The sequence below is a fragment of the Jaculus jaculus genome, chromosome 14, assembly GCF_020740685.1.
Source record: "Jaculus jaculus isolate mJacJac1 chromosome 14, mJacJac1.mat.Y.cur, whole genome shotgun sequence".
In the NCBI taxonomy this organism is placed as follows: Eukaryota; Metazoa; Chordata; class Mammalia; order Rodentia; family Dipodidae; genus Jaculus; species Jaculus jaculus.
The window spans coordinates 64,320,755-64,455,083 of NC_059115.1; the positions used below are offsets into that span (position 1 = coordinate 64,320,755).

At 44.8% G+C, this 134,329-nt stretch overlaps 2 protein-coding genes across 3 annotated transcripts; both read left to right on the forward strand.

Annotated features, from left to right (window-relative positions):
- The first annotated feature begins 22,316 nt into the window (after positions 1-22,316).
- Ccdc174 (coiled-coil domain containing 174) lies at positions 22,317-43,492 on the forward strand. Of its 2 annotated transcripts, none has more exons than XM_045134396.1 (11): positions 22,317-22,452; positions 24,930-25,034; positions 26,035-26,135; positions 27,684-27,742; positions 29,688-29,865; positions 34,478-34,573; positions 36,694-36,836; positions 37,583-37,677; positions 38,541-38,673; positions 41,325-41,480; positions 42,642-43,492. In XM_045134396.1, exons 1-11 carry the CDS (start codon positions 22,411-22,413, stop codon positions 42,938-42,940), a joined length of 1,407 nt encoding a protein of 468 aa, XP_044990331.1. In that variant the 5' UTR covers positions 22,317-22,410; the 3' UTR covers positions 42,941-43,492. The 2 variants fall into 2 exon arrangements, with proteins under 2 accessions (XP_044990331.1, XP_004651630.2); XM_004651573.2 differs by having other exon boundaries at positions 41,328-41,480.
- A 13,184-nt stretch (positions 43,493-56,676) lies between these two features.
- On the forward strand, positions 56,677-115,757 carry C14H3orf20 (chromosome 14 C3orf20 homolog). Its single transcript, XM_004651411.2, has 15 exons — positions 56,677-57,160; positions 58,522-58,662; positions 68,790-68,909; positions 69,953-70,091; positions 71,002-71,283; positions 76,106-76,258; positions 77,535-77,655; positions 82,998-83,129; positions 89,387-89,510; positions 91,264-91,516; positions 105,686-105,989; positions 108,282-108,389; positions 111,645-111,787; positions 115,046-115,183; positions 115,664-115,757. Exons 1-15 carry the CDS (start codon positions 56,677-56,679, stop codon positions 115,755-115,757), a joined length of 2,736 nt encoding a protein of 911 aa, XP_004651468.2.
- Positions 115,758-134,329: the final 18,572 nt, after the last annotated feature.

Sequence of the window (134,329 nt, forward strand, 5' to 3'; positions counted from 1 at the left end):
CATGACCGTCTTTCTTACTTCTTTCCCAGACTCCAAAATTTCTATGGAACTTCCCTCTAACATTGCCCTTGAGAAAAACATGACGAAGTAGGGCATAATGGCACACGCCTTTAATCCCAGCACTCGGGAAGCAGAGGTGGAGGATCCCTGTGAGTTCGAGGCCACCCTAGACTACAGAGTGAATTCCAGGTCAACCTGGGCTAAAGTGAGACCCTACCTCAAAAACAAAAACAAAACAAAACAAAAGAACTTGACAAAGGAGACCCATAGTGTAACACACCCCACAGGAAAACAGCCATGACACTGTCCTTTACAAATTTATTCAATGGGGAAAGTTTTTCTCTGGCCCCTTGACAAAGGCTGGGCCAAACCCATGACATTTTTTTCACTTTTAGATGACAGACAGTTTTAAGGTCACCTTAAGTCAAATACACTATCACACTTAAGAAATTAGACCACCTAAGGGCCACAGGCAGCTGTAGCCATGGCTGGGGGGAAAAAAAGAAATTAGACCATCTAGCACACCACGTAATCAATAGCCTAAATTGGACTTAATGCACCAGGTGTTCCATTTTTTTCAATACTGACTCAGCAAGCTTGAGAACTCAGCAAGCTTGTGAGGTGTAGGGGAAAAAAAATGCAAGTATGTTTAAAAATCAAAACAAATCTGACTTCTGTGACTAAGGAAGATAAATTACTTCTGATGCAAGTAATTCTGTTCACATGAATAAGAAAAAAAAATTTATCAATTTTCAGCTCATCAATAAATAAGTAAATCTTGTTATATTTAAATAAATTGGAGAAAGAAAAAAGATCCTTTGAAGTTTTAGAGACATCTAGGGACTCCAAAGAAAAGACATACAAAGTATGAACACAGCTATAATCACCAATACGACAGCCCCTGCATTTGTCCTTGTTAGAAGATCACTCTCAATAAAGAGGCTGAGTGGCTCTGAGCAGCTAAAGAGAGGCAGCTTATCTTCAATCTTGCAAGGTCTGGCACAGCCCAGAAAAGAAATGGCTATACACAGCCTACGCATAGACAATAGCTCTTAGAGCCCCTAAACACAGCAGCTCTCTTACCCCTCTTCCCCTGGATGGGTATTTGGGGAGGCACAATCTTTCTGGTGTTCTAATGTAACCCCTGCCCTGAGTTTCTTTGACTTCGTTGTTTAGCTGACCTTGGCTTTGATTCTGCTTTTTTAAGACATGAAGGTTGTTTTTTTTTTTTGTTGTTTTGTTTTGTTTTAATCTCTATCTTGAGGCTTTGACATCGACCGACCCAAGTAATCACTGAGTCACTTCAGAGCACAGTCTGTAAATTTCCATTCTGGACAAAGAAATCTGAATGGCAGGTGTGTAGTACCTCTAGTTTGTTAAGCCTGTAAACTCAAGTCTTATGTGAGAGAGATAGATAAAAGATAAATAGATGACATCACTATTATATTCTTATGTCTTACATCTCCTAGTTCACCTAAGGAATCAGATAAAAGAATTAAGTTTGAGCCGGACGTGGTGGTGTATACCTTTAATCCCAGCACTCAGGAGGCAGAGGTAGGATGATCACCATGAGTTTGAGGCCACCCTGAGACTACACAGTGAATTCCAGGTCAGCCTGAGGTACACTGAAACCCTTCTCGGAAAAAAAAAGGGACATTAAAAAAGCACAAAGACACAAGATGGCACATGCATCTGAATTTTGCAGTGGCTAGAAGCCCTGGCATACCCATTCTCTCTCCCTGTCTTTTTCTCTCTTGCTTGCTCAAATAAATAAATAATTTTTTTTAAAAAGAAAGCACGTAGAAAAGTGAAATGCCATACATTTCTCTCTTCTTAAATATGTTCCCACGACTCAAACATCAAATTCTTTTATCTGATTGCCTCACTAAAGAAATATTTTTTCCAGATCTATCCATTTTCCTACACATTTCATAGTTTTATTTTTCTTTATAGCTAAATAAAGCTCCATTGTATATATGGAGCATGTCTTCATTGACTATTCATCAGTTAATAAACATCTAGGTTGATTCCATTTTCTAGCCATTGTGAAAAAGAGATTCAACGAACATGAATTTCCAAGTGTCTCTGTGGTAGGATATAGAATCCATTGGGTATAAGCCCAGAAGTGATACGGCTGGGTCATATAGTAGTCCTATTGTTAGCTTGTTTAAAAATATTTTTTATTTATTTTTATTCATTTGTTAGAGACAGAAAGAGAGGAAGAGAGAGAGAAAATGGGCATACCAGGGCCTCTAGCCACTGCAAATGAACTCCAGATGCATGCGTCACCTTATGCATCTGGCTTACGGGGGTCCTGGGGAATTGAACCAGGGTCCTTTGGCTTTGCAGGATAATGCCTTAACTGCTCAGCCATCTCTCCAGCCCCTATTGTTAGCTTTTTAAGGAACCGCCATACTGATTTCCAAAATATTTTTGCTAGTTGTCACCCCAACCAGCGTGAACAGGGTTCCTTTTCTCTCACACTGCTGTCAGCATTGCTGTCATTTGTTTTCTCTTTTGTTTGTTTGTTTTCTTGATGAAGCCATTCAAACTAGTGTGAGATGGAATCTCAAAGTAGTTTTAACTTGCATTTCACTAATGGCTAAGGATGTTGAACACTTTAAAACATTTGTTGATAATTTGTATTTCTTCTTTTGGAAACTTTTTGTTTATTTTCATTGCCCACTTTTTGGTTGGTCTGTTCATTTTCTTGGTATTAATCCTTTGCCAGATGTATAGATTTTATTCCATGATGGAAGCTACATTTTTACTCAGTTGACAATTTCCTGTGCTATATAATAGCATTTTAGGTTCATGAGGTCCCATTTGTTGACTGTTTGCATTATTTCTTGGCCAACCAGAGTCCTCATCAAAAAGTCCTTCATATGCCTATATCTTCTTTTTTTTTTTTTTTTTTTTTTTTTTTTTTTTTTGAGGTAGGGTCTCACTAGAGCCCAGCCCACTCAAGCTGACCTGGCATTCACTATATACTCTCAGGCTGACCTTGAACTCACAGCGATCCTCCTACCTCTCCCTATGACTATATCTTGAAGTTTATTCCGTACTCTTTCCCCTAGCAGTTTCAGAGTTTTGGGTCTTAGATTGAGGTCCTAAGTCCATTTGGGGTTTATGTTTGTACAAGATGAGGGATAAAGGTCTAGTTTCATTCATCTGCATACAAATATCCAATTTTCCCTGCACCATTTGTTAAGAATATCACTTTTCTCCAGTGTAAGTCTTTGGCATCTTTGTCAAAAGTCAGATGGCTGGGGCTAGAGAGATGGCTTAGCAGTTAAGGTAGTTGCCTGTGAAGCCTAAGGACCCATATTCTACTCCTCAGGTCCCACATAAGCCAGACACACAAGGGGATGCAAGTGCAAGGTCACACTTGGGCACAAGATTGCACAAGCATCTTGAGTTCGATTGCAGTGGCTAGAAGCCCTGGTGCTCCAATTGTCTCTTTCTCTCGCTCATTTAAAAAGAAAAAAAAAAAAAGAGGGGCTGGAGAGATTGCTTAGTGGTTAAGGCACTTGCCTGGGAAACCTAAAGACCCAGGTTTGATTCTCCAGGTCCCACATAAGCCAGATATACAAGGTGGTGCGTGCATCTGGAGTTCATTTGCGGTGGCTAGAGGCCCTGGCGCACCCATTCTCACACACTCTATCTCTCTCTCCCACTTTCTCTGCTTCAAATAAATAAATAAAAAGAAATCTATAATGAAAACAAAGAAAGAAAAAATAAAATTGGGTGACTGTAGTTACATGTATTTATACCTAGATCCTCTTTTTATTGCATTGATCTATGCCGAACTGGGGCACTGCCCTAGAATCACAGAAACTTCCTCCTGGATCCATCTGCCCAAGAATATGAACCAGCTGTTTCCCAAAGCAGAGCCTGAAGGAAGGGACGCTGACCCCTGGGGTCGTTTAAAACTAGAATGAATCTGCTGCTGCTTCTCGGCCGCTGTCCTGATTGATGTTTCTATGGCTTCCCTGCGGCTGCCGGGCACTCACTGGTGTCTCCACTGGACAGCAAGAACTGCTGAACGTCGCATGGACAGAGGGCAGGTCATGCGGGAGTGAAGGGCAAGGAGCGTCTGACTTGAAATAAGTCTTTAAACATTTGTTAACAGAAGAGATTAAGAGGTACTGCCGGCTGTGGTGGCGCACGCCTGTGATCCCAGCACTCGGGAGGCAGATGGGAGTGCAGGAGGGAGGGGTTCTTCACCTCATTGCAAACAGAAGGCAGAGTAAGAACTCGTGACTGGTACCGGAAACCTAACCAAAAGTCTATGGCTGGGGAGGTCAGAAGCCCAGCAGGGGTCTGCCTAAATGGATATATTATGCCTACCAAACTGCCCTCGAAATACTTATGTTTATGCCCATTTACTAATGCTACTCTCACTTTTGGTGAGAGAAGCTTCTGTTTTCGGATGAGGGTGACCACTAGAGAGACTCAAAACTCACCAAGGTGCTCAAAAGAAATGACAGCAAAATGTTCAGCACTAAAAACTATCACACCCTGCAGGGCTCAGGAACCATTGTGGAAGAGGTGGCAGAAAGAAGGTAAGAGCCAAAGAAGGGGAGGAGTGCTTTGTAATACTGTCTCCCAGACACAAAGGGACTACAGTATTCATGACCTCACAGCAGCTGATGCTACCTACACAAAACCTGCATAATAGGAGGAAATGAGTGATGTCATCAAAATAGAATACATATTAGTTGTAAAGAAGAAGGGATTCAGGCTGGAGAGAGATGGCTTAGCGGTTAAGTGCTTGCCTGTGAAGCCTAAGGACCCCCTTTCAAGGCTCGATTCCCCAGGACCCCCTTTAGCCATATGCACAAGGGGGCACACGCATCTGGAGTTCGTTTGCAGTGACTGGAGGTTCTGGCGCACCCATTTTCTCTCTCTCCCCCCCCCATCTTTCTCTGTCAAATAAATAAATAAATAAAATATTTTTAGAAAAGAAGAAGAAGGTATTCAGTGGAGGGGAACAGAGATGGTGGTGGGAGGGGATTATGATCATGTGATTTTGTCTATATGTATGGAAGTTGCCAATATAAGAAAAAAGAAGCAAATAGAAAAAGCTACCAGGGACATGCCCCCTCAGTCACATACGTCCTCCAGTTATGCCCACCTCCTACCTTTCACCACCTCCAAAATATGCCATAACATTATGAATCTGTCAAGGGATTAATCCATTCATGACTTCAAAGCCATCACATTCTAATGGTTTCTGTATAAATCCTCACAGACACAACCACAGATGTACTTCACCTAATCTCCTTTCAAGCTCCTGTGGTCTAGTTGACAACTACAGCTGCAGAGTAATTAATACTTAGAAGATACTGAAAGTACAAAGACATCTGTGTAGATCTGTCTGAACAGATCCCAGTGCTTTGGTTGCTTCCCACACTCTCGATGTATTTAGGAGACATCTCTGAGGCATTTTCTTTTACTTTCTTTTTTTGTTCTTTGTTGTTCAAGGTAGGGTCTCACTCTAGCCAAGACTGACCTGGAATTCACTATGTAGTCACAGGTTGGCCTCAAACTCACTGTGATCTGCCTACCTCAGTCTCCTGAGTGGGGTGCTGGTATTAAAGGCATGTGCCACCACACCCATCAACATTTTCTTTTATACGTGTATATATCATGTATGTTGTGGCGTGTGGGTCGGTGTACACATGTATATGTGCTGATGTAACAGTCCATGAGTGTGCCTATGGAGCCAAAGGAGAACATTATGTGTCTCCCTCTACAGCTCATCCACCTGTTTTTCCTTGAGATGGAGTCTCTTACTGATTCTGGAGCTCATTTTCTGTGTGACCCCCCCACAGCACTGGGGTTACAGATGCGCATGGCCATGCCCAGCTGTTTGCATAGGGGCTGGGGAAATCAAATTTGGATAGTCTCAGGCTCCCCCAGGTCCCCTCACACGCTCATGCTTAGGTGGGAAGCATACTTAATTGCTGAGCCACCTGTCCAGCCCCTCCTAGGCATCTCTTAATCCAGTCAAAGTCATAATCAAGACTAACCATCACACCGGGCATGGTGGTGCGCACCTTTAAGCTCAGCACTCAGGAGGCAGAAGTACCCATAAGACTACTCAATGAATCCCAGATCAGCCTGGACGACTAGAGTGAGAAGCTACCTTGAAAACCAAAGAAGAAAAAAAGGATTAACTATCACAATTAGAAATTATTTATGCTTGTTTTAGAAATTAAAGGCCAATATAAAATTTATGCACCTACACCTACATCAAGTTATTTTCTTTTAATACAGTGAAAAAATATCTTAAGTGTCTCATCCAAACTGAAAATGTAGTAAACTTCCTAGTATTTGGGGGAGGGGGGATTTCTTTGGTTTTTTTTTTTTTTTTTTTTTAACTCTAGCTCAGGCTGACCTGGAATTCACTGTGTAGTCTCAAGCTGGCCTCAAACTCATAGTGATCCTCCTACCTCAGCCTCCCAAGTGCTGGGATTAAAGGTGTGCACCACTATGCTCGGGCCCCTGTTTTTTAATATATTATAATTATACACTATAAAACAGAATAATGGGGGCCTGGGAGATGACTTAGTGGTTAAAGGTACTTGCTTGCAAAGTCTGTCAGTGCAGATTCAATTCCCCAGCCACCCAAGCACATGTACAAATAAATAAATTTAATTAATTAATTAATTAAAATAAATAAAAATTTAAAAACAATATGAGTTTTTCAGTTAACCATGTATAGATGTCTTCAACTCCTTTCCAGTCAATCCCAACGTGCAGAAAACATATTAAATTTTATATGGTCATGAGACAGGATGGGAAGAAGTGGCAAGGGATTTACATGGATGAGGGAAGAGAGAGATGAAGTGAATTCACAAAGGAGGGGTACAGAGCTACCGAAGTGTACACAGGGAAGCCTAGAGATGACTAGGGCTAACAGCAAAGCTTCTCAGTTACACAATGGGCACAACGTGATAGATACAGCCTGGCATGTGGCCATGACGACTATGGGAACTACAAGCGGTGGCCAGCAGCATTGAGGGGGAGGGGTAGACAGGCAGGCTGTCCCTGTGATTGGACCTGAATTTGAACTGGTAAACAAAAGACACCAGAGTTCCCATTTGATACAGGAAGGTAACATGGTATTGCTATGTGGGAACACAGAGATCCCTAGGGATGAGAGTATTGATTGGGGACAAGTGAATGGACCTGCCAGTCCAGAGGTGGGCGGGGGGGGGGGGGTTGCATTCTATATCACACTCAAATAGCCAGACATGGTGTTACAGTCAGGTTCACATTGCTGGTAGAAATCACCCAACCAAGAACAGCTTGTGGGATAAAGAGGTTTATTTTGGCTTACAGGCTCGAGGGGGAAGCACCACGATGGCAGGGGGAAACGATGGCATGAGCAGAGGGTGGACATCACCTCCTGGCCACCATAAGCTGGGCAACAGGAACAGGAGAGTGTGCCAAACACTGGCAAGGGGAAACTGGCTATAACACCATAAGCCCACCCCCAACAATACACTGCCTCCAGGAGGCATTAATTCCCAAATCTCCATCAGCTGGGAACCTAGCATTCAGAACACCTAAGTCTATAGAAGACACCTGAATGAAACCACCACATTCCACCCCTGGCCCCCATAAACTGATATCCATAAATTAAATGATGTAAAATACAATACATTCAGTCCAACTTTAAAAGTCCCTATAATTTTTATCAGTCCCAATGAGATTCAAATATCCCCATAGTCCAAGATCTTTTAATTGAGCCATAACACCAAAAATCCCCCAAAACCCATAATGGCACAGAATAAACACACTGCAAAAAATGGCACTGGGCATAGCAAAGAAATATTCAACCAGTACAAGATTTAAACAGGGCAAACATCAAACTCTGTAGCTCCAAGTCCAACAACTATAGCAGTGACAAGTTTCCATGTCCAATAATTTGAACCAGCAACAAGTCTCTGGAGTTCCAAATCCGCCCCTACAGCTAGGCTACTCACAGTCCTGGAAAACATCATCTGTGACTGGCAGCTCTCCTTGGCAGCCATATTGTGGCCCCAGCATCTCCACTGGGTCTCCACTGCTGCTCACAGTTCTTCCTCATGGCCCCATGGGGTCTCCAGGCAGGCATCCAGCAAACTTGCTTCTCACTGCCCATGGCTGTTTCCAAAACATAAGACCTTGTTGCAAACTCAATGACCCTCTCTTTCCTGCATTTCTTATGCTCCACAATACCAGGTAGAGTGCCAATTTGTTAATCCAGAGGGGAATAAAGCAGACTTTGAAGAACAGGACACTCCTTGAGCACTCAGTCCCCTTTAAAAGAGTCTACATTCTTCCTGTTGCCCCAGTGCAGGTCAGCTGGCCCAATCTCAAAGGTTGTAATCTCTCAATTGGCAGCTGAACAAGCAGCAGTTCACCCAAAGATTTTTCTTTCTGTGTCACATCCCTCTGCTCACACCAGGTCATTTCTACACAAAGTAATCCTGTGCAACTTCTCAGGACACAGGCAAAACAACAAGCTTTTCATACAAACTGCCTCTAGCCCAGTCCAAGCAAAGCTCTTTCTCACCCTCCTAAGCCAACTCTCATAGTCCATAGTTCTTACTACATTCAGGTCTTTCAACTCTAACCAGAATAATCCATCAAGCTATACTTACAGCACTGCAAGGCATTTCTTAGGCCAAGGTTCAAATCCTTCCACGTTCCTCTTGAAAATCAGCTCCAAAAGCCCAAAGCCACATAGTCAGGTATCTAGCAGCAATCCCACTCCTCAGTACTGATGCAGTCAGGTTTGCAATGCAGGTAAAAATCACCTAACCAAGAGCAGCTTGTGGGGAAAAAAGAGGTTTATTTTGGCTTACAGCTTGAGGGGAAGCTCCATGATGGCAGGGGAAAATGACGGCATGAGTAGAGGGTGGACATCACCCCCTGGCCAACATCAGGTAGACAATAGCAACAGGAGAGTGGGGCAAACACTGGCAAGGGGAAACTGGCTATAACACCCATAAGCCCGCCCCCAAGAATACACTGCCTTCAGGAGGTGTTAATTCCCAACGGCCATCAGCTGGAGAGACTAGCATTCAGAATACCTAAGTTTATGGGAGACACCTGAATCAAACCACCACATATGGCTTTAGTTAGTCTAGTCACAGTGTGCAGCAAGGACCAGCAGCCAGATGTTGCTATGTTCAGCAGAGAACCCCCTCACACGCCTGCCGCTCCCACGACAGCACGGTGTGTTCCTCTTACACAGACAGTGGCCATCCTGCAGAAAGTATGAGTGTGAGGGAGTAAAATCTGAAAGACTTAAACATTTGGCAAAAAGTATCAAGTCATCCAGAGATAAAAACTAGACATGAGACCAACTTTGAATAGACTGAATATTTTAGCCTCATCACTTAAACTATTTCAAGTAGAAGAGATTAAAATATTAGTGATTGCAAATTAACTTATCCATGCTACTTAATTAGCTTGATGAGGAAGGCCAAGGGAAACTAAAACCTCTGGCCACATCCAAATGCAAAAGAGCCAATGACTATTTGCCCTATACAAGCCAAGGATTTGCATTTTCATTTCACAGGCAATTGGATGTTTTCAGAGGCTAGTTAATATCTCTGGCTCTTTCTGAATTGTAGACCTCCTTGTTCATCCGAAATGCCTGGTTTATCCAAGATGAACACATACTGCTCCTGGAACAAGGACCCTCACCTCTACTTCCCCCAACAACCCAAAATAAACCATTTATTTTTTTGTTACTTTTTATTTATTTATTTATTTTAGAGTGACAGAGAGAAAGAGGCAGATAGGGAGAGAGAGAATGGGCACACCAGCCACTGCAAAGGAACTCCAGATGCATGCGCCCCCTTGTGCACCTGGCTAAGGTGGGTCCTGGTGAATCGAGCCTCGAACCAGGGTCCTTAGGCATCACAGGCAAGTGCTTAACCACTAAGCCATATCTCCATCCCCAAAATAAACCATTTTTGGTGGAAATTACAAGGTTTTCTGTTAGAAGCCACCATCCTGAGGTTGTTGTAAACTCTAAAATAATCTGGCCTGGTGGATATATTCATTCAAAATTTTATTTTAGCCCACATGATCTTCTTTTCCTGAATCCCAAAATATATGAAAAATACTTAAGGACTGGAGATGGCTTAGCGGTTAAGGCATTTGCCTGTGAAGCCTAAGGACCCAGGTTTAATTCCCCAGTACCCATGTAAGTCAGATGAACAAGGTGGCACATGTGTCCAGAGTTCATTTGCAATGGCTAGAGCCTCTGGCATGCTCATTCTCTCTTTCTCTCTATCTGCATCTTTCTCACTCTCTAATAAATAAAATAAAATACTTCAGACAACAGAATGGTGATGAATTCTCTTATATAAGCTGATGATATCTACAGATATTGTGATTTTTTTTTTGTTTGTTTTTTAGGGTTTTTGTTGTTGTTGTTGTTGTTGTTGTTGTTGGTTTTTTGAGGTAGAGTCTCACTCTGGTCCAGGGTGGCCTGGAATTAACTATGTAGTCTCAGGGTGGCCTTGAACTCTCGTGGATCCTTCTACCTCTGCCTCCCAAGTGCTGGGATTAAAGGCATGCACCACCACACCTGGTTTGTTGTTGTTTTTTTAAGATAGCATTGTAATATCACTAAAAACATCCTAGACCTGCGGAAAGGATTGTGGAAATGATATGTAATACATTAATTCTAACATGCTGCTTCCTATATGCCATGGAATAATCTTTTTTAATTTAATGCTGAAAATATTAGATTACTTCTAATGTGAAATAGTTTTTAGTTATAGCATTGTGAAAAGCTTGCTATATGTGTCTCTTGGTAATCTCTGGGAAAAAAATATGTATGAAAGCAGAGACTGCAAAGGACCCCCTTGTCAATTGTGTTGGTACATCTTGGCTTCAGTGCTCACCATTGCCATCACATTTTGCTTAGGTACAATCTCAACTCCTCTGTTCTCTTTTTTTTTTTTTTTTCATTTTTAAAAATTTATTTGAGAGAGAGAAAGAGAGGGAGGAGGGGAGAGAGAGAGAGAATGGGCATGCTAGGGCCTCTAGCCACTGCAAACAAATTCCAGACACATGTGCCACCTTATGCATCTGGCTTACATGGGTCCTAGGGAACCAAACCTGGGTCCTTTGGCTTTGAAGGCAAGTGCCTTAAACGCTAAGCTATATCACTAGCTCCTCTGTTCTCCTTATTCCCCTATAAGATACAGTTTTTTAAAAATAATTTTTATTGGGGCTGGAGAGATGGCTTTGCGGTTAAGGCATTTGCCTGCAAAGTCAAAGAATCCTGGTTCGATTCTCCAGGACCCACATAAGCCAGATGCACAAGGGAGTACATGCATCTGGAGTTCGTTTGCAGTGGCTGGGGCCCTGGCATGCCCATTCTCTCTCTCCCTCCCTCCCTCTCTCTTTCTCTCTCTCACAAATAAATAAATTAATTAAATATATTTTTGAAATGTTTTTATTTATTTGAAAGGAGGGAAAGAGAAAGGGCACACCAGGGCCTCTTGCTACAAATTAACTCTAGACAGAGGTAGGAGGATCATTGTGAGTTCAAGGCTACCCTAAGACTACATAGTGAATTCCAGGTCAGCCAGAACCAGAGAGAGACCCTACCTTAAAAAAAAATGTTGCAGTGAAATGCTTATGAATGCTAGGTTACATATTGTGGTGGTTTGATTCAGATGTACCCCATAGATTTGGGTGTACTGAATGCTAGGTTCTCAGCTGATGGAGATTTGGGAATTAATGCCTCCTGCAGGCAGTGTATTGTTGCAGGTGGGCTTATGGGTACTATAGCCAGTTCCCCCTTGCCAGTGTTTGGCACACTCTCCTGTTGCTATTTTCCACCTCGTGTTGGCCAGGGGGTGATGTCCACCCTCTGCTCATGCCATCGTTTTCCCCTGCCTTCTTGGAACTTCCCCTCAAGTCTGTAAAGTTGGTACCAAGGAGTGGTGTCATTTGCTGCTAGACACCTGACTGTGTGGCTTTGGCCTTGTGGAGCTGATTTTCAAGAGGACTTTGGAAGGGTTTGAAATATTGGCCTAGTAGATGCCTTGTAGTACTATAAGTGCAGCTTGGTGGACTATTCTGGTCAGAGTTGAAAGACTGGAATGCAGTAAGAACTATGGACTGTGAGGTTTGGCTTATGAGGGTGAAAAAGAGCTTTTCTTGGACTGGGTTAGAAGCAGTTTGTGCAAAAGGCTTGCTGTTATGCCCTTGTCTTGAGAATTTGTGCAGGGTTGCTTTATGTAGAAATGGACTGCTATGAGCAGAGGGATATGACATAGAAATGAAACCTTTGGACTAAAATCTCTGCCCATTCAGCTGCAATTATATAAGAGATTACAACCTTTGAGATTGGACCAGCTGACCTGTTCTGGGGCAACAGGAAGAGTGTAGACTTTTGAAGGGGCCTAAGTGCTTAAAGAGTATCCTGTTCTTCAAAGTCTACTTTATTCCATCCTAGATTAATAAATTGGCATCCTGCTTGGTATTGTGGAGTGTAAGAAATGAGAAAAAGAAAGGGTCATTGAACTTGCAGTGCAGTCTCATGTTTTGGAAATGGCCATGGGCAAGTGTGAAGCAGGTTTGCTGGATTCCTCAATGGAGACCCAATGGAGCCATGATGGACCATAAGTTGTAATAGAGACCCAGAGGAGATGCCAGGGCCACAAGATCGCTGCTAAGGATTACTGCCAGGCCTAGATGAAGTTTTTCAGGGGTGTGAGCAGCCTAGCTGGAGGAGCAGAATTGGAACTCCAGAGACTTGTTGCTGGTTAGAATATCTGACTTGGAGATTTGTAACTGACTAGAGTTGTTGGACTTGGAGCTTCAGAGTTTGATGTTTACCCTGGTAGTTTTAAATCTTGTATCTGTTGAATATTTCTTTGCTATGCCCAATGCCATCTTTTGTAGTATGGATGTTTATTCTGTGCCATTATGGGTTGGGGGGGAGGGATTTTCTTGGTATTATGACTCAGGTAAAAGACCTTGGATTATGGGGATGTTTGAACATCATTAGGATTGATTGAAGAAAAAATGTGGACTTTTAAAGTTGTACTGAATGTACTGCATTTTACATCATGGATGGTTATCAGTTCATGGGGGGCAGGGGCAAAATGTGGTGGTTTGATTCAGGTGTCCCCTATAGACTTGGGTGTTCTGAATGCTAGATTCCCAGCTGATGGTGTTTTGGGAATTAAAGCCTCCTAGAGGCCGTGTATTGTTGGGGGCAGGCTTATGGGTATTATAGCCAGTTTCTCCTTGCCAGTGTTTGGCACTGTTGCTAGTGCCCACCTTATTTATGTTGGCCAGGGGGTGATGTCCACCCTCTGTTCATGCCTTCATTTTCCCTGCCATCATGGAGCTTCCCCTCGAGCCTGTAAGCCAAAATAAACCCCCAAAGCTGCTCTTGGTCGGGTGATTTCTGCCAGCAATGCAAACCTGACCGCAACACATATGATGTATGTTTCATATTTAAAAGAAATTCCCACAATATATCAGAACCCTAATACCTAAAATCCTTCTATTTTAGTGTTCCTCATTGGCCTCCTTGGCTCTTGCTACTCTGAGGACACAGCGCTACAGGGGACAGTGGCCTTGGTGGGAGAGAATAAGGGAAATCATATTGATGACATAATGCTTCCTTCCCTTTATTCAGACGTTCTTGCTAAATAACAAATGGTAATGTGTTTGCCATTCAAATTAGTTATGAACTTTTGTTTCTTTGTAAAAGGCAGAATCTTAAGGTTTCCTGTAGTAATTGTACTTTGACTCTGGACCTGAGTCTTCAGAGAGAATCTATCTGGTAAATGCAGTTCACTCATAGTGCAGAGTAATGACTACTCTGCAGGGGCATTGAGGGAGTTAGTTGGAGAGGTACTGCAAAGTGGTTTGGAGACAAAATATGCAAAATATGCAAAAATAAATGCTAAGTAGCCCTGTGTTTCTGGGAAGAGGTGCAGGAAATGTAATCAAGCAGAGCTCTCTGAGAGCTACTTCCACGTGCATAGCTAATGTTAATGAAATTATGGATCAAACTTCCACCAGAAATCCTTTCTTTCCTCCTGCAACAGTGAAGATAATTTCCACAAACAACAGAACAATTTATGCCTGTAAAAGATTTAGGCAATTCCAGAATTAAGAAAAAAAATAGGCTAATGCTGTTGATGTAGTCCACGTTCGGTAATTATCTGTTGGTGGCTTGACAGTTGCTTTTGAGCTCTATCCCTGTGCTTTCTGAATGCTCCTGAGGTGAAGTGAGCACTAGATGGCGCACAGGCGCCATGAAGACTGCAGGGTGCTACGGAGCCAGTGAGTTCTAATTTTGCAATTAGCCAACAATGTAGATAAGCAGAGGTTTAATTTAAGCAATTTCCCTCTCATGATACTTTCCAGGAAACCGTGACCTTTTAAAATAATGGAGGGACTGGAACCCGCTGCATTATTTTATTTTTGTATAAAGCAAGTTCAACTTGATTCTTACTTTGAAGGAGGCTGCTGCCACCTCCGTTTCACAATGTGTGGCATTAGTAATGGGTTATGACAGTGTTTCTTTCACCACTGTGTCACAGAAGCTGTGGGAAGATGACCTGAGATGTGAGCAAGCTCAAAAACGTACAAAGCCCAAGAAAACACCAAACCCCAACATGGCAGGGATTAAATCAAACCTCACAGTTATAACCTTAAATATTAATGGCCTTAATTCACACATTAAAAGATACACGTTGACAGGGTGGATCATAAAAATGGACCCTTCTATCTGCTGTCTTCAAGAAACCCACCTCACCACTAATGACAGACACCTCCTCAGGGTGAGAGGATAGAAAGTGATATTCCAAGCAAATAGAACTAAGAAACAAGCAGGTGTTGCTATTTTTAATATCTGATAAAATAGATTTCAAACCAAAAGTAATCAAAATGACAAAGAAGGCCATTTCTTACTCATCAAGGGAATGGTCTAACAAGAGGACATCACAGTCATAAATCTATACACACCAAACACAGGTACACCACAGTTTATAAAACAAAACCTAATTGACAACAAAACAGAAATAAATACCAACACCATCATACTTGGGGACTATAATACTTCACTATTATTAATAGACAGAGCATCCAAACAGAAAATCAACAGGGAAGTAACAGAGATCAATAACACCACAGATCAAATAGACCTAACAAATCTCTACAGAACTTTCCCCCAATTCTACAGAACACACATTCTTCTCAGCAGCCCATGGAACCTTCTCCAGATAGATAATTTATTAGGTCATAAAGCCTGCCTCCATAAATTCAAGAAAATTGATATAAGGGCCTGCATCATATCAGATCACAATGCTGTAAAGCTAGAAATTAACAAGATATGCTTCAGGAACTCCACCAGCTCCTGGAAACTGAACAGCACACTTTTAAACAATAAATGGGTTGTGAAAGAAATCAAAAAGGAAATTGTAAAATTTCTAGAATTGAATGACAAATGAGAACACAACTTACCAAAACTTATAAGACACAATGAAGACAGTCCTAAGGGGGAAATTCATAGTACTAAATGCCTTTATAACAGAGAGGTCCCAAATTAATAACCTAACCATCCACCTAAAGGCATTAGAAAAACAAAAAGAACTCAATCCTAAGAGCTCCAGATGGAAAGAAATAACCAAGATCAGAGCAGAAATTAATGAATTAGAAACTAAGAAAATTGATGAAACGAAGAACTGGTTCTTTGAAAAAATAAACAAGATTGCTAAAGTCCTGGACCATTTGCACAAGTAAAATAAGGAGATGTTTCAAACTAACAAAATTAGAAATGAAAAAGGAGAGGTTACAAACAGACATAAATAAAATTGGAAGAATCATCAGGACATACTCCACAAAATCGGATAATCAGGAAGAAATGGATGAATTCCTACACACATACCACCTACCAAAACTAAACTCAGAGCAGACTAATCTCCTAAATAAACCTATCACATTTATCAAGATTTAAAAAAATAATCAGGGCCTGGTGGCACACACCTTTAATCCCAGCACTTGGGAGGCAGAGGTAGGAGGATCGCCATGAGTTTGAGGCCACCCTGAGACTACATAGTGACTTCCAGGTTAGCCTGGGCCAGAGTGAGACTCTCCCTTGAAAAAAAAAAAAAAAGATGAAAAGATAAACCTCCCCAAAAAGAAAAGTCCAGGGCTGGAGAGATGGCTTAGCGGTTAAGCACTTGCCTGTGAAGCCTAAGGATCCCGGTTCGAGGCTCGGTTCCCCAGGTCCCACGTTAGCCAGATGCACTAGGGGGCGCATGCGTCTGGAGTTCATTTGCAGAGGCTGGAAGCCCTGGCGCGCCCATTCTCTCTCTCTTCCTCTATCTGTCTTTCTCTCTGTGTCTGTCGCTCTCAAATAAATAAATTTTAAAAAAAAAAATTTTTTTTAAAAAAAGAAAAGTCCAGGACCAGACAGCTTCTCAACTGAATTCTATCAAACCTTCATTGAAGAATTGACACCAATTCTTCTCAAACTGTTTCACATAATCAGAGTATAGGAAATGCTCCTCAACAACTTTTATGAAGTTAACATATTCCTAATACCAAAACCAGACAGAGATGCCACAAGAAAACTATAGGCCTATATCCATGATGAACTTACATGCAAGGATCCTGAAAAAAAAAATCCTTACAAACTGAATTCAACAACACAGCAAAAGCATTATCCACCTTGATTAAGTAGGCTTCATTCCAGGGATGCAGGGATAGTTCAACATATGGAAATCGGTCAACGTAATATCCACATAAATAAACTTACTCACAAGAACCACATGATCATTCCAATAGATGCAGAGAAGGCCTTTGACAAAATACAACACAGCTTCATGATCAAAACACTGGAAAGAATAGGCATGAGGGGTTTATATCTCAACACAATAAAGGCTGCATATAAAGCTCCTAAAGCCCAAATAATACTTAATGAGAAAGGACTCAAGGAGTTCCCATTAAGAGTGGGAACAAGACAGGGGTGCCTATTCTCACCATTGCTCAACATAGTACTAGAAGTCCTAGCCCAAGCAATATAACAGGAGAAATAAAAGGGATACAAATTAGAAACGAGCAAGTCAAGTTATCCCTATTTGCAGATGACATGATCCTACACATAAGTGACCTGAAAGTCTCCATCTCAAAACTTCTAAAGGTGATTAATTCCTTCAGTAAAGTGGCAGGATACAAAATTAACACACAAAAATCAGTAGCTTTGTTATATGCAAAGGACAAATATACAGAGAAAGAAATTAGTGAGTCTGTACCATTTTCAACAGCAACAAAAAAAAATTAATACCTTAGAATAACACTAACCAAGGATGTGAAAAGCCTATATAATGAAAACTTAAAAATACTCAAGAAAGAAATTGAAAAGGACTTGAGAAGATGGAGAGAATTCCTATGCTCCTGGGTAGTTAGGATTAATATTGTGAAAATGGAAATTCTACCAAAAGCAATATATAGATTTAATGCAATACCAATAAAAATTCCAGCATCAGGGATGGAAGGATGGCTTAGCAGTTAAGGCTTTTGCCTGCAAAGCCAAAGGACCGAGGTTCGATTCCCTAGGACCCATGTTAGCCAGATGCACAAGGGGGCACATGTGTCTGGAGTTCATTTGCAGTGGCTGGAGGCCCTGGTGCATCCATTCTCTCTCTTACTCTCTCTCCCTCTTTCTGTGTCCATTCTCCCTCCCCCCCCCCCCGCCTGTCCCCCAGTCTCTCAAATAAAAGTAAAAATAAAATTTTTAAAACTACAGCATCATTCTTCATAGCAATAGAAAAAATGATCTCAAAATTCATATGGAATGGCAGCAAGCCTTGGATAACCAAACATATTAGCAAAGGAAACACCTGTGCAACCCCACTGAGGAAGGCCACCAGCAAATGGGATTAAGGGCAAGGGAAAGGATGGTACCAACACATGCTGTATCCATACTAAGAATGTCCATAATGAATAAGTAAACTTTCTTTTTAAGGACTGGAAGGACAAGAAAGGCAATGGGGACCACCCGAGCAGCTTCACGGCAACTCCAGTCGGCATTGCACAACTTCGCCTCCCACATGTACCAGCACCTGGAACTCCACTAGAGACTGAACGACACCACGTGATCCCAGCCACCACTCCCCACATGGCATCCAGACCAGCTGTTCTAGAGGCTGACATAGTACACCAGAGAGGGAAGTGGCTTCAGCTTCGCAACATAGAAATTCCCACAGAGTAAAAAACTGGGCTGAGCCAGGTGTGATGGTGCACGCCTTTACTCTCAGCACTCGGGAGGCAGAGGTAGGAGGATCACCGTGAATTCAAGGCCAGCCTGAGACTACATAGTGAATTCCAGGTCAGCCTGGGCTACAGTGAGACCCTACCTCAAAAAAACAAAAAAAAAAAAGGAGTGGGGGGGAATCGCTGATTTACATGAGGCAATGCATACCCAAAATTAGGTGTAGAGTTTTGAAGTGGAAGCACTATCTGAACCTCTCATATCAGGTTGCTAATTTAAAAATAAAATAAAGGGCTGGAGAGATGGCTTAACGGTTAAGCGCTTGCCTGTGAAGCCTAAGGACCTGGGTTCGAGGCTCAGTTCCCCAGGTCCCACGTTAGCCAGATGCACAAGGGGGCGCACGCGTCTGGAGTTCATTTGCAGAGGCTGGAAGCCTTGGCGCGCCCATTCTCTCTCTCTCCCTCTATCTGTCTTTCTCTCTGTGTCTGTCGCTCTCAAATAAATAAATAAATAAATAAAATAAAATAAAATCCCAGAGTGAAAGAATTAAAAACCCAGCCCCCTGGGCAGAAATAGTGACTTGTTGGGTCTGATGTACATTTAGTATACTTTGCCTTTTTGAAATATGTGTCAGAGTTAACTTTTGACACTTTGGATTTTTTTTTTTTTTAATTTTCAAGTTTTTTCCCCCTGGAGGCAGGGTCTCACTCTAGCCCAGACGGGGCTTGAGCTTGCCACAATCTTCCTGCCTCTGCTTCTCCGTGCAGGCATCAAGGGTGTGAACCCCCATGCCCAACTTAACACCTTTGTTTGAATCTCCAGTCCTGTGTGTATTTTCTTTTAATTTTTTTTGTCTATTTTTTTAAATTTTTTATTTATTTATTTGAGATCAACAGACACAGAAAGACAGATAGAGGGAGAGAGAGAGAATGGGTGCGCCAGGGCTTCCAGCCACTGCAAACGAATTCCAGATGCTGCACGACCCCTTGTGCATCTGGCTAATGTGGGACCTGGGGAACTGAGCCTCCAACCGGGGTCCTTAAGCTTCACAGGCAAGCACTTAACCACTAAGCCATCTCTCCAGCCCATCCAGTGTGTATTTTCTATGCTGGCTTTGTTTGCTTGTATATGGCCCAGTTGGATTTTAGGGTTGTTCTGTGTTGTAGTTACCGTCTCACAGCTGGGACAAAACAGCCAATCAGAAGCAGCTGAGGAGAGGCAAGTTTTCATTTTGGCTTACAGTCTCAATGGGAAGTTTGGTGGTGGCTGAGGCATGGCATGGGCGGAGGCTGGACTTCACTTCTGTTACAGCAGGTAGAAAACAGCAGCAGAAGAGTAAGCTGTATTCTGGCAAGGGGGAACTGGCTACCACAGGCCAAAGCCTGGCCCCGGGGAACATCCCTTCTCCAGCAACTGGGGACCAAGCATTCAAAACATGAGTTTATGGAGGACATCTGCTTCAAACCACCTCATTCCATATTTTTCTACCATTGCTATCTCTCTACTACTCTTCCCAAACACAACTCATATAATTCCCCCTCTCTTTCCAATCTTGTCTCCTCCTTATGCCCTCCTCTCTATTGTCTAGAACTACAACCTTCCGTTGTATGGCAAAATTCCTCCGCACTGAAAGCTTGAAATTGAGAGAAGGCATGGGGAAGGTCATCAGACCCCCACCTGATATCTCAGGTGTACCCTGTGCCAGCATATCGAGGACAAAAGATTGAGAAATAGCGAGTCCACTGAGGTTTCGCTGTGCTCTGTAAATCAGTCCTCACCCCGAAACAAGGGAGGAGCACCTGCTGGTGTAATCCCAACATACCAAGCCCCAATGAAGTGCTGCTTTGTGGTCTCCATGCTCTGTAAGTACACTCTCACCCAGAGCCTGAGGGAGGACCATGAACTCCTCAAAGAAACTCACCTCTCTTTAAAAGACACTACTTGAGCTGGGCGTGGTGGTGCATGCCTTTTCCAGAAACACCTTGAATTCATTATGTGTTTGATATTGAATTAATTGTTTGTTGGTTGTTATACATTCAGAAAATTTTTTTTTTAATTTTTTGAGCCTAAGGCTTTAAAAAATATTTACTTGTAAACAGAGTGATGTGGCGGGGGGGGGGGCATGTGCACACCAGGGCATCTAGCCACTACAAATGAATTCCAGATGCATGTGCCACTTTGTGTACCTGGCTTTACATGGGCACTGGGGAATCAAACAATGTCATTAGGCTTTGCAGGCAAATGCCTTAACCACTGAACCATCTCTCCAGCCAAGACACCAATTTTTTTAAAGTATGCATTTGTTTATTTAAGAGAGGAGAAAGAGAATGGGCATGACAGAAGATGCTCTAAATGAACTCCAGAAACATGTGCCACTTTGTGGTCAAATCCAGGCTATCAGGCTTTGCAAGCAAGAACCTTTAATCACTGAGTCATCTCTCCAAGCCCAGAAACCAATCTTTGTGTATCATCCATATTCAGGTACATGATTCTACACAGTATTGCAATTAATATCTTAGAAGCAGAGTTCTAGAGCATTAACAAACAACTAAAATCACTTTCTTTCTTGCTGACCTGGATCAGAACACACATAGCCTCACTGCCAAAGGCCAGCTGGAGATGAACTGAGGTTCATGGCTCTTCAATCTCTTCTCTTCCCTCTTCTGTATAAATCTTCCTTTCACATTCTTGTTTTTTTTTTTTTTAAGTTTATCTACTTATATGGGGGTTTGCAAATGGAACTCCAGATACTTGTTCTACTTTTTATTTTTATTTGAGAGAGAGATAATGGGTGTACCAGGGCTTCTAACCATTACAAACGAACTCCAGACACATGCATCAACATGTGCACCTGGCTTACAAGGGTACTGGGGAATAGAACCTGGGGTTTCACAGGAAAGTGCTTTAACTGCTAAGTCATCTCTCTGGCCCTCTTGTTTCACTTTTTGAATCAGGTTTTACATGGGGGAGGGGGAGCTAAGGAATTGAACTCAGGTCTACAGGCTTTGTAGCAAGTTCTATCTTCCCAGTGCCCTTGTATTTTTTGCTGGGGGGTGGGGGGAGGAGGTGAAGTCCAGACTGAACCTGTTAACTCACTTTGTAGCCCAGGTTGGCCTCACATTCACAACGAATCCATTCCAGGAAGCTAATTTCTGAAGTTCATGTTCTTAGGAACTTTTTTTTTTCTTTTGAGGTAGTTTTGCTGTAGCCCAGGCTGACCTGGAATTCACTCTGTAGTCTTAGGGCGGTCTTAAACTCACGGCAATCCTCCTACCTTGTTCTCCCAAGTGCTGGGATTAAAGACTTGTGCCACCACACCCAGGAACATATAACACTTTTTAAACATGTGCTGTTATTTTTACTGAGGTTAACATACTCCTTTTCCTACATAGCTTTTGTGAGAATTAACCAATAAAAAGAGACAATTATCTTTTCAAATAATAATGTATTTTCAGTTCTACTAAACCACCATTTTGTTTGGTTTGGTTGGTTGGTTGGCTTCGAGGCAGGTTCTCACTCTAGCCTAGGCTGACCTGCCACTCACTCTGTAGTCTTGGCCTGGCCTTGAACTCACAGTCACCGCCCCCTACCTCTGCCTCCCCAGTGCTGGGGATTAAACGTGAGCACCACCCTGCTATGGCTTGACCTTACTCTTTGTATGGAAGAAAAACAAAAGGGGATTTACTTAAGCCCTCCACAGTTTCGCGCCACTCTTTACCACCACCCCAAACTCCCTAACTAATAAGGGATCCTTTGCAACAAAAGCTATCTTCCGCCCTTCTCAAGATGTCGCCTACACTTCCTTCTGCCCCCTTCGGGATGATCGTAGTAACCATCTTTAAAAGCGCGCACCCTCTGACCTTCTCAAAACAGTGGTGCGGCCGGGAGTGGTGGCGCCATGAGTTCGAGACCACCCTGAGACTACACAGTGAATTGCAGGTCAGCCCGGGATAGAACAAGACATGGCGGCGCACATGCGACGTGCCGCAAAGCGACGCCTTCAAAAATGACGCCGATGTCGTAAATTCACGTCGTAAACACAGCGGCGCTACCAAAGGCACTTCCGCTTGCGCTGCAAGAGGGCTTTTGAGGCCTTCCAGGATTTTGGGAGGTTCCTGCTTTGAGCCCGAACCCCGGGTGCAACCATGGACCGGAGGAAAAAGCCGCTGGACGTTACAGCCTCCTCGGTGAGTGCAGGCCAGGAGGGCGGAGTCGCAAGCTAGCTCGCTGTGTCACTCAGGTGCGGGGACCCGGCCTCTCCGCTTAGGCAAGGCCTCGCCGCGTTTTCTGTTTGCAGGGGGAGCCTCCCCAGTTTTCTTACAGGACCCCGATGGCGCTCTCTCTCTCTCTCTCTCTCTCTCTCTCTCTCTCTCTCTCTCTCTGCCCTCCATCAGGCGTCTGAACCAGGCTTCATCCCTCGCAAAGGAACCTGAACCTGCCTGTCCTCCGCCGCAGTCGGGCCAGGCCTCCCAGTCCGCAGGGATCTCCTCTTGATCTACTGACCTGTCCCCTTCCTGGCTCCATCCCCTTCAATATAGAGACCAGCAGGAGCCCCCCACCCCCCAACATTGCCGTGTGACCCACTTCACCGGACACTAAAGTGCCCTAAGATTCCCACCACCAGCAGCAACCAGTTAGTGTATTTGTTGGGTACGTTTCCTGGGAGCAGAGACTTAACTTTCAATTTACTTGAGTATTAGCATGGAAAAGGAATTACAAAAGTGAATCTCTTGTCTCCATAGTTGAATTCGTTTTCCTAATCTGATGCCGAAAATTGACAATGGTCGTTAGGTTTGCTTGAGGATTGAGAACAAGAACAAAGGCCATTAAAACGTTAAAGCCAAACTATGTAGATTGGTTAAAGCTTTCAGTAATTATAATCCAAATGCCACCTGGGGATTGATAATTTTATGAGCAGTTTTTAAATTCAGAAGTAGTTGCAGAATAGGGAAAATGTGTGACTAGAAAATTGATGCAGTTAAGAAGGTTTAGAAGAAGCAAAGAGCCCGGAGGGGGTGGCGCAAGCCAGCACTCAGAGAGCAGGGATAAGAGGATAGCTTTAAGTTGGAGGCCTTCTGAGACTACATAGTGAGTTCCAGGTCAACCTGAGCTGTAGTAAGACCCTATACCTTGAAAAACCAAAAGAGAAAAAGAAAACAAGGAAGAAGAGGTGAAGGTTTTCATTTATCTTCAAGAATGTAGAATATTGAGTACTGGAATGAAACTCAGTTGCATTACTAAAATCCCTGTTGTTAGTTGTAAGTGCGGTTCGCTCCAAATAGAAATCACTGAGCTCAGTCATTTTTACCTTATTTAAATGTGAGTAGTGATAACTGATTTAAAAATGCCTGTCCAGATAAGCATTTGTACCTGGACCTTATAAAGGAAATTGCAGGAGGGTTAAAAAACAAAAAAGGACATTGCTATTTATACAATTAATACAGCTGAAGAATAGATGCAGATATGTCCCCAGCTGGCACATTCTCTTCAACTGGGTCTCCCCCTTCCTTCCTTCTTCTTTCTTTCTTTCTTGCTTTCTTTCTTTCTTTCTTTCTTTTTTTTAGGTAGGGTCTCCCCCTAGCCCAAGCTGATCTAGAACTCACAGTGATCTTCCTACCCTGCTTCCTTGAGTGCGGGCATAAAAGGCATGCAAGCACCACATACATCTCCATTCTAGAACTCTGTGATTCAGTTAAATTTATAGTGTCTGAAACAGACTGAGTCAAACTTCCAGCAATACTTATCACTCACTCAGTCTGTTTAATTTCTTGCTTATCATTCAAGTTCTCAGCTCAAAACTCTGATCACTGTGGACCGAAGGAACTGCTCCCTAATGAGAGCTTTCTAAAATGCTACTTCTAATCTAAAGTCCATGTATTATTTTGCTGGTGTAATAAATTACCTCGCCTACTAGATAACAGGCTCTGGGAAGCATGCAGTATACCTAATTCATGTTTTGTATCCTGCTTTTAGGTGCCAAATGTCATCTGGGTGCTCTGATGCTGACTAAAAAGAAACATACCTCTGTAGAAAGAGTCCATTGTTGTGATGATTAAATGAGATTACCAGCTATTCCATTCTCCTTACCTGTGCCCTTTTCCCCATTCTTAAACCCTGTGATTAAGTTAAGCTTTCAGTTTTTGAAACAGACTAAATCAGTCATGCAGCTGTCCTTAAAGTATGTGCTCTGCAGAGAGGGTACTTCATAAGTTAGTTGAACCTAAATATAAATAATAATGCACATGTCATTTGTTTACTTGGCTGTGTCAGTTTCCACTTGGCAATGGAAGGCCTTGAGTGTTGCAAGAGTAGAAATGCATTTGCAATACAACTGAAATGATAGCTAGCTTGGTTTAATTTTGTATTGAATTCTACATGTAAACATTGTTCATGCTATTGTTGTTGTTGTTGTTGTTGTTGTTTTTGGTAGGGTCTCACTCTAGTCTAGGCTGACTGGGAATTCATTATGTAGTCTCAGGGTAGCCTCGAACTCATGGTGATCCTCCTATCTCTGCCTCCTGAGTACTGGGATTAAAGGCGTGCGCCACCACACCTGGTTGTGTTCATTTTAGAAAGCTGAAACCTTGCTTTGAGATTTACCATAACTTAGTAATCCTGCCAGAGTTGAATAAAAGATTTTTGTTTATTGGTGTTTTTATTCTAGTTGGTAGATCTGAAGGCTGAACTTTTCCGAAAACAAGAAGAATTTAAACAAGAAAAACTTCTGAAAGATTCTGGAGTTTTGGGAAAACCAAAGACAACTAATAAGGTAAAAAAAAAAAAAAAAAAACCTATCTCCACTGATTTCAAACATGGGAGAATTATACCACACTTAAGGTTTTGACAATGTCAGTGGTATTTGTAAACATAAATGTGAAAGATGCAAAGGAAAGATGGCTTAGCAGTTAAAGCACTTGCCTGCAAAGCCAAAAGACCCAGGTTTGATTCCCCAGAACCCATGTAAGCCAGATGCACAAGGTGGAGCATGCATCTGGAGTTCATTTGCAGTGACTGGAAGCCCTGGTGTGCCCATTTTCTCTATCTGCCCCTATCTATCTCCCTCCCTCCCTCCCTCCCTCCGTCCCTCCCCCCCCCCTCTCTCTCTCTCTCTCTCAAATAAATAAATAATTTTAAAGTGAAAGAAAAGAATCACTGACTTGTATCTGAACATTTACCTGAGCTGTATTAAATACTAAAATATAAAGTAGTATAAATACTTAATAACCCATTATAATTTCTACTTTTTTAGTGGGTTTTTTTATTTTAGAAAAGAGCATGCTGTTAATAAGTGGATTGTTCATATTCTTTTGGGAGGTTATCATATAGGTATTGTATATACAAATGGAGATAAATAGAACATACGGACATAGACACAAAATTTCAGGGACCTTAAGAGTTGTAAATCATTACTTTTCTAATCTTGTAGGTAATGATATCTACTGTCCGTATTACTATTTCTTTATAGTATACACATGTTCATTCAAACTTTGAATTAAGTTGTTAATGGTTAGGAGGTGAGGGTTAGAGTCAGTAGAGAACTAGTTCAGTGCAGTTCAGAAGGAAATTATTGTTATTGTACCGTTTGGGGACTTTTTAAACCTCAGCTTTGCCATGTGCAGACAGTCTATAGGGTATAGATTAGCTGCCAGAATAAGTAGTTAAGATTCATGAGTTCTGAGGTATTCCTCCTCATTTGCACAAGTTGATATTGTTTTGCTGTTTTGCAATCATGTGGTAGGTCTGTTTTGTCCCTTTGAATTATTCTCTAGAAGCCAAGTATCTGGAGCAAACAGAATGCAGGAGTTTCAAATCGAGCAGAGAAAGATGCTGAACAGAAGATCGAGGAGCAGAAGACTTTAGACAAAGCAAGGTACAGTTTAACACTGAACATGGAATTGCTGTACTCTGGAATTTGCCTAAACAAAGAAATGAATTTTCAGATTTTACTTTTTCAGACTTATTGAGTTGATATATAATAGTCATCTACCTAGTACTGTATACATATAAGTACAATATTCCTTAATATTTAAAGTGTGTTGGTTGGTTTAAAAACCCTTCCCTGGGCTAGAGAGATGACTTAACAGTTAAGACACTTGCCTGCAAAGCCTAAAGACCCATGTCCGATCTCTCTCCAGATCCCATGTAAGCCAGATGCACAGAGGTGAGGCAGGCACAAGATTGTACATGCCCACTAGGTGGTGCAAGCATCTGGAGTTTGATTTCAGTGGCTGAGGCGCTGACATGTCAGTTCTCTCTCTGCAGCTCTCTCTTTAAAAAAACAAACAACCACAAAAAAAAAAACCCCTTCCCTTCTGCAGCAAGGCATGGTGGCACACAACTCTAATCTCAGTACTCAGGAGGCAGAGGTAGGAGGATTACCATGAGTTTAAGGCCACCCTGAGACTACATAGTGAATTCCAGGTCAGCCTGTGCTAGCGAGAGACCCTACCTCGAAAAAAGAAAAACAAAGTCATCCTCCCTTTTTCCCTCTCCTGAATTCCTTTTCCACTTGATCCATTCTTTACAACTGACTTGTCCTTTTAAGCAGTTAAAGAATTGCTAGTCCTCTTACCCAAGATAAATATGAATTAATATGAGCACAGTGGCTGCTTTGTTGAGAGGCAATATGTCATTAATACATAATTCATACTTTCTTTGAAATAGACATTGTTGGGCTGGAAAGATGGCTTAGTGGTTAAGCACTTGCCTGTAAAGCCTAAGGACCCCGATTCAAAGCTGGATTCCCTAGGACCCACCTTAGCACAAGGGGCCACATGCGTCTGGAGTTCGTTTGCAGTGGCTGGAGGCCCTAGTGCGCCCATTCTCTCTCTATCTGCCTTTCTCTCTCTGTCTGCCTCTCTCAAATAAATAAATAAAAATGAACAAAAAAAAATTTTTTTTTAAGAAAAGAAATAGACATTGTCATGTTTTAAACAGACTTATCCTTGAGAGAAGAGCATTATACCTTGAATGGCCAGGATTCTGGTCTAAAAACAGTGATACAGAAAAGGCTTTGCCTTGAATTGCCAGCCCTCTTTGAAGGTTTTAAATGAAATTGTTTTTGTTTAGACACTTCTCTTTCTCGGTATGTAACTTAAGTTGTGTTTAGTAGTTAATAGGTGGAGTAAAATTGCTTTGTTCATTTGTCAGGTATTTATTGAGCAGCTACTGTGCACTAGGCAGTACTGGGCCATAGTGATATAAGAGACCATAGGCCACGAGCCCATGGACTACCATGTTTGTTGGCAAAGTAGATGGAGTAGGCCTAAGGGTCTCTTCAGGATGGGGTAGTAAGTGTGTCTCCCTTGACTTGCCAGACCTCCTGAGAGATGGCTGCTGTTGAGCTGACATGATGGTGGCCTCACTATGAAGGACAAGTTCTAAGACCATTACTAATACTTGTCTTTTTTTCACCTAGGGAAAAATTGGAAGAAAAAGCCAAGTTATATGAAAAGATGCTTAAAGGAGACTTTCCAGGTAAATATAATTTATTTGTACTTAGTTTACTGGCTGAAATGCATACAGATCTTCACTATTCCATTATCTATTTAAATAAGTATAAAAGGGAGAAATCTTAAAAAAAGAAAATCGAAGGGCTTGAGAGATGACTTAGCACTTAAGGCACTTGCCTTTGAAGCCTAAAGACCCGGATTCAGTTCCCCAGTAGCTGTGTAAGCCACATGCACAAGATAGCACATGCATCTGGAGTTTGCAGTGGCTGGCAGCCCTGGTGTTTCCATTCCCCCCCCCCCACACACACACCAATAAATAAATAAAATATTTAAAAAATAAACAGGCATGGTGGTGCACACCTTTGATCCCAGCACTCGGGAGGCAGAGGTAGGAGGATTGCTGTGAGTTCGAGGCCACCTGAGACTCCATAGTGAATTCCAGGTCAGACTGGGCTAGAGTGAGACCCTACCTCGAAAAAAGGAAAAAAGAAAAAAATAATAAATCGGGCCTGGAAGATGGCCATGGTAAAGGTGCTTGTTTGCAAAGCCTGTGTAAAGCCAGATGCACAAAGGGTATATACAACATCTGGAATTTGCTTGGATCAGCAGGAGGCCCTGGCACATCCATATTCATCCATTTTCTCTGTCTGTGCTTATAAATAAATAAGATAAAATACAGTCAAGGGCTGAGGCAGTGGCTTACTTGGTAAAGCACTTGCTATACAAGTAAGTATAAGGACCTGCTTTTCCACCTCAGCACACATGTAAATGCTAGATGGGCGTGGCAGCTTGCCTGTAATCCTAGTAACACTGTGCTGACCCAGTGGATGCCAGAAAGGTGATCAGTGCTGGAGGGGACAGGCAGATGTAGTCAGATCCCTCCGTTGCCCTTTGGGCAAACATCAGCAGGTGGAAGAAAAGGGCACAGCACCAGGCAAACTGAGGAAGAGGGTTTACACAGGCCACTGTAGCTTACAGTACACTGTGCTTACGGGAAAAATTATTGGGTGGACTTACGGCTATATTCAGGTGCTGGTTGCCCTTTTCCAAAACTACATTTTCTGTGTTTTTAATTGTGTTCTGTGTTGTGCTTATTCTTTTTTTTGTACATACTTTATTTAAATTTGTTTATGTTTTTGTTATTCCCCTTCATACAATCATCTAATTTTGTTTATGTGTTTTGAGTAATGCGTCTTTCATTTCTTTTTTTTCTTTTTGCCCGTTTCCTGCTCCCTGTTCTCCTTCACATTTAGTGCTTTGACTTTACTTTGTTGGTTTTGTTTTTGTAATATTGTTATGTTTTAATTTTTTTCTTTTCCTTTTCTTGGGGGGGGGCGTTTGAGGTAGGTTCTCACTCTAGCTCAGGCTGACCTGGAATTCACTATGGAGTCTCAGGGTGGCCTCGAACTCACAGTGATCCTCCTACCCCTGCCTCCTGAGTACTGGGATTAAAGGCGTGTGCCACCACACCCAGCTTTCTTTTCTTTTTCTTGAAGGGCAAGGTAAGCAGGATTTATTTTAGAATAGTAAAGCAGAAAGCCTCTGAGTTGGGAGGGATCCCAAACAGTAATCCCTGTTATTATTTTTCTATTCCCTTTCTTAAATTTATTTCTACTACAGTTTAACATGCCTTTCCTGTATACTGTTAGCTATGAATTTCTTAAAATCAAATAGCTGTGTTGTCTTAAAGTGGACTTCTGAGACCATTTTGCTTGCTCAGATAAGGATGCTAATAAGGCAGCAGAAAACATAAGGCTTTTTAAAAGGCTCTTGTGGTCCATGTTTCCATGGCCCATTTACTGCTTCCCGTCAGGTGCCGGGCGCTCTATGTCTTGGTAAATGTCCTGGCTGGAAGCAGACTGGTGAGCCGTTGGCTCAATGAAGCAGTGAATGTGGACCCTTCTTTTCAGTTTGAGCCGTGGGCTGCTTCTCTGATGTCAAGAAACTGTGAACTGATTTCTGTATCCTAGATGAGGAGGTGGAGGACATGTACCTCGTGGACTTCACACAGAAGATCATAGATAAACGGAAAGAAGTGGAGGCACTTGGCGCCAGTAGAGAGTCTCGAAGCACAGGAGAAAGGGATGACAGTGACGAAGAGCTTTCTGAACGAGACATACCGCCTCCCCAAGACCCCAGCGAGGAATGGTAGGTAACGCTGGGGATTAGGTCCTCAGTGTTGCACTGGCTTTTTGGGAGTGATTTTGTTTGTGTGGTTGTTGCCGCATCGCTCCCTATTCTACCCAGGTTTTCAGTCTTCCAAGGCCCCTCTGAGTTAGAGTGAATTGTTGCCGTGCTTTAGAAACAGGAGCTCCAGTGGAGAGGTCATTCCAAGTAATGGCCAGGCGTCTGCTGTATGCCAGCACTTTGCCAGGCCCCGGGGTACTCAGGGATGGGCATTGGCACCTTTGCTTGGTGGCTTAGGCAGAAGCCTGCTCCCGTGAACGGCTGGTTCACCCATGTCCTAGTCCGGCAGCCAGGGGAAGTTCTCTCCTTGGAAGCAGTGCTTTCTGATTCCAGCAAAGAGCAGCTGGCAGAGGTGGGTGAGTAAGCCACATTGTCCTCTAATAGTGAGGTGTGGGTTGCAGCCCCACCTTGTGCCTGTGTGGCCTTGATTAAGTTTCTGGCCTTTTGAGTCCTAGTTTCTTCCCTTGTAAAGGAAAGATTGCAGTGCCTCATTCACGTAACCATTTGCCCCTGAATTCCTTCCTGTAAGTAAATGTTTTCTGAACTCCCACAAGCCCACCCCGGGAAACATGAACAGGTATTTTGTAAAGCTTTGCTTTGTTTTGTTTTGTTTTGTTTTGTTCTGTTTTGTTCTGTTTTATTTTGTTTGTTTTGTTTGAGGTAGGGTCTTATTGTAGCCCAGGCTGCCCTGGAATTCATATCATCTCAGGGTGGCCTCAAATTCAAGGCAATCCTCCTACCTCTGCCTCCCTAGTGCTGGGATTAAAGGCGTGAGCCACCACATCCAGCGTGTAAAAAGTTTATTATTGAACTTTTCTTGAGTTATATATACATGAAATTTGAAGGAACTCATCCAGTCTTTTCCTTACAAAGAAAGCAGAATGAAAATTCCATTACAATGACTTTCTTCCTAGATGAAGTCAGAAATCTGGCAGGTGACTAGGCCATAGAGATGTACTAATGTCCTAGGACTGAGCCTGTCCTCCCACCCTCCCTTCAGACTCCGTCTTGATTATGGTAGTAGTTCTGAGAAACTGCACAGGACTGCTTGTGGCCTTTGTTGCCTTTTGCTAATCTCTAAGGGCAGGCATTTATGAGGGAAGAAAACAGTCCTTGCTACTTATAGGTGACAAAGAGTCTACATCTTCATACTGTTGAGATGTCCACAGTGGTCCATGTATTTCTTACCTTCTAAAATACATATCTGGGCTGGAGAGATGGCTCAGCAGTTAAGGTGCTTGCCTGCAAAGTTTAACAACCCTGTTTCGATTCTCCAGTATCATGTAGTGGTACGTGTGTCTGGAGTTTGTTTGCAGCAGCTAGAGGCCCTGGCCCGCCCATATTCATTCTCTCTCTCTCTCCTTGCAAATTAATGAATAAATTTTAAAAAAATTTAAGTACATATCTAAAGTTAGGGACTATTTTGGGTAGGTTAGGGGTGTTTGCTCTAAAGAACCAAAGACAATAGCTGAGTGTGGTGGCACATACCTTTAATCCCAGCTCTCGGGAAGCAGAGCTAGGAGGATTGCCATGAGTTCAAGGCCACCCTGAGGCTACATAGTGAATTTCAGGTCAGACTGAGCTAGACTGAGACCCCACCTTGAAAAACCAAAACAAAAAAAGAAAGAACCAAAGAGAAGAGCATACAGTCTCTTTTCTGTGCCTTTATCATTTCTAGACTAAGTATTTACTCCCTCATTTGAACTAAAGTGGTATTTAACATACTCCCTTGCTACATGGACTTGTTTGTTTGTTTGTTTTCAAAGTAAGGTCTCACTTTAGCCTAGATTGACCTGGAACTCATTCTACAGTCCAGACTGGCCTCAGACTCATAGAGATCCTCCTAAGTACTGGGATTAAAGACATGCACCACCATGCCTGGCAGTATATGCTTTTTAAAAATATCCGTTATTTATTTGTTTTTTGAAGTAGGATTTCGCTCTAGCCAAGGCTGACCTGGAATTCACTATGTAGTCTCAGGGTAGCCTCAAGCTCTCAGCCATCCTCCTACCTCTGCCTCCCAAGTGCTAGGATTAAAGGCATGCGCCACCATGCCTGGCTTAAAATACTCTTTTGGAAAGCCAGGAATGGTGGCTCACACCTTTATCCCCATCACTTGGGAGGCAGAAGGTAGGAGGATCGCCATGAGTTCAGGGCCACCCTGAGACTACATAGTGAGACCATACCTTGAAAAACAAACAGAAAAATTCATTTTGGGTCTTTTATTTATACCTGACCTGACATGTACCATGCATGATTACCAAGAAAAGATTTGAGGCACACTTGAGATTGTTTTCCTATTCTGCCTAAATTGTGTTTTGGACGCACCCCACAGGTATAACTTCCTCCTGCACCAGAGCCCTGTGAAGATGGTAGGGCTCACAGCCCTCCCTGGATTACCCAACATCTACTGGCTAGCCCAGGATGGGGGTGGGGAATTTCTGATGAGACAGCAGTTGTTGATTACTGTCTTCCCTTCTCTGTGTTGATGGGGTCTGTCTGTTTTGTAGGACTGCTGCAGCACACAATTGTCTGTGATTGCTTTTCACAGCAGAAATTTCATCTTCTTTGAAAGGCCTAATGTCTTTATTTTTTTTTTTTTTGAAAGTTACTAATGCCTGTATGATTACAAGCAATTTGTCAGCAATATGAAGTGTTTGGAGAGCAGTTGAAGGTGTCACGTACCACCATATGGTGAAGAAATTTGCTGCAAGCAATTCTGACATTTTTTTGTTTTTAAATTAAGCTCCAAACTTATAACTGCTTGTAAAGTCTTTTTGGTAGGTCCAAATGGTGGGAAGTCTTTCTGTAAAAATACTGTAAATAGTACTGGGCATGGTGGTGCACACCTTGAATCCCAGCACTCGGGAGGCAGAAGTAGGTGGATTGCCATGTGTTCGAGGCCACCCTGAGAATACAGACGGAATTCCAGGTCAGCCTGGGCTAGAGTGAGACCCTACCTCAAAAAAAAAAAAACCTGTAAATAATTACACAGGGCCTGGAGAGATGGCTTAGCAGTTAAGGTGGTTGCCTGCAAAGCCTAAAGACCTAGATTCAATTCCCCAAAATCCACATAAGCCAGATGTACAAGGTGGCACATGCTTCTGGAGTTCGTTTGCACTGGCTAGAAGCATTGGCATGCCAAGTTCTCTCTCTCTCTCATGAATAATTTTTTTAATTATAAAAATATTTTTTTAAAAAAAAGAAGAAACTGTTTTGTTCAATTAGAAGTTTTATTTCTTTTTTTCCCAAGTTTCAATCTTTTGGTTTTTCATGGTAGGGTTTCACTGTAGCTTAGGCTGACCTAGGATTCACTATGTAGTCTCAGGGTGGCCTCGAACTCACAGTGATCCTCTTACCTCTGCCTCCCAAGTACTGGGATGAAAGACGTGTGCCACTATAATCTTTTCTTTAAGCGTATTTTATTTATTTATTTGAGAGAGAGGATGGGCACACCAAGACCTCCAGCCACTGCAAAGGAACTCCAGATGCATGTGCCCCCTTGTGCATTTGGCTTAACATGGGTCCTGGAGAATTGAACTGGGATCCTTTGGCTTTGCAGGCAAACACCTTAACTGGTAAGCCATCTCTCCAGCCCTTATTTCTTTTTATAGTCACCTACAAGATTATAGTAAGGGATTCCTTTTTTGTTGTTTTTGGTTTTTCAAGGTAAGGTCTTGCTCTAACCCAAATTGACCTGGAATTCACTATGTATTCTCAGGTTGGCCTCAAACTCACGGTGATCCTCTTACCTCTGTCCCCCAACTAAATATTTACTTTTTAAACCATATACTAGCAATAGAATTCAACAAGAAAATTAAATCAAGAAAGAAATTACGAACAAAAGCCACTTACATGCCAAGTCTCACCTTGAGTTGATGTACTAACCTGCTAGCCTAGCATAACTTGGCCCCTTACTGTAGGATAGTCCCTGTCTGTAATTGCAGAAGTAAAAATGTGTTGCGTCCTAATCCAAATAAGAATGTCCATGAGAACTTGCACACATTTCCTCTTGCTGGCAGTGTCAGTGCTGCGTTTTTCTTTACTGTCTGCCTGATTGCCCCCTCCCTACCATCTACTCTGGACAGAAAGGAGGTACAGAGTGTGTGGTTGGGCTTCCTCCCAAATGTATCCACAGAATTCCATGACTTCTAGAGCGGGTGGAATTGTGTTAATTAGAGGAAATGGGGCAAGAATAGTCTGGGAGGAGGTGAGCAGTAAGAACCTGGGGTACGGAGCAAAGTGACTTAAATGCTGATAAAACACACAGTTGTCGCCACTAGGTTAAAATGAGTTTTCCATGGCATAACAGTTTTTGTATTGGGAATTTATCTTTTAAAGCTGAGATGAAAATGGTTATTTCTGTAGTTTCTGAAATACGGTTTAATAGCATGATAAGCTTACTGTGTGTCAACCTTTAACTTTCAGAAACAGTTTCTCTTTAGTAGCAGTATTCTGGCTTCAGGTTTCCTCTTGGTATCGAGGACTACGTTCCTTCTTCACTTTGCACCTGTGCCCTGACTTAGAGACCTTCACATGGGTACAGAACTTCTGCAAATCTTCTCACTTTCAGGGTGGACTATGTGGACTCTCTGGGGCGATCCCGGCGCTGCATGAGAAAGGATTTGCCCGATCTGCTAGAGATGGATAAAAACCTTCAAGGGAGACTGTAAGTATCTGATGTGTAACTTTTGCCTAGGTCTGAACTGTAGCCACAGATTGTTTTGTGGGAGAGGCTGCTTTATAATTATCTTTGTTGTAGTACGAAGATCTTTTAAAAAATATATAAGAATATTTACTAAAGTTTTTGTTTTTAGTAGTTAGCATGCCTATACACACATAATCAGTACTCAAAAAGCAACTTCAGTGTTGATTAATTAACCTTATTGTTATTATTATTCCTAAAACCATTTTTTCCCCCTTCTTTGAGAAGAAATGTCACTGTCTCACTTTGTTGGCCAGATAGCCTTGGACTCCTGGGCTCAAGCAGTCTTCCTGTTTCAGCCTTCCACGCAGGCAGGCACCCAGCCCTGATCACAGTATATAACTACGTGAAGGGATAAGTAAGCTCCCTTTATTTGGAAGGCTGTATAATTACAGAGTTACAAATACAGAATGAGTGCAAACCTAGCCAAAACACCAACTTCTGTAGACAAGACAAGTATCTACGAATGTGTATATGATTTTATCTGCTTCCTTATGTATGTTTGCATTTAGAGGTAATGGCCCTCTAACTTCATTTCCAAGGGACCTAAAAGATAACTTGATGAAACATCTTGCAAAATAAAATGCCCCATAGGCAACTTCTTTGTGAACAGTGTTAGTGTTGCAGATTTTGATAGCAACAAGATCTTTTTTGGCCCAGTTGAGTGGACTCAACTAGCTAAGATTCTCAAGTTTCATCTTGTATACCAAAGAACAATGTGGACAAAGATTTGAGGAGAGTAAAGCTAGACTTTATTAAGGAAAATATAGAAAAAGACTCCCAAAGGAGTAGGAGTGTTCCTCCCCCCCCCAAAAAAAAGAGAAAGAAAACGGGGGCTGCCAGATCAGTGGCTTAGGCCAGGAATATTAAATGAAAAAAACAAAATATCAGGGCAAGCATGCTTAAGATAGCATCCAAAGAAGAGAAAGAAAGGGAAAGGAAAAATTTGAACTCAGAAAAGGGGGCAGATTCCTCAGTGAGGGTTTGTGAGCAACTGTACCAAGAGAGGGGCTTCTTGGGGCATAGTATATTATTTTGTTAAGAGGGTAACGATTCCTCTCACCTCTTTAGCATATCTCTTGATGAGGTCAGGGGGAGTGGCTTTTATGTTGGTATCAGGGCAACAGGAGGTAGATTCTTCCTTCATTGTCTGCCTACCTACAACACCCCCTGCTCAAGAGTTGCAATCCTAAAATTGTTCAGATGGGTGGCAGCGCCAGGCTGAAACAGAGTAGAGAGAGAGGGATTTTTAGGGTCTTTACGCTTGTTGACTTTCAGGCCTTGAACAATCAAAGAGGACTTGGGTAGATAGAGTTAGATTGTTGTAGGACCATTTGAGGATGGATTGACTATAAATGAGTGGAGATAAAATTACACATGGTCTTGCTGGGCGTGGTGGCACACGCCTTTAATCCTAGCACTTAAGAGGCAGAGGTAGGAGGATCGCTGAGTTCAAAGCCACCCTGAGTGAATTCCAGGTCATCCTGAGCTAGAGTGAAACCCTACCTTGGAAAAACAAAACAAAATTGCACATGGTCTTAAGATTAATATGACAGCTGGGAGAGGCACATACAAGCCTTCTAATCTGTGTTTTCTTGGGGGCTGTGTCCCTAGGAAACAACTTTGCTACTAATCTTCACCATTAGGAGATGCTTTACCTTGTCTGAGCCTTCCAGGTTTGCCTGTGAGTCCTGTGCTTGGCACAAGGAAGAAACCACAGCAGTCTTGGCCAGGATAGGAGGTGCTACAGTGTCAGGAAACTGTGCCCCTGGGCAGAGGCAATCTGGCAAAGGCCCAGTACTCTTCCTGCCTGACCATCTCCATATGCCCAGGACCAGGGTGGGAAGGAAAGTCATTTGTCTTGAGCATCAAGGCAAGACACCATCATGCTCACATAGTAAGTCTGGCGCTAGATTTAAAAAGATGAAAGCAATTGAATGTATTTTTTTTAATATGGGTCAGAAATCTCTGTAGCAATCTGTTTATCAAATAGCACTTCTCGTGCATGGTCCAGCCTCCTGTGTGTAGGTATTGCTGTCTCACAGTGCTTATCTGAAGACAGTTTTACTCTGTTCCTCTGCTAGGTTTGTTAGTCCTGCAAATGAAAAGTCCTTATTGTCTGAAGACATGAGGAAAGAACTTCAGCGCCAGCAGTGGGAAGAAGAAGAAAGGGAGGCTCTGAAGAGGCCAATGGGGCCCATCCACTATGAAGACATTCGGGAAAACGGTATCCTTGTTTTCTTGTGGCTTTTTTTTTTTTTTTAAGATAGGATCTCACTCTAGCCCAGGGTGACCTGGAACTCACTCTATAGCCCAGGCTTGCTCCACACTCACAGCAGTCCTCCTACCTCAGCCTTCCAAGTGCTAGGATTAAAGGTGTGCACTGTCTGTGGCTTTTAAAATTCCTTTTTTCTTTTTTGTTTCTCCTCCTTCCATGTGCTAATGGCAGGTATAAAACACTGTGTTCATAAGCCAGTATTTGGAAACAGAAATAAACAAACACTCTGCTTTAGAACTTAAAAAAATACCCCCTTTTTTCACTTCGTAATCTAAGTAGTACTTATGTGAGGATATCTTTCTAACAGAGTCTACTAATCAAGAGTTTCTTCCCAAAGGGAGGTAGAGACAGCCATAGGTACAAAATGGCAGAATTCTTGTTATATTTAACACGTAGCAAACAAGTAATTTTTACTTTTTTTTTTTTTTTCTCGAGGTAGGGTCTCACTCTAGCCCAGGCTGACCTGGAATTTACTATGGAGTCTCTGTGTGGCCTCAAACTCGATCCTCCTACCTCTGCCTCCCAAGTGCTAGGATTAAAGGCATGCGCCACCACGCCCAGCTATTTTGCCTATTTTTTTTAACTAAACTTGTGCACATGTCACTGTTTCTTTTTGCTTTGCTGGGAAATTTGGTTTGAAAGTGGTTTACTGTTGAGAGAAATCTAATCTTTTAAATAATTTTTACTTATTTCAGAGGCACGACAACTTGGTGTTGGATATTTTGCCTTTGCCCGAGATAAAGAATTGAGAAACAAACAAATGAAAACTTTAGAGATGCTGCGTGAACAGGTACCAGTTAAACTTAAAATCAGTGGAAGAATTTTCACGGGTGGTTTCTTGTTGGATAATGTTGTTAAAAAAAAGTAATAAAGGAAATTAGAATTGATACTTCAGATGCTATTATAGAGGCAGGAAGATGGCTCAGCAGATAAGAATGCTTGCTGCATGAGCATAAGGTCTTAAGTTTGCTGAGTTCCCAGCACCCACATAACAAGCTTAGGAATGGCTGTAGATGCCTGTAACCCCAGTGCTGAGAACAGGCCGAGACAGCATTATTAAGGCTTATGTGTGACAGTCTAACTGAAAAATGACAAAATCTAGATTCAGAGAAAGACCCTCTCTCAGGGACACAGACAGAAGAACAGTAGAGGAGAACACGCAACATCTCTGGCCTCTACACACATGTATATGGGGCATGTGTATCTGCATACATATGTATACACTTCACATCATATAGTACACAAGTACAGATGCATAATTATAAAAATGCCACTAGTAGGTTGCATAAAGGTTATTACCATACTGTTTTGATGTTTGAAACTTTAAAAAAATTATTTGACAAGTAACCTAGATAAGAAAGTACAAAGTTACCTAAAGGACTGAGAAGTAGAGGAAGGTTTTCTTCTGCATAAAGACTTCCAAGATGATCTCTGAACTCTTATTAAACTTGGTAAAGACTAGTGAAATAGGGTTTCATTTTCAGTGCCTCAAGGAGAACTGAAGTTAGAAAGGACCATGAAAAATCAATTCATCTTTTAAAGACAGAGAAAGAAGAAATAAAGAAAATTATCCTTTTACCTTTTATAATCATTTTTGAACAGAAATATTGTAATTTGGGCTTTAAACAAATAATTTGCTAACATTCTGTTCAGACAACAGATCAGAGAATAAAACGAGAAAACATAAAGGAAAAGCGAAAGGCTATGCTAGAAGCAAGACTTAGCAAACTGAGACAAAAAAAGATGAAAAACTCAAAAGAAGATGGGACGGAAGAGAAAAATGGAGGTAGGTCATGGCTTAGATATCTGAACTTCAGAAAGCAAATCTGCAGTTCTATTGATGTCTTACTAATAGGGTTTGCAGTATAGGAATTAGCCATTTAGTTTTGTCCCTAAGGAAGCAATAAAGAGTTTTTATAACCAGTGTGGGAGAATGTGTTTTTTAAGGCAATAGACAGGATATTAACATGTAACAAATTGGGTTGCTTCACAGAATAGTAGTCTAGTTACCAGGATTTAATGAAAAGGGACTTAAGAAAAATTTAGTTGTGCACTTATATGATATAAATTTTTTTCATTCAGTTTTTTAATATTTTTTATTTATTTGTGAGAGACAGAGAGAGAATGGGCACGCTAGGGCCTCCAGCCCCTGCAAACAAACTCCAGATGCATGCGCCACCTTGTGCATCTGGCTTACATGGTTCCTGGGGAATTGAACCTGGGTCCTTAGGCTTCACAGGCAAGCACCTTAAGCACTAAGCCATCTCTACAGCCCTCATTTAATTTTTTAAATCGGAGAAACAAATTTGACATATTTTGGTGCACCATATGATATATTGATAAATGTGCATATTGTGTAATCTTTAAGGTAATCTTATCTGTCTCAAGCAGCAAATGTATTGTCTTTATGGTGAAAACATTCAAAATCCTTTTTTTAGCTGGGTGTGATGGTGCATACCTTTAATCCTAGCACTCAGAAGGCAGAGGTAGAGGTAAATTGCCATGAGTTCAAGGCTACCCTGAGACTACATAGTGAATTCCAGGTCAGCCTGGGCTAAAGTGAGACACTACCTTGAAAAAAAAAACTTTTTTTCTAGAGTTTTAGATTTCACCTTTGTTTTTGGTATGCTCTAGCCCAGGCTGGCCTGGAACTTGTGTTCCTCCTACATCTGCCTCCCAAGTGCTGGGATTGCTTAGACTTTAGCTTTTATTCCCATGGCTCTTGTTACTTGTTGTTGTTACAGTATTCTTGTTTTAAAAAAATATATTCATGCCAGGCGTGGTGGCGCACACCTTTAATCCCTAGCCTCAGGAGGCAGAGGTAGGAGGATCACCGTGAGTTCAAGGCCACCCTGAGACTACATAGTGAATTCCAGGTCAGCCTGGGCTAGAGTGAGACCCTACCTCAAAAAAACAACAACCAAAAAGAAAACAAAAAAAAAAACAAAACACATATATATATATTCCCCCCACACACAAAGTTGGGTAGTAAGATAAAAGCTAGAAATGTGAGCACAGAGCAAGGTACTGTGCTCTAGAAATGGGTGAGTTGGATCAGGGAACATATTTTCTCTGGAAATGCTTTAAATGATGTGGCCAGATAAGCTTACTGTCTGAGTTATGAAGTAGGAAGTCAACTTAGGGCTAGAGAGATGGCTTAGCAGCTAAGATGTTTTCTTCCTGTGAAGCCTAAGGACCCAGTGTTGATTTCCTAGTACTCTCGTAAGCCAGATACACAAGGAGGAGCATGCATCTGGAGTTTGTTTGCAGTGGCTAGAGGCCCTGGTGCACCCATTTTCTCCCTGTGTCTCTGTCTCTCTCTCTCTCTCTCTCTCTCTCTCTCTCTCTCTCTCTCTCTCTGCCTCCTCCTCCCTCCTACCCCCTTAAATAAAGAGAAAAAAATAGTGTAAAAAGATAAACAAACTTAAACTGTAATAGCATAGAGACCTTTCACAGGTAGGCTGCAAAACACAAGTCTTTGTCTATTTTAACAGTAGAGAAATAGTTAGATGTTTAGGGCATCCAGTCCTGGGCTTTTCTTCATCGTTTTCCTTCTGCAGTTCTCCAGATTATTGCTCTTTTTCTCTGCATGGTCAATTGTACTGTCAAGTTCAGGGCCAGCCCAGGGGAAGCAGGGAGGGGAAGGGACCTAGCTTCTTCTGGAATAAGTGCGAAGGTACAACCTATGCACTTACATCCCAGGACAAGAGTAGCAGCAGGGAAAGTCGAGAGGTGAGACTGAGACCTGGCAATATTCTATAACCAACAAGAGAAGGTAGCATGAGTGTCTAGGAACATACAGAATCCTCCTTGTCTGTCATAGAAGCCATTTTCTAAGCTATGAACAAAGCCTCATTTAAAAGCTTTGAAAAGAGACCAGAAAGTTTAGGAATTGGAAAATTGTGTTTTATTTTTATATGAATGCCATCAAGATTTTAATAATATAGCCAAAATTGAACAGTCCATAGACTGTTCCACATCCATAGATATAGTCCATAGACATCTCTGGCACCCTGGCTCTTCTTGCTACTTTAAGTTGGATAATTTGGGGATTTCTGCTCCTTTGATTGTTGTCCTTGGAAAGCTGAGACCACTGAGACAAAACCTTCCAGCCTAGGTTTGAATCCTCTTGACACCTTCTACTGGTGTAACTTTTCTGAGCTGAATTTTCCTCATTCTGAATAAATTAAATGGGAATAAAGTTATTCAGGTTATTTCAACACTTAGATGGCATATTGTATGGAAAGTAACTCACTGCCAGAAATTATAGGTACTCCCTTACTGCTTGTTACAACTTTCACTTTCAAGATTGGTATGTTAAGATTTTTAATTGTGTCAATTGTGGTGGTGCAAGCCAGTAGGAAATTGCTGAGGAGGCAGAGGTAGGAAAAAAATTATTTTAACTGTAATAATGAGGTTTCAATTCCTTCCAAAAAGTAGATGGAGATATTATTGGTCCTTTGCCACTGGAACCAAAGGCTGTACCAGCTCCACCTCCTGCTGCACAGAGCAGCAAGGTGGAAGTCATCATCCAAGAGAGAAAGGATACCAAGCCTGGAGTGCCACACGTCCGCGAGTGGGACCGAGGAAAAGGTAGGACGGCTTCTGGGTGTGAAACCTTTCTGATGAGTAGTCCTTACAAAGGGAAAGTCTTGTGTGTGTCTGATGTGTTTGGAGATGAGCATGCAAAGAATGATCTCTATATCCTTGGCCCCATGGTGATCTTAGTGGTCCTTTGAGACTTCAGGAAACCTCCACATCCTTGAACTTGTTTCTCCTCCATACCAGATACTGGTTAGTTATAAATAGAACTGGAATGTAATTACAGCCCTGTAATCTTAAGGATCTACGAAGGCATATTGTCAAAACAATTTTAAAATATTTTTTATTTACTCATTTGCAAACAGAGAGAGAGAGAGAGAATGGGTGTTCCAAGGTCTCCAGCAGCTTCAAATGAACTCCATATGCATGTACCATTTTGTGCATCTGGCTTTACATGGGTACTAGGGAATCGAACCCAGGTCACTAGGCTTTACAGACAAGGACCTTAACTGCTAAGCTATTACCCCTCTAGCCCCAAAAACATTTTTTTTAAGCACTTGGGAAAAGTTTAAATTCCTGCTGTCTTTCTTCAGATGGTTTTCAGCTTTGAAATGCCATTTTCAGGAACAGCTTTTAAAGTATGAAGAAAATTTGTTGTTCCAAGAGTCTCAGTTTTATGTTTTGGTTGTAAATTTACTACAGTGTCTAGCAGTCTTGCCTTGGCAGACTGGTTTATGCTGCACTGAAAGACATCATTCTGTGTGACATCCTGCCGTTCAAATTGATAAGATCTAAAGCTGAAGGAAGACAAATGCAAGGGCCACTGTCAGAAATAGAGGTGAAATACCAAATTATATTGGATTTGGACCAGTCCCTTCTGTGTCTCCCAAAACTTGACAAAGGACAAAATTTATGTTTGGGTATGAGTGTCTCCTACCCATGTCAAGCAAATATTTGAATGTTTTATTTCTCTCTTTCTGAAATGCAATTTTAGTTCCTTTTTAGCTGTGTCTTCAGAGCCTTGCCAGGCTCTCAAGCCTTCCCCTAATCTTAAGTCAGTCTACTTTCTTGGCCTGATTTCTTGTTGCTATCCCTATTCTTAAAGAGTTTGTGTTGGCTTTTAAGAAATGTATATAACATTTGAAATACAGTAATAATAAATTTGACAGATTCTTAATCATGTCTAATACTACTCTTTCCAACTTTTACTAGAATTTTCCTTTGGATACTGGTCAAAGAAGCAGTCAGATCTCCGAGCTGAGCGAGACCCTGAGTTTGCCCCACCATCAGATTACTTTGCAAGTCAAAAGAGGACTGGTTCTTTAAGTAGTCCAATGTGGAGCAGACCTGGATCAGTGCCAAATGTCTCAAGACAGTGTTCTGGCAAGAGCCAAGAACCCAGCTCTGCACCTCTGCCATCCACTGCTGCTGAGGAAGGCCCATCACAAGCACCCACAGTCACTTTCGAAACTCTGGATGATATGATATCTTACTATAAACAAGTGACATGACTTTGAAAAGTCTTTTAATTTGATTTGGGTTTGTGCAGTCAGTAGTGCCTTTTTCCCCCTCCCGGGGGGGCGGGGTGGAGCTGTACCTTTGTCCTGACCTTTCCCTGGAATGCACAAGTTTCTGATTCGAATTGTTAGCAAGGAAGAGAGCTGTGGGAGCTGTTGATTCCCTGGTGCTGGGTGTAGAGGGAATAGACCTGCTGTTCTTCCCACAGGCCTAACTGTTACTCATTGTCATTTGCAGTGGTGTGAGCCGTGAACTAGAGGAGTATTTATTTACTCAGTGAAATCTGATGCTTGTAGCCCTGTTCACACATTCCTGTGATGTAGCTTTAAGGTTTCCATTCTGTTTTGGAAATGCGAGCATGCACGTGTCTTTTCTCCAAGGATTCAGCTTCCAGGTCATGTGAGGGAGCAGGTTAGGAGGAGCTTCTGCCTGTGCAAGAGCAGATGAGGGCATCATATAAAAGACAAGATGATCCAGGACCCAAGAGGAAGCTGGTGAAATACTAATCTCTTGAAACAATAAAACCAGCCTTCACAATCCAGAAAGGTAGAAATTGAATTTTTTTTTATTTTCATGTTGTCCTACTATATATCCTGTGCACAGTGATCAACAGATGAGTGTGTGTGAGTGACTTGGGCATTCCTGGAGACTAATAGGCCTGGGCCGAGACCAGTGCTCTTGGACCGTACTAATGCGAGCTCAGTGAGCTTTCCAGCTGGACCCACACTTCCACCCAGTGCCTCCTGATGCTGTCCCTGCTGGAGGCTGTCTTCCTCTCTTTAGCCTGAGTGCATAAGACTTGGGCCCCCATGGAGTAGAGAAGGTAGGACCCTTATATCCTCATTCAATGGGGACTGGGACTGCCTTTCAGAGGACCCTGTGTGCCCTGTGCAGCTATAGACAGTCAGGAGCTGGCCACCAGGACAGTGGTAGCAGAGGGTCCTGCAAGAACTCAGTACAAGTCTGCAGTGCCCTGGAGGAACGGGAAAAACAAGTGAGCACGGGAGGCCCACTTCCTGTGGACTTCTTTGACCACGTTATGTCTGTCCCCATATCACTGCTCTGTGGAAGAGGGTCCAGTGGAGCATGGAGAGGTGAAGGACTGGTTCAAGGTCAGATTTGGAAACGTAAACACAATTTGTGTCTAATCTCCCAACTCCTGCTTTTCCTAGCACCCTCTGTTCCCAATTGTGTTGCCCCGTTTTCAAGCGGGTTTAGAGAGAAAAAAAAAATTTGGTTCTTAAAAGCTTAACCTGTAGCTTCATAGCAAAGGCAAGGTTGCCAGATCTAAGTGCCATTCTGGCAGCTTAATTGGGCAAGTACTTCTTTCAATACATTCATGTTGAAACTCAGTAACCCAGCTGCCTTTTTGGCAGAATTGACAAACATCCAAAAACTACATAGAAATGCAAGGGACCCAGGATAGCGAAAACAGAGTTGAAGGGCTGAAAACTTTTTAAAGACTTATTACTCAGCTACAGCAACACAAGTGGTATGGTAGTGGCATAAGGACAGACGCACAGACCAGTAGAATAGGAATAGACCCACGCTTCTATGACGAGGGTGCCAAAACCACCCAGTGGGAGAGTGAGTAATCTCTTTATCAGACAAGTGGCTCTTCCATGCCGAACAACTGGCTTTGGACTTTTTTTTAGCTCATAGATACAAAAATCAACTTGAGATAGATCAAAGACCTAAAAGTAAAGGCTAAAGCTACAAAACCAGCAAACTGTAGCAGCTTACAGGACAAAGAACACAAAAAATGGGTATACTAAAGAAACAGGATTACTAGACATGTTATAATAATCTGAAAGAAGAGGAGGAGAAAAAAGAGTAGATGATGTGAGCTGGAAAGAAAAATGTATTTGCAACGTCGAGTGCCAGGACTTGAGAAGTGGTGTAGGAAGGACAGAGAGTGGACAGAAGGACCTCTATTACTGCCTAGAGCCCCTAGGTGGACAGAAGTAGTTCAGCTCAGCCACTTGTCACTGTTGACTAATAACCAACTGTAAGTCATGTTTTCTGTGGTATCTCAAAGACTACAAGAAGCCTATTTCTTTTTATTTGTGTATTTGGAAGAGAGGACAAAGCAGAGAGAGAGAGAGGGGCAGGTAGAGAATGGTTGCACCAGGACCTCCAGCCATTGCAAACGAACTCCAGATGCATGTGCCACCTTGTGCATCTGGCTTATGTAGGTCCTGGAGAATCAAACCTTCAGTTCTTTGGCTTTGCAGGCAAGTGCCTTAACCACTAAGCGATCTTTCCAGCCACATATATGCCTATTTCTAGTTTTCTCTTTACCATGTACATTTGTTTAGGTTTTTGTTTTGTTTTGTAAGTGCAGATATATCCTCTTATTTCAGACTGTTGCAGTCAGGTTCACATTGCTGGTAGAAAACACCCATCCAAGAACAGCTTGTGGGGAAAAAAAAAAGAGGTTTATTTTGGCTTACAGCTCGAGGGGAGAGCTCCATGATGGCAGGGGAAAAGGATGGCATGAGCAGAGGGTGGACATCACCCCCTGGCCAACATAAGATGGACAACAAGAACAGGAGAGTATGCCACACACTGGCAAGGGGACACTGGCTATAACACTCAAGCCTGCCCCCAACAATACACTGTCTCCAGGAGGCTTCAATTTCCAATTGCCCTCAGCTGGGGAATGTAGAATCTACAACAGCTGAGTTTATAGGGGACACCTGAATCAAACCACCACACAGACCCAGAGGTCAAGTGTGAACACAACCTCAGAAGTCTTCCTTTCTCATGAACCAGTTTTGTACCAATGTCCAGCAGATGGCATTAGAGTTCAGATTTCAGATCCACTCTCTAAAATAGAAATACACTAAGCCACGGGTGTTATTTCCAGTTTTCTAAAATTTATTTATTTATTTATTTGAGAGAGAATGGGTGTGCCAGGACCTCTAACCACTGCAAACAAATTGCATGTGCTACCTTGTGCCTCTGGCTTACATTGGTACTGGGAAATTAAACCTAGGTCCTTAGGCTTCGCAGGCAAGTGCCTTAACCACTAAGCTGCCTCTCCAGCCCCATTTCCAGTTTCCTGAGAGCCACATTAAAGTGAAAATAGCTCTTGTATTTTATTTAACCCAGTATATCCAAATTATTTCACATAATATACAAAAATTATCAATGAGATTTCCATTGTAAGTCTTTTTGGAGAACCCACTGTGTGGACACCAGCTTTTCATCAGGAACATTTTATCTACTTAGATGCCATAAAACAATTGAACACAGTAACTTCATGTCCAAGTTGTTCAAACATAACGTGAGAGTTTTCCAATAGCTGAACAGTTTATCAAGTTTTAAATTTAAGAGTTTTTGTTTGGTTTCGCGGTGCTGGTGATAGAAACCAGAGCCATATGCATGTTTGTCAAGCACTCTGTCACTGAGCCCCACCCCAAATTGTAAACCCGAGTCTGTAAAACTGAGGTTTGGTTCCTTCATCGCTCTAGCCCCTTATCATTGCATATCAGACACACGCATTGGGGCTACTCTACTGACAGCCTTGCTTCCCCAGTGACCATTTACGGGCCTTCCGGTCCCCAGTACATCATCCTCCCATTAGGGACCAAAGGATTGGCAAGTCGCTTTCTCTTAGACATGTATTGAACATCCAAGGCATTCCACAGCTGTGTCTAACTTGGGGAGCAAGAAGTGGCAAAAGCCAGAGGAGGCTGTGACAACACCTTCTTTGTGCTCTGGAGAGGCAGGTGAACCGACCTGTGTCCTAAAATGTAAAAGAAATTGCTTTGAGCCCCTCGTCCTCATTGTAATCTCTCCTCTAGGCCTTTGTGAGTGCTGGTACGTTCATCTGAATTGGCTGAATAAATCATTTTGTTTGCTTGCAGCATTCCCAAAGGACAACTCTCAAATCCATATACATGAGATTGCTGCTGTTTGGCCATACATTTGCCAAAGGCTTGGGGGCCTCATTTATCCCCCTGGGCTGGTGTTCAGCTGACCTGGTTGTGACATACAGATGAGGCAGTGGAATTTAGAATCTGAAACGGGGGATGGGTACTGGTCTTTACAGTTAACACAACAGAGTAGCCACACCATATGGTAGCTCACTTCCTTTTAAGCCAGTAAACCAAGCTAAGTCAGTTTCATGTCAAACTGGTCCTGCGAAATAATACATGGCTAAGGTGAGTAATGATAACTGAAAATAATTTGCTAGCCTGAAAACAGTAAGAGATGAAACCTCCCCACCGGCTGGGTATGGGGAGGTGTGTTGCTAGTGAGGCTGTGATCTTCACCTCTGTGCTTATAGACAAAGAGTTTGGGGGGGAGGGCCATGATGGAGCAGTTGATGTTATTATCTAGAAAAACTGGAAAGTCAAAATGTTCACTTAAAGCAAAGTGTCTTCATTTAAAAAAAAAAAAAAAAAAACTAACCCAAGGTGGGAGGGATGGCTTAGCGGTTAAGGCGTTTGCCTGCAAAGCCAAAGGACCATTCCCCAGTACCCACGTTAGCCAATTCCCCAGTACCCACATTAGCCAGATGCACAAGCAGAGGCAAGGGGTGGGACATGTGTCTCGATTTCATTTGTAGTGGCTGGAGGCCCTGGCACACCCATTCTCTCCGTGTGTGTTTTTCTCCCTCTTTCTCTGTCAAATAAATAAAAAAAAATTTTAAAAATTTATCCCCCTGGCCTGGCAGTGGTGTGTGATGTTCTAAGCTGTGGTCGTTCTTAAATTTAGAGCTACTCGTGTGTGTGTGTGCTCACGTGCTGTTGCTTGGTCCTGGTCAGTGGGTATTAAGCTTGAACATGGGTGTCCTTCTCCCTCCTCACCCACTCCATCTTCTGCACACACACTCTGTGACTCAGACTTGTTAAAGAAAAAAAAAAATGGTTCTGTTCCCATCTGCTCTCCCAGGTCACAGGGGCTTCTGAGAGCTATGTTGCTGTCTGCAGGGACCCTAATTCTTACCTTTTTGCCAAAAATAACCATCTTTCCTTGAAAGTCTCTATATGTCTATAACTGTGCTAATTTTGTTTTCAAAATATTTATTACTAGAGAATGGATGCACCAGATGCATGTGCTGCCTTGTGCATCTGGCTTAGGTGGGTACTGGGGTATCGAACTTAGGTCCTTAGGCTTCATAGGCAAGCACCTTAACTGCTAAACCATCTCTCCAGAATCTCCCCCCCCCCTTTTTTGAGGTAGGGTTTTGCTCTAGTCCAAACTGACCTTGAATTCACTATGTAATCTCAGGGTGACCTTGAGCTCATAACAATCCTCCTACCTCTGCCTCCCCAGTGCTGGGATTAAAGACGTGCGCCACCACTTCCAGCTACCTAATTTTTGATCTATAGCATTTCAGAGAATGTGTAACAATGCACAAGTACCATTTAGTTTTGTTCTCTTTAACATTTCTAAAACTAAGCTGCTGGGTTATCTGGATTGCTGCCTAAGAGTCCATCAAAGTAGCTCAAAGACAGCCTGTCAACGCCAGGTGGTGGCTGTTTGCGCCACTTCACTATTAGGAAGGAAGCGGCTAGTGCATCTGAGATTGATTTAATAGACCCTCTGCCTTTGAAGCCATCCCCTTGGGCATCACTTTCAGAGAGAGAGAGATCACTGGGTCAAAAGGACAGCGGTTTTCATCTCTTGATTGGTCTTGTCAAGAAACCCATCTCAGTGAGGGCCCTTCGACAGACGCCACAGTAAATCTCCCTGACGGGAGAGGCTGGAGGCTCAGAAGGGAATCTAATGCACGATGGAAGTCACTGTGAGTCGGTTAGGCCTTGGCATGTCCGCTGTGCTCTGGCTCTGCACATGCGTGCTAACACTTCTCCATAGGGCCCTTCTGGTTCCCTCGGTTTGGAGCTCTCACTACCTCCAGGTGCTGCTGCTTATATACTGAGCAGCCACAGGACAGCGGGGGGGGGGGGTGGAGGTGGGCTCCACTCCATCAGTTTCTTTCCCACGCTGAGTCGCCCAAACAAGCCTGAAGCTATGCTTATTCACAGTGCAACCTCACTCCTCCAAGCCCTGGCTGAGAGCTATTGTGACTAAAATCAGAGGAAGTCAGAAACTAGAGACAATAACCAAGAAAGCCAGGCCAGTAGACCAAAGAAGCTCACTTTCACTTTTTTTTTAACTTAAATTTTTTTTATTTCTATTTTTCTCTATTCTTTTTTTTTTAAATTAGGAATATATTTTGTACAGACACATCATGTGTTGGTACCATCATTTCCCTCCTCCCTGTCCCCAGTCTGCTGAGGGCCCATCTCAGTGGGGTTGCTGGTATTCCCCATGGGGTTGTGGGTCACTGGGGGGAGGAGAATACCTCTGGGTATGCTGTCACAACCTGTAGCTCTTAGAATCTTTCACCCCCTCTTCCACAAAATTCCGAGCTGGGGTGGATGTGTTTTACTTTTTTTTTTTATTTTAGAGGGAACAGGAGAGAGAATTGGCGCTCCAGGGCCTCAGCCACTGAAACTGAACGCCAGACGCTTGTGCCACCTAGTAGGCATGTGCGACCTTGTGCTTGCCTCACCTTTGTGTGTCTGGTTTATGTGAGATCTGGAGGGTAGAACATGGGTCCTTGGGCTTCACAGGCAAGCATCTTATCCGCTAAGCCGTCTCTCCAGCCCCATGGGTGTGTTTTAAGTCTACTTCAGTATTAAACTCTCAGGAACTTCTGCTTGGGTGTGTGTTGAGTTTCCTCAGTGTCTCCATCACCCTGGTGCAGATTGGCAGGCTTGCTATTGACTTTTTGTTTAAATTTATGTATTTGCACATGTGTATAGGTGTGTGGTGGCGGGGAGGATGGGAATAGGGCCCCTTGCCACTACAGACATTAGCTACACCACGTTTTGCTCCAGCTTGCATGGGTGGCTTGGAAGCTAAACCTGGACCTGCAGGCTTTGCAATCAAGTGCCCTAACTGCTCAGCCATCTTTCCAGCCCAGTGTTAACACTGTTCTTAAGCATTCAGCTATGTACACTTTTACCTCAAAATGTGTTCTTGGATCAGGGCTAGTTTAAAGGGAGGGCATCTGCCTCTGCTGTTAAATCTCCACCCACATGTTCCATGACCACTGCCATACATGCGACCTGTCAGCATGTGGCCTGTGACTGACACGTGGAGTGGGTGGAAATGTTTCAATTCCTTGGTCTCACTAGACCACTGTTAGTCATGCAATCTGTTGTCCCATGCCTTGTGACAATGTCTCGGGAAGTGTTTTGATTTTGCAGCCACTGTAAGGTCTTTGGCACGATTGGCAAAAAGCCTCCTGCCCATCCTGTCTTGGCCATATTCACAACTTCACCTGCCGCCTTCTCACAGGCCCCAGTGCCCACCGTGCTTCAGATGGCCATGTTACATTGTCCTGTTCTTTTTGCCCAGGGTGCCCTCTCTCCTCCTATCTGCTTGGTGCTTTCTTAGTATCTTCAAGGACACCCTCCAGTGCTGCCTCCTTTTGACTTACTTCTTTGGGTTTTGTGGCCTTTACACTTCCTTTCTGTAGTGTGCCCCCTATTGTCTAATGTAAGGCACTTTTATTTTCCTGTTAAATGTTGAGCTGCTCAAGGGCAAGAGCCATATCTCAGTGCTGGAAAAGGGGCAGAGTAAAAATGGGATAGACGGGAAGGAGGGCAGGATGATACAACATGGTTGCATGTCAGAAATCATGTTTCAGGCTGGAGAGGTGGCTTGGTGGTCAAGACACTTGCTAGCAAAGCCAAAGGACCCAAGTTTGATTCCTCAGGACCCACATAAGCCAGGTGCACAGGGGGGCACATGCATCTGGAGGTTGTTTGCAGTGGCTAGAGGCCCTAGCACACCCATTCACTCTATCTTCCTCTCTCTCCCCGCCCTCTCAAATAAATAAAATATTTAAAGCTAGGCATGGTGGTGCACGCCTTTAATCCCAGCACTCAGGAGGCAGAGGTAGGAGGGAGGATCGCTATGAGTTCGAGGCAACCCTGAGACTCCATAGTGAATTCCAGGTCAGCCTGAGCTAGAGTGTGACCCTACCTCAAAAAACCAAAAATGTGTGTGTGTGTGTGTGTGTGTGTGTGTATGCATATATATATATGCATATATTAAATAACATTTCATAGCAAGAATAGAGATGAATAAAGTGGCTTAAATTTAGTCAGGGTTCATTTTCTTACATGAAAGAAGTTTGGAAATAGGCAAAGGATGACATGGGGGTGCCACAGTGTTGTCAGGAGGCCAAGTTCTCTCTGGTGCATGGCTCCTTCTTCAAGGTCACCTGATGGCCCATTGGCTGCTGAGTCTACAGCCATCTCATCTATCCCAGACTAGAAGGATAAGAAGGGCAGCAAGTAGATAGTGTTCTTGCCATGCAGGCAGCCTTTAAAAAGATGTTTTGGATCCTCTGCAGAACAGCTCTTCTTCCTGTGTTGGGTCGATTACAGCCATGTGGTCACTTCTAGCTAAGTTTGGAGTGTGTGTGTGTGTGTGTGTGTGTGTGTGTGTGTGTGTGTGTGTTGAGGTAGGGTCTCACTCTAGCCCAGGCTGACCTGAAATTCACTATGTTGTCTCAGGCTGACCTCAAACTCCCAGTGATCCTCCTACCTCCTGAATGCTGGAATTAAAGGTGTGTGTCATCAGGCCTGTCCAATTTGGTTTTTTGTTGTTGTTTTGTTTTGTTCTAGCTGAGTTTTTTTGTTTTTGTTGTTTTTTGTTTGTTTGTTTGGTTGTTTTTTTTTTTTTTTTTTTTTTTTTTGGTTGGTTGGTTTTGGCTTTTCCCAGGTAGGGTCTCCCTCTAGCCCAGGCTGACCTGGAATTCACTATGTATTCTTAGGGTGGCCTCGAACTCACAGCAATTCTCCTACCTCTGCCTTCCGAGTGCTGGGGTTAAAGGCATGCACCACCACACCTGGCTTTTAGCTGAGTTTTAAAGACGTGTGGTAATAAGTTATCTGTGTATTTGATTAAAAACAGCATTGCTTCTTTAGAAATTTATTTGAGAGAGAGAATGGGCACACCTGGGCATCCAGCCACTGCAAACAAACTCCACACACGTGTACCCCCTTGTGCACATGTACAACATTGCACGCTTGCATCATTGCATCTGGCTTATGTGGGACCTGGAGATTCGAACATAAGTTCTTAGGCTTTGCAGGCAAGTACTGCTAAGCCATTTCCCCAGCCCATTAACGTTATTATGTATAGTCTTTATTACCTTATGCTACATTTGAGGTACTTGTGCAGTTTTTTTTTTCTTCTTGTTGTTTTGGAGTTTGTTTTGTTTTGTTTTTTGAGGTAAGGTCTTGCCCTAGCCCAGGCTGACCTGGAATTCACTCAGGGTGGCATTGAACTCACTGCAATCCTCTTACCTCTGCCTCCCAATGCTGAGATTAAAGACGTTCACCACTGTGCCCAGATATCATTGCTTTTCAAAGTGGCTTTTAGGTCTGAATCAACACTTCTCCAAGGAAGATATGAGCAGCCAACAAGCTCATGAAAGATACTGGGCATCAATACATACTCAGGACTTGCAAACCAAACCCATAACTTCACACCCACAGGATGACACCAGAACCGAGAGACAACAGTAACAAAGTTTGTAGACAAAAACATGTAGGAATGAGAACTCTGGTGGCTTTTCAGCTGGGTCTGCGAAGCAGTGCCAGCACTTTAGGAAAGAGCCCAGGGTTTTGTTTTCATAAAGACACACATGGAGCAATCACACAACCGTGCACATCTATTGCCAGACGCATGCACACATCTGAGGAAAGAGTAGCCATTCCTCAGGTGGGGAGATGACTCAGCCGGTAGAAGTGCTTGCTGCACAAACATGACCACCATGAGTTCAGATCCTCAGAACCTGGGCACAGCTGGATGTGGCAGCATGTAAAACATCTGTAATCCCAGCATGCATATGGTGAGAGGGAGCATGGAGAAAGGAGAATCCATGGATGCTCATGGGCCAGCCTGTGTGGGGTACACACAGCAGCAAAAAATAGACTGCTTCAAACAAGGTGGAACATGAGGACCCAAGCTTGTCCTCTGACCTCCACACACCTGCCATGGCACACGTGCACCCACACTCACACACATGCAGGGTTTTTTATTTATTTTTTTCAAGGTAGGGTCTCACTAGTTCACGCTAACCTGGGACTATATAGTCCCAAGCTGGCCTCAAACTCACAGCAATCCTCCTAATTTTGCCTCTCCAGTGCTGGGATTAAGGTGTGTGCCACCACACCCAACCACAAAGGTTTTTTGCTGTTGTTTGTTTGTTTTTTTAAAAAGCCTTCCTCTAAAACGGGCATGGTGGTGCAAGCCTTTAATCCCAGTATTCGGGAGGCAGAGGTGGGAAGATCACTGTGAGTTTGAGGCCACTCTGAGACTACCTAGTGAATTCCAGGTCAGCCTGAGCTACAGCGAGCCCCTACCTCAAAAAAAAAAAAAAAAAAAAGCCTTCCTCTGCCACTCAAGTTTGACATAGGAAAGCTTGCTGACACTGTGTGCAAAAATGTGTGTGGATGTTTCTGGCAGCATTATTTATGATTATCAAAAAATCAGAAATGTGCATCAGTTTGTGAGTGAGTATATCAGCTGATTGTGGCATATCCATAGAAGGGAATATTACTCAGTCATAAAAAAGAATGGAGTACTTATACATGCTACAACATAGATGGCTTAATAAAAACACACATGGCAACCAAAGAAAAGCCCATCACAAAAGGCCACATACTTATTATTCCATTGATACGAAATGTCCAGTACAGACAAATCTAAGTAGAAAAAAAGCTAGATACGTTGTCTGGGGTGGTGAGGAAATGGAGAATGAATAATTGCCAATGGGTTTGTTTTGGAGATGATGAAATATACTAAAATTAGAGATGTTTGTTGGTTGCATATCTCTGAATATTCTAAGTAGTGTTATACATGTTAAAGGTATGGATTGTCTGATATAGGAACTATATCTTGGCAAGCCTGCTTTAAGAATCAGCTTTAATCTATAAGTCATATATTCAAAATTAACCTCAAAAGAAAGGAACTACTTAGGAAGGTTGGAGAGAGGACAGTTAACCTTAATAAGGATTTTCCCAAGGATTATTTTAATAATCTTCTCTGTTTGAGTCCTGTCAATTTTTGTTTGTTTGTTTGTTTTGGTTTTGCGAGGTAGGGTCTCACTCTAGCTCAGGCTGACCTGGAATTCACTATGTAGTCTCAGGGTGGCCTCAAACTCACTGCGGTCCTCCTACCTCTGCCTCCCCAGTGCTGGGATTAATGGTGTGTGCCACCATGCCCGGTCTGTCTGTTAAAGTTTTTTTTGAAAGAGGAGAAGGGGAGAAGAGAGGAGAAGGGAGGGTGTGGAGGAGACAGCAGGAAAACCTGCCCTGCACAGTCAGGTTCAAGACCCCTCTGGCCCACTGCCAGAAGACTGGGGTTCTGAGTGCTTTCTTTGTTCTGTATACTCATTTCCAAAATGAATCATTTTCCTGAGTGCACAAAGCTGAGGAACGGAGATGCCTAGGGGCGCAGCAAATAGGTATAAGAAGCCACTTTGTCTACGAGCCAGCAGAATGTTAGAAAGCTTTGCCTGGTGGAGCTGTTGTTCTATGGAGATTTTGTTTCTGATAGGGCCACGGAGACAGCTTAAAGGCCATGAAGAAGTAGTGTGGTATGTGGAAAGGCCTCCATGCTTTGAGTCTGGGGACAGGCAACTCCTAAGCCAGAGCTCCCGTTCCTCATCAGCCAGACAGGACAGATGACAGCATCCTTACCACAGGCTGGACACACAGCCGTGAACATGTGTGCACCCAGGGAGCTGCCCTGGCGCGGCCCTTGAGGGCAGGGTTTGAAAAGGGAAAGGATTGCCTGAGTGAAAGAGAGAGCTGTGGACACAGTGGAGAAGCGGCTGTCAGGCTGGACATGGCTGGGTGTCAAGGATGGTCAGAAAGTGCAGCCAGCAGTCTGACCTTGGCCATCAGGGCCAACATTAGGGCTAGTGCACCAGTTGGGCTGCTTGGAGTTAGATAAGACATGAGCTGACACCATATAGACATGCTGGAAAGGCCATCAGAGGATAATCCCTTGCCCTGGGTTTATGCCCTTCCTGCCGAGGCTCCCCTCCAGGAAGCACCCCAGGAATCAGTAGAAATCAGTTGTTCTTGTATAGGATAAGGTCAAGAGTCAGCTGATGTTGGAGACCGCTGTCATATCTCAGTGTTGTTTGACGGCATAATTGTACAAACGTAAACAGATATGCCACAAGTTGAGGAATGCAGCTGCTTCTACCTCAAATCCTAACCACTGGCCCCCATTCTGTTTCCCATAGCCAGGTGCTTTTCCTAGCAAACAAACCTGTTATCTTAAAACCACAGGCCGTAAAAGCAAGGAGCTTCTCTCAAGACAGTCTATATTATGTCAAAGTAATTATTTGTGATGGTTGCATAAACCTAAAAATAAAAACACCGTGGGCCAAGATTCAGTGCCTCTGATCCCAGTTGGGACAGAGAGCTCCCTGGCTCCCCCACTTCTCGATGTCTAATTAATTGAGTGTCGTGAGTTTCTTTCTCTATGCATTGCCGTCCTCCTTCTAGGACCTGAACCCTCCAACACTGGCCGCAGCAGGTTTATGTTGTTATAAATGAGTTTGATGAATGCCATCCCCACTGAGTTCAAGGCCCCAAATGCCACTTGCACTCTATTAAAGAGGGAAATATTGGGCTGGAGAGATGGCTTAGCGGTTAAGCGCTTGCCTGTGAAGCCTAAGGACCCCGGTTCGAGGCTCGGTTCCCCAGGTCCCACGTTAGCCAGATGCACAAGGGGGCGCACGAACCTGGAGTTCATTTGCAGAGGCTGGAAGCCCTGGCGCGCCCATTCTCTCACTCCCTCTGTCTTTCTCTCTGTGTCTGTCGCTCTCAAATAAATAAATAAAAAATTTTAAAAAAGAGGGAAATATTTAGCCACGCTCCATTGATTGTAAGGTATTCCTTTCCATACCACATCTCTGAAATTGTGGTATATCTTTTAGTCAGTGCCATCTTTCATACTTTTTTTTTCTACTAACATGGTGTGTCTTCCTGTCCCTGAGGTCTGAAGCCTGATTAAACACGGCCAGTGACATTTGTCATTTCGCTGTGGTAGTGCTCCTCTTCATTCTTCGCTGTCGGGTTTGGGATGTGCAGTTTGGAGTTGGGACCAGGAGTTCCTGTGTTATTTGCCTCTGGAGAGAAAGAGACACACCGTGGAGCAGCCGCTAACGGAATGCCATATTTTTTTTTTTTGGTTTTGGTTTTGCAGGCTTTTATCACCAGACCACCAGCAGGTCATCCACGCTCAGATTACTAAGTACTACAAGAGATGAGGTGAGGTGAGACCCTTCTCCATTCTGTGGCTCTTTTGTCCCTCCAGCCCCCAAGTTTCTGCCTTTGACTCTCAGTCTGTAGCTTTTCTGGGCCCATCCTCAACCAGGAGGCTCTTCCCAGCACGACTCAGCAGTGTTGGAATCCCAAGGAAGATGGGGGGGGGCACACTTTGCTCTGGTGTGGGTGAGTGACCAGTGACTTCCTCACCCTTCTGGGATAGGAGCCACCGGTGCAGTGACCTATGAGCGCCACTTGTGCACATCTACCACACCAGTCTTCAAGGCTTCTCTGTAGGTGAGGGGTGCTGACCCAGTTACCTCTCAAAGAGTGCTGAGTCTCAACAGCTGAAGATGTCCTCTGAGATGGACAGTGTCACCTAGCAGAATGTGCGCCCGGGCGATATGAGCATGGTCAAGACCAACAGAGAGCTGTACCTACAGAACTTGGCCACGGCCCCCAAGCTGCTGGCCCGCATCTCTAAACTCCTCATCACCTGCCGCAACGCGGGCATTGCCATCCCCAAGGGCATCCGGAACATCTTTGAGTTCACCTGGGAGGAGCTCATCAGTGACCCCGCAGTGCCCACCCCATCTGACATCCAGGACCTGGTGGTCAGCTTTGGAGCCCCCTCAGTGGTGCTTGCAGAGGTGGTCCCGGTGCAGACCCCTGTCCAGAAGAAGCCGCCGCCGCCGCCCCCGCTGCCCACCGTGAGGACAGGGCCGCCCACAGCCACCAGGGCGGGCAAGCACTCTGCCCTCTTCCCCATCCCTTCCCGCCAAGTGTCCCCTGGCCAGGAGACCCTGCGTAAGTTCCAGCGGCAGTCGATCCACCTGCTCACGGAGCTGCTCTCCCTGAAGATGAAGGCTATGGTAGAGTCGGCCTCGGGTAAGGCTGCTCACAAACAACCCCCACCTCTTCTGCCCGCCAGGGTGACAGGTCCACCGCATCTACCCTCACATACAAGCTGAGCGTCCTTAATCCAAAAGCCTAAACGGTTTTGAGTGCTATCATGATGCCACAGTGGACAAATCCCACACAACCGATGTCCTACGATGAGCTGCAGGCACACTAAAAAGTCTTATATAAAAGGGCCTCCAGCCTGTGGAGCGTACATGACGCATCAGGGGGCTTCATGTTTACATTGGGGTTCCATCCTCAGACAGCTCATCATGCAGATGAAAATATTCCTAAAATCCAAAATCACCTACAACTCTTTTGGTCCCAAGGGCTTTGGATAAGGGATACTCAACCTGTATATAGATGCTGTCTAAGAGTCTGCTATAGGAATTGAGCTTTTTTTTCCCCCCCCCCTTTCCTTGACCATATCTTCTTATCCTCCCTTCCCCCCATTTTCTCAGCTTTTTGGAGACAGTTTGGAAGGTTAGCAGTAGGAGCAATGAGAAGTCAGAGATCGACGGTAGAGGTTGGGGTAATGGTGCAGAGGTGGGCAGAGCTGAACCCAGGAGTGGTGACATGTAGCATTTATGGATCAAGAGGATCAGTTGGTGCTAAGGAGATGGCTCAGATGGAAAAGCACTTTCCACACAGGCATGACGACCCAACTTCAACACCCACATAAAAGCTGAGCATGTCAGTACATGCTTGTAATTGCAGTCCTGGGGAGGTGGAGATAGGAGACTCCCTTGGGCTTTGGTAGTTAGTCTAGCTGAATCAGTGAGCTCCAAGTTCAGTGAGAGATCCTGCCTCAAAAAAAAAAAAAAAAAAGAGGTGGGCCGGGTGTGGTGGCGCACACCTTTAATCCAGCATTCCGAAGGCAGAGGTAGGAGGATCACCAGGAGTTTGAGGCCACCCTGAGACTACATAGTGAATCCCAGGTCAGCCTGAGCTAGAGTGAGACCCTACCTCAAAAAAAAAAAAAAAAAAAATGAAGTGGAGAGCAATTGAGGAAGATACTCAATGTTGAGCTCTGGCCTCTATACATGCAGACATGTACATGCATACACATGAACATGTATAGACATACAAAAGAGAAAGAAGAGCATTAGTTGGTAGGTAGTCAGTCATGCCCAGCCAGTACCAGGGGGAAGTTGTAAGAGCCTGGGTTCCTCCAAGTTGAAGGGCAAGGCAAGAGCCTAGGACTGTATTGTCAATAGAGCCTTCTTGAGGCTCCCTTACTTCAGACCTCTCACCCTTATGCTGGGAGTAGGTCTTATTTACAAAGGTCTTTTTCTGGAAGTGTCATTCATGCCAAGAGGAAAACATATTGCCTTTGGTCGTTCCCTTAGTAGGTGCCAATCCCTTGGACATCACCAGGCGCTTTGTGGAAGCCAGTCATCTCCTCTATCTCAATGCCAAGGAGATGGCCTTCAACTGTCTGATCGGCACCTTCGAAAGAAACTGCTTTAGTGCGGGATATCTGGAGAAAGGTGGGTGCCAACAAGAAGGCGCTGGAAAGGTAAAGGTCACAGTCTGAATGGTTTATCCCAAGGTCCGAGGTAGATGTGAGATACTGCCATGATGCCAATGAGCAGATAATCAGTGCACTTCCTGTGGAGGGCAGTCTGGGTGTCTGATGGATGATTTCTGCACCTCACAGTCCCGCAGCTCCTCTCATAGGTCATTTCCTAGAGCGTGCTTCTCAAGCAATCTGTGGTAAAGGGCCAGTTTTTTAAACGTCCCACTTGTTGTGAACCAGCCCTTTGTAAACTTGGTAAAAATGTCACCGCAACAACATCCAACCCCCACATTCACACCCCCAAAAATATATCTCATAACCATTCTCTATTACCTACAAAGTCACCTATTTCCATCTCTAGTGTTCACAGAGGCAGTGTCATTGTCAAGCTCCCCTGATGGTTGGAGCGCTTAAATATCTTAAATAAATAAATATCTTTTACACATCTAGATAGTAAAATTGAGATCTTGTGGGAGAAGTAGAGGGTTTCATGGAAGTGATGCTGGGGAACTTCCCAATTCATAGAGAAAGTGCAGGTGCTTGCTGCGGGGAAATGAAAGTAGTCAGCCACTGAAGAGGGAAAATTCCCTCAGACAATGCAAAATAGAAAGGATGTCTGAGTTATCAAAGAACTTAAAATAAAATGATAAAGCCCTGGAATATTTTTTCAAAGGGTATATATGAAGGGACTCATTTTATTACAATGTTTAGATATCCATGCAAAAAAAGAAAAAACACCAACCCAAAACTGGCATAAATAAGTTTTCTTTTGTAAATTTCCTGGAGAGGGAGGAGGGAGTCTCAGGTCTGTTGTATGAGTGTGGGAGTCTATCAGACAGGAAACACCAGGAAAGTCCCAGCCCAGTCCTTAGCACTCTCCTCTGTGACTATGAGTTCCGCATGTGCAGAATCAGTTGGCCAGTTGGCATGGGTTGAAAATATTCATAAAAGGTTGCTTATATACTGAACATATGTAGACATTTTTCCTTATCATTCCCCATACCACACAGAATAGCAACTACAGTGTAAAGTTTATATTGTATTAAGTATTATAAATCACATAGACATGATTCAAGTATGTAGACGAGGGGCTGGCGTGATGGCTCAGTCAGTAAAGTGCTTGCCTCGTAGGTACAGGATCTGAGTTTGATTCCCAGTGCCTGTATAAATACCAAGCAAGGTAACACACAATTGTAATTCTAGTGCTAGGGAGGTAGAGACAATAGGATGCCTGAGACTCACTGGTCAGCCAGTCTAGTCTTTGGTGAGCTCCAGGCCAATGAGAGACCCTGTCTTGAAGGAGGTAGAGATGGTACTTCTAAGGATGACACCCAGCATTGTCATGTGGCCTGCACACATTTACATTGTGGTTTGATTCAGATGTCCACCATAAACAGGTGTTCTGAATGCTAGGTACCCAGCTGATGGAGATTCAGGAATTAATGCCTCCTGGAGGCAGTGCATTGTTGGGGCCGGGCTTATGGGTATTATAGCCAGTTTCCCCTTGCCAGTGCCTGTCACACACTCCTGTTGCTATTGTCGACTTTATGTTGGCCAGGGGTGATGTCCACCCCCTGCTCATACCATCATTTTCCCCTGCCATCATGGAGCTTCCCCTTGAGCCTGTAAGCCAAAATAAACCTCTTTTTTCCCACAAGCTGCTCTTGATTGGGTGATTTCTACCAGCCATGTGAACCTGACTGCAACAGTAAAGTTGGTACCAGGAGTGGGGTCATTTGCTGCTAGACACCTGACTGTGTGGCTTTGGCCTTTTGGAGCTGATTTTCGAGAGGAATGTGGAAGGATTTGAAACCTTGGCCTAAGAGATAACTTGCAGTGCTGTAAGTACAGCTTGATGGACTATTCTGGTCAAACTCAGACCTGAATGCAATAAGAACTATGGACTGTGAGATTTGGCTTATAAGGGTGAGAAAGAGTTGTTTTTTTTTTTTTCTTAAGATTTATTTTTCTTTATTTATTTATTAGAGACAGAGAGAGAGAGAGAGAGAGAGAGAGAGAATGGGCATGCCAGGGCCTGCAGCCACTGCAAACAAACTCCAGACATGTGCATCTGACTTATGTGTGACCTGGAGAATTTAACCTGGGTCCTTAGGCTTTGCAAGCATGTGCCTTAACCACTAAGCAATCTCTCCAGCCTGAGAGAGAACTTTGCTTGGACTGGGCTAAAAGCAGTTTGTGTGAGAGGCTTACTGTTATGCCTGTGTCCTGAGAACTTATGCAGGGTTGCTTTGCATAGAAATGGACTGGTATGAGCACAGGGATATGACAAAGAAATAAAATCTTTGGGCTGAAACTTCTACCTGTTCAGCTGCAATTATATGAGAGATTACAACTTTTGAAATTGGGCCAACTGACGTGCACTGAGGCAACAGGAAGAATGTAGACTCTTCTGAAGGAGCCTGAATGCTCAGGTTATCTCCTGTTCTTCAAAGTCTGCTTTATTCCCCCCTAGATTAACAAATTGGCACTTACCTGGTATTATGGAGTATAAGAAATGCAAGAAAGAGAGGGTCATTGAATTTACAACACAGTCTTGTGTTTTGGAAATGGCCATGGCCAATGTGAAACAGATTTGCTAGATGCCTACATGGAGACCTGATGGAGCCATGAGGATGGGCTGTGGCTTTCATTGGAGACCCCGTGGAGATGCCAGCTCTATGATATGGCTGCTGAGGAGAGTTACCAGCACCAAATGAAGTTTTCCAGGACTGTGAATAGCCTACCTCGAGGGGCAGAATTGGAACTCCAGAGAGTTGTTAAAATTATCAGACTTAGAGATTTGACATTGACTAGAGTTGTTGAACTTGAAGCTAGAGACTTTGACATTTGCCCTGTTTAAATCTTGTATTGGTCGAATATTTCTTTGCTATGCCCAATGCCATCTTTTGCAGTGTGAGTGTTTATTTTGTGTCATAATGGATTTGGGGGGGGGGATTTTTGATATTATGGCTCAGTAAAAGACCGTAGACTATGGGGATATTTGGACATAATTAGGATTGATAAAAATTATGAGGACTTTTAAAATTAGATTAATGCATTGTATTTTATATCATGTATGGTTATCAGTTTATGGGGGCAAAGGGGTGGAATGTGGTGGTTTGATTTAGGTGTCCTTTATAAACTTATGTGTTTGAATGCTAGGTTCCCAGCTGATGGATATTTGGGAATTAAAGCCTCCTGGAGGCAGTGTATTGTTGGAGACGGGCTTTATAGGTATTATAGCCAGTTTCCCCTTGCCAGTGTTTGGCATACTCTCCTGTTGCTATTGTTCACCTTATGTTGACCAGGGGGTAATATCCATCCTCTGCTCATGTCATCAATTCCCCCTGCCATTTTGGAGCTTCCCCTCAAGTCCATAAGCCAAAATGAACCCTTTCTTCCCCCAAAGCTGCTGTTGGTTAGGTGATTTCTGCCAGCAATACAAACCTGACTGCAAAAGGTCCCAAGTATAGAATCATATCAGCCAATATAAAAACACGCTCACAGGACTGGAGAGATGGCTTAGTGGTTAAGGCACTTGACTGTCAAGCCTAATGAGCCAGGTTCAATTCCCCAGTACTCACATAAGGCAGATGCACAAGGTGGTGTATGCTTCCGGAGTTTGCTTGCAGTGGCTAGAGGCCCTGGTGTGCCCCTTCTATCTGCTTCTCTCTCTTACTCTTAAATAAATAAATAAAATATTTTAAAACACACACACACATATAACAAAAAACCCTAGTATATAGGAGAATGTCTGTAGGTTCTACACAAATACGGTGTATTTTATATGAGGAACTTGAATATCCAAGGGAACTGATGCCTAGTGGATATGACTGTATTATGCCTCATCATTAAAGATGATAATAAAGATAAAGGAGAATGGCTCTCACTATTAGTGTTCCATCTTACATAATGTGTTTTAAGCATTTTCTTCAGGATGACAGGCTTTTGCCTCCAGGCACCATCCCCCTGCATCCCTCATAGTTTATAATTCATGGGGTGAAGAAGAGTGAGAATGGAATTTGGCTGAGTTCTGGGAGCCTTTGAGGGGATTTCTATGAGCTGGTGAACCCATGAAGGCTGAGACAGCCCCTTATCATGGAGCTTACCCAGGCACTGCTGGGACAGATGCCCCTTTCTTTAAAAAAGCTTTGAGTTTAGCCATAGGAGGGTAGTGGGCAAAATACAAATGAATGAGTAATCTATTCACTTTTGGGTAAAAAAGCATTCAGTTGTCCCAGTACTTTTAATGAGACAGCTCTCCCAGGATTTATAAAATAAGTTTTCAATAGCACGATGTATTTGAGTATTTTATGTTTTTCTGGACTGTCTTCCAGTGTGCAGTAGGCCCGAGTTGTAGCTGGGCCTGGTGAGTCTTGTTAACATCAGCTCTGCTAAGGGTGCCATCTACATGGTAATACGACTGCTTCCTACCCTTCCACTTGCCCTCGCACCTACACATCCTGGCTTAACGAGGCTCCTTTATTTTTAGCTGATAGCAATATTACTGAGCAAAACATCTTGCTATCTAACAGAAGGAGGTATTTGATGTGTGTGTGTGTGTGTGTGTGTGTGTGTGTGTGTGTATTATAGTTCCCCTGTAATGCAGAGTCCATTCCCTTCAACAAGTTCCAAAGTTAACCTCCCGACGCCCAGGTGATGCCAGCAGCAGGCCCCATTATCCTCAGAGGTGGCGTAATTCCCAAGGATGGCTATTCCCTTATAATAGGGAGGCCTTGCATCTAAGCAGAACCAGCAGTCATCAGTGAGTTCAGGCCTAGAGTTATTTATCACTTGATAGGTGGCCCAGAGTAAGTCCCAAGGTCCAGATTGGTGTTGGGGCTCCTGACTTGGGGCAGGGCTCCTGGATGGGATATAAGTCACACTAGGCTTATTTGTTAGGTTGGGCTTTTCAGTAGGCATGGCCTACTGCTCCTGTGGTGACATTTTAACGGGTGGCAGGACCGGGTTGGGACGTAGTGGTACTTCAGACCCAAATTTTATCTTTTGAGTTAGGAGCTGGATAGTGAATTATATCCCAAAATCACTATTTGGTTGATAAAACCGTAGTCCCCATGTGTTTCCTGCTCTCCAGTTGGTGGCTTTTTTACCTTTTGGGGTAAACTTAATAGTGATTAGATTACAGGTACTAAAAGTACATGGTCCACCTAGACCATTTGAGTAGAGTTTGGGCTGCAATCCATATCCCCATCCTGATGAGTCTGACCCTGGGCTCCCTTTAACTATAATGAGGTCAGCCTTAACTGTGGGGCGGGTGTCCCAAGAGATTGTTCCTGTTGACTCGCAGTCCCAACTTGCACAAAAGAACGATTCCACCCCCCCACACCTTTGGTTTTCTGAGACTTGGCTCTCCTGCCCCCTGGGCAGACATAGAAAGGGGTGTGTCGCACCATGTTGCACCCACTTGGGTAGTAGCAATTTTGGAGTTCAGCATAGGTAACCCAATCCCCTTCAGTCAACGTGCACAAGTCAAATGTATTGTCAGGGAACCAACTTCCAAGAGGGGCTGAGTGGGACGTGAAATTAACATTCGCCCCTGTAGCCGTGTTAGTAACCACCCATGTGAGGCTACATGGTTCATGATGGTTAGGTCCAGTAAGGGCCAAACCCATAGCAGAGATCAAGATCAGGATTTGTAAAGTCTTAGCTTTACTGGATCCAGTGGGTGGGGCTGAGTCTTCCATCCTTCTGGAGTCGAGTCGTCAGGAGGCCTCTCCCATCGGTGTTGAAACTGTTGAGTGGTCTCTGGTCCCTCAGGCTTGACGTAGGAGTGATGTATTCAGGTCCTGACTCCGTCAAACTTCACGGCTATGGGTGTGGTCAAGATTACCGTGCGAGGGCCTTTCCATCATGGCTCGAGAGTCTTGTGATTGTGCCTCTTAATCCAGACTTCCTCGCCTGGTTCAAATGGGGGTTAGGAAGGGGAGCTGACTCATAGATCTGGCGTATATCTGGCCAAATCTGTTTTTGGACCTTGTGGAGAGCTTGTAGGGATTCCGGGAACTTCTGATGGTCAAATTCTGCAAGGATCTCAGGTTGAAGGTTAGGCAGAAGCAGTGGGGGCGGGCTCCCATATAGTTTTTCAAAGGGAGTTAGGCCTAGGGTATAGGGGGTGTTTCTAGCTTTATACAGGACATAAGGAAGAAGAGCTACCCAGTCACCGCCAGTTTCTAGGGTTAATTTAGTTAAGGTCACCTTTAAGGTCTGATTCATTCTCTCTACCTGGCCTGAACTCTGGGGATGGTAAGCACAATGAAGTTTCCAATGTGTCCCCACAATCCTAACAAGCAACTGTGTTACCTGAGATATGAAGGCAGGTTTATAACCAGATCCCAACAATGAAGGCAGTCCACACCTGGGGATAATCTCTTCTAGCAGCTTCTTAGCCACTATGGTGGCAGTCTCTTTCTTGGTGGGGAATACCTCCACCCAGCCTCAAAAGGTGTCCACGAGAACTAAAAGGTACTTGTATCCATATAAACCCAGGTTGACTTTGGTGTAATCTATTTCCCAGTTTGCACCTGTCTCTGTCCCTGTAGCCGGTTTTCCCGGGGCCTTTTGTCCTACAGTCAAGGGATTTGCTGCCTTACAGGTAGGACAGTGGGAAATAAGCTCATTCATGAAGGGCCCTAGGTGAAAAATTTTGTAGTTAGCATTTCTCAGCAGCTCCTTAAGTTTCCTAAGACCCAGATGGATATTTTGATGAATCTGATGAAGGAGCTGTTTAGCAAATTCTGAAGAGAGAATTATTCGGCCCTCAGCTGTATAGAGCCATCCTTCTTTTTGAAAGAGTCCTTGGCATTTCGTTAGGTTCCCCCTTAACTTTTGAGCTGTAATGGGGTGGGGGAGGGTCAGAGGGAGCCCTGGTGGAAGCATTGCCACCAAGGCCATGGCTGTGGAGTCTAGTGCAGCCCCTTTTGCGACCTTATAGGCCAATCTGTTCCCTTTTTTCCCTTTTTAGTTCTGTTCTCTTCCCCATTTTGATGGCCCGGGCAATGGACGATGGCTATCTTGAGGGGCAGCCATATCGCCTCTAATAGGGCTACGATCTCATCTTGTGTTTTGATGGTTTTTCCTTCCACCGTGAGCAGCCCCCTTTCCTTGTAGATGAACCCATGGACATAAGCCGTGGCAAAGGCATATCGGCTGTCCATGAAGATGTTTGCAATTTTGCCTTTGGCCATTTTAAGGGCCTGGGTCAGGGTAATTAGTTTGGCCCTCTGGGCTGAAGTCCCCGGTGGTAGGGCAGAGGCCCATACTGCAGAGCCAAGAGTTGCTGACATAGGGCTGGAGAGATGGCTTAGCGGTTAAGCGCTTGCCTGTGAAGCCTAAGGACCCCGGTTCGAGGCTCGGTTCCCCAGGTCCCACGTTAGCCAGATGCACAAGGGGGCACACGCGTCTGGAGTTCGTTTGCAGTGGCTGGAAACCCTGGCGCGCCCATTCTATCTCTCTCCCTCTATCTGTCTTTCTCCCTGTGTCTGTCGCTCTCAAATAAATAAATAAATAATGAACAAAAAAAAATATTAAAAAAAAAGAGTTGCTGACATATACCTGACTCCATCTTGCTGCTCAACAATGATGATGAATTCTCTCTTCTAAAAGGCCACATGCAACACAGCCCCTTCCAGCCTTCTGACAGCTAATCAACAGGGAGGAGGTTTACAGCTCAGCTCTAGCTTGATTTCTCAATGTCCTGAAGCCCAGTACTTGGTTTTAATTATTTATTTATTTAGTTAGTTAGTTAGTTAAGGTGGGGGGGAGAGAGAGAGAGAGAATGGGCGTGCCAAGGCATTCAGCCTCTGCAAATGAACTTTAGACACACATACCACCTGTGCATCTGGCTTAAGTGGGTACTGGGGAATTGAACCTGGATCCTTAGGTTGTCAGGCAAGTACCTTACCCACTAAGCCATCTCTCCAGCCCCAAAATCATTTTAATTTCAATACTTGGATCATTAACAAAGGTGTTTGTTTTTGTGTTTTATCACCTAGGGTGGAATCTATCCGTATAGTCTCTGTCAAGTTATGAGATCTAGTTTGCCATTTTCTTTATAAATTTGAGTATATTGTGATACGTGAATTGCTTAATGTTTCCTAGCAGCAGTTTCATGACTGACCAGTGACATGGCCATGTCTGGGGAAGGAATGAATAAATGATGTGGTGAAGGTCATGTCATAACCCAGAAGCAAAGATACCCTAAAGAGGCTCGTGTACTTTTGGTTATCATATATTGAGACAATAACTCCCAAAGAATTGGAACTTTCCTTTATGCTAGGTGTGGTGGTTTGAGTCCAACTGTCCCCCAAAAATTAGGTGTTCTGAATGCTAGGTTCCCAGCTGATGGAGATTTGGGAGTTAACAGCTCCTGGAGGCAGTGTATTGTTGGAGGAGGGCTTATGGGTATTACAGCCAGCCCCCACCCCCGCCCTTGCTAGTGTTTGGCATACTCTCCTGCTGCTTTTGTCCACTTTATGTGGGCCAGGGGGTGATGTCCACCCTGTGCTCAAGCCATCATTTTCCCCAGCTATCGTGGAGCTTCCCCTTGAGCCTGTAAGCCAAAATAAACCTCTTTTTCCCACAAGCTGCTCTTGGTTGGGTGATTTATATCAGCAATGCAAACCTGACTGCAACACTAGGGAAGGAAAAGATTGGGCCCCAGTAACCAGCTTGTCTCTCCAAAGAGATTTTGCACACTCTTGACACAATAGGGATGGAAGGACCACCCCAGGCAGGACTGCTTCCTTATGTGTAGCTCTTGCCCTCTATTTGAACTTAACCCTCATGTCAGAATCCTGAAGACTTGCAGGCCACAGGGACTCTTTATTGGTTCCACTTCCCAACATGGCCACATTGAATAAATATCCTTTTTCTGCTTTCCGCTATTATCTATTTAATTGGCCTATTGAGGACAGGTGGCTGTGCCTAGCTTGTTAGGGCTGGAGGGCCCAGGATTTGACCCTATCAACTCTAGTTACAAAAATGATCAAGGGCTGGAGAGATTACTCAGTGGTTAAAGCATTTGCCTGCATAGCCTAATAACCTGGGTTTGATTCCCCAGAGCCCATGTAAAACCAGATGCACAGTGGAACATGCATCTGGAGTTTGTTTGCCATGGCTAGAGGCTCTGGTACACTTATTTTCTCCCTCTCTCTCTCTCTCCCTCTCTCTCTCTCTCTCTCCTATCTCTCTGTTCTCAAATATATATTTTTTGGTTTTCCAAGGCAGGTTCTTGCTCTAGCTCAGGTTGATCTGGAATCACTATGTAGTCTCATGGAGGCCTCGAACTCATGGCAATCCTGCCTCTGCCTCCTGAGGCCTGGGATTAAAGGTGTGCACCACCATGCCTGGCTAATTTTTTTTTTTAATGATCAAGATGGGCTGAAGAGATGGGTTAGTGGTTAAGGCGCTTGCCTGCGAAGTCTAAGAACCCATGTTCAATTCTCCAGATCCCATATAAGCCAGATGCACAAAGATGAGACAAGTGCAAGGTCACACATGGCCACTAGGTGGCACAAACATCTGGTGTTCAGTTGCAGTGGCTAAGGCCCTAGCACACCAATTCTCTCTCTCTCTCTAAATTTTTTTTAAAAAATTAATTATGAAGACTTTCCACTGGTGGAAATAGTAGTACATGGATGTGTTAAGTGGTCACATATCAGATGATTGCACACAAGATGGTGTGATTCAGCAAGAGACTGATAATGCTGTTGGATACAGCTGGTTCTTGGTTCCTTGGTCCTTGATGACCCAGGTTTATTTGCCCTATCTAGAGCACCCTGAAATTTACAGTTGCCCTTACAGAGATGTCATCTTGAGCTTGAATGCTGCTCCTTGTTTCTGGGTCCCTTTGCTCTTGGGAGATTTAGAGGGAGATGGGGAGCACCGTAAAGATATCCCTGAATTCCAAGCTTGCCTACAGCTTTTCCAGGAGACGTCTTGATTAGTTTGTGACAAGAGGACACTTGGCATATCTGGCCCACCATCTCGTTAAACTAGGAAATCTATGTGATAGTTTTGATTTTAAAATAATTAAAAGATCTTAAATGGCAAGAAGATTCACTCCCTCTTCCTTTCCAGAGTCCCCCATGAACATCTCTGCCATGGGAGTGAACTCACCATATCAGCTGGTCTACCAGTCTTCCACAGCCTGTCTGAGCTTTTCCCTCTCAATGGGAAAGGAAACCAAGAAGAAAATAGGTAGGGTTCCAAGCCAGATTCCTTCCCCTTGTCTTACCCCTCCTCCCCATGTGGTGCTGCCTGGAGGGGAGAGAGAGTCATACAGCCTAAGATGGTTAGTGGCATGGCTAGATCTGGTTTCTGATAGGAAAAGTGCTCGGCTGCCCCACCTGGAGAACTAGCAGCTGGTAACGCAGATTCTCACAGACACAACAGAGCATTACCACTAGCCACTGCACTTGAAGGGTCACACTCCACTCCCTGTGTGGTCCCCATCACATCCTCCACCACTGTTACATCCCAGACTCACTTCTGTGCCAAGAAACTTCTTCCTCTGTCCAGCCACATTGCAAATGGGGAAGCAAAAAGGGAATGCTTATGCTCTCAAATCTCAAATCTAGTAGACCCCTGTCTGGTGTCCCAGAAGGGGCTACTATGTGTGGGCAGGAAGCAAAGGCAAAGAAGACACCCGTGTTCTGTTGAGGAAGGCCCACAAAGAAGGGTGGGCTTAATGGAAAGCAGGTTGCAGGCAAGAGCAAGCAGCAGCAAGCTCAGAGGAGAGACGGGGGTTTCAGGCAGCAGGCAAGGCCTCTAGAACCTTTCCCCTACCCTGTCATCTGTGGTGACAGTGAGGTGAGACAGGATGGCCAAGGGAAGCTTGCTTAGCAAAGGAGGGCTGGTGGTGTTGCTCACAATGCTTGTTTGATTCCCACAGACCCTGGAGGTAAGGCTGGAAGTTGAGAAGCTTGGAGCTTTTTCTTGGCCCTGTCCTAGCTACCCGTGGGACTTGCTTTTCTTCGTGCTACGCTCATCTTGGTAAAAGGGGGTGGGTTACTGGGGACTGTTGGAGGCATCAAGATGAAGCCCCATTTCACTGCGACCCTTACTCTTTCTGCTTGGCTCCCTGACTGATCTCATCGCCTTGCCCTCCTCAGTCCTTGACAAATACCCTTAAAGGATTCCATACTGAGTGAGAGCCAACGAGTCCCACCCCTTCAGAGCAGGAATGACACTCCCCGGGGCTATTCTGCAGCCCACTCACATGCCTTCTCAAATCCATCCAGCTACAGGTAAGTCAAAGGCCATAGATGATAACATGTCCCCACTCCTACGAGGACTACGGACCCCTCCCGAGAGTCTCATAGAGATCAATGACCCCTGTCCCGAGGCCCGGGAGAAGCTGCAGGAGATGTGCCGCCACATGTGAGTGCCTGGGGTATAGGACATGAGGCAGAAGGGAGAGGGGGTTATTCTCAGAAAGCCCCACCACCACCGCTTTAGTCACAGCAATGGATAGGCCATACTAGCGTGTGTGGGCTACTGAGTACTCCCCAGATCAGCCCAGCTGTGGTGACCTTCACAAACACACACAAGCATGACCCTTCCTCTTTTGTAGATAAGGCAGTGTGAGCCACCAACAGGAAGGAGTTGCCTGAGCTCACACAGCTCTGTCAGCCTGACCCCTGCCAGATGCTCTTTGTCGGCAACTGTTCCCTCACCCAGAGTAACCCTTTGTGGGTTCCTTCAGTTTCACGGTCCTCGTTGGTGTTAATGTCTTAGCCTAATTTGCAAGTGTTCCACCAAAAAAAAGAAGGCCTCTCAAAACACAGAAAAATTTCATCCATGGGAATTATTCATAGTATATGATCTGGGGGATTCCACAAGGCCGAGAAAGAGATTCATTTCTTTGCCCAGTCATTAAAATTTAAAAACTTATTCATGTGTAAGCCAGGGCAGGGTAGATGGCAGCCACCTAGTTTACCTCTGTACTGTGACATTCTGGAAGGAAACTCTCCCCCTGGAACCCGATGAGGCAAGAGAGTGGGATGTCCTCAGCCACTCCAGAGTCTCCTTTGTGTATAGTCCCGTTCCATAAGTCCTTGCCCCATGCTTCGGGTGACAGTCAGGCAAGCACTGCGCTTGGGTGCTTTGACTTTCCCACTTCTTCCTAAAGATGCAAACTTTGAGGATGAGGGAGGTTAGGGTGGGGACACGCACTTTGGGCACAGGCAACAAAGGGGAGTCTTGAGTTGTAGGGGTAGCACTGTGGAGAACCTCCCTGGGGTGTGGGAGCCAGGTACCTAGAAGATCCATTGGTCTTCTTTCCCTACAGAGAAACTGAAAGAATCTTGTGGGAAGGGAGGAACATCTACTACCCCATGATCTTACGCAACTACAGGACAAAGATAACCCCTCATTCACCGATAATCTCCAAAAAGGAATCTCATGTGTCGAGTAGCCACCACAGTCACACTCTAGGAGCTCAGCTCTCTACTGTCCTCTCTCAGCAGTCTAGCCACCATTCTCCTGGGAACCGCCTTTCTCAAGAGTGGAAGACAAGCAAGAAGCCCATCAAGTTGCACTATAGTTTCTATGATGGCTCCTCCTTTATTTAATATCCTTTTGATGGGTGCTACCCTTTCTCGCCCAACTCAGCCCCAGAGAATTCCAGAGCTTGAAATAGCTTAAGGTGTTCCCCTGGGCTGCTTGGTCCACCCCAGAAGCCCAGTGAGGCTCCTTCAGAGTGGTAAATGTTAGTCTAAGTCAGACTTGGGTGGGCTTGCAGTTCAGGTTTCAAGCTGGAGTACAGTAAAGTTCAGATCAGCGATATACCGAGTCCTTGATACCTGTCTGAAGTTTGTCTGTGCAGGCAGACATCTGCCTTCAAGGCTGCGCCTGGAGAGAGGAAGCTAAAAGTAAGACAGGAGTGGCCTTAAATGCTTGAGGTTTTGGTTTCCCTGACACTTGCCTACTTCGTCTCTAAGGTTCATGTGCTTGTAGGATAAGCCCTCACCTCACGTGTTCTGTGACTGATTTCCTGGCAGATGAAGTTTGCCTTGGTTCATGACTGTAGGGGTAACTGACTCCCCACCTTGGGTATACAAGTGACAGAGGGGACACACTTTCCCCTTGAGAATCTGCTGGAAGCTATAGACCCCCTTCCCAGAAATATGCATGTATAATCTCATGTATGTAAGTGTGACCTGTGACTGCAGGGTACTTATGGACCTCAGAGGCTTGTCTGTAGCTTTGGATTTGACAACTCTAGTTTAGGAAAACTTGGACTTTTAAAAGATATATCTCTTGGGGCTGGAGAGATGGCTTAGCGGTTAAGCATTTGCCTATGAAGACTAAGGACATCGGTTTGAGGCTCGATTCCCCAGGACCCACATTGCCAGATGCACAAGGGGGCACACGCATCTGGAGTTCATTTGCAGTGGCTGGAGGTCCTGGTGTGTCCAATCTCTCTCTCCCGCTCGCTCTCTCTCTCTCTCTCTCTCTCTCTCTCTCTCTATCTATCTGCCCTTCTTGTTCTGTCTGTTGCTCTCAAATAAATAAAAAATGAACCAAAACAATTTTTTAAAAAAGATATAACTCTTTAGAAGGTGAGCTCCAAGGTCTGTGGATTGAATCAGACTGTATTCTTTTTTTTTTTTTTTTTTTGGTTTTTCAAGGTAGGGTCTTACTCCAGCCCAGGCTGACCTGGAATTCACTATGGAGTCTCAGGGTGGCCTCAAACTCACGGCAATCCTCCTACCTCTGCCTCCCGAGTGCTGGGATTAAAGGCGTGCGCCACCACGCCCGGCTCAGACTGCATTCTTTATTAACCAAGGTTATCAAGTACCTATCAAATGCAGTGAGTGGGTTAACAGAGTGAAATGGATGGCCATGCACTGAGACCTTAGCGGGAAGGGCTCAAGAGCTGGCTGAGCAGTTAAGAGCACTTCCTGCACAAGCATGTCAGCCTGAAGGAGTCTGAGATCACCTGAGTTCAATTGACCAGCGCCCATGTAAATAGCTTGGTAGAGCCACTTATGTCTATAACACCTCTCCTCCCCGCCCCCCAGTGGTGAGCAGAGACCGGAGAATCACCGGAGCTCACAAAAATGGCAAATTCCAGAATCCTGGAGACTCAATCTCAAGGAAGCGTGCAAATGAGTGACGGAGAAGTACACCGTGTTCTCCTCTGGCCTCCACACATGCCCAGAGCATGTGCATCTGCACACGCACACAACTTACACACCACAGACTCACACAAAAAAGAAAAAGAAAAAAGAAAACTCGGGGCTAGAGAGATGGTTTAGCGGTTAAGGCATTTGCCTGCAAAGGCAAAGGACCCAGGTTCAATTCCCCTTTGCAGTGGCTGGAGGCCCTGGTGCACCCATTCTCTCTCTCTCTCTCTCTCTCTCTCTGCTTCTTTCCCTCTCTTGTTCTCACAAATAAATAAATAACTTTAAAAAAAAAAACTCAGAGGAAGCAACTTTAGTGTGGTGCTTTCTTCTAAAATGTGAGGAGTTTGAATTTGGGCGCAAAAATAAAAAAGAGCTGCCTCTGAAGAAAACTCAAGTGGGAATTCCCTTGAACACTGTCTCTCTCTCTTTATTTGAGGGTTTGGAGGGAGTTTCCAATGTAGGGTCTCTCTCATTCTAGCCCAGGCTGACTTGGAATTCACTATGTAGTTTCAGGGTGGCTTCGAACTCTTGGCAATTCTCCTACCTCTGCCTCCCGAGTGCTGAGATTAAAGGTATGTACCACTGCGCCTGGTGGCACTCTTTCTCTCAAGCATCCTATTGCCCACTTCTGGGCACCTTGTAGAGTGAGACCAGATCTAGCTCATAGGGAAGCAAGGACTCTGAGGCCAGAGAAGGCAAAGCACTTACCTCAGGCTTTAAAGTTTGAGTTTCAGTAACTGTCACGGATGGAAGACAGAGTCATTCACTCTGTCCCGTCATTGTGAAAGTGGGGGAGACTGAGCTTCAAGGTCACAGAAGGAACTTGATGGCAAAGCCTCAGAAGAAGAAGACTTTAAGGCCTCAGTTCAAGTCCTGTTAGGCACCATTTCTTTGCCTATACAGCTATTTCCCTTGGCAGAGAACATGGGAGGGAGGAATGTAAGAGCCCCCAGGATCTCCTACCTTTGGAGGAGACTTAACCAGCAACAGCCTCCTTGCTTCATTCAGCCTTCACTTGACTGAACTGGGAATTCAGAATCTAAGTGCCCTATCAAAGACATCCATTGTTTCTCTGACCATGAGTGAATCCATTCATCACATGCCAACCCAGCCCTGCCCCTGACACAGAACACAGCAAATTCCTTCGAAGGCAGCTGCTGCTTGCAAGGGGTTGTGGGAGTCCTTTGCACCTTCTCTGTCTCTTCACTGCATTTACTAGGATTAGCACTGTGCCTACAAATTATGGTTTGATTAGGGACACTTGAGAGGGGTTGGATGGAATGTTTTTTTTCTTGAGTTTGTCCCAGAATTAGAGTGGAACCTTCTCAAAACTTAAAAAAAAAACTCACTCCCTCTCTCTCTCACCTCTCTCTCTCTCTCTCTCTCTCTCTCTCTCTCTCTCTCTCTCTCTCTATATCTATATATATATATATATATATATATATATATATATATATATATATATATATATATATATATATATGTTTGCAAATGAACTTTAGACACATGCACCACCTTGTACATCTGGCTTATATGGGTACTGGGGAAATTGAACCTAGGTCCTTTGGCTTTACAGGCAAGCACCTTAACTGCTAAGCCACCTCTCCAGCCCTCACCTCAATCTTTTTTTCTTTGCTACTGGCACATTTGACTCACACCCCAACAATAACAACATTCCAGCAAGTAGTCCATTTTCTCTTTGGGAGGCACAGAGGCTAGGGATCTTAGAGTTAGATCTTACCAAAATTAGTCTTGCTGCTCTGACAAAATACCTTACTTAAGGAAGGTATTGGCTTACAGTTCAAGGCTACAGTCCATCCCAATGGAGAAGGCATAGTGGCGGGCACAGGAGGCAGCTGGTCATACTGCAACCCCAGTAAGGAAGCATAAAGCGATGAATGCTGGGACTCAGCTTGCTTTCTGCTTTTATCTAGTCTTGGACTCCACAGCCCTTGGAATGATGCCACCCACTTTCAGAGTGAGTCTTCTTCTCAGTCAAATCTCACTGAAAGGATATGTCATCCACAGACATGCCTAGATGTTTGTCTCCTGGGTAATTCTAAATCCCACTGAGTTAACAGGAATAGCCATCGAAGCTGGGCACAGCAGATCACACCTGTAATCCTAGCACTTGGGAGACTAAGGTGGGAGGATTGCTGTGAGTTCAAGACCAGCCTGAACTACAAGTAAGTTCCAGGTCAGTCTGGGCTAGAATAAGACCCAGCCAAAATGGAAGGAAATAAAGGAAAGAGGAAAGGAGCAGGAGAAAGGAGGAAGTTGAGAAAGAGATGAAAAGAAGGAGGGAAGAAAAAGAAAAAACAGGAAAGATTGACTACCCATTTTGGTGATCTTGGACACATCACGTGATCTCTGTGCCTCATTTTTCTTTCAATGTGGAAGTTCTCATTCTAGCCAGGACTGACCTGGAACTCACTCTCAAGTCCCAGGCTGGCCCTGAATTCACTGCAGTTCTACTTCTACCTCCTGAGTGCTGGGATTAAAGGCATGCGCCACCACACCTGGCTAGGAAAGGGGTTTTTAATGATTAGTGATTTTATCTCTTTGCTTGCTATATACGTCTATTTGTATATTTCTTACTTTTTGTCATTTATATGTTCTCAAGAATTTGTTTCAACCAGAATTTGTTATCTAGCTTTTTGGTATATGGTTATTCTCTTAGGATCTTTTAAAAAAATTTTCACACTGTCATTTCTAGGCTTGAAAACTTTAAGTCTCTTTATTTTCAGTCATTATTTCTTCATGTGTTGATACGATTGATGAATTGATGATCTTCCACACCTCTCTAGGGGTCTAGTTTTGTGGTAGGATGAGTGAGACAGACTTTCATACTATAACTCAAGCTGGTCAAACTAACAACATGGCCAAAGCTGGCCTGAAATTTACAGTAGTTCTCCTATTCCAACCTCCTGGGTACTGGGATTATAGACATGAGCTACCACATATGGTTTATTTTTATTTTTGTTCGTAGCACTGAAAATCTTATGTCTTCCCCGTCACCACCCCATCACAATCATGGAAAACCTATTGTTTTGGGAAATGGTATGAAAAGCAGGTTCAGAAAAATGCCTGGACATTGTTGGGTTTCATCATTCTTCATTAAATATGCAAGATGCAGGCAGGATCTTTGTAGACAAATGGTACACCAGACAGCAGACACCGGGACATGAAGACTTGCTTCTTTGGGGAACCTGAGAACAGAACGTGGAGAGTTTTCTGTTAGTTGTACTTGACCATTTTTGCCAGCTATCCCTCTGGAAACATTGCCATCTTCCAGATTCCCACATGCTGCCGAGGGAGACCCATCACCTGCCTCTTTAATGACCTGCCTAGCTCCTCCTGCCTGGCCCTTTTCAATGCTGAAGGCCAGGGCTGTGTTCACTACAACATGAAAACCTGGTAAGTGGATCAAGGGAAGTCTAGCCCTGTGGAAGTATCTCTTGAAGTAACTGGGGGTAAGTCCCTTGTTAAAGGAGGGACCTAAGAAGGCAGTGCTTGCATGAACATAGGTGCTTTGAGGTCCTTACCCAGTGGGAAGAGGAACTCCCCCTCCAACTCCTCCAACTGGTATGTCCAAACACTAAGATCTTGATTCTTGATCACATTCACAAGGTGGGTTTTTTTTCAATTTTTTTTTTCAATTTTTTTTTCAATTTTTTTTTGTAGTTCTAGGATACAACCCAGGGCCTCACACAGGCTAGCTAAGTGCTCTGCCACTGAATCACATCCCCAGTTCCCCACCTTGGAAGAATCTTTTAGTGGAGAAAGGTATCATGTGCTAGAACTGGGTCCTATTTCTGGGGTGTATTAGTTTCTCTCACGTCACTGTGACAAAATATCTGATATAAACAAAGAAGGAAAGACTGGTTTTTGGTTCCGTTTCAGAGGTATTAGTCCAGGATGGCATAGTAGAGCAGAGAAGTCCGTATCATGGTGGTCAGATAGCAGAGAAAGGAACATACAGAAAGGGGCCAGACAAAGACATAGCCCTCAAGGACACACCACCTTCAATGACCTACTTCCTCCAGCTAGGCCTCATCTGGTACCTTTCACCACCTTATATGCCTGCATATTACGAATCTATCAGGAGCATGATCTATTGATTATGACAGAGTCCTCATGATCTCATAATCATCTCTGGAAATACAAAGACACCTAGAGGTATGCTTTGCTAATCTGCTAGACATTTCAGTCTAGTTGACAATTTTTAAGATCAACCATCACAGGTGGGGGTTCCTTCAGAGAAGCACATATTCTTGCAGGCCAAAGGTTAATTTTACCTAGCGTTTCATGAGGAGCTGTTCTTGGGAGGAATGGCTGGCTTGCTTTTGTGTTATAAATGTTCCTGTTCCCATTTTGACTTGAAGATCCTCTATGCTTAACTTCCTGGGCTTCAGAACACATTCCAGTTCTTCCCCTTTTGGGTTTGGCCTGAGACTCCATGATCTCTCTCAGACTAGCCCTTTTCTACAAATTCCCCCCACCCCACTAGCATCAGTAAGTGTTAAAGGGTCTTAGACCCTAGAAGGTGGAGACAGTGAAATTGCCTGCAAGGCTCCACCGCTTCTCGAGCTCTGGGGAGACACTCTTTGCCCTGCCTGCTTATATAGGCTGTAGTTAAGAGGGCTCCTTTCAGATGCCTGGAAGCAGCTTCTTGTTTTCATGTATCTCCCAGCTGTCCATTCGTGTTGGTCTTGGATGAGGAAGGTGGGACCGCAAATGACCAAAAGGGCTACACCGTCCATAAGTGGAGCTGGACTTCCAAGGTGGAAACTTTGCTCTCCCTAGAATACAAGGTAGGTGTGGGCAGCATGGGTGAGGTGGTCAACTTCTACAGGATGCCCAACATTCAAAGGAAAGGGGCTACCTATAAAAAAGGAGTCCTGCCTTCGAGGAATTCATGGTTTCACTCAGTAGTCCAGGATTGGCTCAAGTGTGCTTTTCACCAGCTGTGGTTATTTGAATGTGAATGATCCTATAGCCTCAGATTTTTTTTTATTGACAACTTCCATAATTGTAAACAATCACCCATAGTAATTCCCTCCCGACCCCCACTTTCCCCTTTGAAACTCCACTCTCCATCATATCCCCTCCCCCTCTCAATCAGTCTCTTTTATTTTGTTGTCATGATCTTTTCCTCCTCTTATGATGGTCTTGTGTAGGAACTGTTAGGCACTATGAAGTCATGGATATCCAGGCCATTCTGAGTCTGGAGGAGCATGTTGTAAGGAGTCCTACCCTTCCTTTGGCTCTTACGTTCTTTCCGCTACCTCTTCCTCGATGGACCCTGAGCCATGGAAGGTGTGACAGAGATATTTCAGTGCTGAGAACTCTTCTGTCACTTCTTCTCAGCAGCATGATACCTTCTGAGTCATCTCAAGGCCACTGCCATCTGAAAAAAGAAGGTTCTCTAACCAAAAGTGAAAGTAGCATTAATATATGGGTATGAACATTAAGAGAAGTGCTTACTGGGCAGTTTGGTGAGCATGGTATATACATTTAGCCAGACACAGCAGTCATTACACCCCTGGGGCTCATGACTATCCCTGTTGTAGGTTCTCAGTAACAGGAATGTATTCCCTCCCATGGAGTGGGCCTCCAAGGTGGTTGGTTTTCCTGCTAACAGATGTGCCACCATTGCACCTATTTAGCCTCAGATTTTTAAAATATTTTTTTTATTTATTTGTAAGCAGAGAGAGAGAGAGAGAGAAGTCTAGGCCAGCCTCCTGAGCTAGAGTGAAACCCTACCTTGGAAAAAAAAAAAGAAAAAGAAAAAGAAAAAGAAAAAGAAAGGAAGAAAAGCCAAAGGAAGTCCTCCAAGTTGAAGGGAAATGAAGAGGGGAAGCTTGGATTTTTGGAGGGTTGTGGAGGGCATTAGATATAGTCGCTATTTAGAGGCTTGGTATGCAGCATAGTTGGCAGAGTGCTTGCCTGGTATGTGCAAGGTCTTGGGTTCAATCTCTAATAAGACTTTTGTCCCCTCCCCCCCCCCAACAAAAAGACTTTTAGGGCTGGAGAGATGGCTTAGCAGTTAAGGTGCTTTCCCATGGAGCCCAAGGACTCATGTTCGACTCTCCAGGTCCCATCCACATAAGGCAGATGCACAAGGTGACACAAGGTCACGCATCACACAAGTTGGCGCCCATGTCTGGAGTTCGAGTGCAGTGGCTGTAGGCTCGGGCATACCAATTCTTTCTCTCTCTCTCTCTCTCTCTCATAAAAAAATAATACTTAAAAAAAACCATTTTGGACTGGGCATATAGTAGAGTGACTGTATGACATACATAAGGACCTGAGTTTAATCCCTAGTGCACCATCATGCTTGGAGGTGTCTCTTTTTTAAAATATTTTATTATTTACTTATTTATTTGAGAGAATGGGTATGCCAGGGCCTTCAACTGCTACAAACAAACTCCAGACACATGTGATACCTTGTGTATCTGGCTTATGTGGGTCCTAGGGGAATCGAACCTAGGTCTTTTGTCTCTGTAGGCAAGCACCTTAACTGCTAAACATCTCTCCAGCCTCTTCTGGCATTTCCTTAAGTGTAGTTCTGCTGGCAACAAATTTTCTGTTGTCTTCAATGTGAAGTCTCTTTATGGTGCTGAGGAGATGGCTTACTGAATAAAGTACTTGCTATAAAAGCCATTGGGGAGAGGGGCTGGATACATAGCTTAGCAGTTAAGGCGCTTGCCTGCAAAGCCTAAGGACCCAGGTTCAATTCCCCAAGTACCCACATAAGCCAGATGCACAAGGTAATGCATGCATCTGGAGTTCATTTGCAGTGGCTAAAGGTCCTGGTGTGCTCATTCTCTCTCTCTCTCATATGTATGCATGTGTGTGTGTATGTGTGCATATAGATAGATAGATAGATAGAAAGATAGATAGATAGATAGATAGATAGATAGATAGATAGATAGATAGATAGATAGGCACATGTATGTGTATATATACACACATACACATACATATATATACTACATAGTCTGTCTCTTTCTCACTCTCTCTCTCATTTATTTATTTATTTTTAATCAGTATTTTTAAAAGATTGCTACACTGTGCCTGTCCCCATAGTTTGTGTGCTGTGAAGTCTATAGTTGCTCAGATCTTTTCAGTTACTCAGCTCTCTGTTCCCTGGTCAGCACCCCCACCCCTGCCTCTGGTTGCTGCTTTTGGGTTTTCTCTTTAGTTTCCCAAGCTTGATGGTGAATATGGTTGGCTTCATGTTGATCCTATTCTACTCTTATTGAGTTTTTTAAATCTGTAAATGTATATAAATTCTTCTTGTCAAATTTGGGAGATCTCCTAAATTCTAGGCTCTATTCTCTTTCCCCTTTTCTTCTGAGACTCTAAAGATATATATTTTAAACCTTTCTGATTTTGCCGCATAGATATCATTTCAGATTTTATGGTTGGCTTATTGTCTATTTATTGTTTTTCTCTTTGATTTTCAGATTGGGTAATATAGCTTGACTTATCTCCAAGTTCATCGACTTCCTTTGTCTTCTCCTTTACTCTTTTATGCTAATCCTGTGAAAACTTTAAATTTCAATGTTCAGTTCTAGAATTTACATATGATTTTTTTTTTATATTTTATATCCTTTCGTAGAAATTCTCATTTTGTAATTCATTACAACTCTTTTTTCCTTGACCCCATTGAATATAGTTAAGTTAGCTGCTTCAGAGTCCCACTGTAAAAATTTCTGGGTCTTGGTCATGCCAGACAGGGTTGGCCTATGTTGACAATCTGTTGTTACCTTGGAAGTATCTATTATTCACTAGTCCCTCACTTGCCTAGTAATTTTTTTTTTTTTAATTTTTAGAGAGCACATGAGAGAGAGAGAGAGTGTGAGAGAGAGAGAGAGAGAGAGAGAGAGAAAGAATTGGCACACCAAGGCCTCAGCCACTACAATCGAACTCCAGATGCTTCGCCACCTAGTGGGCATGTGCAACCTTGCACTTGTCTCACCTTTGTGCATCTGGCTTACATGGGATCTGGAGAGTCAAACATGGGTCCTCAGGCTTCGCAGACAAATGCCTTAACCACTAAGCCATTTCTCCAGCCCTGTCCAGTAATTTTAGATTGCAGACTGACTTTTCAAATTTTGTGCTATGGGATCTCTTTAATTCTGTTGTCTTTCCCTGAGGAGTATTTGCTATTCTTGTCCTAAAAGACAAAGAATGTTGTTAGACTGAAGGCATGAACTTTTCCTCACCTGAAGTAGGCAGCTTGAATCTTATTCATTATCCATCTGTATTTCTTCACCTATGAGCTGTCTCAAGATGGTCTTGTTCAGGGTTCAGGGACTGGCCAGAGATGTGGACAGCTTATACACAGAATTATTGACTCTCCTCACTCAGTTCCTGCATGAAATCTCTGTACACTTCCTCCTGACTCTTGTTTCCCAAGATTCTGTTCTCTGGGTTCCCCTGCCAGAAGATGGTGGTTTTAGCCATGAATGTGACCCATTTCAAGCTAGAGCCATAAAACAGAAGCACCCCACAGTGGTGCTTCTTAAATCTTTGCTCTCCTAAGAATCTGCCTGACTTTTTTCAGTCTTCCAAGCCTTTGTTTTTCCTTTAAGTTGTTAGTTGTCTGTGGGAGGGCCAGTCTGTTAGGGGTTGGCTCAGCTTTACTGGCAGTAGGTCCAGCTGGTAGTTTTTAGGGCAAAGGCTAGAAGCTAGATCTAGTCTTTTTTTTTTTTTTTTTTTTAAATTTTTTTTAAATTTATTTATTTGAGAGCGGCAGACACAGAGAGAAAGACAGATAGAGGGAGAGAGAGAGAATGGGCGCGCCAGGGCTTCCAGCCTCTGCAAACGAACTCCAGACGCGTGCGCCCCCTTGTGCATCTGGCTAACGTGGGACCTGGGGAACCGAGCCTCGAACCGGGGTCCTTAGGCTTCACAGGCAAGCGCTTAACCGCTGAGCCATCTCTCCAGCCCTAGATCTAGTCTTGTATGGCAGGTTAACAAGAGAAGGAGAGATCAGTAGATGGACTGGTGGAGAGACTGATTCGGGTTGCTAGCTAGACCTGACATAATTAAAGATGTTGGAAGTATTTTTTTTTTCTTAAAGAAGGGCTGTTTCAGTAGACACACTCTGGCAATCAGGCATGGACTGTATGTAGCCATAGGTGCAGAAATAAGATATCGCTTATGACCCCATGGTGGATGGTGAGACTAAGTAGAGAAGTTTCCCAGGAGGTTGGGGGACCAGTAGAAGTTTTATTTATTTATTTTCTCAATTTATTTTTTACAAAATCATGGTAAGTGTGCTGACATTTTCATATAAATCATTATGCCTTGTTCTTATCCGCACCCTCCCCATCCGATATGGTTTTAGATGTGCTGATTTAACTCAGAAGCACATCTCTCTGGGGAACCCGTGACAAGGATCCTGACTAGGATGCAAACCTGAGGAGGAGGGAGGATCAGCTGTGACAGGCTGCAGAAGAACTGTCTGGAAGAAGAGCCATGACCGAGTCTGTAGAGTGCCCACACTGCAGGCATTGGAGGAAAGGAAGAACAAGCCACAGACATCAAGGACAATAGAAAAGAGTGACACTCTGCTGAGCCTTGTGCATGTTTTACCTCATGAGGCTCTGCACCCTCAGAGGTGGTTACTATTGTTCTTAGGCTCAGAGAGAGTAACCCATTCCATTTCTCCATAGTTGCCCAACTGGTAAGGGGCAGCACTGGGCTAGAACCCTGACTCCACTGCACGGCTCAAGCTCTCAACTGCTTCTCCGTTCTACAACTCTAGAACGAATGGGTAGAGTTGCTCTTGGGTGTGAACGAGCGGCAAGTTTCATGATGTCTGAAGACTTGGCAAGTCATGGCTCTTGTTCAAGATCCAGATGGCAATGTGAAGAAGAAACTGAGTGATGGGTTAATGGCTGCTGGACCAGTCCTGCAGCTGTGAAAGGGACAAGGTAGAGAGCTTTATTGGGTCAGAAGTGTCCTAGGGATGTTTGTAGGTCAGGACACTGAAGACTGGGAGAGACACAGCAGTGTCAGCCCCAAAGCAGTCAGTGTCAGCCCCAAAGCAGTGTTCAACCCCAAAGCAAGGGAGATTTGAGACTCTGGGTGGGTTGGGAAGAAGCAGGGGTCCTATGAGTGCTGGTTTTTTCATCTGCAGGTGAATGATCAAATGAAGCTGACAGTGCAGGGGCAGGACTCCATGACAGTCACCTTCACCTCCATGAATGAGACAGTGACACTCACTGTGTCGCCCCAAAACTGTCCCCACAGCACAGTGCATGACAAACGGGTAAGGAAGGCAAAGCAGAGGGGGAGGGCATCTCGGTGTAGTTCGCCATGTCATAGCCCCCCACCACTCACCACCCTCCTGAGTAAGCTCCTGCTTCCTTCCTTTCTCCGCTGACCTCCGCAGCCTGATCTTAGCAGCGGCTCTTGTGCGAACTGTGCACCAGGAGTTGCTTACTTGTAAGCGCAAGAATAAACACAGTGTCGGGCGGCCTCAGCATGGAGACCCTGTCAGCTCAGTGGGTTGAGAAGCGGCTGACACGCGGCTTCAGATGGCTGGTTGTGTCACCAGGTCCCCCCATGCTTCCGTTCTGCTTTCCCCTTCGTTACCTGTACTGCGCGAGTCCATCTCATGTGAGTGTCAAGATGGGCATGAGCATCTCCGGGTCATGACTCTGCTAGTTTTAGGGTCATAAGTACTCCAGTGGAAGTGCCAACATCATGCCCGGCATGCGTGAAGAGGAAGAGGAGGGTTAATGCCAACACTCACCTGCCTTTATTGGATGCCCATGACTTACACACTCATGGCCAGGAGTGCGTGTATTGCTCCATCTGGACAAGCTTGAGTCTCGTGTCCGTCATGAAGTCCCCAGGTGAGGCTGGGCTTGGTGGCGTACGCCTTTAATCCCAGCACTCGGGAGGCAGAGGTAGGAGGATCGCCGTGAGTTCGAGGCCAGCCTGAGACCTGGAATAGTGAATTCCAGGTCAGCCTGGGCTAGAGTGAGACCCTACCTTGAAAGACCAAAACAGTATTAAAAATGAAGTCCCCAGGTAAGGAATGAGGCAAGGAGTCTTTTCCTTAAGGAAAGCCAAGGTGCTGCTCCCAAAGTGGAGGAAAAATCCTGCTGCGCAAGATGACAAGCAACTCACACTCCCCACACCGGCCTCCTCCTTCCAGGTCCAGTCTGTCTCTCACTGCTCGGCACTCCCAGCATGGCAATCTCCATTCCAGTGCTTCTTAGTTACAAATCAGATGCTCAGATTGGCAGATGCCTGGGTCCCTGGTATGAGCTGATGCAGTGTTTACATAGAGCCCACTTATAGCCTCCTGTGTGTTTTCAATCATCCCTCAATTATTTAGCACATCTAATACAGTACGCATGCTGTGTCATGACTGCTACACTGCATTATTCGGGGAATAAAGCATGAATTTTTATTTTTATTTATTTATTTATTTTAATTTTTTTGTTAATTTTTATTTATTTATTAGAGAGTGACAGACAGAGAGAGAAAGAGGCAGAGAGAGAGAGAATGGGCACGCCAGGGCTTCCAACCACTGCAATTTAACTCCAGACGCGTGCACCCCCCTGTGCATCTGGCTAACGTGGGTCCTGGGGAATCGAGCCTTGAACCGGGGTCCTTAGGCTTCACAGGCAAGCGCTTAACCACTAAGCCATCTCTCCAGCCCAAGCATGAATTTTTAAATCCTAGTATGTTCAGCACAGATGCAGTATATTTTTTCTGAATATTTTCCATCCATGGTTGCTTAAATCTGAGGGTGTGGAACCAACAGGTATAGAGGACTAACTGTACTTTCTCAATATTTGTCGAGTGGATGAAAATGCAACAGAAACTTTTTTTAAGTCCGCTCTTCCATTCATTGGTTCTGCAGTGGCCTGGGTTCAAATCAGCATCATGGAAAGAGGTGGGAAGAATGAAAAAGACACCATCACTAAACCTCGAGGAGAGCAAAAGAGAATATGAGGCATACCAAATAAAACCAGAGTAACCACTTCATTCCCCACTGTGGGACTTTTGTTGAGAATGGCTCCTAGGAGCAGAGCAGGGAGTTCACAGCACCCAGTTTGCCCAGGGCCAATCCCTGTTTACACCTGACCACATGGAAGAATTACAAATACCACCTTCTTTCCCTCTCGAAAGAGTCCTGCCCGGGATAATAAACTATAAGAACCCAACCTAAAGGTTCTTGAGCTATAGGGACATTACCACGGTTTGCTGCAAGCTCATAAGCCCCAGGGGCTGGGCAGAGCCCATAAAGGACACCCAGTCCACTACCTTTGAGTTCCACAGTGCCATGGGACAGGTACTCACTGGGCAGCCAATCATTTTCCTGAAGGAAAGCCTGCATTTTCATTCCAGCAGCATTTCTCCTTTTTTAAATTTATTAATTCAACAAGTAGTTGTCAGCACCTGCAGTGTTTCAACGTGGATGCTGAGTGTGTAGAAATGAAGCCTCTCTCTAATCTCTGGAACTTTCAGTCCAATGGAAAGGGCAAAAGGACACACGTCAGTTTTGATCCAGCTTGACTAGTATGGTGTGCCACAACAGAGGGCATGATGGAGCTGCCAGGGCATGAGGGGAGGAAGTGCTCATTGTGGATCTTGTAGGAAACTCAGAGGCCTAGACTGGTTACTTCAGAAATATCTACAGTGGGGCCTGTGGAGATGGCTCAGAAGTTAAAGGTACCTTCTTGCCAAGCCTGCCAGTCCGGGTTTCAATTCCCCCAGTACCCATGAAAAGCCAAGTGCACAGAGTGGCACATGCATCTGGAGTTTAGTTGCAGCTGCAAGAGGTCCAGGTGTGCCTATTCTCTCTCTCTCTCCCTCCCTCCATCTTTACCTCTCTTCTTCCTCCCTCCCTGCAAATAAATACAAAATTTTAAAAAAGAAATAACCATAGTGGTGTGAAATACAGTTCAGTAGTAGAGTACTTGCCTACCACACACGAGGACCAAGGTTCCAACCTTAGCATGAGAGAGAGGAAGAGAAAGAAAGAGGAAAGGAGGGAGGAGAGGTAGAGAAAGAGGGAGAGCGAGAAAAAGAAACTGCAGGATCTGAGTGCATTTGAGCTGAATGATTTTGCATACTGATGTGTCTTGCATGTCCACATTTGGTCCCATGTTCCGACTATAATGGTCATGATTAAATGTGTATTATATTTAAGATAATAAATCTATATTGCTTGATTTCCTTTTCCAAGAAACCCCTTGTCAGATGATGTCCAAATTTCCTGAGAACCATGACAGTTAGAGACCCTCATGAATAGCCAATAGAAATGACTCTTTTTTTTTGTTTGTTTGTTTTTGTTTTTGTTTTTGTTTTTGTTTTTGTTTTTCGAGGTAGGGTCTCACTCTGGGTCAGGCTGACCTGGAATTCACTATGTAGTCTCAGGGTGGCCTCGAACTCACGGCGATCCTCCTACCTCTGCCTCCCAAGTGCTGGGATTAAAGGCGTGCGCCACCACGCCCGGCTAGAAATGACTCTTAGCCCATTTATGCACATACCCTCTAAGCCATGAAAAAAAACCCTCAGTAATCCCCTACTTTAATGCAGCCATATCAACACAGCATTAAAAATCCAGAGCTATGCTGTCCAATAAAGTTAGCCACAAGCCACACACGTAAGTTGAACTCTTGAAGCGCAAGGAGCCCAAATTGACATGGGATCTTGGTAAACATGCACACTGCATTTTAAAGTCTTAGTGGGAAAAGAGAATATAAAGTTTCTCAATAATTGCCCATTTTGGTTACATGTTAAGTAATCACTTTATATGCTTGGGAAATAAGTACATGATTAGAATTAATGACACCATTAGAAATGTTTTTAATGAGGTCGCTAAACATTTAGACTAGCTCACATATTTCTACTGGACCCTGCTGGTGTCAAGGGTAGGGTCCCCTTCAAGGCATGCTCAGTTAAGTCTGACAGTGCAGTAGAAGGCTGAAAAGTTATTTAAAATGACACAATAACTTAGAGAACATAACTGTCTGGGGGACATTTAATACAGGGATAAACAGACTGATGGATATATTAAGATAGCCTCAGAAAAAACTACTGCTCTGTAGACAAAACATGGCCAAGAAGACTGGTTGGCCAAAAGCCATTCTGCTAGCGTTCTTTGCTGTTTAAGAATACAGGGTATGGGCTGGAGAGACGGCTTAGTGGTTAAGCACTTGCCTGTGAAGCCTAAGGACCCCGGTTTGAGGCTCGGTTCCCCAGGTCCCACGTTAGCCAGATGCACAAGGGGGCGCACACGTCTGGAGTTCGTTTGCAGAGGCTGGAAGCCCTGGCACGCCCATTCTCTCTCCCTCTATCTGTCTTTCTGTCTGTGTCTGTCGCTCTCAAATAAATAAGTAAATAAATTTAAAAAAAAGAATACAGGGTATGTACATACTGTAACTTTCTAACTAGAAAAACAGAAACAAGTAACAGATTGCCACTTGGCAATAGGATTCCCAAGTGCTGTTCTTCCCTGCCTGGCTCAGCATCCTAGCTTATTTTCACATGAACTCCCTAGGTTTAGACAATTGGACACCTTAGGGAAAGTTTCAAGAACCAAAAATATTCTTGTGGAGTGTTGGAGCTGGCAAAGAGCCTAGGCTGTGAAGAGACCACAGGGCATTGGGCCAGGCACTTTCCTGGATGAGCCTCAGTTTCCCCATGTATAGAGCAATATGTAAGGGCCCACCCAACTTTAACATGTTCCTATCCAGAGTCTTGTACAATCCTTTCAGTTCCAAGCCTTGTGTGTTTGTTAGGGGCTAGTTTTACAAAATGTATGGCCACTTAGAAAGACCAGGGGTAGGGGAAAGGGGGAAGGGTGGTATCCTCCCTCAAAGTCTCTGTCACTGGGAAGCTTGTTAATGGTTTCCCCAGATGCTCATCCCAGAGAGAACCACCCATCACAGCGACAGGCAGAATGGCAATCCTAGCTTTTACTGCCCCGAGGCCTGGCTCCTCACTAAATATTCCTATCGAGACAGCACTTTGGAAGCGAGGCAACACTTCGATTTAAATGCTTTATTAGCCCAGAGTGCCACCTAGGATCCTTTTTGGAAACAGGCTGGGTATAAATTACAAATAAATAAATAAAATTATCCCAGAAGCCATAGCTAGGACCAGCACACAAACATGTCTAAAGCTTTGCTATTTAATTGAGGGCATCCTTTACAGAGCTCCTGCCCGCAGAGGAAGGAAGGACATGACAGCTGACAGTTATTCTCCAGAAAGTCTGTCTACTAGGCCAGGCGTGGTAGCACATGCCTTTAATCCTAGCACTTGGGAAGATCATGGTGAGTTCAAGGCCACCCTGAGGTGACATAGTGAATTCCAGATTAGCTTGCTCTAGAGTGAAACCCTATCTCAAAAAAAAAAAAAAGGAAGGAGGGAATCTGTCCACTATTCACCCTATTCTCTATACCTGAGTCTTAAATTCCATGGAATGCTTTTCAGACTTTTGCTGTGTTGAGTGGGAAATATAAAAAGCATAATTCATGATCTTCAGGAGGTAACCAAGTTTAGCTATAAAGGAAGTAAAAAAAAAAAAGTGAAGACCTTAAACAGACAGCATCAGAATGTGTAAGTGTTGGAGTTCGGTAGAGAACAATTGCCATTGGCTGAGGAAAGCAGGGAAGGTTTCCTGGAGAAAAATATCCACCTACAATTAACTTGTAATCTTGTAAACTTGTAATCTTGAGTGTGATTCTTCAGTACCACTGAGACACCTCCAACTGCTAAGAGCAGGCCTCCCTGGCAAATGGGCTCTGGAATGGAGACCGGCACACCTGTGTTGACTCGGCTAACTGAAACGATGGCTTGGAAGCTCTGGGCAGAGGAAGAGGTTAAACTGCAGGGCAGCAGAGACAAAGACCTCTGGGACCCCACAAGGAGCCCTGGAGCCAGAAGGCCCTTGTGGGATAGTGACTATTTGAGACAAGAGGCCTGGGTATTTGTGTCCCATGACGGCTCACTGATCTCTATAACCCTGGCCAAAGGCAATTCCTTGTCTGTGAGCTGACCGCAACCACGGCTCTGGCAACAACTGGTAAAGCAGAGGGGCTGTAGGGGAGGCACTGTGACATCCTTTCCAGAGGGAGACCAGCAGCAAACACGCCGGAGCAGCCTTTGACCACCCGACTAATCCATGAAAGTAACTAACAGCGAGCACTGAGTACCTTCTGCATGAACACAAAAGAGACTTGCCCTGCCTTCCTGGAGCTTACATTCTGGGGAGACGGGTGCAAATGCACTTCATGGCTTGGTTAGGTGCTAAACTGTCTTGCAGACACACAGAGAGTACGTTGGATATCAAGGCAAGAGGTAGTTTCTCACAGGGGGATCAGGGAAGTCCTGCACGGTGGGGCCATCTGAGTCAGATCTGGGCTGAATGGACAGAGGTGTGTTCTAGGTGGAAGGAACCAACCTCATATCCTCCAAACCAGAGCAAGGCCTGCTGAGTAGGCAGCCTTAAGGTCACCCCAAGGGCAGGTGACCTCTGCACATCCCCTTTCTTCCCTCTAGTCAAGTCATAGAACCATCAACATGGATGATAAGATGGCAAAGATAAACCGAGCCCTGGCTGAAATCAAGAAGCGTTTTCAGAAGACAGTGACTCAGTTCATGAACTCCGTGCTGCTGGCAGCAGGTAAGGCAGAAGAGTGGGCTAGGGTCTCTTAGAAGGCTTCCCAAACCCTGGATTAGCTTTCTCAAGGTTCAGCTATTCTTTGCCCAATGTCTTGAATTAGAACTTGTAGGCAGTAGGGCCCCAGGCCTATTTCCTTCTTTAGGTGAGACCAGTGGGCTCCTCAGCTTCCAGAGGTTGCCCAAGACTACTACCCAGCTGGGACTGGTGAACTGGGCAGACTTCAGTTCTGGGCACCCTCCCTGTTGTTTTGTTTTGTTTTGTTTTGTTTTGTTTCTGAGGTAGGGTCTCACTGTGGCCCAGGCTAACCTGGAAGTCACTATGTATTCTCAGGGTGGCCTCGAACTCATGGTGATCCTCCTGCCTCTGCCTCCCAAGTGCTGGGATTAAAGATGTGTGCCACTATGCCCAGCTCCCTGTGTGTTTTTGTTTTTTTAGTTTTATTTATTTATTTGAGAGCAACAGTCAGAGTTAGAGGCGGGGGGAGGGATGGGCACGCCAGGGCCTCCAGCCACTGCAAACGAACTCCAGATGCGTGCACCCCCTTGTGCATCTGGCTAACGTGGGTCCTGGGGAATCGAGCCTCAAACCAGGGTTCTTAGGCTTCAAAGGCAAGCGCACTTAACTGCTAAGCCATCTCTCCAGCCCTCCCTGTGTGTTTTTAATGGCACCATGTGGTGGTTTTGTTTTTCTGAGTTTCATTGAATTTCTTAATCTTTTTTGGTCCCTTTGGCATTATCGTCCATTTCATTTGACAGCCTTTGGTAGCCTCCTTTGCTCTCTAGTCTGTGGACAATTTTAGTAAAAGAGAAACAAGCAGTCATTTCAAAAAAAAAAAAAAACCTATCACTGCTAGGTACAAGCACTCAGTGTGCGTCGGGACCATTCCACACCTGGGCTTTCCTTCCCTCTGCTGATGGGCGGCCAGTAAACAAGGCTGTATTGACACCCCATTCAATCACCCGCTCCTCCTGGCTGGGCCTGGAGTGGCTGTGCTTCCCCATAACTTATCTAGGAAGCTTCTCCTTGTCCAAAGAGACTTAGTTCAAATTGGCCCCATCCTCTGGGAACCTTCCTTGATGACACTCACAGAGTGCCCCTCCCATGGCTTCTTACATGGCTATCGCTGAAAATCTTATAGCGTTATGAATATTTACTTCCTTGTTTGTTCATCCCTTCTTCCCTGTGCTAGAAGTTCTCAGAGGCAGAGGACCTGGTCTTGGGTTCTTTATACACCCAGCATCCTCATTTAATAAATGTTTGGTAAATGAATAAAGGAATAAGAGGTTGCTGGTCTCAGAAACTTCCTAGACCAGTAGGAAAAGCAACACAATAAATAAACACAAACACAACAAAGAAAGTAGATGACATTGGCTTCAATCTTGAGACACGAGGCTAAGCGTGAGCCAGAAATACAACAGGTACCTTGCCTCAGTGGTGGATCCTATGGAGAACACAAGGCTGAATGAAACACAGGGCTCCTGGAGAAAGTGAAATTGAAGCTGGTTCTCAGAGAATGAGTAGAAATGAGGGATTATTCATTCTCATGTTCAGCCAGCACTTACTGATTGCTGACTGTACTGCAATTTGGGCACTATACTTGATGCAGAGGAATGGGGGGCAGGCCAGGCAAGAGAGCCAGCAGAGGTAAATGGACATGAGCTGAAGTCGACTCTGTCCAGTGGTGAGAGCTCCAGAGCACTGACAGAGAAGGCCCAGCAGTGTGGGAAAGTGATGACCGTGTCTCTGTTGACAGGTCTGTTCACCATACAGTATCCCGCCATAAAGGAAGAGGTAGAACTCAGCCGGATCAAGCTGAAATCTGGAACTTATCTTGACCGGTTCCGTAAGTCAAGTCTATACCTAGGAGAAATGACTGCACGATCCCAGTCAGCCAGACTAGATTCTTTAACTGAAGATATGTTGAAAGAGGAGACTGTATCCATACCTGCGAGTCCCATCCGGAAGAAGAGCATCAAAGTCCAGCCCAAAGCCACGGCCACCCCCAGGTTGGCTTGGTTTTTCATTTGTCTGTAGAGCCAGTTATATGAAAGGCAGAAAACCAAACAGCTGAACCCCTCCCCGCTTTTGCAGCAAAACCTCTAGGAGTAGGGAAACTAGGAAACATACATATGGACAAATGAATTCCTTTTAGGTGGCAATCAAGACTGGGAAGATGGGCTGGAGAGATGGTTTTACAGTTAAGGGGCTTGCCTGTGAAGCCAGAGGACCCACATTTGATTCCCCAGGACCCATGTAAGGCAGATGCACAAGGTGGCACATATGTCTGGAGTTCATTTACAGTAGCTGAAAGCTCTGGCACACTCATTCTCTCTCTCTCTCTCTCTCTCTCTCTCTCTCTCTCTCTCTCTCTCTGCCTCTATCTATCTATCTCAAATAAGTAAATAATTTTAAAAAAGACTATGGGGAGGGGAGATGATGGAGAATGGAATTTCAAAGGAGAAAGCGGGAGGGGGGAGGGTACTACCATGGGATATTTTTTATAATCATGGAAAATGTTTATAAAAATTAAGAAAAAAAAGACTATAGAGAAAAGGTATTAGAGCAACATGTTATAAGATGGATTGGCCATAGGCCAATAGAGCCTGGTTGCCTGTTTTGAAATTATTTATTTATTTAACAGAGAAAGAGGAAGACAGAGAGAGAGAATGGGTGTTCCAGGGCCTCCAGCCACTGCAAATGAACTCCAGATACATGTACCCCTAGTGCATCTGGCTAACGTGGGTCCTGGGGAGTCAAACCTGGATCCTTTGGCTTTGCAGGCAAATGCCTTAACTGCTAAGCCACCCCTCCAGCCATGGTTGCCTGTTTTGAATAGACCAGCTAAGTTATGGTTTTTACATTTTTAAGTGTTTGTGGAAAAAATCAAAGGAAGAATATTTTATGACACTTGAAATGATAGGAAATTCAACTACCAATACCACTGAAAAGATTTTACTGAAATGTAGCCATGTCTGTCATTGCCCCACCATCCATAGCTGCTTCCCCATAGAACTGACATGTTGACAAGTAGAAACCATCTGGTCTGCAAAGGTCAGAGTAGTTACTATCTGGTTCTCTATTAAAAAAAAAAACAAAAACTGACCCATTCTGGGACAGAGGGTAATGGGTTAGTGAACTGACAATGAGCTACCTGCAATGCAGTAGAGAGGTTAACAAGGCAGTTCTAAATGATATCTAAATTTTTTTTATTTATTTGAGAGAGAGAAACATAGAAAATGGGCATGCCAGGGCCTCCAGCCACTGCAAACGAACTCCAGACACATGTGCCACCTTGTACATTTGGCTTATGTGGGTCCTGGGGAATTGAATTTAGGTCCTTTGGCTTTGCAGACAAGCGCCTTAACTGCTAAGCCTTTTCTCCTCAGCTCTACGTGATATCTAAATGGGGGGACAAAGGATGAGAAATAAGTAGCTCAAACAGATGTTGGGAGGAGACATCAAACAAGATATAGTCAAGTATAAAGGCCCAAGATGAGAACACCTTTGGCATATGGGAGTGGGAGAAATAAGATCAGTGTGTCTGGGATATTGAGGGCTCTGATGGAAATTGAGAACATCGGGGTAGACAGGAAGGAGGTTGATAAGTAGCTTGTTAATGACATGAGAAGCTATTCCATAATTTTAAGACAGGAAATGACTTCATCTGACTTATCTCTTTTTTAAAAAAAATTTTTATTTATTTATTTGAAGCGACAGACACAGAGAGAAAGACAGATAGAGGGGGAGAGAAAGAATGGGCGCACCAGGGCTTCCAGCCTCTGCAAACGAACTCCAGACGCGTGCACCCCCTTGTGCATCTGGCTAACGTGGGACCTGGGGAACCGAGCCTCGAACCAGGGTCCTTAGGCTTCACAGGCAAGCACTTAACTGCTAAGCCATCTCTCCAGCCCTTATCTCTTTTTATTTAAAAACGTTAAGATACAAAATACACATATTTTATCCACGCAAAAGTAACAGGCAAGACCTACCTGAATGGATCAATGGATGTCACAAAGTACATACAACCTGTAGCCGTCAAGTCCAGAAAAGAATAGACCAGCTCCTCAGAAACCTGTCTATGCCCCTGACTCCTCTTTCTTCTTCAGACCAAATATTTCTAATACCATAGATTAGGTGGGGGTCATTTACTTATTAATTTTGTTGAAGGTAAATTCTCATTTTAGCTCAGGCTGACCTGGAACTCACTCAGTAGTATCACACTGGCCTCAAACTCACAGAGACCCTCTACCTCTGCCTCCCAAGTGCTGGGATTAAAGGCGTGTGCCACCATGGTTGGCTCGTAGATTAGTTTTTTAAAGCCTCATTCAAATGGGTATCTATCTTTGGTTTGTCTTGGTGTACATCTTTCGTGACTCAGCATTATGGTTGAGAGATTCATCCATGCTATTATACATAGAGATCATCTGTTCTTTCTCGCCTCTACATGGCAGTCTATTATATGACCATGCCATAAATCATGCTGTCTGATGTTGGTGGAGATTGGGTTGCAGATGGTTTGATGATGACAAGCAATGCTGCTGTTGTCATATGTCTCGTATCTCATTGACATGTGCTAAGACATAAAATTGCCATCATTGACTATGGATATGTTCAGCTTCTTGTATAGACTGTTGGTTTTCTTCAGTGGTTGTATCAAATTTGGTCCCCCAGAGTATGAGAGCTCCACGTTTGCATCAATGTTAGATATTGTTAACTGTTGGCTGAGAAGTATTGTGTTTTGGCAAGCGATCGTGATGCACTCATCTTCAGAAACTTGCCAGGATTCAGGAGACTTAGCTCGTGGCTGAACTCATGGATAAGGTTTTGAAAGGATATGAGTACATTATTTAGGGAAAAAAAGAGCTCAAATCAGATGTAGAGCACAGTTGATTTTGATGAAAACTTATTTGTATTTTTTCCTCCTCTGGAGTATGCTCAGATGTCACGTCTGTACTCTTTGACTAACCAAGCAGTTCTCCACTGGAAAGAATTTTGCCTCCCAGGGGATATTTCACAATGTTTAGAGATGGTTTAAATAATCACAACTTGGGAGTGGGTGCCACTACCATATAATGAGTCAGAAGCTGTACCCCAAACACCTCCCATTGCAAATAATTATAGTCAGTAATGCCAAAACTGAGAACCTGGCTTAACCCAATGTCATAATGATTTTTTCCTATTTTCTGCTGAAAGCTTAATGGTTATATTTAACATTAAGTCTCTGATCCACTTTGAGTTAATTTTTTTTTTAATTTTTATTAAGATTTTCCATGATTATAAAATATATCCCATGGTAATTCCCTCCCTCCCCACCCCCACACTTTCCCATTTGAAATTCCATTCTCCATCATATTACCTCCCCATTACAATCATTGTAATTACATATATACAATATCAACCTATTAAGTATCCTCCTCCCTTCCTTTCTCCACCCTTTATGTCTCCTTTTCAACTTACTGGCCTCTGCTACTAAGTATTTTCATTCTCACCCAGAAGCCCAGTCATCTGTAGCTAGGATCCACATATGAGAGAGAACATGTGGCACTTGGCTTTCTGGGCCTGGGTTACCTGACTTAGTATAATACTTTCCAGGTCCATCCATTTTTCTGCAAATTTCATAACTTCATTTTTCTTTACCGCTGAGTAGAACTCCATTGTATAAATGTGCCACATCTTCATTATCCACTCATCTGTTGAGGGACATCTAGGCTGGTTCCATTTCCCAGCTATTATAAATTGAGCAGCAATAAACATGGTTGAGCATGTACTTCTAAGGAAATGAGATGAGTCCTTTGGATATATGCCTAGGAGTGCTATAGCTGGGTCATATGGTAGATCAATCTCTAGCTGTTTTAGGAACCTCCACACTGTTTTCCACAATGGCTGGACCAGATTGCATTCCCACCAGCAGTGTAGAAGGGTTCCTTTTTTTCCACATCCCCGCCAACATTTATGATCATTTGTTTTCATGATGGTGGCCATTCTGACAGGAGTGAGATGGAATCTCAGTGTAGTTTTAATCTGCATTTCCCTGATGACTAGTGACGTAGAACATTTTTTTAGATGCTTATATGCCATTCATATTTCTTCCTTTGAGAACTCTCTATTTAGCTCCATAGCCCATTTTTTGATTGGCTTGTTTGATTCCTTATTATTTAACTTTTTGAGTTCTTTGTATATCCTAGATATTAATCCTCTATCAGATATATAGCTGGCGAAGATTTTTTCCCATTCTGTAGGTTGCCTCTTTGCTTTTTTCACTGTGTCCTTTGTGGTACAAAATCTTTGTAATTTCATTAGGTCCCAGTGGTTAATCTGTGGTTTTATTGCCTGAGCAATTGGGGTTGTATTCAGAAAGTCTTTGCCAAGACCAATATGTTGAAGGGTTTCCCCTACTTTTTCCTCTAGCAGTTTCAAAGTTTCCGGTCTGATGTTAAGGTCTTTAATCCATATGGACTTAATTCTTGTGCATGGCGAGAGAGAAGAATCTATTTTCATCCTTCTGCAGATATATATCCAGTTTTCAAAACACCATTTGCTGAAGAGGCTGTCTCTTCTCCAATGAGTATTTTTGGCATTTTTATCGAATATCAGGTGGCTATAGCTACTTGGGCTTACATCTGGGTCCTCTATTCTGTTCCACTGATCTACATGTCTGTTTTTGTGCCAGTACCATGCTGTTTTTGTTACTATGGCTCTGTAGTATAGGTTAAAATCAGGTATGGTGATACCACCAGCCTCTTTTTTGTTGCTCAGTATTATTTTAGATATTCGAGGTTTTTTGTGATTCCAAATGAATTTTTGGATTGTTTTTTCTATTTCCATGAAGAAAGCCTTTGGAATTTTGATAGGGATTGCATTAAATGTGTAGATTGCTTTTGGTAAGATTGCCATTTTCATGATATTGATTCTTCCAAGCCAGGAACAGGGATGTTTCTCCACTTTCTAGTGTCTTCTGCAATTTCTCGCTTGAGTGTTTTAAAATTCTCATTGTATAGATTCTTTACTTCCTTGGTTAGGTTTATTCCAAGGTATTTTATTTTTTTTTGATGCAGTTGTGAATGGGAGTGATTCTCTGATTTCATCCTCTGTGTGTTTGTTGTTAGCATATATGAAGACTACTGATTTCTGTGTATTTATTTTGTATCCTGCTACATTGCTGTAGGTTTTGATCAGCTCTAACAGCTTGCTAGTAGAGTCTCTAGGGTCCTTTATGTATAGAATCATGTCATCTGCAAATAATGATAACTTGATTTCTTCCTTTCCAATTTGTATCCCTTTTATGTGTGTCTCTTGCCTTATTGCTATGGCTAAGACTTCCAAAACTATATTAAATAGAAGTGGGGACAGTGGACACCCTTGTCTTGTTCCTGATTTTAGTGGAAAAGCTTCCAGTTTTTCCCCATTTAGTAATATGTTGGCTGTAGGCTTGTCATAAATAGCCTTTATTATATTGAGATATGTTCCTTCTATTCCCAGTCTCTGTAGGACTTTTATCATGAAGGGATGTTGGATTTTGTCAAATGCTTTCTCTGCATCTAATGAGATGATCATGTGATTTTTGTCCCTCAACCCGTTTATGTAATGTATTACATTTATAGATTTGCGTATGTTGAACCATCCCTGCATCTCTGGGATAAAGCCTACTTGGTCAGGGTGAATGATCTTTTTGATATACTCTTATATTCTGTTTGCCAATATTTTGTTGAGAATTTTTGCATCTATGTTCATGAGGGAGATTGGTCTGTAATTTTCTTTTTTTGTTCTATCTTTGCCTGGTTTTGGTATCAGGGTGATGCTGGCCTCTTAGAAGGAGTTTGGTAGAATTCCTTTTTTTTTTCTATTTCCTGGAAAAGCTTAAGAAGCAATGGTGTTAGCTCTTCCTTAAAAGTCTGGTAAAATTCAGCAGTGAATCCATCCGGGCCTGGGCTTTTTTTAGTTGGGAGATTATTGATAACTGTTCGGATCTCCATGTTTGTTATAGGTCTATTTAAGTGATTAATCTCATTTTGATTTAATTTAGGTAGGTCATATACATCAAGGAAATCATCCATTTCTTTCAGATTTTCATACTTTGTGGAGTATATGCTTTTATAGTATGTCCCTGTGATTTTTTGAATTTCTCTGGAATCTGTTGTGATGTTACCTTGTTCATCTCTGATTTTATTAATTTGTGTCTCTTCTCTCTTTCTTTTGGTCAGATTTGCTAAGGGTTTATCAATCTTGTTTATCCTTTCAAAGAACCAACTCTTTGTTTCATTAATTCTTTGGATTGTTCTTTTTGTTTCTATTTCATTAATTTCTGCCCTAATCTTTATTATTTCTTCCCATCTACTGATTTTTGTTTTGCCTTGTTCTTCCTTTTCCAAGGCTTTAAGGCGAAGCATTAGGTCGTTTACTTGCGACCTTTCTAATTTCTTAATATAGGCACTTAAGGCTATAAATTTACCTCTTAGAACTGCCTTCATTGTGTCCCAGAGATTTTGGTATGTTGTGTTCTCATTATCATTTGACTCTATAAATTTTTTGATTTCCTTTTTGATTTCTTCATTGACCCATTCATCATTTAGTAGTGTATTGTTTAGTTTCCATGATTTTGTGTATGCTCTATAGCCTTTCTTGCTACTGATTTGTAGTTTAATTCCATTGTGGTCAGATAGAATACAAGGAATTATTTCAATTTTCCTGAATTTGTTAAGATTTGCTTTGTGTCCTAATATATGGTCTATTTTAGAGAATGTTCCATGTGCTGCTGAAAAGAATGTATATTCTGCAGCCTTTGGATGAAATGTCCTGTATATAACTGTTAGGTCCATTCCTTCTATGACCTCATTTAGTCCAGATGCCTCTCTGTTTATTCTTTCCCTGGATGACCTGTCAATTGACGAGAGTGGGGTGTTAAAGTCACCCACCACCACTGTGTTTGGTGTTATCTGTGACCTTAGTTCTAATAGTGTTTGTTTGACGAATTTGGGAGCCCCCATGTTAGGTGCATATATGTTTAGGATTGTAATGTCCTCCTGTTGGAGTGTGCCCTTAATCAATATAAAGTGACCTTCCTTATCTTTCTTGACTAACGTCGGACTAAAGCCTACCCTGTCTGATATTAGGATAGCAACCCCTGCTTGTTTTCTAGGCCCATTTGCTTGAAACACCGTCTTCCAACCTTTCACCCTAAGATAATGTCTATCCTTTGTAGAAAGGTGAGTTTCTTGGAGACAACAAATTGTAGGATCCTGCTTTTTAACCCAGTCTGCAAATCTATGTCTTTTCGTTGGGGCATTGAGACTGTTGATATTAAGAGATATTATTGAAAGGTGTGTATTTATGTTTGCCATTTTTTTGTGTGTGTGTGTTTCTGGTTCTACCTGTGCTCTCTTCTGTTAACTGGTATTTGAGTATAGCTTGTTTTTTCTAGGTTCCTTATATGTGTGCTTTTCCTTTTGTTCAGCATGGAGGATTCTATCAAGTATTTTCTGTAGAGCTGGTTTTGTCTTCAAATACTCCTTTAACCTGCTTTTGTCATGGAATGTCTTTATTTCTCCATCTATTTGAATGGATAACTTTGCAGGATAAAGTAACCTTGGTTGACAGTTGTTATCTTTCAGAACTTGGAATATATCACTCCAAGCCCTTCTGGCTTTAAAAGTTTGTGTTGAATAATCTGCTGTAATCCTGATGGGCTTGCTTTTGTAGGTAACTTGATTTTTCTCTCTAACTGCTTTCAATATTTTTTCTTTGGTGTGTGTGTTTGGAAGTTTGATTATAATATGGCGAGGAGAGGTTCTTTCTGGGTTTTGTCTGGCTGGGGTTCTAAAGGCTTCCTGTATCTGTATTGGCACCTCTTTCCCAATTTGGGGGAAATTTTCCTCTATGATTTTGTTGAAGATGCCTACTATGCCTCTGGAATGGAGTTTTTCTCCTTCTACTATGCCCTGAATTCTTATATTGGATCTTTTCATAGTGTCCCGAATATCTTGAAATTCCCACTCATACTTTTCTATAAGTTTGTCTTTCTCTTTGTTAGACTGCATTAGGTCTGCCACCTGGTCTTCTAGCTTAGATATTCTGTCCTCTCCCTCATCCATCCTACTGGTGAGATTTTCTACAGAGTTTTTTATTTCATTAACTGTGTTCTTCATTGCTAGTAATTCTGACTGGTTTTTCTTTATTATTTCTATTTCCCTATTTATGTCTTGTATTGCCTTCTTTATTTCATTAAATTGGTGTCCTGCCTCTTCTTTGATTCCTTTGATTTCCTCTTTGATTTCCTCTTTGATTTCTTCCTTGATTGTTTTCATGTGTTCTTTGACCTCTTTGAACATATTTATAATTATTCTTTTGAACTCTTTCTCAGGCATTTCCTCTAACTCTTTCTCACTGGAGGACATTTCTGATGCATTAATACTTTTAGGTGGATTTATATCGTCTTGCTTTTTAGTGTTTCTTGTGTTATAATGTATATATTTTTGCATCTTGGATTAAGTTAATGCTTGGATTTTCTAGCTAGCTGTGTATTCTTAGCTGTATCAATTGATTTGATGTAATATATTTTCAGGGTAGGACCTTAAGGTATTAGGTGTGGCTCTTAAGACTCTCAGAGTATCTACAAAGATGTTCTTAGGGGTTGAGTTTCCCTGCTATAGGAGTATTCAAGCAGGCTGAGTGGAATAAAATACAGGTAGATTCTAAAATTTAACTAAACACTGTACACATTCAATCAAAAACAGCCCCAAGTATGTATGCAAGAGTAGTTATTATAATGACCAGATCCTCTATCAACAAAGAGGTTTAGATTTCTGGTCTGTTGAGGGATCCAAGTCAGCTTGTGACCAAGTGAGACCCTTCCCTGGTGCAATCCCAGTTACCTTGGGTGATTTTGGTCTCAGTCAAGTTGCTGCCTGGGTCGTCGGGCTGCTGTTCTGATTTCTGGAGCTGGGCACTTGCTTTTCCTACGGGGCAAACTGAGCCGCTGCTGCTGCCTCTGCTGCTGCTGTAGCTGCCACTGCTGGAGCCACCACTACTGCTGAAGCTGCTGCTGCTGTGTCCACTGCCGCTGCTCCCCCTGAAGCTGCTGCTGCGGGATCTGCCGCTGCTGCCACTCCTGGGTCTGCTGCTGCTGGTGCCGCTGGTACCGGTGCTGGAGCCGCTGATGTTTCTCCCGAACTCTGCTCCTGCTTGGGTCCCGAGCGCGGTGTGAGGGGAAAATCCCGCACCTGGCTTTTCCTGCGGCTCGAGCTGAGTCTGGCGGCTTTCTGGTGCACCGTGGCCGCGGCGGTTGGCTGAGCTGCTGGAGCCGCTTTTCCCGCCTGTGCAGGCTCTGGATGCTCTATAACTCTTCTACTTCTCTGCTGCCACTTCAATTTCCTATACACCTCACTTTTTAGTAAAAGTGTGTATTTTGCTGAGTTTTTTTGGTCTTTTTCCCCCCTTGGCTGCTTTGGCGTGGTACCTACACCGCCATCTTAACCGGAAGTCCTGAGTTAATTTTTATATATAGTCATAATACATGATTGAAAATTTGTTCTGCATATGGACATACAGTTTCCATAGCATTAAAAAATACCCTTTTCCAGTTGTCTTTGGACCCTTAATCAATGAACCATATTTTTGTGGGATCTGTTATTATTGATATTATTATGTTAATTTCAAATTCTGAGTAGGTCTTACATTCTAATGAGAAATTGGCTGCTAATTATCCCTAAATGTGATGCGTTACTGATTTCCTTTGGATTTCAAGATTCGTTCTCCTTCTCCCTGTTCCTCTCCCTTTTCAAAAAGTAGGTAGTGCAAACTGGCCTAGAACTGGTGATTCTCCTGTTGTAGCTTCCTAAGTACTGAGTAGATTCATGGCACCACCATATCTAGTTTGTTCTTGTCACTTGACAGTTTTGTTGGAACATGTATCCTTGTGGAGAGCCTTTTAGATTCTTCTTATTATCTGCAAGTTTGCTAATCCTTTTTGCTTCCTGCTAAGTTTTGCTATTGAATTTTTCGTTTCAGTTAGTGTTTTTTTTTCAACTCCAGAATTATTTTAAATGCTTTTATTTTTATTTATTTGCAGCCAGACACAGACAGAGACAGATAGGGTGCTCCAGGGCATCTAGCCACTGCAAACAAACTCCAGATGTATGTGCCAGTTTGTGTATCTGGCTTTTCATGAGTACTGGGTAATTGAACTCTGGGTCATTAGGCTTTGCAGGTAGGCGCCTTAACTGTTAAGCCATCTCTCCAGCCCTAGACTTTTTAAAAAATATATTTATTTATTTGCAAGCAGAGAGAAAGACAGAGAGTGACAGATGGAGAATGGGCACTCCAGGGCCTCTTGCCACTGCAAACGAACTCCAGATGCATGTTCCACTTTGTGCACCTGGCTTTATATGGGTACTGGGAAATCAAACCTAGGCTATCAGACTTTGCAAGCAAGCACATTAACAGCTGAGCCATCTTTCCAGCCCAACTCTAGAATTTTTTTGGTCACTTTTTATATGATGAGACTTGTTCTTCTGGTTTCTTTTACTTCTTCTTTTTTCATGGTTCACTTTGGGCATACTTAAAACAGTTGAAGTCTAACCAGGTGTGGTGGCGCACGCCTTTAATCCCAGCACTTGGGAAGCAAAGGTAGAAGGATCACTGTGAATTTAAGGCCACCCTAAAACTACATAGTGAATCCCAGGTCAGACCAGGCTAGAGTGAGACCCTACTTTGAAAAAAAAAAAAAAAAGGCAGCTGAAGTCTTTTTCTAAAATAGTCTATTGTCTATGTTTCATCAGGAGCAGTTTCTGTTAATTTTACTTCCTATGCATGAGCCATGCTTGTCTTGTTTCTTTGTATGCCTCATAATTTTTCTAGAAAACAAAACATCTTTGTTTGTTTTTGTTTTTGTTTTTTCAAGGTAAGGTCTCACTCTAGCCCAGGCTGGCCTGGAATTCACTACGTAGTCTCAGGGTGGCCTCGAACTCACGGCAATCCTCCTACCTCTGCCTCCAGAGTGCTGGGATTAAAGGCGTGCGCCACCACACCCAGCTCCAAACATCTTAAATATAGTATGCTAACTCTAGAAAACAGATTCTCTCTACTTAGCTTTATTGTTGTTGCTTGTAGTTTTCATGTATTCATTTGACTTATTTTTTTTCCAAACTACTTTTATCAAACTGTGTTCTTTGTCATGTGCAGTTACTGAAGTTTCTGTTTAGTTAGCTTAATGGTTTGCTAGCGGTTGGCAAGAGATTACCCAAAGCCAAAAGCTAGAAAAACCCTTTTGCTAGAGAGATGGCTTAGCAGTTAAGCACTTGCCTGTAAAGCCTAAGGACCCCGGTTCGAGGCTCAATTCCCCAGGACCCAAGTTAGTGAGATACACAAGGGGGAAGATGTGTCTGGAGTTCGTTTGCAGTGGCTGGAGGCCCTGGCACGCCCATTCTCTCTCTCTCTCTCTCCATCTGCCTCTTTCTCTATCGCTCTCAAATAAATAAATAAATAAAAATAAACAAAAAAAAATTTTTTTAAAACCTTCTTCTTCAGAGATGGCTCTGTGTTGGGGAATTCCTTCAGAACTTTTGGCCGGACTGTTTATAACTGTCTGTTACCTTTTACAGACAGAGCCAGAAGTGGAAAAACTACAATGCTTTCAGATATTTTCACAAAATGGTTCTAGGTCTGATCTGTGGATCCTTCCGTGTACAGAGAACCTTTCAAAACATTTATTCTGCTGTCCTTCTTCAGCCTTAGCCTCCACTCCTAGGATTTTTTTTAAAATGTATTTGTTCTTCATGTGTTGTCTGTTATCTTTGCTTATACATGCTTTGCGCAAATGCTCGCCCAGGGCTGCCGTGGTCGTGAGAACGCTCAAAGGCAGATGAAACATGAGAAGCCTCTGAGCTCCAGGGTATTCCCAGGCAGGTCAACTACACAACCACAATTCCTTGAGGCTAAGGTCTAATGCCCCCTACCCCCCATGCCAGCACACCGAGCTAGGAATGTGGGCTATCATCCTTGGATGCCACCCAGCTAGGAATGAGGATGGCAAAGAGTAAAGTTTAAAATACCAGTGCTCTTGGGCTGGAGAGATGGCTTAGTGGTTAAAGCACTTGCAAATGAAGCCTAAGGATGTAGCTTCAATTCCCCATGACCCAGGTAAGCCAGATGCACAAGGTGGTGCATGTGTCTGGAGTTGGTTTGCAGTAGCTGGAGGCCCTGGTGCACCTATTCTCTACCTCTTTCTTTCTTTCTCTCTCTCTAATAAACAAATAAATAAAATATGTAAAATTAAAAATTACCAGTGCTCTCATACCAAAGCATAGTTTCTTTTTTTACTTTTTAAAAATATTTATTTATTTATTTTTATTTTTTTGGTTTTTCGAGGTAGGGTCTCACTCTGGTCTAGGCTGACCTGGAATTAACTCTGTAGTCTCAGGGTGGCCTTGAACTCATGGCGATCCTCCTACCTCTGCCTCCCAAGTGCTGGGATTAAAGGCATGCGCCACCACGCCCGGCTATTTATTTATTTGAAAGAAAAAGAGGGAGGGAGAGAGAGGGAGAGAGTTGGAGCACCAGGGCCTGCAGCCACTGCAAATGAACTCCATTTGCATGCGCCTTCTTGTCATCTGGCTAACGTGGGTCCTGGGGAATCAAAGCTGGGTCCTTTGGCTTTGCAGGCAAACACCTTAACCGCTAAGCCATCCCTCCAGCCTCATAGTTTCATTTTTAAATACCCCCCCATTGCTGCCATTCATTCATAAATATCTGTGTCATCTATAGTTGGTGAGCAGTACTTAGATGTACAGAAAAAAAAAGGAAAGGAAATGAATATTAAGGTGGAAAGGTGCAGTTGGATAATTAGAAAGACTTAACTAAGAAAGAAGGTGGTATTTGAAGGGAACTTAAAGGCGGTCAGAGAGCGGAACTCATGGCTCTGGGGAGGAAGCAAACGGCAGAGCAGCAAGAGCAAAGACTGTGAGGTCGGTGCACAGGCCGGGGTCAGCGTGGCTGGAGCACAGTGAGCGGAGGGGAGGCTACTGGGGACTGTGAGAGGAGCAAGGAGAAGCAGCAGCCAGACAGGACCTTAACCTCCTGTTAAGATGAAAGGCCACAGGAGGCTTTGAAAAGAGCGACTCACTGAGCTCGGCGGAGAATAGACGGAAGAGTGGCCCGGGAGGGGAACACACGGCCTTGGGGAAACACTTAAGAAAGTGCTTGGCCTATGTTGGTGGCAATGAAGGGCAGGGCAGGGCAGATTCTGGGTCTGTCTGAAAGGTAGAGGAAGGCTTGTGGGTGGAGTGGGGTGAGGAGAAGGAGACAAGAACGATGTAAAGAATCAGCCGAGCAGATGGGGGAATAATTCGTCATGCCCCTTTCTGCGCCCGAGGAAACGGAGGCTTAGAGAGGTGAGGGGTCCTTCCAGGCTGAGGTAGCTGGATTAGGATCTGTAAGAGTCTCCAGGCTCCTTCCTCCCCCCCCCCACCCCATTTCCATCTGGCCATGCCATAACTAAGCCTGGGACTCTGAGCATGGTAACTGAGGGTACCTCTGGGATGAAGAGAGGGAATGCCACCTCTCGACCCCCCAGTTTTCACCTTAGCACCTCACCCATGGGGCCCCTCCATCACAGAACAGTTTCCCTCCTCCTCCTCCAATCAAATTCTCTTTCCTTCTTTTGGCTTTGCTACTCCAGGTGAGTGTACATACACCCTTTTTCCTCTCCTCTCTTTCCCTCTGTTTCCCTCTGATTCTTTTGGGCACTCTTGCTCTTTCCCTAGTGCACACCCACCTTTTCTCTCTCTCTTCCCTCTTTCTTTTTTTTTTTTTTTTTTTCCAAGATAGGATTTCACTCTAGTCCAAGCTGACCTGGAATTCACTATGTAGTCTCAGGGTGACCTCGAACTCAAGGTGATCCTCCTACCTCTGCCACCCGAGTGCTGGGATTAAAGGCATAGTGTGCCACCACCTGGCTTTCTTCCCTCTCTATTTATCTCCCCCCTCTCTCCAATTACAATAAAGTCTTAAACTTGAAAAGCCTTGTTTGTCTTGGTGCCTCTATCACAATCGAACAGGATCTACCTGCAGCCTAGGCCCCACAGTGGACTTCTGTCTATCTGGATCCCTGAGCTGTAGCGGTAGGGTACGGGTCACGGCCTGCTTGCAAGACAGGAGTCCCACCACCGTGCTTCTCTTTGCAGAGTGACGGCCAAAGAGGAGCACTGCCCAACCAGGTGGGCAGCCTCACCCTATGACTGCCCCCTGGTGCTGCGGAAGCTCATAAGCAAAGAAGACATCCGGCCTGGCTGCAAGTGTGTTGTGAAGGCGCCCCTGGTGTCTGATGTGGAGCTGGAGCGCTTCTTGTCGGCACCCCGAGACCCCAACCAAGTGCTGGTATTTGGGATAATCTCGAGCCAGGATCCCAGAAGCACAGTGCAGCAGCAATGGATGCTCGACTTACTGTACAGCCATCAACAGCACGGCCGTGGCTCTCCCTGCATCCAGGTTGGCCGAGGAGGAGACCCTGGTAGACCAGGGCTAGGGAGGCAAAATGGAGGAAGGATTCACTGTTCTAGGATGGAGGTGGACATCCAAGGGGCCAGCCTACTTCAGTTCTTTCTCTCTCTACATGGCCTTGGCACAGTCTCCCTCCCAGCTGCAACATTTCACCCCATCTTCCCTCTCCCATTCATTGTCCCAGAATGAATGCCAGCACGTTGGTACTTCTTCTGACCCTTGAGAATCCATCAAGACGCCATTGTCTCCTTCAAGAGCGCCTGGCATAGTCTGTGGCTGTATCTGGTGTTTATGTCTGAGGATAGAGGCAATGTGCATCACCACATCCTCAAAGTTTAGCAAATGTGTGTAGACTGTCTCCAGGTGTGGTGGTGTGTGTACCACTGTGTGGTGGACTTGTACCAGACCCCAGACACCCACCACTGGCCCCGACCCAAATCAGTCCTGAGAGGAGCTCTCATCATGGCCACAGCTAGAGCAGACCCCTGTGACAGCCATGACTGGACAGTTCTGGGAAGGGGTACCTGCTGTTTTCGGGCATTAGGATGGGCTACCCAAGATATTTGGGTCTTTAGCAGGTGGATGAGCGTCCCTGGCAGAAGCAGGGGCATGTGCAGGGGAGAAGGGCTGTCCAAGGTTCACTAGGGCAGAAGTTTAAGGGGGTCTTAGGGTACAAGAATTAAAATGCCCTGAACCTTTCCCCACCTACGTACTTTGGTAGAGCTGTTCCTAAGTCTCAGCCCTTATCATCCTCAGAATTTGTTGCTGTCCATAGCAGTGTAAGCATAGATAAAAGGATCACCCAGTTCCCAGGCTGATATGGACACATAGGCATGTGGGCTATGTGACTTCTTTCTAGCTCCCCTCCTATGCTCACCAGAACACATTATCTCTGCCCTGACCCCCTCTGTGGGCTGCGCAGTTCTGCGTTTGTATGGATGCTATGGCATAGCAGATATGCATGGATACCTGTGTATGAATGCTACATCCCTGACCCCACATGTGACCCTGCCTCCCCACCCTTAGATCCGCACCCCAGCCAGTGCAGGAGCTAAGCATTTGGAGCCTGGTCAGACACCAGGAAGCCCTTCCCATGCCTCCCTCCAAGAGAGCCGTGAGCCGCAACCCTTTCAACAAATCCTTACATCAAAGCTGTACTTGTTTTTAGGAGTTTCCAACAGTCCAGGGAATGTGTATGGAGAACCTATTATGAACCCATTTATGTCAATGCAGATATAACCCCTGACCTCATGAAAATTAAGGGTTAGCTTATCTAAGGACTGTTGATTGTTCCCTAGTAATTACCCCCTAAGCAATAGGAATGCTCAGATGCCCATCCTAGCCCTGAGCAGCATGAATAAGGCCAGGGCCTGGCATTCATCTTAAGGCAATGGGGTAGTGACCATTGATCTAAAGAAAGATTTGAGTCTGGTGGTAGACTTCACAGTGACTTGGCTCCCACTACTGGTTAAGACAGAGCCATCCCTTGATGTTCTAAATATTAGGTGTGGTTCTGGTTCACATTGTAAACTGAAAGATGAGTGTGAGCTAGCACACAGCTAGAGAAACGTGGGACTAAAAGACAGTAAGGGATTTGTGGCTTCCAGAAAGGGAAAAGACTCTGAATTGACCAGATCCTAATTTGTGCTGTATTTGAATAATAGAGGGGTCCATCAGGGGCAGCCAGTGAAGGGCTGAAGCTGAGGACTCCTCAGTGCTGTGGAACATCCCTGGTCCACTCAGAACTATCATCTTCAGATCTTCCAGGGCAAGGGAGAATGGCAGTCCACAGACTCCCAAGGGCCAGCCTACATTGGCCAGTGCAGGAACTCAGCATGTGGAGCCTGATTGGCTGTCACATACAGGAGCAGTGCTACCAGTGAGGGCTTTCTCCCAGAGAGGACTGGGAGAAGATCCAGGGGACCTTGTCTGGAGACAGTCATGGGAAAGTGTGCATGTAAGGCTGAGGTAAAATCAAGTGCATTTTCTTGCATGGGGCACTGGGTGACCAGCTCCCACACTTCTGGTTTGTTTTTTTTTTAATTATTTTATTTATTTACTTGAGAGAGAGAAAGAGGCAGAGAGAGAGGGGGAGAGAAAGAATGGGCGCGCCAGGGCCTCTAGCTACCGCAGACGAACTCCATATACACGGGCCACCTTATGCATCTGGCTTATGTGGGACCTGGGGAAATTGAGCCTCGAACCAGGGTCCTTAGGCTTCACAGGCAGGCGCTTAACCACTAGGCCGTCTCTCCAGCCCCCACGTTTCTGTTTTGGCAGTGCCGGCATGACCCCTACCGCCTGCTGCGGTATGACCTGGACAGCCCCCTGCAGAAGGATCCACCTCTGATGGTGAAGAAGTTTGCTGTGGTGCAAGGGATGATTCTGGTGAGCCGAGGCCCTGTGAGGGGCTTGACACCCACCACCCGCTAGTGCAGTCTTAGCCGCCCGTGGCCCTGCGGAACCACAGAAGGGAGAGAAGAGAGCAGGGCTCGGGGGGCTCTCTCCCTACACAGGCTGAGGCCCAGACGGCAGGACTAGTTGAGTCAGCTAGCACCTAGAGCCAAACCCATATGTCCTGTAACCCAGGAAAGCCAAGGGGCTGGGTAACGTTTTAATCCAGAAAGAAAGAAAAAATTCTCATTACTCGATTGCTTTTGATTTACTTAATACCAAAACTCTTGTCCAGCCTTATACACATTCCTCATTGAAAACCTGGGAAATATGATCTAGAAAATAATGAGATCCCCGTTGCAGTCAGGTTCGTGTTGTTGGTAGAAATCACCAGACCAAGAGCAGCTTTGGGGGGAAAAATAGAGGTTTGTTTTGGCTTACAGGCTCAAGGGGGAAGCTCCATGATGGCAGGGAAAACGATGGCATGAGCAGAGGGTGGATAGCATTCCCTGGCCAACATAAGGTGGGCAATAGCCACAGGAGAGTGTGCCAAACACTGGCAAGGGGAAACTGGCTATACCACCCATAAGCCCACCCCCAATAAGACACCGCCTCCAGGAGGCATTAATTCCCAAATCTCCATCAGCTGGGAATCTAGCATTCAGAACACCCAAGTTTATGGAGGACACCTGAATCAAACCACCACAGACCATCATACCACCCTGAGCCTTACACGTTTGTCCAACATTTATGTCCTGGGGCCCATGCTATGCTATACTACCTAGGGGTCTGGCCTTTGCTGTCTTTTGCTACACTTACACTGCAAGGTCCTTCCTTTTTCAGTGAAAATACTAGGATCGTTTGTAGGCTGGGAAAATAGCTCATTTGGTAAAGTGCTTGCCTTGCAAGCATGAGGATCTGAGTTATCTCCTAACAGCCATGCAAATGACTGGTGCGGTGTGTCTGTAATCCCAGTGCTGAGGAGGTGGAGACAAGCAGATCCCTAGACTTGCTGATGAGCTCCATGCCAACGAGAGACCTTGTCTCAGGAAGAGGTGGTAGCGTACTTGATGACAACACCTGAGGTTGTTCCCTGACCTCCACACGCATGTGCATACACACCACATACCCCACACACATTCCCCCCCCCCCAAAAAAAAGAAAGAAAGAAAGAAAAGAAAACAGGAACATTGTCCTATGTCTTTAGATCGCTTGTAGTACCTGAGGTTTGTTTTTAACATTAAAAAAAAATTATATATATATTGTTGTTGTTGTTGTTGTTTTGTTTTGTTTTGTTTTGTTTTGTTTTCTGAGGTAGGGTCTCACTCTAGCTCAGGCTGTCCTGGAATTCACTATGCAGTCTCAGGGTGGCCTCAAACTCACAGCAATCCTACCTCTGCCTCCTGAGTGCTGGGATTTACAACATGCGCCACCATGCCCAGCATTTTATTTTTTTAATTTTTTAAAATTTTTAAAAATTTTTTTAATTTTTATTTATTTATTTGAGAACAATGGACAGACAGACAGAGAAAGAGGCAGGTAGAGAGAGAGAAAATGGGTGCGCCAGGGCCTCCAGCCACTGCAGGCGAACTTCCAGATGCTTGTGCCCCCTTGTGCATCTGGCCTACATTCTGGAGAGTCAAACCTGGGTCCTTTGGCTTTGCAGGCAGACACCTTAACTGTTAAGCCTAAGGACACATGTTCAACTCTCCAGATCCCATGTAAGCTAGACATACAAAGGTGAGTCAAGAGCAAGGTCACACATGCCCACTAGGTGGTGGAAGTGTCTGGCGCTTAATTGCAGTGGCTGAGGCCCTGGCACACTAATTCTCTCTCTCTAAAATAAAATAAAAATAAAAAATAAAATACATTTTATTTTATTTATTTATTTGAGAGGGAAAGAAGACAGGAAGACACACAGAGAGAGAGAGAGAATGGGCATGCCAGAGCCTCCAACCACTGCAAATGAACTCCACATGCATACACCACCTTGTGCATGTGGCTTTATGTGGGTATTAAGGAATCAAATCTGGGTCCTTTGGCTTTGCTGGCAAATGCCTTGACCACTAAACCATCTCTCCAGCACTGTTTTTAACTTTTTAATGACAACTTCCATACATATACACAATGTACCCTGATCATAATCCCCTCCCACCACCCTTCTTTGTACCCCCTTTGTACCCCTCCTCTACCACACTCTTTCTTTCCATCTAGTCCTTCTTCTATTTTGATGTCATTATTATTATTATTATTTTTGCCCTAATATCATACGGCTCTTGTGTAGGTAGCATCAGCCACTTGAGGTCGTGAATGCAATGGCCACTTCATGTCTGGAAGACAGCATTCCAAAGCACTCCTCTCCATCCTTTAGCTCTTAGACTCTTTCTGCCACCTCCTCCACAGTGATCACTGAGCCTTGGAGGGGTGATGCCTGAGGTTTAACCACTGTTAAATCACTGTTGTCTATATTTGTGCTGCTTTTTTTTTTTTAATATATTTTAAAGAGAGCAAGTAAGAGAGAGAGACAGAAGGAGGCAGAAAGAGAGAGAGAGAATTGGTTCACCAGGGCCTCAGCCACTGAAATTGGACTCCATATACTTGCACCTTCTAGCGGGAGCCTTTGTGCCTCTGGTTTATGTGGGATCTGGAGAGTAGAACATGGGTCCTTAGGCTTCACAGGCAAGCACCTTAACCACTAAGCCATCTCTCCAGCCCTTGTGCTCCTTTTGTTGTTACTTAGAGCCTCCCTCTCATCCTCCCTCCCTTCCCTGTTTTGTCTATAATAATACTTGCATAAAAATCTCTGGCTAGGTATCTGTGTTAGGGACTAATTTGCAGAGTAGAGTAAGATCCCTGCTCCAAGAGGCTCCTGTTTCATGGGATGACTTGTTCAACCAAGTAAGTGGGCTTGAAATACCGGGGAGAGGGCAGAAAGCTGTAAATGGGTGGGTAGTAGTCTTGTGAGCAGGGAAGAAAGAAACCTTGTGTGGGCATGTGTATGAAGTGACATTTGAACAGGGGCCAAAGACTAGGGAGACTGAGTTGCCCTCTGACTCAGGAAAACCTGAGCTGCTGGAGGAGAGCAGTGCCCCTTCCCCTGGCACCAAAGGGCTATCTCCTGACCCAGCTCCGAGGGGGATGCCAGCTGGTCCTGCTGAGACTTAAAGCTCAGCTGTCATCAGTCAGTCCTGCTGCCCTGCGCTGTGCTGGTGGCCTCTCTTACTCTGCACCGTTCCGGTCTCCCAACAGATGTTTGCTGCGGGGAGGCTCCTCTTTGGGGGCTGTGTTCTGAATGGCTATGGCTTCAGCAAGCAGAATCTACTGAAACAGATTTTCCGGGCTCGACAGGATTGCAAGATGGGCTACTTCCTGCCAGACAACTACAAATTCAAGTAAAACTGGACAGGGCACCCCTCGGGGGGGGGGGGGCAGAGTGGGCAGAGGGGACTCCAGCTCGGGGGAGGGGGGATCGTCGTGGGTGGGGAAGGAGGGAACATGTGAGGCCAAAGGAGTGATGTGGGGAGGAGCCAAAGGTGGGGAGCAGGATGTGACCTCTGCCTGTAGTACACGCAGCAAAGCTGCAGCAGGGGGATTTTGAGGTGAGCAGGGAGGAGTGAGAGTAGACAGCAAGGGGTGAAGGGGGCCATGTTGTTGGTCTCCCCGGGACACAGAGAAAGGGTTGTTTGGGAAAAGAGGGCCTTGGGATCATTCACACAGTGCCAAATTTATCTGGAGAGACTGTGAAGATGAGATTGTTGGGCCAGAGTCCCAAGCTGCATCCCTGTCCCACTGTACCCAAGGCCAACGGGCATGTACACCCACTCTGGCTTTGGGCTGGGTTTCTGGGCAGACCCCCACAGACACTGTCAATTATGGAGTGGGAACAGAAGAATGGGGACAGGTCAGGTGGAAGATGTCTGACAAGTGGCTTCTGAATGATGTAAAGTCCTCCAGGGGACCTAGATCCCTGTGGGCTATTGGGCTGGGGGACACATGGAGCAGCCCTTCCAATAAGCAGATGGCAGTTGAGAAAGAGACCATAGGTCCCTCTGTTGTGTTGTGTTAAGCCACACTGAGCAGGAGGACTGGGTGTCATTGGGTTGTCACCCTCAACCTTCTTTTCCATTTTGTGTGTGTGTGTGTGTGTGTGTGTGTGTGTGTGTGTGTGTGTCCTCAGTTCATTTCCCCAGGCCTGGAGCACAGGAGGCCCTGGGGAAATGTTTACCAGAAGTTTTGATCTAGAGCTGATTTTGTGCCAGGGAGGCAAAATTTAGGCTAGTGTGGAAGAGGGCTGGCTTACAGCCAGAGTGTCCACTGATGCTTAAGCTACTGTGGTCATCTGGCCACCCCTGGAATACTCTTGTGACAGGCTCCTCCTTCCCTTTGCACTGCAAAGTTTGAACCCAAAAGCCACGTCACTCCTTCATTTCTGAGAGTGGGCTGCGTGGCCCGGCTTCGTGCTCCATGGCAGGGACTTGTGAAAGTGGACAAGACTTTGATCTGCTTTACCTCGGCTGGGCTGTAGACTCAGAAATCAGTGTGGGAAGAGTATGAAAGGCGCTCACCTTTTGAGAAATGCAAACGAAAACCATGCTGGTGTGTCACCTCCTGCTTGATAGGATGCCGCTAACACACGGCAAATGCTGGTGAGGACGGGAAAGGCTGGGACCCTCACTACAGTGAGAATGCAAAATGAAAAGGCCGCTCTGGAAGGCCATATGACCACTCCTCAGAAGCCAAACAGAATGACCACATGTTCTAGGATTTCTGCTTCTGGGCAGTCACTCAAAGAATTTAAAAAAAAAAAAAAGATGGAAGTAACCCAATTGCTCATCTACAGATGAGTGAATGGCTCAAGAATATTATTCAGGCTTCATTCAGGTCCCAGAGGGATGGGACATAATGCTTTCAGGACCAGTTGAAAAAACAAAAAAAAAAAAAATCAGAAGCAGTCAGGGTTGACCACACAACAGTGGCAGAAGTGCCTTGAAAACAGCCATGTTCCCATAAACAAATGCCAAGGTAAGCTGTAATGTGCTCAGAGGATCACCGAGAACTTTGCAGCTGGTCACGGAATCTGCAAAAGATAAAGTCCTTTGTAAATTGCCGCATCCCTGACAAGCCCCAAAGACTGCTGGGAGCTTCAGAGTGCCCTGTGAGCTAGGAGGCATGTGAGAAGCCACTGGCCTGCTGCTCCAATACAGCAGGCTATTGCGAGCTGTGCAAGGCCCGAGAGAACACACTGCAACCAGAGTAAGATCTGCTAAGGATAATGCAATGCCAGTGTGAGACTCGGGGGTTTGGGGATGGTCACGATCCTTATGAACTTCAAGTGAAAGTTTGGTGCCCTGTGCAGTGTTCCCCAGATGCGAGGGAACTTTTCACTCCAGTGCCGCTGGAAAGCACCTACCTTCAAGGAAGCAAGGAAGGCTGGAGGCAAGAAGCCAATGGAAAGAGACAAGGAGAACCACAGGTGACTACAGCAAGGTGTCGTGGCCTGAATGTCTGTGTCCTACAGTCTCATACCCTGAAATCCTTACCTCCAAGGTTATAGTGTGGGGAGGTGGAGACTTAGGGAGGTGATCATCTTATAAGGACAGAGCCTCTGTGAATAGGATTAGTGCCTGTATCAAAGGGCGTCTACCACATGAAGATAGCAAGAGGCTGTCATCCACTGAGGGTGCCCTCTGTGAGTGTGACTGAATCTTCTGGAACCTGGATAATGGGCTTACAGCCTTCAGAACTGTGAGCAGTACACGTCTGTGTTTTATAAGATACCCAGGCTGTGGGGTTTTGTTAAATCAGCCAGAACAGTCCAACGCAAGCACTCCAAACTGAACCACTAGAGCCACACATACGTGTTACCTGAAAGTTCTGGGGGCTGACAGCAGACCCAAGTATGGGTTGGGCTGGCTCCCTCTGAAGTTATGTTCTGGCCTTTCTATTCCTGATAGTTCCTTGGCTTTGTCAGTGGCATCACCTGTGATATGACACTAGCTTTGTGGAAATAGGGGACCCATCCCGATCCTCTACATCTCAACTAACATTGTCTACGACAGTGCCACCTTCTAGGGTTCCTGGAGATCAGGACTTCAGTATATGAACTTGGAGGGCACGTTCAGCCCCACAGCACTGCATGATGGCATCATTTTTTTTTTTTTTTTTTTTTTTTTGGTATTTCGAGGTAGGGTCTCATTCTAGCTCAGGCTGACCTGGAATTCACTATATAGTCTCAGGGTGGCCTCGAACTCACGGCAATCCTCCTGCCTCTGCCTCCTGAGTGCTGGGATTAAAGGCGTGCGCCACCATGCCCGGCTTGGGCATCATTTCTTCAGCCTCCAGTCTAGTTGGCTCTCTTCCGTGAAGGCTTCTCCTCAGTTCAGGCTTTGCCCATGCTCAGCTCAGGGTGTGCAGGAGCAGTTGGCATGAGAGGGGAGGCCGTGACTATGCAGCCCTTCAAAGAAGCTAGGAAGCCAACATCCAGCGGTCCACAGGTCCCCGAGCTCGGCAGCGTCTCTCTTGGCATGCTTAGGAGGAGAAATCGTTTGCCCGTCTCTTTAGGGACTTGAACAGAACGGGATGACACTGCGTAAACTTTAGACCCTGCCCAGGTAAGTCCTTCCCTGCTAAGCCCTGCCCTCCTCCTACAGTGTCTTAACTTCCCTCACGAGCCCGGAGGATTCTGACTCGGCCAAGAGAACCGTTTCTGAAGACCTGGAAGAAAGCATCATCTCCTCGATAGCGCAGGGGGACAAGGTGGAAAAGTTCCCTTCTCCGGTGCCTGAAAAGTATGTGACTGCCCTGGCCTGCGCTGCCGGAATAAGCCTGGCTCACTCGTAGGCTACCTCCCTGGCTCTTACGGGCCACCACCGTGAGGCTAGGGCCTTGCAAAGCTAAGTCGCCCCAGGCATGGGTCAGCCCCTGATGCCTGGGGTCAGGGTTGCTTTCTCTAGCTGCTGGCAGTACTCTCAGGGTACTGCAGGAAAACCACACAACCCAGACTCATCTATCATAAAGGTAGAGGTTGCCCCTATTCCAGCAAGAAGCTCGCTCAGCCTTGTCAGATTCCACTAATTTATGAGTGGGGGACAGGGAGCCAAATCACCTTTCCTAGGGAGTTAGAAAAGCACAACTAGAGGGTCACACGCACCCCAGGACCCCAAGTTGGAGCTACCTTCCCCCACCCCCTGAGGGCCGCGCCCACCTCCGCCAGACCGGGGCTCCCCGCCGCCGCACCCATACCCACCTCTTCCCGCTGCAATGCTTAGGGTGAAGCAGCCGGAAGCGGAACCGAGTCCTTCGAACAAGATAAGGAAGAACAGCAAGAAGAACACCAACAAGAAAACGGATGTCAAGAACTGACATCGCCCCATGGCCAGGAATGCCCAGTCCATGCCCACCACCCTAGTCTCCCATTCCCTTTAATAAACACGCATGCCTCTAGCGTCCAGGTGAGGCCGTGATGGGCATGCCCAGCTCTGTCTGACTCCTACAAGGCCAGAGCCCCCCCTCCCCACAACCTGTTTCTAGGCTGAATCCTTGAAAATTTGCTGCCCCCAACCCAGAGCTTCCTTTGTGGCCAGGAATGAACCTGACACCCCCCCCCCCCCATGCCTAGGCATAAATATCTCACTGCCAGTGGCCCGGGAGGAAGTCTCAGATGGGCCTGGACTGTATCTCCGCCCTTCACTGGGTGGGGAAGGGCTCTGATTCTGCCTGGCAGAAAGAGGCAGAGAGAGAGAGAGAGAGAGAGAATGAGAAAGGCAGAGCAGATGTGACAAGAAACAGAGAAAGGTGGAGAGAGATGATAAGGCAGAGCAGGGAGACGGAGGTAAGGAGAGGAGTGAGACAGAGTGAAGGAAGGAGGATGGAAGAGTAGGGGAAGGAGAGGACAGAGGGAGGAAGAAAGGGGGAGGGACACAAGGAAGAGGAGTGGGCCTGAACAGGTGCACCAAGGGACCTTCAGTAGTACCCGAAAGCCAGAGCCCTGAGTCTCCTTGGCAGGCTCTTAACCCCATGTAGTCCAGCACTGGAGCCTGTGGACGGTTGGACACTCCTTGGCTAGAATCTACAGGCCTGGAGAATTTTTTCCGGCATCCAGGGGTTTCAAGGCAGCCAGCCCCAGTAAGGCTCTGCCTGGTCCTTGTCCCCCAGAGAGCTGAAGCTCTTGCTAGGGCTTAGCCTGCAGATCTAGGCTCTGAAGAGCCTTATTCCAGGAGAAAGCACTGTAATGGGCCTGCTTAGTCCTGTGAACCCAGAAGTGAGTTCAAACATAAACTCCAGGCAGCGTTTGATGATGAATTTGTGGATGGCCACTGTGCCTCCTCCACACACAAGGACAGATGAGAACAGGAAATCAAGGGGAGAAATTGCTACTCTGTCCTTCATTGAGGCACCACCATCCCCGAGCCCCCTAAGGCAGAAGACCCAAATAAATACTGAAACTGAGGTCTTGAAGCTAGAGTCTGAAGTGAAGCCTCTTAGCTACCCCGCGCATGGGCGTGTCCCGCAATCAGTAGCCGTGTGCTCTGGGAGTGCAGGCCCTGGCCCCGCGCAGGGTGCTCACCACCTCGGAAAGGTAGAAATGGGCCTCCGGGAAGCAGGGATACCTCCCTCTGGCACAGTGTACCCAGAGTTACATAATCACATTGTTCCCCTTCAGAGGAAACACCGGGGAGGTATGTCCTGCTCCATCGTACCCTTCACAAAGCAGACAGATAAGAAGGTTCTGTGTTAGAGCAGGGCTTTGTACACTTTTTCCATGCGGGAGCCCTCTTGGCCCAAGAAAATTTTACATGACTCCAGGCATATATGGGCCTATAAAACAGGTATACAAATCATTTACAGATAATAAGTTATATAGAAAATTTTATTTTAAAACAGTTCTTTGGTGTAAATATAGCTTTACCATTTATTAAAGATGAAAGCAAATTTGTATGACAATGAGAGACAATGCCTATTTGTTTATACATAAAGATTAAACCTTGGCTGAATATTTGATTCTACATCTTCAGTAGAGTGTCTTCAAATGTTTTCTTAAAGTTGACTGATATTTTGACTTTTGAATTGTTAATGCTGAGGACTGTGCATAAATACATAGCAGAAAAGGGCAAAAGTGAATTTGGTGTCACTTCAGAAAGTGTTGGAAAATTCTCCACACACATATACACAAACGCTGGCACACAAGGATGCACGCGTGTTCCACACCTCAGGTCCAAAAGGTTTATAAGTGAGCTTAAGAATATTTCTTGGGCTGGACTCAGGTTCAATTCTCCAGATCCCATGTAAGCCAGATGCACATAGTGGCACATGCGCCTGGAGTTTGTTTGCAGTGGCTGGAGGCCCTGGTGTGCCTCTCTCTCTCTCTCTCTCTCTCTCTCTCTCTCTCTCTCTCTCTCATGTGTGTTGTGTATATATGTGTCCCTCTCTCTGTCTTTAACAAATAAATAAATCTTACTTTAAAACAATAGTGCCAGGCGTGGTGGCACACGCCTTTAATCCCAGCACTGGGAAGGCAGAGATAGGAGGATCACTCTGAGTTCAAGGCCACCCTGAGAATACAGAGTAAATTCCAGGTCAGCCTGGGCTAGAGTGAGACCCTACCTTGAAAAAGCAAAAAAAAAAAAAAAAAAAAGAATAGTATTTCCTGGGCTGGAGAGATGGCTGGCTCATCAGTTAAGGTGGTTGCCTGCAAAGTCTAATGACTTAAGTCGAGGTCAATTCCCCAGTACCCACGTACAGCCAGGTGCACAAAGTGGTACATGCATCTGGAGTTCATTTGCAGCAGCTAGAAGACCTGGCATGCCCATTCTCTATCTTTCTTTCTCTCTCTCTCTCTTCCTCTCTCCATCTGTCTCTCTGCCTCCCTCTGCTTAAAAATAAATAAATAAAAAGAATAGTATTTCTAGCTTTTATAAGTTGTTACTATAAATAGTAAGTGCTTCCAGTCTCTTTATATAAGTGCTCCCCAGTAAGCTATACCCCCCAGCCCTGTACTCTTTTCTGTGCAAGTTTTTCAAAGTGAAAAATACAGAAAAGTAATATATATATATATATATATATATATATATATATATATATATATATATGAATGAATGAATGTTCACAAGATAACATACCAATGTAAACAGAACCCAGGTCACATTATCATGTACCTCCTCCATAGGTTAGGTTAGCCTGTTTTGAACTTTATTTCAATGGAATCATATACTGCATTTTTTTTTTTTTGTTTCACTGATAACACATAACAAACCCATAGCCTTGTGCATGTCAAATAAGTGCTCTACCACAGAGCTACATGCCTTGCCCTGCTTGCACACTTGTTTGGTTTCTTTGGTGTTCACTGGGCTTGTGTGATTGGCGTTCACTCTGTTCCAGTAGTTTTCAGAATTTCATTGCACACATGTACCACAATATGTTCATTCAACTGTGAGTGGACAGTTAGCTTAATTCTGCCCCTAGAAAATCTCAAAATGAGATCATTACAATATTTATGGAGATGAAAATCTTCATTACTCATATCATGTGCAGATATAGATATTAAAGCTCTAAATATTAGCTACCTGAATCCAGTGGTGTGTCTTATGAAATAATGCCTGATATCCAGGTAAGATTTATGCTAGCTATATAAACTGGTTTATCGTCAATGCTCCCACATTAATAGACTAAAGGAGAAAATCAAATGCTAACTGTTGGCGAACAAAATACATTAGATAAAGTCTTCACAAGCCAGAAGTAGGTCACTCTCTTAACTCAGTAAAGTTTATATAGTGAAAGCCTACAGCAAACATTTTTCTTAATGGAGACACTTTAAATGCATCTCCTGTAAGATTAGAAACAAGACAAGCCTATCACCAATACCAACATCTAAGATATACTGGAGACCTGGAGCCCTTTATAGAAAGAAATAGAAATGCAAGATAATATAAGGATGTGAGGGGAAATGATAAAATTACCAGTCTTTGTGGGTGATTCAACCATATACCTAGAAAAATCCGACAGGATCAAAGAGAAACTATCAGGATGCAGGTGGATTCCGCAGCCTGTGTAGCCAGTTTCTCACAAGAGGGATGGCATCAGGCTGTAGGTCCAACAACATCTGCTCTTTATCACAGAACATGGTGGACGGGAAGCAGAAAAATAGACCCAAAATGCCAGGAGTGAACTGAGGCTGAGAGGACAGGGTTGTTGTGCTTGGGAGACCAGCACATCTCCCCGAGGCCCTCAAGACGCTGAACAAATCTGAAGCCCTGGGTTGCTAAAGTCCCTGGCACTCCTCACTCGGGACCCTCAAACGTCTCTGCTTACAATAAATGAAACCTGCGCCCCACGCTCTTCCTCCCAGCAATGCCCCAAGAACAGGCAAGTAGCTTTGGCCTCTGGCCCTCCACTTTCTCATCTGTAAAATGGATGTCTGTGATAACAACCTGCCAGCGATCTTGAGTGGATCAGATACAATTCAGAGAAAGGATGTTAGCTTGTCTGCAAAGAGATACATGAGAACAGATACTCATAAAATGATTAAGGAGCTCTCTACCCATTGCCAGCCTCCACATTGGCAGGGCCCACCTACCTACTGGCTGCCTCCCAGGCTCCAGCAGCAACAGGGTTAAGGAGCTTGGCCAGCAGCCAGAAAGGAATACTGTTCGTCCCTTATCTGTGTAGCATCTCCCAGCCCCCAGCCCAGCCTTCGGAAATGAAAGCCCAGCCTGGCTGGGGCTCCTCTGCAGGCTGCATCTTAATGATGTCTCACCAGGCAGAGTGGGTGCCCCCTCTCAGCTCTCTTACTCCCTCCCCTGCAGCTTTAGGGGACCCCAAGCTGCCCTGAAGCTGTCAGCTCACATGTGGGAGAGAGATTGGGTCCTTCTAGGTGCTGGCCCCGGTGGATGCTGGGAGTGCTGGGAGGTGGGGGTGCTGGGGGCTCAGGGCAGCCGAGTCAGTATGCCCCAGGCACCTTGGGTCTCAGCCCATCCTGCTGTGGGTCTGGGTAGGGGATGGAACAGTACAGATTATGACCTACGAATAGGTTGTAAAATCTGTTTAGATGGTTCCATCCACCTTACAGGAAGGAGAACTGGATTAGCAAACAGGTGCACTGCGTGTCCTATGGCAAGCTGCGTTGCAGTCACTGTGGTTGTAGTGCCTGCGAACGTGCTTTGGGGTCCCCCTGGCCAGTCATATGACCTCAGATAACCTGATTTAACCTCCCAGTTCTCGGCTTCATGGCCCAGCATGGGACTAACGCCCACATGGAGCCGAGGTGGTGGGTGCGGGGAGAGACGACAGGCCTCAGGTGCCAGCTCTGTACAATTACCACAAAAACCGCAAAGCTGCTGGATTCAGGCAGAGTACAGAACTTGCTTATGACAGGAATTCAAAGTAAAAGAGCAGGGAAGATGGATCGGGGCTTAAAGGCATTTGCTTGCAAGCCTGCCGGCCTGAGTTTAATTTCCCTGCACCCATGTAAAAGCTGGACACAAAGTGGTGCACGCATATAAAATCCTAACACCCCTACGGCAACGGGAGGCAGAGCCAGGAGACTCCAGAAGCTCGCAGGCCAGCTAGACTGGCACACACAGAGCAGCAAGACAAAAGAGACCCTGTCTCAAAAAGGTGTCCTCCAAAGTTGTCCTCAGGCCTCCACATGCCCCTACACATACACACAAACACACACACAAATTAAGAAAAGGGAGTCTGGAAAGATGGCTCAGATATTAAGGTGCTTGCCTACAAAGCCAAAGGACCCAGGTTCAATTCCCCTAGGACCCATGTAAGCCAGATGCACAAGGCGGTGCGTATGTCTGGAGTTTGTTTACAGTGGCTAAAGGCCCTGGTGTGCCCATTCCCCCCCACAAATACATAAATAAATAACAAAATATTTTTTAAAAAAGAAAAAGCATATTCAGGCTCAGGGAGCTGCTCTGAGCAAACTAGAAGGAGAAAGCAAAAATGAGAATCCTGGGCTAGAGAGATGCCTTAGCAATTAAGATGCTTGCCTGTGAAGCCTAATGTCCCAGGTTCAATTCCCCAGTACCCACACAAGCCAGATGCACATGGTGGTGCATGCATCTGGAGTTCATTTGCAATGGCTAGAGGCCCTGGTGTGCCCATTCTCTCTCTCTCTCTCCCCCTCCCACCCCTGTCTGTAATAACTAAATAAATTTTTTTTAAAAATTTTAAATGAGAATCCTCAGAGAGAGTTCTGTGTGCATTGCCCTCTATTGCTCACACCTCCAAGAATCCTGAGGTTACAAATACCTCCTTCCTGGTCATGCAGTATCTGATTTTTTTTTTTAATTTTTTTTGTTCTTTTTTTTATTTATTTATTTGAAAGTGACAGAGAGAGAGGGAGAGAAAGAGACAGATAGAGAGGGAATGGGCGCGCCAGGGCTTCCAGCCTCTGCAGACGAACTCCAGACGTGTGCGCCCCCTTGTGCATCTGGCTAATGTGGGTCCTGGGGAAATGGGCCTCGAACCGGGGTCCTTAGGCTTCACAGGCAAGCGCTTAACCGCTAGGCCATCTCTCCAGCCCAGTATCTGATTTTTTTTTTAACTAGCAGCTACTATGTACCAGGCCTGGTGACTTGATGGAAGAAGGGCAGGCAGAGCCTGACCCTCACTCAGTTTACAATTAAGGAAACAATTTTTTTTTTTTTTTTTTGTCTTTCTGTGTGTCAGGCACTGACATGATTTGCTGGAGCTTGTCTGATGCCCACCTCAGTGTCACACACTTTTTTCAAGTGCGAAACAAAGTGAGAGTGAGAGTGGCATGGACGTGACACCACAGCCTCTCTGCAGGGGACAGGATCTGACCCAGGTGTGTGCCCTGAGGCCTGCTCTTCCACCCTGAACACCCTCTCTAAGCTGGCCAAGCCGCGCTGCTCGCTTCTTGGCTGGCATGTGCAAGGGCCCACCTGCTCCCTTCCCCTACCTGCCGCTCTTCGGTCTCTGGTCTTCTTCTGTCCTTCTGAGCATACTGGCATCCAGCTCAACTTCAGGGCCTTTCCACAGAGCTTTCTTCTGTCTTGAAGAGGGACCACTGAGTTGTAAACTTTAAATGGGTGAATTATGCATAATTTTGTTTATTTTTTGCTTGTGTGTGTGTGTGTGTGATATTATTGTATGGAAAATTCCTCTATATTGAAAGCAGTGAACAACTATTGCCAGCTTTATCAAAAGCAGTTGGGAGAGCTGGAGAGATGGCTTGGTGGGTGCTGGAGAGATGGCTCAGTAGTTAAGGTGCATGCCTGCGAAGCCCAGGGGCCCAGGTTCAATTCCCCAGTACTCACGTAAGCTAGATGATCAAGGTGGTGCATGCATCTGGAGTTTGTTTGCAATGGTTAGGGGTTCTGGCATGTCCATTCTCTTTTGCTCTCTCATAAATAATGAAAAACATTTTTAAAAAACAACTGGGACAACTCACCAGAGAAGTGCATGGGGCGGGTCATCAGACCCCCTCCTGTGAGCTCACACTTACCCTAACCCTCACCAGCTCATGGCCTCAGGGGGAAATACAAATATAAAGAGGGTAAAAAAAAAAAAATCAAAGAACAATGAGTCCCACTGAAGTGCTGTTTTGGGGTCTCCATGCTCTGTAAGTAAGCCCTCACTCTGACGCTGAGGGAGGAGCACCCAATGAGTGATCTTGACACAGGGAGTCCCATCAAAAGAGCTGTTTGAGGGCCTCCATGTTCCTATAAATAACCCCTCAACCTGCTCTATAAGTGACCCCATTAAACTCATTGGTTCACCAAACTGATATTGGTACAATTGTACTTTAGCCTGCCATCTGAACCCTCTGGAGGAGGGGGTGAATAGATATGTGTTTGCATCTCCCCAGAGGAAAAGCTTCCCATGACAGGTACATATGTGTGTGAAGGGTACACGTGTGTTCACATATGTGTGGAAGCCAGAAGTTGATCTTGAGTTTCGTCCTCAATCACTTTCTACCTTTCGTTTTGGAGACAGGTTCTGTCACTGAGCCTGGAGCTCATAGATTTGACTGGATTCGCTGGCTAGACAATGAGCTTTGGGACCCTGCCTCTGCTCCCCCGGGCACTAGGTCGACAGGCAGATGCCACCATGCCCAGTGTTTTTCACATTGGGTACTGGGGATTGAACTCAAGCCCCCATGCTTGCATGGCAAGCCCTTTACCTGAACAAGCTGACCAATCATCCCAGCCCAAATTATATTTCTTGTGTGTGTGTGTGGGGGGGGAACAACCCTTTTTGAGGTAAATTCTCTTGGTATCACTTTACAGACAAGTTGAAACACAGAGAAATGAGCTGTTAGTTTGCCTAAGATCAGTTGGGATCTTGGGATAGAAGCCCAGGTGGTCTGGCTTTAGAGATCACATTCTTACCTACTTATACATCTGCAATCTAGACAAATATTAGACCTCCTGTAATAGATGTTCTACTGACCTGTAACTATCCAAGAGTCTCGCCAGGCCCTGGGTAGATCCTGTCCTTGGGTTGATCAAATTGGATAGTTGTTTTCCCAGGAAGACACAGACTGGGGAGGTCACAGTTTGCCTGCTGCCCCAACTGTACAATAGCTGCACTTTTGAATAGTTTAGCTGTGAATTCTTTCCTCTGAAAAGCCAGTTCTGGCCTTTTCTGCTCCTGGCTGCTTTCTAGAAAAGTACATTGAGGGGGTTGAGGAGCCTAGCTGCTTCCTTTACAGCTGGAGAAACTGAGGCTCCTATCAGGTAAGAGCCTGGCCAAAGCCAGGCAATCCACATGCCTTCACTTTCCCACCTGGGAGATGGGGGTGGGAGTGGATCCCCCAGTGTCTTCCTCTCCTTCCCAGGGTTTAGTGGTTCTTTCTTTGGGAAGTTTGAGCCTGTGATTATAACTGTTTCTCCTCAAGAAAGCGAGCGTTGTTGAAAGAAAATGGAAACCTCATCTTGGTTCTCAGTCTGTAGGTGCTGTGGGAACAGGCAGGCCAGCAAAGCAGCTAGCCTCAGGGCAAAGGTGGCAGGCAGGGGGCAAAGCCAGCCACCCACCCCAGGCAAATTCCCAGAGCAGATAAACTGGGAGGGGAGGGGAAAAGAACAGGAAGAGGCGCTTAGCATGCTTGGTTCCCCTGACCTGAGGATGCCACCTGGGACAGCCACACTTTTGGCCACTGCCTTCTTCAAGCCTCAGTGGAGGGCTAGCAACGCCTTTAATAGATAAGAAAAAGGAGGCCAGGGAATGCGTGCAGCTTAAAAAAAAAAAAAAACATAAATTTACTTATTTTTAAAACTTTTTATTTATTTATTTATTTGAGAGAGCTGGGCAGAGAAAGAGACAGAGGGAGAGAATGGGGGCACCAGGGCTTCCAGCCATTGCAAGTGAACTCCAGATGCATGTGCCACCTTGTACATATGGCTTACGTGGGTACTAGGGAATCAAGCCTTGAACTGGGGTCCTTAGGCTTCACAGGTAAGTGCTTAACCACTAAGCCATCTCTCCAACCCTAATGATTTATTTTTTACATTTTACATTTGTGAGGAGAGAAAGAGAGAGCACATATGAGCACACCAGAGCCTTTTGCCACTGCAAACGACATCCAAATGCTTGTGCCACTTTGAGACTCAAACATGAGCCAGCAGGCTTTGCAAACAAGTGCCTTTAACCTCTGAGCCACCTCCCCTGCCCCATGGGCACCTTCTGGGGAGTCAGATGGTCTCAGGCCTGCATGCCTAAGTAAGTGGTAAGCACTCTTAATCATCTTGCCTTCTCCCTAGCATTGTATTTTCTTTTGTAAGAAACTGCCACTACTTTCTAAAGTGTCTGTCTACACTTTGATTCCGGCCAGTATGGAAGGAGAACTCCTGTTGTTCCACACCATCACCAATACTCTGTGTGGCCAGTTGGATATGGGTCATTCTCATAGGTATGTGATGGGATCCCATTGTGCCTGAATTCACATTCCTTTGGTGACCTACAGTGTTGAGTGTCTTTTCACCTGCTTTTTTGTCATCATCTCTGTCTTTTTTGTTTGTTTGTTTGTTTGTTTGTTTGTTTGTTTGTTTGTTTGCTTTTTCAAGGTAGGGTCTCACTAGCCCAGGCTGACCTGGAATTCACTCTGTAGTCTCAGGGTGGCCACGAATTCATGGAGATCCTCCTACCTGTGCCTCCTGAGTGCTGGGTTTAAAGGCATGTGCCACCATGCTGGGCTCTGTTTCGCCCATTTTTAAAAAAAAATAAATCTTATTTAGCCAGGTGTGGTGGTGCACACCTTTAACCCCAGCACTCTGGAGGCAGAGATAGGAGGATCTCCATGAGTTCAAGGCCACCTGAGATTACAGAGTGAATTCCAGGTTGGCCTGGGCTAGAATGAGACCCTACCTTGAAAAACAACAACAACAACAAAATCTTATTTATTTGAGAGATTGAAGAGCAGATAGAGAGAATTGGCACGCCAGGGCATCTAGCCATGGCAAATGAACTCCAGATGCATACACCTCCTTGTGCATCTGTCTTCTGTGGGGACTGAGGAATAAAACCTGGGTCCTTAGTCTTCCAAGGCAAGTGCCTTAACTACTAAGCCATATCTCCAGCTCTGTTTAGCCCATGTTTTTAAGGATGCTACTTTCTTCTTGCTTTGAGTTCATTTGGAGTCAGCACACGCCTTGATCCCAGCACTCAAGAGGAAGAGGTAGGAAGATAATTGTGAGGCCAGCAGGTCAGCCTGAGCTACAGTGAGACCCTACCTTGAAAAACCAAAATCGATAAATAAATAAGTGGTTTCTTTGTGTATATTAGACAATAGTCCTTGATTTGAAATATCAAGGGCCTCATGCTAGTCAAGAACACTGCTGGTGTGCTACATCACAGTCCTTTATCCAATTTTCTGCAAATATATTCTCCTAGTATGTAATTTGCCTTCTCGTCCTTGTGGCATTGTCTTATGTGGAGCAGAAAAAGTTAAGTTTAATAATACCCAGCTTGGTAAATCTTTCTTTCATGACCCATGCTGTCACCCTATGCCCAGTGTTTGTGGATTAGCTCTGGTTTCTCCATTCTGTCCTGTTGATCTGTTTGTTTACCCTTTTCCCGGGGCCACCCAGACTTGATGCCGGCAGCTTTACAGTAAGTCTTAAAGTCAGGGGACGTCAGTCCTCCGACCCTCTCGTTTGCTGCTGGGAAGAATGCAAAACGGAATGACACCTTTAGAAACAAGTGAACCTGTACTCAAACTCAAGTCTTTTGACTATGAAGCTTGTGCTTGTGCTCTAGATTGAACAGGAAGTGGGTCGAGAGAGGAGGGAGAAAAAGGAGGCAACACGAGGGGACTGCCAGGCTCTACTGTATCCCCTGAGACCACCGATGGCGCTGAGCATGTCAGGCTAGCCGCATCAGGGCAGCTGGCTTCTTGGACAGCAAAGGTGTCATCTCTTCCCCCTGAATGGCTCCTACCAGGACTCAGCAATGAACCAGACAGGCAACCCCTCCCTGTCCCGAGGGGAGAGGAAATAGGCAGCAAACCAGGCCAGTAACATGTCCCGGTAAGGACAGCAGTGACCATGAGGGCCATGAGGATAACACAAGAGGGAGGTTCTCACCCTTGGAGATGACTTTTTTAAAAAAAGTATTTTATTATTTATTTATTTGAGGGGGGAGAGGGAGAGAGAGAGAAGAGAGAGAGAGAATAGGCACGCCAGGGCCTCCAGCTACTGCAAACGAATTCCAGATGCATGCGCCCCTTTGTGCATCTGCCTTATGTGGGTCCTGGGGAATCAAACCAGGGGTCCTTAAGCTTCGCAGGCAAATGCCTTAACCACTAAGCCATTTCCTCAGCCCCGAGATGACTTTTGAACAAAGCCCTGAAGGCGGTGAGGGATGAGCCCAGCAGGTGTCTGAAAGGAGAGGCTCTTGAAGTACTGACAGAATCACATGCATTTTCCAGAGCCCCCGGGGGCTGGCATGGAGGAAGAATACTAGGCTGAGAGGACAGAGACAGTCAGAGGGGAGTGCCAGCCTGGAGGGAGAGGCATTAGAGAATTGGACAAACTTGGACCCTTTCTTCATGAAGATGCTCAGCGAGGTAAGGCACTGGCCTCTGGTTTGGGCAGGGTCCCTGTGGATGCTGGCAAGAAAAGTGTCTGCTACAAGATGGAGCCCAATATGGGTATGTCTTAAAGATTAAGCTAATCAGATTTCTTTTTAAATTGAATTTCATTTTTTATAATAGGTCATACTTTTTATTTCTTTTAAACTTATTTATTTGTAAGACAAAGAAAGAGGCAGAAAGAGAGAGAGAAAATGAGTGCACCGGGGCCTCCAGCCACTGCAAACGAATTACAGACACATGCGTCCTTGTGCGTCTGGCTTATATCGGTCCTGGGGCATCAAACGTAGGTCCTTTGGCTTTTCAGGTAAGTGCCTTAACTGCTAAGCCATCTCTCCAACCCATAAAAGGTCATACTCTTGTTCATTTTATTTATTTTTTTATTTATATGAGAGCAACAGACCCATAGAGAAAGGCAGAGAGAGAGAATATGGGTGCACCAGGGCCTCCAGCCACTGCAAACGAACTCCAGACGCATGTGCCCCCTTGTGCATCCGGCTAACGTGGATCCTGGGGAATCAAGCCTCGAACGGGGGTCCTTAGGCGTCACAGGCAAGCGCTCAACTGCTAAGCCTTCTCTCCAGCCCAGGTTATACTCTTATATCCCCTCTCTCCACTCCCATTCGACTGAAGGCCATCCTCACTGGCATTTATGTTTGTATTCTTACCAGTCATTGGTATTCACTGTGGGGTCTTGAATGGTCTCAGTCAGTCTCTGTTCAGGGGATGGGCAAGGGGAGGGTGGCGGCTCTTACAGTCTCTCAGCCCTTCTTCCACAATGTTCCCTGAGCCTTGACTGGTTTGAAATCTGATTTAGTGCTGAGTTCTCTGTAGCCTCTGGATTGATGTTTTGGTGAGATTTGAGTGGCCACAGTGTCAGTCACCATTTCTCTGGGACTGGTTTTCAGGCTAGCAGTGAGAGCAGTATCCATGTCACCGCTGCCTCTGCAATGACTCCTGGGCACTGGCAGGTGTGGTCGAGGTGACCCGTCTTGTTGGTAGGCAGTTGGCTTTTTCTTTTTTCTTTTTTTGGGGGGGGGTGTATTGATACATCTTGGATCTCCCTAGTATCCTCTGCCATCTGTAAGATAAACAGATTCTCCACCCAAAAGTGAGAGTGACTTGGATTAAAGGGGATAAGCATAGTTACTTCTTTGAGAGACTTTTTGATGTGTGTACCCATTCTTCTTAGCCAAAGAGCAGTGGAGGTTCTCTCTGGAGTCTGAGTTTCCTGACCATGGGATTCTAACTGGTACCAGGTATGAGTTCTCTCCCACTGAGACGGTTTCATGGCCAGCCTGACAACAGCTGGTTGCCCACATGGACAGATGTGTACTTTTTGCCTAGCTGGTGGATCTTATAACTTGCAGGAGCTCCTGCTTATTCATGCTGTTGAAGGCCGTGATCCTCCAGCAGCTCCCATGGCACTTTCCAGAGCTGTGAAGGGCTAGCCAGGAAGGAACTGGTTTCTCTCTCATTTCCAGGATGGTCTCTCAATATTCCATGACCACCAACTGTGGTGTCTTCAGCAATAGGGTCTTACCTTTGAGGTCTGGCAGGTAACTGAATGCTTTGGAAATGGCACACATGACTTTTGAGGACCTCATGGGTCCCCCTGATCAACAGCTCACTGTGGGGGGCTGACGGGGGGGAGGTAACACAATTCCATCCCCGAGATTTATCAGCCAAAGCCCATGGTTTTCGGGTTTGGCTTTCTCTGCTTTCTGTGGGGCACTTCCGTTTGGGTTCCCACTCCCATTATTAAAGGTTATATCTTGTAAATTGCTATCCTGGAGGAAGGTTTCTATGGTACTGATTCATGTTGTTATTAGTTTTGGTTAATTCTCTCCCCTCCCTTCCCCTCATCTCCCTATAATAAGATTTCTTAACCAATCACCTTCAGGGTGGGGGAAGAAAGAGGCGGCAGGAATGTACCAGTGTTTCCTGAGCAGGAGGCTCGGGAGGGCCCCAGGAACTGGGGTTGATGTGTGTTTGTGAGAAAGGCCCACTTGGCTGCCCTATGGAAAGGGTGTGTAGTCTTTTTTGGTTTCCATTCACCCTGTCATCTTTGCAGGTGAAAGCTGCAGTGAGGAGACTTAGCCCAGGCTTTATGGAAAGGAGACAACTGGGAGTTCTATGGGCTGTAAAGAAGGTGCCAGAAACAGTATGCACCCATGAGAGCAGCCCAGACCCTGTGACAGCCAAGCCCAAGATTCAGGACCGGTCCCCAGGCTGGCCTGGGAGGCTCATGAGGAGAGGATGAAGGGAGGATGGCAGGAATTTGAAACTTGATGATGCTATCAAGGTTATGTTTTCAGCTGTTACTAGTGGTGACGCTTTATTTGAGGTGAAAGAGATAGGTCCTGAGAGGGGAAGACACTTTCTGGCCTCTTTCCATTCTCTTATCATATCAACTGCCTTGCCTATAACACACCATGTGATCTCCTTCCTTAACTAAAGGAGATCAGATCTCACATGGAGCCTCAAAGCAGGCAACAAGTGGAACTTAGCAATGTAGCTCTGTGTCCTATAGTCTACAGTCACCTTGTATTCATGGCCAGTCATGGTGGTGGCTTGGAATATCTTCTCAATCTGAGCTGCAAATGGACATAGATTGATGGAGGACATTCAGTGGAGAAGATGTACTGACCATTCCTGGGATGATAGAAACAGCCGGAGTGAGGGTTGTTTTGCAGCAAAATAAATAAATAAATAGTTTTTTTTAAATTGGGGCTTTAAAAAAATGGGGCTGGACAGATGGCTCAGTAGTGAAGGCACTTGCCCGCAAAGCCTAAGGACCCGGGTTTGATTCCCCAATACCCATGTAGAGCCAGATGCACAAGTGGCATGTGCATCTGGAGTTCATTTGCAGTGGCTGGAGACCCTGCTGTGCCCATTTTTTTCACTCTCTCTTTCAGTCGCTCTCTCCCTCTCTCTCTGTGAAGTAAATAAATATTTTAAAAATAAAAAAACACAGCAGCTATGGACTGCTGTGGAGTTTGGTGAACATGGGCCCTTGTGTTCCAAGCCACTGGCTGCCCCAGTGCCTCCCATTCCTCCTCCTCTTCCTCCTTCTCCTCCCTCATGCCTTTGCCTTTGAGAAGTAGGGACAAGTGGGAGCCAGCTTTCCACCCACCCACCCACCCATAACTGGGTTAAGAAGTTTGTTAGGAAGCTGTTCAACATTATTATGCCTCCCATCCACTAGGGGGCGTAAGCAGCAAGGGCTCAGTCCACCCTGGCTGTCTGCAGTCTTCGCTCCTGCCTTCTGCAGGAGGGTTTGCCAGCCCCCCCACCTCACCTCACCCCCAGCCCTCTGTGCACCATCTGGTCCACCCCCTGCCAGCAGTCATGTGACTTAAGGACTAGCATACTTTCCCCTGCCTCATGACCAGCCTGTCGGGAACAAAGCCAGAACTAGACAGTGGGGATTCCCTCTTCCCCAGAGGGCAGTGCTGCGGTTGACTCTTCTCAGAGTCTCTCCATGACAACAGTAATTTGGATTATTTATTCTCCGGGCTAGGCACTGTTTTCAACACTTTGCAGCAATTTACTTGGTTACTTTCAACAGGTCAGAGATATGGGTGTTCTTCCCATTCAAAATTCAAAATTCCGGGCTGGAGAGATGGCTTAGCGGTTAAGGCACTTGCCTGCAAAGCCAAAGGACCCAGGTTCGATTCCCTGGGACCAATGTAAGCCAGATGCACAAAGTGGCACATGTGTCTGGAGTTAGTTTGCAGTGGCTGGAGGCCCTAGCGTGCTAGTTCTCTCTCGTGTGGGCTCGCTCTCTCACACATAAATAAATAAATAAATAGATATATTTTATGTTTAGAGAGACTGAGCAAGAGAGAGAGGCAGAGAGAATTGGTGCACCAGGGCCTCAGCCACTGCAATCAAACTCCAGATGCCTTTGTGCCACTTAGTGGACATGTGTGACCTTGCACTTGCCTCACCTTTGTGCGTCTGGTTTACATGGGATCTGGAGGGTTGAACATGGGTCCTTAGGCTTTCCCAGGCAAGCGCCTTAACCGCTAATCCATCTCCCCAGCCCTAAATCTTTTTTTTTTTTTTAATTCAAAATTCCATTTCCATTCAAAATTCCAGGTTTGAAGCACAGAGAAACAAAGGTGACACACCAGTCCACAGTGGGACTAGAAGTCAGACCCAAAGAATGTGACAACACTCATGTCCAAAGCCACAGGCCACGCCTGTATGGACAGAAGTATTGAAGCTGCCAGCACTTCCCCTGGATCATGGTCAGGTCACATCCACAGGAACCTGGAAGGGCCTGCCTCTCACCCATGCTGTTAGACCTCAACACCTTCTTCAGCAGCTGGCAAGCAACCTGTATATATTCCTATAGCGGCAAGGCACTGCCTCTTTCCCAGCTACATGCAACCACTTGATGCAACCCCAGTGAACACACCCCCACTCTTGGCTTCCTTCTCGGCGACAGCACCTGGGACCAGCAGTTGCCTCTCTGACCTGTACAGAGCCCATAGACTATTCTGGATCCCAGCTGTGGCCTAAAGGACTGATGCACCTTGAAGAATTAAAATGAATACAGTCATGGCCACGTGGGTGCTGGTCTGGGGTGCTGGGTGCATATCTGGGGTGACAGCCTTCCCACCTCTGCCCCACAGCAAAGCCAGGCTGGTGCAGTTTCCAGGGTCTGGCCCTTTTAAATTTAGCTGCAGGAAGAAGCAGTTTGTGCAGTCCTGGAACGCGCCGACAATCAGCAACAGGAAAAAGTCATCCAAGGGGAGTGTTCGATGAGTTATGGAAGCATTGTTCCTGAGCCCAAGGAGCCGGGGCTGATGCTCTGAGCCTCTGTGACCAGCCCAGGGCTGTGGGCCCAACACTGCCAGGAGCTGCGTCAGGACAACACAATGTAGGTGGGGGGGAGAGGGGGGAGGACTGAAGGCAAAAAAAAAAAAAAAGAAGTAAAGAAAAGCATCAGAGGTAGAAAAATACTGGAAATTCCCAGTGTCCTAGTGATGGAAGAGCCCTTCTGGAAAATCAGCAGCACGGGAAAGGCCTCTGGGAGTGGGAGGAAGTTGCAAGCGATATTTTGAGATATTTTCAGTCTAGCGTGATGTGGATTGATTTTCCAAAACATGAGGACCTCCTGCTGGGGGGGAGAGTCGTGGTTGTTTTGGGGCTGACCAGGGGTGGGGCCAAGGTACAAGAGCGACCTGGACGTAAACAGAAGCTGACCCAGTTGGAGAGCTGCAGCGTTCCAGACGGCTGGCCTGCGGCACCTCACAACCCCAAGGGGCTCGTGTTGACCCAGAGGTCCTTCCGGACCTCATCTTGGTAGGAAAACCACGGCGGAATCTGGGGTTCTCTGCACAGAAAGCCTGCAATGGAGCTAAACTCTTGCTGGCTTACCTCTTCGGGTGGGATGCTCACCACCTACCACACGGTTCACGCCACTTCTGCACAGCTGACTAGGAAAAAAAACGTTTATGGAGAGCACATAGCTGTGAAGGAGAGAACAAAGACGTGCCCTAGGCCCCGGGGGTGCGTGGGAGGGGGTGCTGGCTGGGGAAATGGTTTCGAGGGGAAAGTGTGTGGCTGGACAAGCATGTGGTCTTGAGTTCGGATCCCCAGCACTTAAGTAAAGCTGGGCGTTGGCAGTATGAGCACCTGTCATCCCAATGTTCCTACTGTGAGATAGAAAGAAGGCAGAGATAGGGGAGTCCCCAAAGCTCGTGGGCCAGCCTGGCATGCACAGCAGCCAACTACAAAGAGACCCCGTCTCAAACAAGGTGGGAGGGAGAACCCACACCTGAGGTTGTCTCCTGACCTCCATGAGCATGCTGCGGCACACACACACACACACACACACACACACACGCACCACACCACACCCCTTATCCTCATGGAACCAACATTCTAGCAAAGGGACACCGAGTCTAAAGCTAGTAAAACGCGTAGCATGTAGGGAAGGGTAGACAGTGTGATATGATCAAGCGGGGTGTACGGTAAAAGTGGGAGGAGCTCAAGTCTAGAGATAGATGTTCAAACAGATGGTCCCTCCTGGGTATCTCACAGCCCTTGCTCTGCCCTCTCAGCCCATAGCCCCATATGCTTCTATGTCCTGGAACCTCCTCGATCCAGGCTGAGCCCTTTCACCCTTCTCCAGGGGTCCAGAGGCACACAGAGTCGTTAACCCTCTATCTTGAGGGACACCCTAAAGATCCCTTTTAGCCGTCTTCGCAGCTGCATGCCACTGCTGCCTGCTGCTGAGCTCACCAACTTCTGATGTCACGGGTGGTCGAACACCCCATCTCCTCCACCGAGCACAGGGCAGGCCCCCAGACCCAAGGGCAAGAGTTTCCACTTGTCCCTGTGGCTTTATCCTGCGGCATTCTGACCACAAAGCTGGCAGACATCTTTTTGGCACAGAGGTGGACCCCCACGGAAGAAAAAGAGTTAATATTCACCAAAAAAAAAAAAGGTAAGAAAAAAATGTAAAAAACAAACAAAGAAGGAAGTGTGGGCAATGAATATGATTAGGCAACCCACAGACACAGAGTGCAAACACACTAGTGAAAACATGCCCACCTTCCCAGGCAGTCAAGGAAATGCAAATTAAAAAGAACAATGAAGAGCTGGAGGGATGGCTTGGCAGTTATGGCGCTTGCCTGCAAAGCCAAAGGACCCAGGTTCAATTCCCCAGGACCCATGTAAGCCAGATGCACAAGGTGGTACATTTGTCTGAAGTTCATTTGCAGCAGCTGGAAGCCCTGGTACATGAATTCTCCTCCCCACCCCCCCATCTCTGCTTCTTTCTCTCTCTCAATAAATAAAAATAAAATAATTTTTAAAAAAGAACAATGAAATTCCATTTTTCCCATCATATTGGAAA

Coding starts and splice junctions, on each gene's coding strand:
- C14H3orf20 (XM_004651411.2), top strand. CDS start 56,677: ATGAGCATGGTCAAGACCAACAGAGAGCTGTACCTACAGAACTTGGCC. Junction 58,663..68,789: donor TGCGGGATATCTGGAGAAAG/GTGGGTGCCAAC, acceptor CTTCCTTTCCAG/AGTCCCCCATGAACATCTCT. Junction 89,511..91,263: donor CTCCGTGCTGCTGGCAGCAG/GTAAGGCAGAAG, acceptor CTCTGTTGACAG/GTCTGTTCACCATACAGTAT.
- Ccdc174 (XM_045134396.1), top strand. CDS start 22,411: ATGGACCGGAGGAAAAAGCCGCTGGACGTTACAGCCTCCTCG. Junction 26,136..27,683: donor AAGACTTTAGACAAAGCAAG/GTACAGTTTAAC, acceptor TTTTTCACCTAG/GGAAAAATTGGAAGAAAAAG. Junction 36,837..37,582: donor TGAAGACATTCGGGAAAACG/GTATCCTTGTTT, acceptor TACTTATTTCAG/AGGCACGACAACTTGGTGTT.